At 43.4% G+C, this 144,179-nt stretch overlaps 3 protein-coding genes across 7 annotated transcripts in view; 1 reads left to right on the top strand and 2 right to left on the bottom strand.

The window, feature by feature from the left end:
* Positions 1-27,006: 27,006 nt before the first annotated feature.
* On the top strand, positions 27,007-58,302 carry LOC129853130 (hyaluronan and proteoglycan link protein 1-like). Of its 2 annotated transcripts, none has more exons than XM_055918854.1 (4): positions 27,007-27,289; positions 48,995-49,345; positions 55,157-55,459; positions 55,675-58,302. In XM_055918854.1, exons 1-4 carry the CDS (start codon positions 27,202-27,204, stop codon positions 55,962-55,964), a joined length of 1,032 nt encoding a protein of 343 aa, XP_055774829.1. In that variant the 5' UTR covers positions 27,007-27,201; the 3' UTR covers positions 55,965-58,302. The 2 variants fall into 2 exon arrangements, with proteins under 2 accessions (XP_055774829.1, XP_055774828.1); XM_055918853.1 differs by having other exon boundaries at positions 48,995-49,366.
* A 4,691-nt stretch (positions 58,303-62,993) lies between these two features.
* Positions 62,994-127,049, bottom strand: LOC129853129 (versican core protein-like). 3 transcript variants are annotated; one of them, XM_055918852.1, is made up of 12 exons: positions 126,986-127,049; positions 120,079-120,465; positions 118,508-118,682; positions 118,055-118,182; positions 115,172-115,465; positions 76,337-76,450; positions 73,020-73,133; positions 70,681-70,839; positions 69,701-69,783; positions 65,600-65,744; positions 65,102-65,284; positions 62,994-65,020 (listed from the first exon to the last, which is right to left on the bottom strand). In XM_055918852.1, exons 1-12 carry the CDS (start codon positions 127,047-127,049, stop codon positions 64,815-64,817), a joined length of 2,052 nt encoding a protein of 683 aa, XP_055774827.1. In that variant the 3' UTR covers positions 62,994-64,814. The 3 variants fall into 3 exon arrangements, with proteins under 3 accessions (XP_055774827.1, XP_055774825.1, XP_055774826.1); XM_055918850.1 differs by lacking the exons at positions 115,172-115,465; positions 118,055-118,182; positions 118,508-118,682; positions 120,079-120,465; positions 126,986-127,049 and adding an exon at positions 76,605-85,003 and having other exon boundaries at positions 65,102-65,323; XM_055918851.1 differs by lacking the exons at positions 115,172-115,465; positions 118,055-118,182; positions 118,508-118,682; positions 120,079-120,465; positions 126,986-127,049 and adding an exon at positions 76,605-85,003.
* An 11,245-nt stretch (positions 127,050-138,294) lies between these two features.
* Positions 138,295-144,179, bottom strand: part of LOC129853127 (DNA repair protein XRCC4-like) — a 70,823-nt gene continuing 64,938 nt past the window's right edge. For both annotated transcript variants that reach the window (XM_055918846.1, XM_055918847.1), the window contains one exon: positions 138,295-138,651. Coding sequence is in view for 1 of the 2 variants with exons in the window: in XM_055918847.1 (XP_055774822.1) it covers positions 138,620-138,651 (32 nt within the window). In the remaining variant the exon portion in view is untranslated. The remainder of the gene's footprint in view (positions 138,652-144,179) is intronic.

The raw sequence follows: 144,179 nt of genomic DNA, 5'->3' as shown, positions 1-144,179 counted from the left end.
CGGTGTGTTTGGGGGGTATTTATGATGGACTTTGACGTTGCATGTGGAAGGCGGGAGTAGAATCAGCTTATTACCTAAATCTAAATACTCAAGCAAAGGATCGAAAAACTGTCTGGGGTAGTGACAAAAGACCAGGGAAGTATTTTGACTTAACTTCCCTTTTAAGGACTGCAGAGATGTTCAGGCTAAAAAATAAACGGAAGGGAGCTAAGCACAGGCAAAATCCTTGAGGAAAACCTGGTTCAGTATGCTTTCCACTAGACACTGGGAGATGAATTCCCCTTTCAGCAGGACAATAACCTAAAACACAAGGCCAAACCTACACTGGAGTTGCTTACCAAGATGACATTGAATGTTCCTGTGTGGCCGAGTTACAGTTTTCACTTAAATCTGTTTGAAAATCTATGGGAAGACCTGAAAATGGTTGTCTAATAATTATCAACAATCAATTTGACAGAGCTTGAAGAATTTTGAAAAGAATAATGGCCAAATGTTGCACAATCCAGGTGTGGAACACTCTCAGAGACTTACCCAGAAAGAATCACAGCTGTAATCGCTGCCAAAGGTGCTTCTACAAAGCATTGACTCAGGTGTGAATACATATGTAAATGAGATATTTCTGCATTTCACATTCAATAAATGTGTTACATTTTCTTAAAACATGTTTTCACTTTGTCATTATGGGGAATTGTGTGTAGATGGGCGAGATAATCTATTTACTCCATTTATTTTTAATTCAGGCTGTAACAGAACAAAATGTGGAATAAGTCAAAGGGTATGAATACTTTCTGAAGTCACTGTAAGTAATGGATTCCATGAAGTAACCTCATCCCTATAGCTGCCCCATCGACAGTGCAATAGTGTTTGTCTGTTGCAGCATCTGGTTCATTATACAAGACTGATGAAAGCTCTTTAATATGAACTCGCCGAGCACAGTGCAGACCCCCACCTTCCTCCCCTCACCCCCACCAACCCTAACCCTCTTGTGTGAGAACATGTGGAAGCCATTCACATGCTGCAGCGGTAGAGGGACCCCTGGTTAGATGGGAACAGAATGGGACACTGGCAGGGAGAGAGAGACAGCTGTAGCTCTGTTGTATTGGCAGCACAATCAACTAGTTAAACAGGCTGATTTAAAACAGGCTGAGACCCATGGAACATGCTGTACAGCCAGCCACTACAACAAGAGAGGAGAGGACAGGACTTTTGAATTTTCAGAATATCTTCTGATCAGTTGTCCACTTTAACTGCTGCTTGTGTTCTCTTTCTTGCAATATTTTCACATTTGTGATTGATGTAAGTTCATGTCAAAGGAAGATAGGGGTTGTTTGAAAGGGTTTAATAGGGGTTAGGGAATTTTAACAGGGAAAGGGAGGTAGATGGAAGAAAAGTATTTGAAGAGATTTGAGAGAGGGAGGAACATGTACAATACTTTCAGTGGGACAAAGATGATCATCAGGGCAACGTTGTATTCATGTACCGTAAGTGATCACAGCCCAGTAGCATCCCAGTATTTCTGAGCCTGCATCCGAAGTAAGAATGACCGTCTCCTTGTCTGGTTGGCATGATAGACACAGATGTGATTTCATGCAAAGGAAATAATGTATTTTACATTTTATTAAGAGACACTTTGGGAGTAAAGTTCCTTAGGTTTGAGAAAAGAAGTATCATGTTCCATTCTCTTTGTGTTACAGAAAATTGTTGCAATGCATGTAGAACTTTCTAGGTTTGTCTGATTTCGTTTGTCTGAAGTTGGCAGGTCAAGTACTCACGAGGGAAGTAATTTCGTCAGTCAGGCTTCTCTCTTGTATGTGTTACATTGTCTCTGAGAGGCAGGAGTTAGGCTATGACTGATGGCAGGGGAACAGATAAAGAGCCACAAGCAAAAGTCCCCATTAAACCCACAGGTGTTGAGATGAATCTACAGGACCTCTAAAGGAATGCCTAGCACAGAATGGCAACAGCTGGGGACTGTACCACAACACTGTCACTGAACCCATTTGAGGTTTTTGTGGATGGTCTCTAGCCCTGATGGTGTTTGGGAGTTTTAGGGTGGTCTGCTTCCCCTTTCTCAATATTGCTCAACCTCACTTCCTTATGGGGCTGTGATAATGGACCCGAGATGGTGAGAGAGACGCACTGTCTAATTGATTGTTTTGTAAACATATGGACATTGAGTTTACAGACGTAGTCAAGCAGAATGGAAATTGAAGGGTTAAAATTCCAGAAAAACAATCACTTCCTGTTTGGCTCTAAATTGAAAGGTGGTATGTGGGAAGTTTAAAAAGCTCCAACCTCGCATGAGGGGCTTGCAGTAAAACATAATTATCATACTTTTTGCTGAATCACGTTAGCACTAATCCTTCGAAACATTTATATCGCCACCCGTTAAGTTTGTGTAGTCGGTGCCAAGCGGTAGAGCTCTCATGTAGGGCTAATACACGTCAGTGGGTTGCTGAGTCACTGACCCTAAACCGCCAGGACTAACCTCTGAGTGTGATGATAGCCACCCTGCCTAGGTGAAACATCCCGCTAAAGGCCTGGAACATGTGCCCCCCTGGCCCTTAAAAGTGTGCTCTTCAGATGCTGGGAAACGCCCCTGCTTCGCTATAAAACCTATAATGAACTAAAGTAAGTTTTGACCAGCGATTTGGAGCGAGAGTGTTTATAATACATTTCATTTTCCTCCCCCTTCTCTGTTATTTTTTATAGACTGATTTTCGTGAATGCTTTGCCATTTCCCTTTGTGTGTTTCGTCCTGGTCTTTGAAAAGGGAGGAAGGAGGCAGATTCTGTTGGGAGGAGGAGAGCAGGGTGCCTCCATTTTGCCCTAGAGCTCTGCATGTGGATGTGAAGCCACATCTGATGGGCAGGGGGAACGGGAGTGGGAGGGTTCTGGTATCATGGCTGTAATTACTGGGGCACTGACGTTGAGGGATTGATTGGGTTTGTAATGGCCGCTACAAGAACCCGAGCAAAGCCATTCAAACAGGGGTCCGTTCAGGGGGACCAGTAAAGGAGGAAGAGTTAAATGGGGAAAGGATACTGTACTCTCTGCCCTTGTTTGCATGGATTGTTCCAGGTACACAAAGGGTCCTCTGTCAAAAGAGGAGGTTTGTTTAGGATGTGGTTTTAAGACAGGACTGGTGTCACGGCAGAGTAGTTAACCATGCATTTGTTACACTCAGTCAGTAACATGTTGCATAACAATTTTGGGGATTGACGCTTGAATATTTGCATTACCAATGGGCCTATGTTGAAGGCCCAGTGTGGTCAAAATTCTGTTGTTCCTGTGTTTATATCGTATTATACAACAGCTGATGAAACTAACACTGTAGAAGTGTGAAAACATTTGATCAGTGTTATTTCCTGATTGTAGATTGTATTTTCAACCAGCAACTAAGAACTTTCTAATCAGCAGGCTTGCATGGGCAGGAGTTTTGGCTTTCAATGGTGACATATTTTTACATTTGACATTTTAGTCATTTAGCAGACACTCTTATCCAGAGCAACTTACTGTATTCTTTTGCATTCTTTTTCGACATCACCATGCAGTAAATTGGTTGATAGAGCAATAACAAAGTGAATTCCAAACCTCTCGGCCAATAACAGCTAGTTTTTAGTTTTCCCTTCCCCACTCAACACCACTCCCAGATAGTCCGAGCAAAAAATGGGCAAAAACATTTTAATTGGAAATCTATTACTGTAAAGTACTTAGAGTTATTGTTTGTTACAGCCCTATTCATCAGCCAGTATGATGTGGATGAGTGAGTATGAGTGAGTGAAGTAACTGCCTTTTAATGCTCATGAGACCGATGTTGTTACCAGTGTTTATTTTCTAGGGCAAATTATCCATCTATTAGCAGAAATTAGTATATATCTTGGACCAAAATGGTTTAGACTACACCCTCTGAACAATCACGCTAATCACAATTTCCCAACAAAATGATTATGAAACAATTCCATTGCCAGAATTGTACATTTAACTGATGGGGTTTGAACACAGCTCTTCTATGTACATGATCTTCTATTAGCCCACTGAGCTAAAGCCTAGGTATAGACACAATACCAATGACTAACATAAGCCACCGAATCTCCTCGTCCCAGTTCGCTCCTCGTTTTAGTATTTCTTGATCTCTTCTTAACATGTATGGACCCAGAACTTCATTGAGCAGCTGACCAATTACGTGAGAGATTACACACACAACAAGTAGCAACTTTTCTTGCAATGCCTTGTTTTACTTTCACTTAGCTCCCACGGGAGACATGGTTTTTAAGAGCCCCTTGAGCATAGATAGATAACTAAAATGCACAACCTTCAGAGCTGTTTGCACCCTAATGACTCGATTGCTACCCGCACTCTTTTCCAAACCCTAGCGTGCTCTCCCTTTGGCTAATCCAAATCTTAGTGCTGTTTCTGTCCCAGTGTAAATGTTGAGTGATTGTTGAGGATAGTCTTTTGTCCCAGAATAGGACACAAGAGTCTGTGACATGATTTGGGCACAAGCATATCTTTAAGGTTACAAAACAGTGACATAATATAGGGCTGTTTTGCTGGAGCCAGATTATGCCCGCTCTTGGACGAAAAAGAATACTAAATGAAGAGTCTCCATTAAAAATGATTAATCTGGGTCTGTGAGGGGCAACATTTTTAATGTAGGATGAGCTGATGAAGGATGGAGAAGATCGTATGTGAGATGTTTAATGAGAGAAAATGTGGATGTTTGTTTGAACCTCCCAGCTGACAAATTGTGAGCAACTGTTGATCTCCCATCCTCACTCATCTTCAAAGCTGTGCATGGAGGCTATTTTGCTTGTGGGTCTACATTGGTTTGGTCATGGTCGAACGGCACTGAGTGAGAGATGTTGAGTGGTGTTGCTATGAGCAGAGACAACCTAGACCAGGGGTGACTCTACCGATCAGTTCTGCTTCATGTGTGGCTCCCCGTGCTGTACGGAGACCTAATTAAATGTAATGTGAAAGAAGATTAACAGCTGTGGGGGAAATTACTGACAAATCTTTACTAAACCCAGGTTTTGTTACGACTGCATTTCATCTCCTTATTTTCCTTTCCTATCTCATAATAACGAACGTGGTAAGAACTTACTTTCCACCGTGTTACCCTTTCATCTGATAGCTCTTTTTCTTTCTATGATGTACTCACATAGGAGAGAGCTTGGCTCTCTGCTATGGTACATTGTAGACTATTAGATTAGTAAAGTGAATCATCTGAGCCACACACTGTTCTACATCTGTTCCCTGGCCCTCTCCAGCTGTTCTCTGACGGGGTTCTTCTCAAATGAATCTAAAAGAGATCGCTAGGGTCACTGACAAAGTGTTCTGGCTCCCAGTATATAATCTAGTGTGATCCCTCCAGTCCCTTTACGTCTAACGTTTATCAATGCATCCAGTTCTGATTCAGCTCCAGCACTGTTCACTGGCCATGTGTTTTCAATATGCAAGTGTATACCTAAAAGCCGTCTTTAACAATTGGAACTAGAGAATTACAGTAGATGATCTAAAAGCTATTCACTGACAATAAAAAGATTGTGTTGATCAAACTCAAATGAAAACCAACATTAAACAACTGACATGACGCGCAGAAGACATTTGAAGTTTGTCTTTTGTTTTCAATGCCAGGTGGTTCTGCCTAGCCCCACCCATGTCCTTGGCAAGGGAACCTAGACTTCAAAAGATGGTGTGAATTTTTCGACCTCTTATTAAATCAATTATCTATAAAAAACATGTGGCTGTAAACTTGGCCCTGTCCGAACTCTTTGGTCATTCATTGAATCGTCTAGAAGCACAGTGATAGTCATGAATCCACCTCTCTACCCACTACCCCAAGACACACCCCTTTCAAATTCCAATTGTCTTCAGTTTCATCTTTCCCATCCATTGAAACTGACTTCAGCTACATCTGGCATCCAGCCTCAGCAACGCTCTGTGAAAGCACTCACAGACTAATCAATTCGTTTCAATAAGACCACAGAATGCTTATCAAACAGATGAGGTAAAACTCTCATCCAACCCATCATCCAAAGACTTGCAGGATGAGGACAGAAGCTCATCTGTATCGTAATGGCACTGTAATGACACTGTGTCTCCAGCACTCCAAGCCCCCTGCCTTCCATCTTCTCCTGTCCTTTCACAGTCCAAACCATGCCCCAGGCTGCAGACTTAATGATTCACCACCATTGTCATAATACTATCCTTTGGGTTAGGTTGGGTCTGTGACTTAGTTCCCGGGGTTCAATTTGGGGAAGGGAGGTGTATTTCTCCACGGTCATTAGGGATCTTAATATGTTATCGGTTAGACGTCTCCCTAAAGCCATGTTTCTTCATGGCAACATCATAGAAATAGAATGAATAGAACAGGCTTGGAACCTCTAACTGACTGGTAAACTCACCCTGGCACATTTTTGCAAAAGGCTAAATGTCACAGGGTTTTTTATCAATACATTGTGGTCAATCGGAAAATATGAGTGTCACAGGGTGGACGTTTATGTCAATACATTACAGTTTATGTGAAAAGATAAGCTTCACAAGTGTTGATGCTTATCTCAATAGGAAAATATGAGTGTCACATGCCTATGTGAATAAATTGCATTCAATATGGGAAGATTAACAACACCATATGGACGCAGAGAAAGGCATCACAGACATGACACCCTCCTCTCTCAACATATCATTCTCTCTCTTCCACGCCCCCCTCCATCACCCTCTCCCTCTCAGTCTCCTCTCTCACATCTCCCGCCCTCCATTCTATCTCCCTCCTTCTTTCCCCCTCCTCTACAATATTTCTAGACAGACAGACAGACACATAAACTCACAGACAGACAGAGAGACAGACAGACAGGGAGAAAAAAAAATATATACACTACCATTCAAAAGTTTGGGGTCAATTAGAAATATCCTTGTTTTTGAAAGCACATAGGCGTACAGAGGCCCATTATCAGCAACCATCACTCGTGTGTTCCAATGGCACATTGTGCTAGCTAATCCAAGTTCATCATTTTAAAAGGCTAATTGATCATTAGAAAACCTTTTTGCAATTATGATAGCATAGCTGAAAACTGTTTTTCTGATTAAAGAAGGAATAAAACTGGCCTTCTTTGACTAGCATCAGCATTTGTGGGTTCGATTACAGGCTCAAAATGGCCAGAAAGAAAAAAAAAAAATTCTGAAACTCGTCAGTCTATTCTTGTTCTGAGAAAGGAAGGCCATTCCATGTGAGAAATTGCCAAGAAACGGAAGATCTCATGCAACGCTGTGTAGTACTCCCTTCACAGAACATCGCAAACTGGCTCTAACCAGAATAGAAAGAGGAGTGGGAGGCCCCGATGCACAACTGAGCAAGAGGACAAGTACATTAGAGTGTTTAGTTTGAGAAACAGACGCCTCACAAGTCCTCAACTGGCTGATCCATGAAATAGTACCTGCAAAACACCAGTCTCAACGTCAACAGTGAAGAGGTGACTCCGGGATGCTGGATTTCTAGACACAGTCCCTCTGTCCAGTGTCTGTGTTCTTTTACCCATCTTAATTTTTTGAGATTTGGCTTTTTCTTTGCAACTCTGCCTAGAAGATTGTTTAGTATAGTCCGATTGTAACTCCACTTACTACTAGCTGTATAGTCCGTTTGTGTTGTTGGTCTGGCTAGTTTAATGTTCCGATCAGTAGCTAGCATTCACTCTCGTGGCTGCTAGGTCCTTCATGAAAATGGGCATGAGGGAAGCCCTAGAATATTAAATGTTTCTCAGTAGTGAGAACGATCGGGAGCAGGCAATGTTGAAAAGTAATCGTCAGACATGTTGTACTTTTCTTAAATGTATTTTTGTAAATGACTAAAACAATCAGACAACAGCCTCCCGGGTGGCGCAGTGGTCTAAGGCATTGCATTGCTAGCTGTGCCACCATAGACTCTGGGTTCAAGCCCAGGCTGTCGTAGCCGGCCGCGACCGGGAGGTCCATGCGGCGACGCACAATTGGCCTAGCGTCGTCCGGGTTAGGGAGGGTTTGGCTGCTAGGGATATCCTTGTCTCATCGCGCACTAGCGACTCCTGTGGCGGGCCGGGCGCAGTGCACGCTGACCAAGTCGCTAGGTGTATGGTGTTTCCTCTGACACATTGGTGCGGCTGGCTTCCGGGTTGGATGCACGCTGTGTTAAGAAGCAGTGCGGCTTGGTTGTGTTTCGGAGGACACATGTCTCTCGACCTTCGTCTCTCCCGAGCCCATACGGGAGTTGTAGCGATGAGACATGACAGTACCTACTAACAATTGGATACCATGAAATTGGGGGTAAAAAAAAAAAAATCTGACAGGAAAATTACGTTCGAAAAAGGTTATGTTTTTGCTTTGAGCCAATGGGGTACACCTAGATGTCTCACAGGTTGTCTTTCCCGCAGGCGAGCGGGGCCACGACCTTCTATCTATTACCGACTGGGACTATAATCCAACTCGATATTCGCATCATAAGAAGGGATTCGCTTCGAGCACGCCCACAAATTGGGGAAAACAAACATTATTTCCCATTGACCCCCATTGTACATTTTATTGTGAGCCAATGGGGTAACAGGGTGTTTTCCCCACAGGTGGGCAGGGGCTGTGATGTTCTATCAAATAGGGGGTTGCCAGGTGACGTGCAACGCCTCCTGGCAACCATTTTGGAAGACCACCGACCGCATCAACTCTTCAGACAACAACAGCTGCCTGGCTACTCCAAACTGCATGATAACAGTGCCTAAAACTAGTTGACCATCACCATGGTCAATTTCTGTGCAGTATTTGGCTGCTCTGACAAGGCAGGAAAGACAACAGTAAAAAAATATTTTTACAGATGACCTGCAATCATGAAACACCAAGGAGACCGTAAAATAGCCTCATTCTAATGAACCCTATAAAATAGCCTCATTCTATTGAACCCTCTTTTTCCATCAGTAACCCACAGAACATAACTAAAACAAAACCCTCCAGCTGATAAAAAAAGTAAAGAGAGCGCAGACACTTAAATATTGTCGGCTAGCGCTCATCAAGGTAAAAACTGTAGGCTGAGTTAGCTACCAAACAAAGGGCGAGCCAGGGAGTGAGGCACTAACTAGCCTTGTCAGCTAGCATATCACTGCAGAGGAAACTTCTGCCAGATATGAAATGTCAAAATGTGAGACAAAAGCAGCGACTCCAAGCATAGCAGGAACTCTGTTTCTACTGGTACTGATCTTTTTGGAGAATCTGATGAAGACCAGGTGTTGTTAATGTTAGAGCATGCAGCTGAGGCAGTGATCACTTTTCCTTCTCAATTTGGAGCCCGAAGCAAGGCACCGAGAGCGCACTCGGGGTAAGGTATCTTCAAGTAGGGAATGTTGATTGGTAATATGGCTAGCTAGTTAGTTTACTACTGAAAATACACCCTATAATGTCACTCCCTTCCTAACTAGGTCACCTAATTTGCAAAATTGTCCATGTGCATGTAATTGTGATGTACGCTGTAGGAGAGGGGAATAACGTCATGGGAGAGACAAAAAGTGAGCAAAAACACCCTAAATATGTTTTGAACTATAAATGAAATTTCTTCTGTTGATTCTTCTTTTTCTTATGTCACAATTCCTACCCTCTTCCTTTATCCGGGCTTGGGACCAGCAAAGGTGACCCAAAAGAGACACTCTGGCGGAGTTACTTAGTTTTTTAGTTTTTTAGTTTAGTTTTCTTAATTTGGTTTGGTTTTTAATCTTATGGTCCAATTAGTAGCCTACAACAAGTCACAGTAAAACATTTAACCATAATATTTTTTGTTGTTGTTGTTGTTACAATCTACATTAACAATCTAAATGGACCAAAAAGAGACAATCGAAAAAAAACTGTCAATGGCAATGTGAGAAAATTATGGTAACTAGTCTGGCCCTAATTCAGGTAAAAAAAATATATTTTTATGTAAGCCAGGGCGGGATCAGCCAGGCTTCCCGCATGCATGATTAATTTGCGGTCTGGACACAGAGGGGTGAACATCCCCTGCTCTGACTGCAGCTGGGAGGGACTGCTGCGCGAGGACTGGGACGCCTGTGAGTGCTTTGGGACAGGGGTGGGGCCCATGGCAGCACCCGCTGCTCATTGAGAAGAGTAGGAATGATGAGTGCTTTCACGTCGGTCTCCTAGTCTCCAATAACACCAGAAAAAAGTCGCAAGATTTGTCGCTAGTCGCATTTTTGAAAATGTGTCGCAAGAGGGGTCTGAATATTCGCTAAATTGGCAACACTGCCAGCAAGACTGCGCCCAGGAGGCTGACAGAGTGCATAGTCAACAAAGTTAGTTAATCTATAAATAGAATCCTCACTAATTGTGTGCAATAATGAAATCAAATAATGTCACGCCACTCCCCCTACCAATAAAGTTTCTCCCTAGATATTTCAGACATGTTGCCTATAGGCAGTTCATCAGCTGGAATTGGGTCTATCTGGGGCAGTACAATGGTGTGCCAATTCCAGCATGTGCAGTCAACGGGATATGAAATAGGTTCCCATATGAGAACATGCTCCACACAGGCATCAAGTTACCATTCAAATAATTCAAACATGTTTTAAACAACACTTCTACAAATATATATATATTTTTTATTTATCCAGGCAAGTCAATTAAGAACGAATTCTTATTTACAATGACGGCCTACCCCGGCTAAGCCCGGACGACACTGGGCCAATCACAGCCGGATGTGATACAGCTTGGATTTGAACCAGGGACTGTAGTGATGCCTCTAGCACTGAGATGCAGTGCCTTAGTCCGCTGCACCACTCGGGAGCCCTGTTGTACCAATACTGATGCACTACTTTTGTCATGGGTCTTTTTTTGTTGTTGTCACATTCCACTTAATAATGATAGTTAATATACAATAACAATAACATTTTGAAATACAATAAATAATTGTATATATTTTTATAGATTTCTTTATGGATGATTGAGACGTGCATCACTTGGTGTGAGGAGTTTCAAGGAGCCCAATGTCAGATGAACATAGTTTGCGGGCGGGTGTGTAGGTGTGGAGTGAGGCTGGCTACCAACCCAAAGTGCTGCTTACACTTATCCAATTATCTCAGCTAAGTAATGGGAAGTAAACAAGGACAGACGGTACAAGAGAACAACTCTGTGTAACAAAACCCTAATGAGAGGAACAGCTCTACTCTAGCAGACAGAAATCAGCATAGGTGATGCAGGTGTGTAGGTGGCAGTGCGACGTAAGAAGGCAGATGTTGAACTGAGGTGCTATTCAGGTTCGTAGAGTAAGAGGGAGCAAGAAAAATGAATTAGAATGTTACTCAAGTTCTCACGTATTGTAAAACATTTAGGCTTTGAATCATTATGACACTGCATGTTACCAATATGATAACAACAATGCTTCCTGCATGGAAAGACTGGTGTGAATGCAGGTGTTGATGGCAATGTGACATTAGAAGACTGATGTTGGATCAGATCAGATTCCTAGAGAAAGAGGGAGGGAGAAAGACAAAAAATAAATAATAATGTTTTATATAATGACTTGATAAAATATGAAGAAATGTTACCGTAGGTGGGTTTGGTCTTCACTCGTCCGCTCTTCTCATTGTAATGCAAGGCTGAAATGTATGATCTAAAATAAAAAAGGATAAAAAAAGAAGCACAGGATACATTTGATGGGAAGGTGACAATTAACAGACAAACAATGGAAAAAGGGCTTTGATACACTTGACTACACTCTTACTTTGAAATGGCTTTTCCAACCTTGCTTGCATTCCCTTGTAGAAGGCAGTGTGCTTCGGCAAGAAGCGTAGCATCAGAAAGTGGTATTCCTCTAGCCCTGATGTCCGGTAGTCAGGGCATAGTTGTGAGATGTCCTTCAGGATCAAGGCCCCATGTAGAATATTCTCCATCCCCACTGCCAGAGTCTGGAATTAAATTTAAAAACAGAATGAACCATAATATTCTAAGAATATAAGGCTGTTCTGTAAAAACACATGTACTACATGTTAGATGTGGACACTTACAGTGCCTTCAGACCCCTTGACCTTTTCCACATTTTGTTATGTTACAGCCTTATTCTAAAATGGATTAAACCTTTTTCCCCGCTCATCAATCTACACACAATATCCCATAATGACTAAGCCAAAACATGTTTTTAGAAAAACCTTATTTACATAAATATTCAGAGCATTTGCTATGAGACTCGAATTTGAGCTCAGGTGCATCCTGTTTCCATTGATCATCCTTGAGATGCTTCTACAACGTAATTGGAGTCCACCTGTCATAACTTCAATTGATTTGACATGATTTGGAAAGGCACACACCTGTCTACATAAGGTCCCACAGTTGACAGTGCATGTCAGAGCAAAAACCAAGCCATGAGGTCGGAGGAGTTGTCTGTAGAGCTCTGAGACAGGATTGTGTCGAGGGAAGAACACAGTGGCCTCCATCCTTCTTAAATGGAAGAAGTTTGGAACCACCAAGACTCTTCCTAGAACTGGCTGCCCAGCCAAACTGAGCAATTGGGGGACAGTTCCTCTGTGAAGATGGGAGAACCTTCCAGAAGGACAACCATCTCTGCAGCACTTCGACACTCAGGCCTTTATGGAAGAGTGGCTTGATGGAAACCACTCCTCAGTAAAAGGCACATGACAACCCACTTGGACTCTCAGACCATGACAGACAATACTCTCTGGTCTGATGAAACCAAGATTGAACTATTATTCCTGAATGCCAAGCGTCATGTCTGGAGGAAACCTGGCACTATCCCTACGTTGAATCATGGGGGTGGCAGCATCATGCCATGGGGATGTTTTTCAGCAGCAGGGACTGGGAGACTAGTCAGGATCAAGGAAAAGAGGAACGGAACAAATTACAGAGAGATCCTTGATGAAAACCTGCTCCAGAGCGCTTAGGACCTCATATTGGGGTGACAGTTCACCTTCCAACAGGACAATGACCCACACAGCCAAGCCAGCGCAGGAGTGGCTTCGGGACAAGTCTCTGAATGTCCTTGAGTGGCCAAGCCAGAACCCAGACTTGAACCCGATCCAACATCTCTAATGAGACCTGAAAATAGCTGTGCAGCGACGCTCCCCATCCAACCTGACGGAGCTTGAGAGGATCTTCAGGGAAGAATGGGAGAAACTCCCCAAATACAGGTGTGCCAAGCTTGTAGCATCATACCCAAGAAGACTTGAGGCTGTAATCGCTGCCAAGGGTGCTTCAACAAAGTACTGAGTAAAGGGTCTGAATACTTATGTTAATGTGATATTTCCGTTTTTATTTGTAATTAAAATACATTTGTCATTATGGGGTATTGTGCTTTATGGAAAAAACTATTTCATCCATTTTAGCGTAAGGCTGTAATGTAACAAAATGTGGAAAAGGTCAAGGGGTCTGAATATTTTATGAATGCACTGTAAATGTCTTATCTGAAAAATGTCCATGTTCAGGATCTTGTTGATTCTCTGTTCAACAGCAGTGAATGTCCCAAGTGAATGTCCCAAACTTCGCAGAATGGCCGGGACTGATACTCCTTCCAAGACCAGATCTCCACCCATTTCCTTGAGTGTTTTGATGGTGCCACTCTGCTCAACATCCCATGTCTTGAGGACTGCTGGCTTAAGGTGGTTATGCTGTTGATGGAAGAATGTGCTGCGGTGAATGGTGGCCACTTCCATCATACCAAGTATTCAGAGGACTTTTGTTGGCATACAACCTGACACCAAAATGGCAGCAGAAAGGACAGGTTATCTGCTGGCATCCTCCCGATCATAGGCTGGCTGTACCATTCCCTCACATGGTTGCAATACCTAGAGATCTGTGTGATGAGCGCTGTTCCTCTGGCTGTTTATATAGTCCCTGGACTCTCCTTACCACACCCAACACATACTTGGATAAGCTTAATCAGTTGGGAATGGAACACAATTAACTTATTTTCCTTGTCCAGACTGGCTGAAGCCTCAGGCTCCCTGACAGTGAATAAAATATATGTTAGACATTATTATAACGTCAGACATTTTTACAGACTCTGTAGGGCAAACAAATTTGTATTCACAATTCAAAATATTCGCACCACTACTCACCCAATGAACACATCATCTCCCTTATCCTCAGCTGGGATGTAGTCCTCATCCTCCATGTCCTCTCCATTGTCATAGATTTCCTCGTTCTCCTCCTCTAAACCCATGTCCAACTTTTTATCTTCAATTAATGTGCATTGCACAAATTGAGATTGTGCCATAGTGTTAATTGTTTGACAGCCTAGACATATTTCAGTATGTGTACACAAATTAAATCGTCTCAGGTTTTATGATAATAAATTATTGGTATTGACAGCTTTTTCACAATAACTGCCTGGTCATCAGGTGATGTGAGCAGTACAACATGTGACATATGAGAAGACAAAGGGACATAATATCAAATCTAAAGTGGCATTAGCAATGACACCTGTGTGCCTTTATGAGACGGGCCAGTTGGTCCCAATGCATGTGATACGACCGGCACTTCAGATTGGAGAGGTACAGAGACTACACAAGAGGTCACTCAATACAAAAGGCTCATCCTAGACACTGGGTGCTAGACACTAGATGTGAGGGGATTTTTAGGGGAAAATATATACAATTATTTGAAAAATTGTCAGACCAGTAGTTAGATTTAATCATCAATCAACATCAATTTACTGCCTATTTTCACAACAATTATTTATAATTGTACTATACTATGTGTTCTATGATTTGAATGTTCATGTGAATTATTTAGGCTTAGATAATCTTTTCCCCTTGGGGGATCAATAAAGTATATCTTATCTCACAGACTAATATATCATCCAAACGCGTATTGTATTTATAAAGACTAGCTACCATTTATCACATCATACAAGCCATATTATATAATATAACTAATATTGCTAATAATATGTTATATTATAGAGATGGATTTGGTTGTTACCTAATTGGCTAAAATAATTAGCTAGCTACGTAGCTTGTCAATTGCCCTAATTAGCTAGCCAGACCATTTTTGGCAGACTAATTTGGTAGACAATTCTGGGTGCTCAACTTTTTGTATGCAATGCAATGATATTGGCCAAATTTTACTGTATTTTGTTGTGCTCAACTTTTGGTATGCATTGTAATTACATTGACCAACAGGACCATAGGCAAAAATAACTTTAGCTAGCTAGGCAAGTTAGAGAGGTGGCTGGCTGGCTCCCATGTCTCAATCCCAGCAACGTGTCGACATGTTTTTGGAACACAGTCACAAGTTGATAAGCTGGAAAAGCTTGCTAGCTAGCAGAGAGAGAGGGTATGACATGTTAGCTATGTTTTCTGGTCAAAAACATTGCAGTCAGTGTAGCCTTACTTGTATCGTTACTAGTATACAGATAGCAACCTTATAATAAAATGTCAATTAAATAGATAGAATAATCTACAAATGTTAGATAGATGATGGATAGATATCATTTATACAAAATGCATAGCTAGTTCAGTTAGACATGAAGTGCAGAGTTTTACCACATTTAACTTACCCGGTTTATCTCCATCACTAATGACACTCGTGATGCACTGCTAGGTCGGTAGAAAACAGTTTCAGTCAGAGTCTCATTCCAAATCCTGCCTTCTACTGATTATAGCCATCAAAGCCACCACATACAGTAGACATGCCCGCGGTTCCCTTAACATTACTCCAATCGGTTTGCTTCAACCGGTCCCACTTCAAAGCTAGCTCCATGTTTTTGGGCCACAAATGAGTTGTAAGTCTGTCATTGTGGGTATTACTGCAGCCAGGCTCTACCACTACCACTACCAAATGCACAGGAGAAGAGCAGATGCTGGTTTTTGCATGAATATAGCTATATGGACTCTTCTTCGTGGATGTACATAGCAGCTCACCAGTGCCAAAACTTGGTTTGGAATGTAATTACATTTAGCATGGCTAGTAGCTAACGTCAGCCATCTGGAACTTGGTTTTAATGTCTATGGCTGGAACTAGCTAGGTAGCACCGGCTCTCCATATGATGTTGAGAAATAGTGCATTGTGTGTGGTTCCAAATATATCCGAAAATAAGTTCAGAAATATGTTAATAAGAATTTGACCACATTCTGATATTACTTTGAGTAAAAACCTCATGCTTCCTACCCTTTAAACTGTATTTTTGTTCACAACATTTGCTAAAATAGGTACACGTATAACCCATGCTACACATTCTCTTGGGACATTCTTTGGGACCTCTTCATCTGCAGACAGGGTTTCACAGCTTTTTGCATCTGATGACCAGGGCCTAAAATGAACACCTGCCACCTGCCAAACGCGGGTAGATTCTGGCATTGGCGGGTAAGATTTTTTTTTTCACCAGCCACATTGGTACATGGTAACACTCCGGGCTCTACAGTATGAGCATTTAATAAAAATAGTAAAGTATGACCACAAGTGCTTCAACAAGTGCTTCAACACTCCTTCCGTGACCTCCTACTGCTCTTAAATGCAAGTAAAACTAAATGCATGCTCTTCAAACGATCGCTGCCCGCACCTACCCGCCCGTCTAGCATCACTATTCTGGACGGTTCTGACTTAGAATATGTGGGCATCTACAAATACCTAGGTGTCTGGTTAGACTGTAAACTCTCCTTCCAGACTCACATTAAAACTTCTCATGGCTTATATCCCACTAACGGGATCGATATGACAACAGACAGTGAAAGTGCAGGGTGCCAAATTCAAAACAACAGAAATCTCAGAATTAAAATTCCTCAAACATACAAGTATTTTACACCATTTTAAAGATAAACTTGTTGTTAATCCCACCACTGTGTCCGATTTCAAAAAGACTTTACGACGAAAGCACACCAAACGATTATGTTAGGTCTGCACCTAGTCACAGAAAAATACAGCCATTTTTCCAGCCAAAGAGAGGGGTCACACAAAAAGCAGAAATAGGGATAAAATTAATCACTAACCCTTGATGATCTTCATCAGATGACACTCATAGGACTTCATGTTACACAATACATGTATGTTTTGTTCGATAAAGTTCATTTTTATATTCACAAATCTCAGTTTACATTGGCGCGTTACGTTCAGTAATGTTTTCCTTCCAAAACATCCGGTGATTTTGCAGAGAGCCACATCAATTTACAGAAATACTCATCATAAATGCTGATGAAAATACAAGTGTTATACATGGAACTTTAGATAAACTTCTCCTTAAAACTGCTTTGAGACTGGTGGTCGGTATTGAGTAGCTTGGATAAAAAGGTGCCCAGCGTAAACTGCCTGCTACTCAGTCCTAAAAGCTAGAATATGCATATAATTATGATGTCTGTGAGTATAACAGAACTCATATGGCAGGCAAAAACCTGGGCAAAAATCCAACCAGAAAGTGGGAAATCTGAGGTTTGTAGTTTTTCAAGTCATTGCCTATCAAATATACAGTGTCTATGGGGTCAAATTGCGCTTCCTACGGCTTCCACTAGATGTCTACAGTCTTTAGAACCTTGTTTGATGCTTCTACAGTGAAGGAGGGGGGAATGAGAGCTGATTGAGTCAGGGGTCTGGCAGAGTGCCACGAGCTCAGTATCGCTTGCTCCCGTGAGAATTAGCTGCGTTCCATTGCATTTCTACAGACAAAGGAATTCTCCGGTTGAAACATTATTGAAGATTTATGATAAAAACTATTGATTCTATACTTCGTTTGACATATTTCTACGAACTGTAATATGACTTTTCATCTGAACTTTCATCTGGACTTGCCCGCGCCTCGTGAGTTTGGATTTGTTTACCAAACGCGCTAACAAAAGGAGGTATTTGGACATAAATGATGGACTTTATCGAACAAAACAAACATTTATTGTGGAACTGGGAGTGCATTCTGATGAAGATCATCAAAGGTAAGTGAATATTTATAATGTTATTTCTGACTTCTGTTGACTACACAACATGGCGGGTATCTGCATGGCTTGTTTTTGTGTCTGAGTGCCGTACTCAGATTATTGCATGGTGTGCTTTTTCCGTAAAGGTTTTTTGAAATCTAACATTACGTTAGGAGCTCATTTGAGTTAGCCTGCACATTAAGTTCCTGTAGAAATCTAGCTAGCTAATAATACATTGTTTTTGATAATTTTCAAAATATAGTTACGTACTTGAATAGGTTCTCCCACTGCCTCCATTTTCTGGGTCCTTAGAAAAACAAAATAATGAGCAATCTTCCCGATGTTTCCGGTGGTAGCAGAACGCAGCCAGCCATGTGGACGATTAGAGGACTTCTCCAGACTGACTCTGGTCTTCCAACATGGCACCTAGAGTGGTTGCTAGGTGATTTGTGATGCAACTGTAACCCTCTATTGATGGGTTGCACGTTGCGTAGCAATATTGTTTTGAACGTTCGTTTTAGGCCTGATGCCCAACTGAGCATTCTACTCAATGCATCCTCATTGGACGCTGATAAAGATTTGGTCTAAAGTGCATTACTGTGGCTTGAAAACACGATGGCATTTCTAAAGAATGCAAATAATTAGTAGGAAAACTTTTGGTCATCATTTTGATGTTGCAATATTGACTAATTGCAGTATAACGTTAGCTAGCTAACTAAGATTGAGGGGAGACCTCCTGATTTTAGCTAGCTAATGTTAGCGTTGCTAGCTATTTTTGACAAACCTTTGCTAGCCAATGACAACATTGCCATCTGTTTAAAGTAAATTTGACAAGATGATGATGATGATGATGGCAAAATTGTGTCCCACTAAATATGTGCAGACTTCACCAATGACATTTTATTCCCAAAGCCCCTAAAGTGTAATTTAGATGAAACAGTCATTAGCCCCGGTGCAATGTTATTAGCCCACGTTTTATTTTTGAGCATCAGTGTGGCTGTGGCGTCTGTAGAATGTTGATAACAATGGCAATGAAGTGACCGAGTGACAGAGGTGCAACCCATGAATACCGACTGGGACTGTGGCTGCCTGATATTGTGATGCCATAATTCCCATGGTCATGTAGAATGTTCATTCAAATGATGTTAACTGATGTGGCTCATGCAATGGAATGTATTTTTTGAAATGTCAGTTGCGTTGAATCAACAAATCACTTTGATGGGTACACTTTCTGCTTTTACTTCCTCCTTTGCGCCTATGGGTACACTCACAATGGTCGCCAGTCAACCCATTATGCCATCATTGACTTGAATGGGGACGCCCATTCTATTCATTATATTTCTATGGGTGCCACCTCAGCATCTGAACCTGGACCTTAGAGAGGCCTCATTTCATCATGCTTAAATTATTCAGGGAAGAGCAAATGCTGTACATGGGACTTGTCCCTTGAGCAGTGGATCTTTGCCTATATTTCTGCAATATGGTGTGATATTTCAGCTGATGGTTCAGGGGGAAGGGGGGTGTTGAGGGCATGAGAGGGAAGCTTACAGTCCACCGTAAAGAAGGCTAGACCACCACCACATTTGTGCGGCTAGCATATTAAAGGTATGATTACAAACAGGAATATAACATATAACATGATAATGATGACTGTACTGTACAACGCTTTACCGCTCAAGGAAACCATAATCAAATGTGCTTTAACTACACCAGTGTGCTCAGTGAAGAGAGCCAGTGAACTTAAACAAAACTCTAAGAGACTGACACTGCACTGTAATCACATCTGGGTTCTATGGAGTGTACACTTTCTTTATCTTCAGAGATATTTTTTGCGAAATAATTGTTTTGGGTTTGAATGTTTTCCTTTCAGACGCCATACATTCAGAACTAATAATGAGACATAATTGTCCGATGCTTAGCCCTCCCTTCCAAAAGCAACTGAAACGGATGAAGAGAAAAACATAGTGTTATATTGTTCCTCACCAGTGAATTCCCCGGACTGTTAAGGAACATAGACATGTCTGTCTCCATCCAGACACATGTTGGGAAGCCTGCCAACTCTTATGTACAGGCTACAGATCACCACTTCCTCCTCTCCATACTGGTTCTACCAGAGCCTGACTGGAAATGATGGGGAGAGTGAGCCCACTTCAGAGCCTCACCTTGTGTCCCAATCCAATATGGCTGACTATATGGCAACTCTAGTTATTCCACGTAATGCATTTAGACCATTGGTCATTTGTTTTACAACGCGTTTGTAGCTAGGTTTCCATTCAACTGGTGACAGATTTTCATGCGAATATTGTAGACCTGCATGAAGAAAAGAATTAAATGTTCAATATGTTTCCATCGCATTTTTAACTCTACCGATATACCAACAGTTTTGACACAAAAAAAGTTGTGTTAAATAGAAAATGTGCCTAGTCTGGTCTTGGCATGTGGGCTTTAGCCAACAGCTCGCCCATAAAGTGCAGATAGGCTGGGCGAGTTTGGCTAGTCTACATGAGGAGATTATTATGGATAAGAGCGAGAATATTTTTGTTGGTCAAATGGCAATGTATCGATCATCATGTCACCGGAATAAGACCCTTGATATGTATTGGAAAGGAGCCAATAGATCACCGTGCACTTTCACCACTGTGAAGTTCATCATAATTTATTTAATCTGTAGCCTAATAAACTGCATGGTTTCCCGAGTCGTAGTGGGAGGACCAAACACCATATCATCAAGTGACTCCAAGTTTACTTCGATGCAATTGTTATTATATCAATATTCACACATAAAGGCATTTCCACCGCCATTTCTCATGTAACAAATTTTACAGACACAAAAAGATCCCACCATGTCGAACAAACAAATTATCTGTCGGCATTTATAAAAAATGTAAATAAGAATTTGTTCATAACTGACTTAGTTAAAAAAGGTTAAATAAAAATATAAAAATTCTAGCAAATTTTCCTGTTTCCATCCCAGCTGTCAAGATTTTTTTATTTATACAGTAAGACTTTACTCGCAGAAAAACTGTTGCTGGAAACATGGTTAGTGACTCAGATATATACTGTTCCATGGAGACATGTCCCTCTGTAGCACTCTCAATGTCTCTATTCTACGCCAGCTGTGGGGTTACAGCCAGCAAGTAGCTGGCATGAAAGAAAGTTCACTGCCCCTTGACTGCCAGCTTAGGCAGCACCACAAATAACCAAGGCTTTGCAAGAAATGACGTCTCAATAATATGTGAAAACTGATCTCTTCCATTGCAACCCCCACGTATTTAGCCAATATTTGTTTCATCAAATAGAATAACAAAAGAGAGAGCCACAGACCGAGTGAACCTTGCCAATAGCTGATGACCCAGTGGTGAGTCTCCATCCAACGATGACCTGGTTAACTGTTACATGTAATAGTCTTCAGAGGTGTAAGAAAGAGGTGTAATCATTAAAGTTTGGCTCTTTAAACAATCAAAAGGTTACAGGAAAATGTAAATATCAGAGTTGTCCCATTATGAGCCCTGCATTTATCCAATGCTGGATAAATAACACCAAAAACACGAAACATAATACCAAAGACTGTAAATGGTTCTTCCCAATAGCTCCCTGCAGTAGCATCATGATTTACAGTTGAAGTCGGAAGTTTACATAGACCTTAGCCAGATACATTTAAACTCAGTTTTTCACAATTCCTGACATTTCATCCGAGTAAACATTCCCTGTCTTAGATCAGTTAGGATCACCACTTTATTTTAAGAATGTGAAATGTCAGAATAATAGTAGAGAGAATGATTTATTTCAGCTTTTATTTCTTTCATCACATTCCCAGTGGGTCCGAAGTTTACATACACTCAATTAGTATTTGGTAGTATTGCCTTTAAATTGTTTAACTTGGGTCAAATATTTGGGGTATTCTTCCACAAGCTTCCCACAATAAATTGGGTGAATTTTGTCCCATTTCTCCTGACAGAGCTGTTGTAACGGAGTCAGGTTTGTAGGCCTCCTTGCTCGCACATGCTTTTTCAGTTCTGCCCACACATGATCTATAGGATTGAGGACAGGGCTTTGTGATGGCCACTCCAATACCTTGACTTTGTTGTCCTTAAGCCATTTTGCCACAACTTTGGAAGTATGCTTGGGGTCATTGTCCATTTGGAAGACCCATTTGTGACCAAGCTTTAACTTCCTGACTGATGCCTTGAAATGTTGCTTCAATATATCCACATAATTTTCTTTCGTCATGATGCCATCTATTTTGTGAAGTGCATCAGTCCCTCCTGCAGCAAAGCACCCCCACAACATGATGCTGCCACCCCCGTGCTTCACGGTTGGGATGGTGTTCTTCAGCTTGCAATCCTCCCCCTTTTTCCTCCAAACATAATGATGGTCATTATGGCCAAACAGTTCTATTTTTGTTTCATCAGCCAGAGGACATTTCTCCAAAAAGTACGATATTTGTCCCCATGTGCAGTTGCAAACCGTAGTTTGGCTTTTTTATGGATTTTGAACAGTTCTTCCTTGCTGAGCGGCCTTTCGGGTTATGGCGATATAGGACTCGATTTGCTGTGGATATGGATACTTTTATACCTGTTTCCTCCAGCATCTTCACAAGGTCCTTTGCTGTTGTACTGGGATTGATTTGCACTTTTCGCACCAAGAACTCGTCTCCTTCCTGAGCGGTCTGATGGCTGAGTGGTCCCATGGTGTTTATTCTTGCATACTACTGTTTGTACAGATGAATGTGGTACCTTCAGGCGTTTGGAAATTGTTCCCAAGGATGAACCAGACGTGTGGAGGTCTACCATTTTTTTATGAGGTTTTTTGATTGTCCCATGATGTCAAGCAAAGAGGCACTGAGTTTGAAGGTAGTCCTTGAAATACATCCACAAGTACACTTCCAATTGACTCAAATTATGTCATTTAGCCTATCAGAAGCTTCTAAAGCCATTACATCATTTTCAGAAATTTTCCAAGCTGTTTAAAGACACAGTCAACTTAGCGTATGTAAACTTCTGACCGACTGGAATACACTTGTGATACAGTGAATTATAAGTGAAATAATTTGTCTATAAACAATTGTTGGAAGAATTACTTGTGTCGTGCACAAAGAAGATGCCTTAACCGACTTGTCAAAACTATAGTTTGTTAACAAGAAATGTGTGGAGTGGTTGAAAAACGAGTTTTAATGACTCCAACCTAAGTGTATGTAAACTTCCAACTTCAACTGTACTATCATAAGCAGTCATATGAGGTGTGATAACTCATGTTGGGCTCTTATCAATTATGGTGATGCTCCCACGGTCCTTGGCCAGAATGTTCCACATCTGTGGCCAAAGTGGAGCCGTATATTTCCATGCCCCCCAAAGAGAACTCACAGTGGCCTGGAAAGAGCCAGGCATTCAGAAAGAGAAAGAAAGAGAGAGAAAGAAAGAGAGAAGAGAAGGGGTTGGGAAAGGCAGGGAAAGGGGACTTTACACTGGGATCTTATAGGTGTGTTTTATGCCTTGTGTGTTATGTGTACTGTATATTATAAACTGGATGGTTCCAGCCCTGAATGCTGATTGGTTGACAGCTGTGGTATATCAGATCATATTCCACTGGTGTGACAAAACATTTATTTTCACTGCTCTAATTACCAGTTAAAATTAGCAATAAGGCACTTCTGCGTTGCACCGTGCATAAGAACAGCCCTTAGCCATGGTATATTGGCCATATATCACACCCCTCTGACCTAGAGTATCAAAGACTGATCAGTGTTGTTCTTGGAGGGGGTTGTGGGTACTTGCGCTCCATCCATTTGCCTTTGTTCCTCACATGATGGCTGTTTCACGGTGGCAACCTCTTTGTTCATGGAGTGGTGCTTTTATAACTGTAATGTATGGTTGTGTGTTTCCATCTGAAATAAAACAGATGAGCCAAACGAATCTTTAGCAATATGTTGCATTTGATATGATGTGCAGTGACAAGGAGCTGGCATGGGCATAGGACACTCCGGCTATTTCCACCCTGGATGCCAGGCATTGCGCACAGATGACACATGGGGACGCAGTGCCAAGGCAACTCTACCGTGAGTCGAGCCATCCTTAATAAGGATCAGATGACAAAGTACGTCCATTATAACATGGCGTAACAAAATACAGTGTTTTTGTTCCTCCCTGATCTGAAGCGAGGCTGAAACCATGATACACCATCTGTGAGGCGTCTCATCACTTCTGCTCATGCACGGATCCAGCCCTCTCCAAACGCCCTAAGCTCATCCTCCCCTTTTTGTCCCCATCCTGTCCTCATGTTGAGAGAAGCAGCACGTTGTCTGAGCGTTATTAACCAGCAATAGTCCTGTCCCCAATCACATGTTGTGTCTGTGACGATGATTAGAAGCACATGTTTGGCGGTGGCTAACATGGACACCCTTTCCTAGGTCAGCCTTGACCTGCTCTCCTCAGTTCTGTGTGAAGGTTTATGTAAAGGAACACCAGGGGTCTGAGACGACCATTGTCCTGCGGTCCCCGATGGAAGGATCCCAGGAAGCTGCTATATCTATATTAACGGGAACCATACCACCCTGTCAAGTGCAGGAAGCACAGACCTCAGCGAGCCAGCTGGGAATCTGCTCATGGCCCTGACACTAAGGTGAAGGGTCTTTAGGTGGGACATTCCATATACATCCTTTCAGTTCAGCATGTACTCTCCCACACAAACACCCCCCCACAAGTATACAGATGGACAAGCTAATGGACACACTAAGAAATACGTACGTATGCATGCACAATGAGTTATTGCAGATAGTCATAAACACATATGCACGTCGCACACACACATACACACCTACACATTCACATGCACACATACCCAGTACCCAACCACACAAATGACTCTGCCTATGCACTGTATATAGCTGCCCAACTGTCAAAGTGCTGATGACTACTTTCCATTGCAGCCTTTGTTGCAACTTGGACTAGAGCTGGTTGAATTGTGTTTCCGTTGGACTTTTCCCCATTGCTAAGCAGTGCTATTAAATCAGGGGCGTTCAGCATTATTCATCCATCCAAATTAATGCATTAACCCTTTTGTGGTTCTTCACGTATAGTGTTCTCCTCTGCAGTCCCATACATATTATGTGCTGATTACATCATTTGGGTCATGTCACGTCACATGGACACTCTGCAGGACATTTACGTTACTCGTGCTGTTGTCATGTTGCCCTAGGTGTGAGTTCATCTTTTAAATGGGTGGCTTTTTAACAGTCTTTCATCAGGTCTGTAATAGGTCAATTCGCCAGCGCTGAACTTCTACACAATAAATTGGTTTTCATTGCACTGTTAGGGAGGGATCTGTTTCATGGTCAGTGATCTTTGGCTTGGACACTCACATGAAGATCAAAGTTGATGCAAGAAATCTGTACAACAGAAAGAAAAATGCCTGGGAAAATCGGATTTTTAAGCATTGACCTTATTTAAAATTCATGAAATGCCAAAGTAACCGAGAACGCCAGTGTTGAGGGAACAGAAGTGATTAGTTGCGTCCTTAAACGTTGATTGTGTGTCCAAATATACTAACACCATTTTTCCAATAGAAAATTAGTTTGCGGCATTAATCTAGTAAAACAATACTGCTGAAATCTGCTCACATCCAAAATGAACTGGTTGAATGGTAAGTTTGGCTGCAGAATAGTGGCTGTGTTTCCTGGATCTACGTTTGTCCCTGAGGTTTGTCTGCCAGTGTTTCCTTCACTGTGGGTGAAAAGTATCTCAATCATAGCTGTGCTAGCTAGCTAGCCTTCATTAGAGGAGAACACTATGTTGTGGTAAAATCCCCCAGAGTCATACATTATATCTACTTTCTAGCCTGTACATACCCTGTTCTATTTAGCTAGCTTGCTGTTGCTAGCTAATTTGTCCTGGGATATAAACACTGAGTTGTTATTTTACCTGAAATGCGCAAGGTCCTCTACTCCAACAATTACTCCACACATAAAACAATTAAACCACACATAAAACTGTCAACCGAATCGTTTCTAGTCATCTCTCCTTCTAGTCTTCTATTTTAGCCCTTGGCAATGCAGACGCTTGTTGGCCGCGCGCGAGCAGTGTGGGTGCAATAATTTAATAATATAGATATCTACATTTATTTTGCAACGCTCGCACATTGTAGTCAGCCTGTCAGGCAGTAATCTATGCGATATTGCAACTCATGAACCGTACATTGAATTCCCTTGCATTTTAGGTCAATCTCAACTGAATCCCACCACTACCACTAACTTAGGTCCTGTGTGGCTCAGGTTGTGGGTTCGATTCCCACGTGGGACCAGTATAAAATAATATGAAAACGTATGAACTCACTACTGTAATTTGCTTTGGATTAGCTTATGTTTGGCGTTCAGATCTTAAGTAAGATATCTGGTGGATGGCGGTCTAGGTGGGGAGGATGTCATTAGCTAGGGCTTTAGTCTATACAACAGGGGCCCATAGGGTCTTCTCTGACAGGGGTGTTGTCACAGTTCAGGGGGTGTAAAAGAAAGATAGAAAGAGAAAAAAGTTTCCATTTCCCCAGCTGTAGCAACTCTTATGATCGAGAGGCCCAGGGCACCGTCTATGGTGTGTTCTTCCACTCCCAATGGTGCTGTCACTCAAGGACCATCCGGAAAGCTGAGAAAACTATTAGAAAAGACCACCCCTCACCAACCACTCCTCACGCACCCCCCCCCCCCCCCTCACGCCCCTCACCGCTCCCTCTTCACACCCCTCACGCCCCCCCTCACGCCACTCACCCCCCCTCCTCACCCCCCCAAAGTCCTGGAGGTGTTTCTTTGTTCAGTGAACTAAGTCCTGGAGGTGTTTCTTTGTTCAGTGAACTAAGTCCTGGAGGTGTTTCTTTGTTCAATGAACTAAGTCCTGGAGGTGTTTCTTTGTTTAGTGAACTAAGTCCTGCAGGTGTCATATCAACAAAGGGGACACTTTGAGGCCAATATAGTGTACCTTTTCTGCCCCTCTGGGAGTCCAACGTGAAGGAACATAACGTTGTGGGGAGGTTGAGGAGAGCTGTTCATAAATGACGTGGCTGAGTGAAGCCTATACAGAGCTATGTAGAGCCAGAGCGATGGGGAGGGGGAGTGGTCTCAGCCATGCTGGGCTACAATAAAAGAGACCTCATATCTGTGGAGTCCAAACTGTCCAGTAGCACTACCGGTGGCTGCTGTTCCAGGGTTACTGGCACACCTCATAAAAGAAAGAAAATAAAGAAAACAAACAAAGAGCTCTTGATTCTGATTCCTTTGTAACCTTGCTAATTAGTGTGATTTTTATTTTTGCATTTCCAGTGAAGAGGCCCCTTGGTGTGAAAAAAAAAGAAAGAGAAAATGATCACCCTGCTTTGCACCGTTTTTCTTTCCCTGACCAGCAGTGTGTACAGCGAGACCCCTGCTTCTCCACCAGCCAACACAGCAGGTAAGAGTGTGTGTGTGTGTGTGTGTGTGTGTGTGTGTGTGTGTGTGTGTGTGTGTGTGGGTACAGGGGTGTGTATGTAGTGTCTGTACATGTGCGTGTACTATGGGGCCTCAGTAAAGTGGTACCATAGACTTATAACAGCAGGGTAATTGTAGTGGTTGGTAATAGAAGCCTCTCTGGGCTGCCATACACAGTCTGACTCACCACTGACTTATCAACTGCTTACGGCTGGCCACTGGCTGAGCATAAATCAGCCTGTCACTCACAAGGGCTCACTGTCCACACGTCACAATCTACTGGTTTTACACTGTATATTTGGACAAAACTATTATTTTCAGAATTTAAATGTGGCCAAACCCTTCTTTTTACTCTGAAAATGAGTCACTGTTTCCATTGTAGCTCAAATTATTATTACTATTATTATACCTTTATTCAACAAGGAACACAGACTGAGACCAAGGTCTCTTTTACAGCTGGGCCCTGCGTATACATGTTTACACATACAGTTTAGGTACAATGAATAAAAAAATTAACAAAACGATCACAGATAACACAAAAGAAATACAGCAACACATTTCATTTACACATAGGTTATTCTACTAACAGCACAAGAACCTGCATTACCCGAAACAGTTACAAGCAATACAAAAATAAAAATGCTCCAATAAATATTTAAAATGGGCAACAGGGGGACAAGAGTCTCAAGTTTAAGCTTAGTCTGCAGGCTTTTCCATAGGCAAAGAGCGTAACAGGAAAAGGCAGCCATACGCAACTCTGTGGAGATCGCATGGGCCTCAAGTGTAATCAATGCTTGAGACCTGGTTTTATGAATTATAATTATAGTGTTGATAAGTGATGATAAATAAGAAGGTAGCTTATTCAGAAGTGCTTTATAGACAAACACGAGAGCATGTTGTTCTCGTCTCACGGACAGCGAAGTCCAACCCACATTTTGATAAAAAACACAGTGGTGAGTTCTGTAGCTAGCACACGTAGTAAACCTAAGTGCGCAATGATAAGTAGCATCCAGCGATTTCAGTGTTGATGCCGTAGCATGCATGTAAATACAATTTTTCTTCTATTTGTAAAGGACAAACATGTTCTGTTTCTATATAGGAAGCCTAGCTTGATTTTTAGCCGTTTACAAAGTTCGTCAAAATGCATTTTAAAATTTGACTTATAGGTCAGAATTTGTCAAAATTGTGTTCTGATAAACTGTAGCTACGTGCTTATTATGTCTATTATGTTTTCCCCCACTGCATTCCTATTAGGAGGGAGTGAGAAGGGGGAAATTGGAAAAGTACTTTTTCAGACTGCACCTGCTCCAGCTACATCCTTAAGTATTATTTGAAATAGCACCTGTAGCCTAAATCAAATACTGTGGGTTATCTTACTGCCAAATGCAATAGTCAAATACTACTAAGAAACACATTGGTCTAGCTCAAACCGGAGTCTCAATGTACAAGGTTAAGAGTAGTAAGAGATGTAATTTCTTCAGTCTGTCAGGCTGACTCAGGGGATTTGAGCAGTAGCACGGCAGACAGAGAAACACGGCCAAGTAGGAAAATGCACTTTCTCAGAGACTGTAGATGAGATTCTGTCCTGTCTGTGCAAAAGTTTGTTCTACTCATGTGGGCTGATGTCAGAAATGTGTGTGTGTGTGTGTGTGTGTATGTGTGTGTAGCCCCATGATGTCGTAACCTTGGCTCTGGCCGGCACCCAGCCCAAATCTAAACAGTAGATCTTTATTCTAACCCTATGGAAAAGAAGCCTTAATGTACACTTATGCCAGGGGCGTTGCCTGCTCCACTGACTCACCCAGGCCTCTGTGGGAATCCTTAGTGGTACATGCATTTTGACAAGAACAGGGTTAAGATTAACAGCCACAGTAAAACGTATAGAGCTCAACTATAGCCAAATTACTCTCCTTTTCCCACTGAGGTAATGGTCTGTTAACTCTGGGGATTTTTTTGGGGCTGGTGCTTGGACAGGACTGGGGATTGGACAGGGCTGGGGCTTGGACATGGCTGGGGCTTGGAAAGGACTGGGGATTGGACCTGGCTGGTGTTTGGACAGAGCTGGGGCTTGGACAGAGCTGGGGCTTGGACAGAGCTGGGGCTTGGACAGGGCTGGGGCTTGGACAGGACTGGGGATTGGACAGGGCTGGGGCTTGGACAGGGCTGGGGCTTGGACAGGACTGGGGATTGGACAGGGCTGGGGCTTGGACAGGGCTGGGGCTTGGACAGGGCTGGGGCTTGGACAGGACTGGGGCTTGGACAGGGCTGGGGCTTGGACAGGACTGGGGCTTGGACAGGGCTGGGGCTTGGACAGGGCTAGGGCTTGGACAGAGCTGGGGCTTGGACAGAGCTGGGGCTTGGACAGGACTGGGGATTGGACATGGCTGGGGTTTGGATAGGGCTGGGGCTTGGACAGGGCTGGGCAATGGACAGGACTGGGGATTGGACTTAAGTAGGGTTTGGTTGGAACTGGGCCTGGGATGAGACTTATACAGGGTTGGGCTGGAGCTGGGGTTTGGGCTTGGGCTTGGACTCAGGCAGGGTTGGGGGTGAGGCTATAGGCTTTGACATAGTTGGTGCCTGGGAAGGGGCTTGGGCTCGGACTTGTGTGGGAGGGGGTTGGTGCTGTGTCAGGAGGGGGCTGTGATGCTGGTACAGCAAGTGAAGTTTGATGTGAAAGTTTAAAGTAACTGTCCAGTTTTTCCACATTTCTATGAAATATGATCTATAATTAATTAAAATATGAGTGAAAATATTTCCTTTCCAAAAGTATAATTAACTATGATAAAAAGCAGATTTTCTGTGTTGTAATGATACGGGCCAACCCCAACAACAGAATGGTGTGGACGTATACTGGTCATTAAAAATATTATTGCGAGTAGACCGCTGATTGGCCATCTCAGCCAATGAGGCAGGAGACATCATTCTCTATGAGGAAATATCAAGCATTTTTTAAACGGTCTGTTTGAGATACAAGTTTGAGCTGTTTTTTAATAAATGTTTTATTTATGCTTTGGCCACAAATACCAGGATATGATGAGTCAACAACATTATTTGGGTATGAGTTAAGAGAATACTAACTTTTAAAACCCGAGCTTTTTACTGAACAATTACTTTAAGACAGGTCTGATTTATAAGGTGATGGCAACAGCCAAGAAGTCATGGTGACATCATAATACCATTCCCAGAGTATGTGTGTGTTTAAGAGAGTTGAGGTGTGTATGTGTGTGCATGTGTTCGTACACACATGTGTCCGTGTATGAGAGTGAGTGCACGTTTTTTGGGCTCGTACGGGGTTGTGTGTGTGTAGGCGTGTACCTTGGTCACAGCTGCCTGTTAACTAGATCTCCCTGTTGACTCAGGAGCAGAGCTGCAGGATGTTGTAGAGGATAGCATGTCTAGCTGGTCGGGGTGGGTGTGGTTTTACACTGGATGACACACATGTAGTTACAGCTGTGTAACATACTCTCTGTATACATACTGATTCAAGATTATAGGTTAATTAGTGACTAATCAACTTGCTCGGTTGCTCTTCAACGTCTCAAAGACCACAGTAAAACTAAGTTAATGAACACTAGGTTAGGATAACATTATGAAGTGCCTGTAGACTCTGAACATGTAGGTCACATGGCAACGTTGGACCATTATGATGTTACTGTCAATTTATTACTCTCTCAGATACAGCTGTTTTCAATCACTCAGTACGATAACATTTTACGGAGAGAGAATTGTATATGATCGTAAAATGGCAGTAGGTCATGGCTACTACGGTACTTTTGTACTTTTGTCATGCACTTATTCTCTCCTCTTTTTCATTCAACCCCCACCTTCAAAAGCCTTAGTTCTAAGGGCCCGGGGCTGGGTTTCTACTAAGCTAACATGTGGATGGTCATACTCAGGATCATTGAACTATTTCATTTAACATTTTTGGACCCCTATACGAATGAAAAATAAATGAGAAAAAGCTATTTGATGAAGCATTGAATTTGGCCTTATTGCTGTTAGCCCCGTAGAAACACACTGAAGATGGTGCAGACGGAGAAGGACGACATCTTACGAGTTCCAATATAGTGAAATTCATTATGTTTATCTTGACTTTTTTTGTACAGTAAGTTCATATTATTATCACATATGACAGCGAAGCACTTCTGGACATCAGATCGCCAGTTAATAATCCTTGATTTCAACTTCAACAAGAGTATTCTGTCATAGAAACTTGAAAGCTGCTATATTATATGTCTTACTGCTGAAACGTGGCTGGATGATGAAGCTATGCACGTAGTACTCGGTGGATTCTCCATCCAGTGGCAGGATCGGTCGGTGGCTTTAGGGAAATCGAAAGGAGGCGAAGTGTTTACAAAAAATAATAATAATAACAACTGGTGTGCTACTTCTAGTGTGAAGGAAATCTCTAGCTTTGGCTCACCTGATACCATCCTACTGCAACAACCCTCACACGGGAGCCCCTCAGGGGTGTGTGCTTAGTCCCCTACTGTACTCCTTGTTCACCAACAACTGTGTGGTCACGCACGACTCCAACACCATCATCAAGTGGTGTTAACACGATGTTGACAGTCTTGATCATCGACAGCGATGAGTCAGCCTACAGGGAGGAGGTCAGAGATTTAGCAGTGTGGTGCCAGGACAACAACGTCTCCCTCAACGTCAGTAAGACCAAAGAGCGGATCGTGGACTATATGAGAAAGAAGCCTCCCGAGTGGCGCAGAGGTCTAAGACACTGCCGTCCTTGAGGCGTCACTACAGATCCTGGTTTGATCCCGGTCTGTGTCGCAGCTGACCGCGACCGGGAGACCCATAAGGCGATGTACAATTGGCCCAGCGTCGTCCAGGTCATGGGAAGGTTTGGCTGGCCGAGATGTCCTTGTCCCATTGAGCTCTAGCAACTCCTGTGGCACGCTGACATGGTCACCATATGTACAGTGTTTCCTCCGACACATTGGTGCGACTGGCTTCCAGGTTAAGCGAGCAGTGAGGCTTGGCAGGGTCGTGTTTCGAAGGACGCATGACTCTCGACCTTCGCCTATTCCGAGTCCATACGGGAGTTACAGCGATGGGACAAGACTGTAACTACCAATTGGGGAGAAAAATATTTGGGGGAGAGGGGAGAGCTCTTCGATGGGGTTGTTGTGGAACAGGTTGAGAGCTTCAAGTTCCTTGGCTTTCCTCATCACAAAGGACTTAATGTGGTCCACACACACCCGCACAGTTGTGAAGAGGGCAATGCAGCGCCTCTTCTCCTCAGGATGTTGAAAAGATTTGGCATGGGCCCTCAGATCCTCAAAAGGTTTGACAGCTGCACCATCGAGAGAATCTTGACTGACTGCATCACTGCTTGCTTTTGCAATTGCACCGCCCTTGACCACAAAGAGCTACAAAGGGTAGTGTGGACAGACCAGTATATCACTGAGGGCTCCCTGCCATCCATGAACTCTATATCAGGTGGTGTCAGAGGAAAACCTGACTAATTACCAAAGACTCCAGCCACCCAAGCCATAAACTGTTCACTCTGCTACCATCCGGCAAACGGTACTGGAGCATCGGCTCTCGAACAAACAGGCTCCAAGATTTGATTTGACAGCTTCTACACACAAGCCATAAGACTGTTAAATAGCCAGACTGCTAAATGGTCATTTAATGTCACCAGAACTATCTGCACTGATTCTATCTTGCACTGATCCTACCCGCCCTCATTAGAATTTATATACACACCAAAATAACACGTACTCACACACTATACTGTCATTCCCAAACAAAACCCTCACACATTCAAACACTACATACGGACACACACACATAGAACACACACACGCATACCGACACAGAACAAACACATATACAGTGCATTCGGAAAGTATTCAGATCCCTTTACATTTTCCACATTTTGTTACGTTACAGCTTTACTCTAAAATTGATTAAATAAATAAAAAATCTCATCAATCTACACACAATACCCCATAATGACAAAGTGAAAACAGCTTTTTGTTGTTGTAAATTTATAAAAAATAAAAACAGAAATACCTTAATACCACATGTTCAGATCCTTTGCTATGAGACTCGAAATTGATTTCAGGTGCATCCTGTTTCCATTGATCATCCTTGAGATGTTTCTACAACTTGATTGGACATGATTTGAAAAGACAAACACCTGTCTATATAAGGTCCCACAGTTGACAGTGCATGTCAGAGCAAAAACCAAGCCATGAGGTCAAAGGAATTGTCCTTAGAGCTCCGAGACAGGATTCTGTCGAGGCACAGATCTGGGGAAGGGTACCCAAAAATGTATACAGCATTGAAGGTCCCCAAGAACACAGTGGCCTCCATCATTCTTCAATGGAAGAAGTTTAGAACCACCAAGACTCTTCCTAAAGCTGGCCGGCTGGCCAAAGGGCCTCCCTGACCAAGAACCCAATGGTCTCTCTGACAGAGTTCTAGAGTTCCTCTGTGGAGATGGGATAACCTTCCAGACGGACAACCATCTCTGCAGCACTCCACCAATCAGGCCTTCATGGTAGAGTGGCCAGACGGAAGCCACTCCTCAGTAAAAGGCACATGACAGCCTGCTTGGAGTATGCCAAAAGGCACCTAAAGACTCTCAAACCATGACAAACAAGATGCTCTGGTCTGATGAAACCAAGATTTTACTCTTTGGACTGAATGCTAAGCATCACGTCTGGAGGAAACCTGGCACCATCCCTACGGTGAAGCATGGTGGTAGCAACATCATGCTGTGGGGATGTTTTTCAGTGGCAGGGACTGGGAGACTAGTCAGGACCGAGGGAAAGATGAACAGAGCAAAGTACAGAGAGGTTCACCTTACAACAGGTCAACAGCCCTAAGCACACAACCAAGACAACGCAGGAGTGGATTCAGCACAAGTCTCTGAATGTCCTTGAGTGGCCCAGCCAGTGCCTGGACTTGAACTCAATCGAAACATTTCTGGAGAGACCTGAAAATAGCTGTGCAGCAACACTCCCCATCCAACCTGACAGAACTTGAGAGGATCTGCAGAGAAGAATGGGAGAAACTCCCCAAATACAGGTGTTCCAAGCTTGTAGCGTCAAATCCAAGGCAGTAATCGCTGCCAAAAGTGCTTTAACAAAGTACTGAGTAAAGGGTCTGAATACTTATGTAAATGTGATATTTTAGTTTTAAAAAAACTGAATAATCAAATTTTTTGGATCACAAAAGATCAAACATTTCTAAAACCTCTTTTTGCTTCGTCATTATGGGGTATTGTGTGTAGACTGATGAGGGGAAAAATATAGATTTTATACATTTTAGAAAAAGGCTGTAACGTAACAAAATGTGGAAAGTCAAGTGATCTGAACACTTTCCGAAAGCACTGTAAATACACTCATGCATTTTTACACTCATCATTTGTGCTGCTACTCAGTTCTTTATTTTACTCTTATAATTATCTATCCTGATGCCTAGTCACTTTACCCTGCCTTCATGTGCGTACAGTTGAAGTCTGAGTTTAACATACACCTTAGCCAAATACATTTAAACTCAGTTTAACAATTTCTGATATTTACTCCAAGTAAAAAATCCCTGTCTTAGGTCAGTTAGGATAACCACTTTATTTTAAGAATGTGAAATTTCAGAATAATTGTAACGGCTGTCTAATTCCTCCTCGGATGAGGAGAAGGTGTAGGGATCGGACCAAAACGCAGCGTTGTATGAAGACATAAATTAATTTATGTCTTCATGTCTTATGTCAGCCTACCTTAATATGGTTCTCAATCAGAGGAAACGTCAAACACCTGCCTCTAATTGAGAACCATATCAGGCAACACATTTAACCCAACATAGAAACACATAACATAGAATGCCCACCCCAACTCACGCCCTGACCAACTAAACACATACAAAAACAAGGAAAACAGGTCAGGAACATGACAGAACCCCCCCCCCCCCCCCCTCAAGGTGCGAACTCCGGGCGCACCACCTAAAGTCTAGGGGAGGGTCTGGGTGGGCATCTGTCCACGGTGGCGGCTCCGGCTCCGGACGTGGTCCCCACCCCACCATAGTCAAACCCCGCTTCCGTAGCCTCCTCCAAATGGCCACCCTCCAAATTAACCCCACTGGATTGAGGGGCAGCTCCGGACTGGGGCTCTGGCTGCTCCTGTCTGGCGGAAGGCTCTGGCTGCTCCTGTCTGGCGGAAGGCTCTGGCTGCTCCTGTCTGGCGGAAGGCTCTGGCTGCTCCTGTCTGGCGGAAGGCTCTGGCTGCTCCTGTCTGGCGGAAGGCTCTGGCTGCTCCTGTCTGGCGGAAGGCTCTGGCTGCTCCTGTCTGGCGGAAGACTCTGGCTGCTCCTGTCTGGCGGAAGGCTCTGGCTGCTCCTGTCTGGCGGAAGGCTCTGGCTGCTCCTGTCTGGCGGAAGGCTCTGGCTGCTCCTGTCTGGCAGACGGCTCTAGCGGCTCCTGTCTGGCAGACGGCTCTAGCGGCTCCTGTCTGGCAGACGGCTCTAGCGGCTCCTGTCTGGCAGACGGCTCTGAAGGCTCCTGTCTGGCAGACGGCTCTGAAGGCTCCTGTCTGGCAGACGGCTCTGAAGGCTCAAGACAGACGGGCGGCTTTGAAGGCTCAGTACAGACGGGCGGCTTTGAAGGCTCAGGACAGACGGATAGTTCAGACGGCATTGGGCAGACGGGCAGTTCAGGCGCCGTTGGGGAGACGGCAGACTCTGGCCCGGCTGAGGCGCACTGTAGACTTGGTGCGTGGTGCCGGAACTGGAGGTACCGGGCTAAGGACACGCACCTTCAAGCTAGTGCGGGGAGCAGCAACAGGACGCACAGGACTCTGGAGGTGCACAGGAGGCTTGGTGCGTGGTACCGGAACTGGAGGTACTGGGCTGGAGACACGCACCACAGGGCTAGTGCGTGGAGGAGGAACAGGGCTCTGGAGACACACAGGAGGCTTGGTGCGTGGTGCAGGAACTGGTGGTACCGGGCTGAAGACGCGCACCATAGGGCTAGTGCGTGGAGGAGGAACAGGGCTCTGGAGACACACAGGAAGCCTGGTGCGTGGTGTAAGCACTAGTGGTACTGGGCTGGGGGGGGAGGTGGCACCGGATATTCCGGACCATGCAGGCGTACTGGCTCCCTTGAGCACTGAGCCTGCCCAACCTTACCTGGTTGTATGCTCCCCGTAGCCCGACCAGTGCGGGTTATTACACCTCCCCGCACTGGGCTGTGTAGGCAAACCGGGGACACCATGCGTAAGGCTGGTGCCATTCATGACATCCGGCTCAATACTCAATCTAGCCTTGCCAGTGCAGGGAGGTGGAATAACCCGCACTGGGCTATGCACACGTACAGGAGACACCGTGCGCTCTACCGCATAACACGGTGTCTGCCCGTACTCTCGCGCTCCACAGTAAGATCGGGGAGTGGGCGCAGGTCTCCTACCTGACTTCGCCACACTACCCTTTAGCCCCCTCCCCCCCCCCCAATACATTTTTGGGCATGACTAACAGGCTTCCTACCGCGTCTTCGTGCTGCCTCCATTCGCCGGTATCCCTCCTCACACTGCGCCCACCTGTCGATCTCCTCCCACGTAGTGTTGCCCAGATCCTTCTCTTGCTTCCGTGCTGCCTCCTCATACCGCCGCCTCTCGGCTTTAGCTGCCTCCAGCTCTTCACGAGGGCGGCGATATTCTCCTGGCTGTGCCCATGGACCTTTACCATCCAATATTTCCTCCCATGTCCATGAATCCTGCGATCGCTGTTGCTTTCTCCCACGCCGCTTGGTCCTTGGTAGGTGGGTGATTCTGTAACGGCTGTCTAATTCCTCCTCCTCGGATGAGGAGAAGGAGTAGGGATCGGACCAAAACGCAGCGTTGTATGAAGACATAAATGAATTTATTAAACAAGACGAACACTGACACGAAACACACTTGAATAACTACAAAACAACAAAATGACGTAGACAGACCTGAACATGTGAACTTACAATATAACACGAAGAACGCACGAACAGGAACAGACTAAACAAACGAAACAGTCCCGTGTGGTGCGACAGACACAGACACAGGAACAATCACCCACCAACAAACAGTGAGAACAGCCTACCTTAATATGGTTCTCAATCAGAGGAAACGTCAAACACCTGCCTCTAATTGAGAACCATATCAGGCAACACATTTAACCCAACATAGAAACACATAACATAGAATGCACACCCCAACTCACGCCCTGACCAACTAAACACATACAAAAACAAGGAAAACAGGTCAGGAACGTGACAATAATAGTAGAGCGAATGATTTATTTCAGCTTTTATTTCTTTCATCACATCCCCAGTGGGTCAAAAGTGTACATACACTCAATTAGTATTTGGTAGTATTGCCTTTAAATTGTTTAACTTGGGTCAAATGTTTCGGGTAGCCTTCCACAATAAGTTGGGTGAATTTTGGTCCATGTATCTAGGCCTCCTTGCTCGCACACGCTTTTTCAGTTCTGCCCACACATTTCTATGGGATTGAGGTCAGGGCTTTGTGATGGCCACTCCAATACCTTGACTTTGTTGTCCTTAAGCCATTTCACCACAACTTTGGAAGTATGCTTGGGGTCATTGTCCATTTAGAAGACCCATTTGCGACTAAGCTTTAACTTCCTGACTGATGTTTTGAGATGTTGCTTCAAAATATCCACATAATTTCTCTGCCTCATGATGCCATCTATTTTGTGAAGTGCATCAGTCCCTCCTGCAGCAAACCACCCCCAAAACACGATGCTGCCACCGGGATGGTGTTCTTCGGCTTGCAATCCTCCCCCTTTTTCCTCCAAAAATAACGATGGTCATTATGGCCAAACAGTTCTATTTTTGTTTCATCAGACCAGAGGACATTTCTCAAAAACTATGATCTTTGTCCCCATGTGCAGTTGCAAACCATAGTCTGGCTTTTTTATGGCGGTTTTGGAGCAGTGGCTTCTTCCTTGCTGAGCGGCCTTTCAGGTTATGTTGATATAGGACTCGTTTTACTGTGGATATAGATAATTCTGTACCTGTTTCTTCCAGCATCTTCACAAGGTCCTTTGCTGTTGTACTGGGATTTATTTGCACTTTTTGCACCAAAGTATGTTCACCTTACGAGACAGAACGTGTCTCCTTCCTGAGCGGTATGACGGCTGACTGGTCCCATGGTGTTATTTCTTGCGTATTATTGTTTGTACAGATGAATGTGGTACCTTCAGGCGTTTGGAAATTGCTCCCAAGGATGAACCAGACCTTGACTGATTTCTTTTGATTTTCCCATGATGTCAAGCAAAGAGGCACTGAGTTTGAAGGTAGGCCTTGAAATACATCCACAGGTACACCTCCAATTGACTCAAATTATGTCAATTAGCCTATCAGAAGCTTCTAACGCCATGACATAATTTCTGGAATTTTCCAAGCTGTTTGCAGGCACAGTCAACTTAGTGTATGTAAACGTCTGACCCACTGGAATTGTGATACAGTGAATTATAAGTGAAATAATCTGTCTGTAAACAATTGTTAGAAAAATGACTTGTGTCATGCACAAAGTAGATGTCCTAACCGATTTTCCAAAACTATAGTTTGTTAACAAGCGATTTGTTGAGTGGTTGTTAAACGAGTTTTAATGACTCCAACCTAAGTGTATGTAAACTTCCCACTTCAACTGTATCTACCGCAAGTACCTCATACCTCTTCACATTGATTTGTTTTTTGTACATAGCTCCATTATTGTGTATTTTATTTTATTCCTCTTACTCAGCATGAAAAGGTTTGTAAGCAAGAATTTCACTATAAAGTCTACACCAGTTTTATTCGGCGCAAGTGATGAATACAATTTCATTTGAATAACAAATTCATACATGGAAAGAAAGATGGGTGTCATAGAGAAAAACAGAGAACACCATCATATTCATGAGAGTCTCATCTTTCCATCGAGGTGCCATATTAGTTTGCACAATTCAGATGTTTTTTGGAGAAGACCAATTTCCGGGATGTGTCCTGGTCTGACAAACAGTGCTGTACCTCTGCCACCTTCCACAGACATTTTAATGGGGATTGTTTTATTATGCTAATTCGATTTGTGAATAAGTGGGGGGGAAATGGTTGGAAATGGTTTAATGAACAGTTTGTATACGTTACATTGACATTTTAGTCATTGAGCAGATGCTCTTATCAAAAGCGACGTAAAGAAGCAATAAGGGTTACGTGCTTTGCTCAAGGTCACATTGACAGATTTGAACAAGCAACCTTTCCGTTACTTGCCCAATGCTCTTAACTGCTAGGCTACCTGCCAAACAAATAGCCCTGTGTAAATAAGCTAAGGCTTGATATACACTGAGTGTACAAAATATTAGGAACACCTTCCTGATATTGAGTTGCTCCCCCTTTTTCCTTCAGAACAGCCTCAATTCGATGGGGCATGGACTCTACCAGGTGTCGAAGGTGTTCCACAGGGACGCTGGGGTCATGCACGCCTGGTGCTTTTGATGAGGAGCCATTGTGTCATTCTGTAGCAGAAGTGGGATATACACTTGGCGTGCGTTTGGTCGGTAATGAGGGGATGGGTGGAGGAAAGAGCAGTTGGATTTAGGGCTATAGGGGAAGATAAAATGTGTAAGGCAGCCCCACTTCTGTTCTTTAAATCAGTCTACAGGATAGTTGCAACTGATAATGTATAGTCCGTGCTAGTAAATCCAGCCACGCATCGACTATGTGCTCTGTGTGCATAGAAGTATTGTGTTCTGGGATTTAGAGTTTGAGGTGAGAAACAGGGGTGGAGGAAGCTGGGGTGGAGGGAGAGATGACTGAACCGGGAAGCATTTAACCTGGAGCGCCTGGTAGTGGTTCTTGCATCCATGTTGAAAAGTATTTTCCCGTTGAAGAGCCAGTGGAACCGTTTTCAAGTCATGGCTTTGGTGTGGCTCAAGAAGCCCGCGGTTATACGACTCTCTGAGTGAGCCTCCGCCAGACAGATGTGGAACAGAACCCAAGAGAGATACAAAAGAGGAAGAAAAATAGAGGAAGAGACAGATGTAGAGAGATTCAGAGCAAATTAAAGAGGCACCAGGAGATAGTCAGGCACAGAAGGAGAGGGAGGAAGGGATACTGGCTAGGATGCCACTGGGACACCAGTTAGTACTGACAATTTGATCTATAACTCAAAAGGGGACTTAGTGTTCACCAAATGCTGCTGATTATTTCTCCAGACATATTCTGCTCAAAGGGAAGGGGATGTGAAAAGTCTGCTTTGCATCAAATCAAAGTTTATTGGTCGTGTACACAGTTTGGCAGATGTTATAGCAGGTGCAGTGGAGCGCCTATGTTTCTAGCTGCAACAATGCAGCAATATCTAGCAATACAATAACAATACACACCTAATTCAAAAGTTAATCCAAAAAGAACAAGAAATGAAGACCTATCAGAACGAGGTTGGTGGAACGTTAATGTTGGTGACACCTTAATTGGGCAGGACTAAGTGGAATGGTAGCTAATACATGCCATTCCATTTGCTCCATTCCAGACATTATTATGAGCTGTCCTGCCCTCCACTGCAGCAATATCAGAACAAGCAATGTCAACAGAGGTGTGATACCCATAGGGGGTACAGGAGCATGTGCCAACAGATTTGTCCTGTTTAAAAAATATATATACACCAAAACATTAAGGACACCATGACATGGATTGACCAGGTGTATCCAGGTGAAAGCTATGATCCCTTATTGATGTCACTTGTTAAATCCACTTCAATCAGTGTAGATAAAGGGGAGGAGGCAGGTTGAAGATGGATTTTTAAGCTTTGAGCCAGTCGAGACATGGGTTGTGTATGTGTGCCATTCAGAGGGTGAATGGGCAAGAAACAATATTTAAGTGCCTTTGAACGAGGTATGGCAGTGGGTGCCAGGCACACCGGCTTGTGTGAAGAACTGCAATGCTGCTGGGTTTTTCACACTCAATAGTTTCCCGTGTGTATCAAAAATGATCCACCACCCAAAGGACATCCAGACAACTTGACATAACTGTGGGAAGTATTGGAGTCAACATGGGCCTGCATCCCTGTGTAACGCTTTTGATACCTTGTAGAGTCCATGCCCCGACAAATTGAGGCTGTTCTGAGGGCAAAAGAGGGGGTTCCTTGGATGAGATGGGAGAACCTGCCATAAGAACAACAGTCTCTGCAGCACTTCACAAATCTGGGCTTTATGGGAAAGAGGCCAGAAGGAAGGCACCCCTGAGAAAAATGCAACACTTTGGCCTGAATGAAAAGCTCTATGTCTGGAGTAAACCAGGCACATCTCATCACCCGTCTAACACCATCAGTACCGTAAAGCATGGTGGTGGCAACATCATGCTATGGGGATGCTTTTGAGCAGCAGGGACTGGGAGGCTGGTAAGGATAGAGGGAACAATTAATGGAGCCAGATACAGGCAAATCCTTGATGAGAACCTGATTCAGAGTACAAACGACCTGAGACTGGGGCGAAGATTTATGTTCCAACAAGACAATGACCCCAAGCATACAGCCAAAGCAACGCTGGAATGGCTTCAGAACAAGAATGTGAAAGTCCTTGAGTGGTCCAGCCAAAGCCGACTTGAATCCCATTGAAAATCTCCCCATCTAATTTAACAGAGCTTGAGAAAAGCTGCGAGGAATAATGGGAGGAAATCCCCAAATCCAGATGTGCAAAACTGATACAGACATACCCAAGGTGACTCAAAGCTATAATCGCCGCCAAAGGTGCTTTGACAAAGTATTGACTCAGGGTTGTGAATACCTATGTAAATGAGATATTTCTGTATTTTGCAAAAATGTGTAAAAACATGTTTTCACTTTGTCATTATAGGGTATTGTGTTCAGATGGGTAAGAAAAAATATATTTAATATATTTTGAATTCAGGCTGTAACACAACACAATGTGGAATAAGTCAAAGTGCATGACACAAGTCATTTTCCAATAATTGTTTACAGACAGATTATTTCACTTAATTCACTGTATCACAATTTCAGAGGGTCAGACGTTTACATACACTAAGTTGACTGTGCCATTAAACAGCTTGGAAAATTCCAGGAAAAATGTCATGAGTTTAGAAGCTTCCGATAGGCTAATTGACATAATTTGAGTCAATTGGAGGTGTACCTGTGGATGTATTTCAAGGCCTACCTTCAAACTCAGTGCCTCTTTGCTTGACATCATGGGAAAATCAAAAGAAATCAGTCAAGGTCTGGTTCATCCTTGGGAGCAATTTCCAAACACCTGAAGGTACCATTGTCATCTGTACAAACAATAATACGCAAGAATAAACACCATGTAACGGATTTCTTCATCCGAAGAGGAGGAGCAGGGATTCAACCAAAATGTAGCGTTGTCATAGGACTTAATGAATTTATTGAACAAGACAAAAACGAACTATACTTGAATAACTAACAACTAACGACCTAGACAGAACTAACGACCTAGACAGACCTGGACATGCGAACTTACATACAACAAAGAACTCACGAACAGGAAAATGACTACACAAAAGAACGAACGTGCAAACAAACCGAGACAGTCCCATGTGGCGCGACAAACACAGACACAGGAGACAACCACCCACAACAATCAATGTGAAAACACCTACCTTAATATGGCTCTCAATCAGAGGAAATGAAAACCACCTGCCTCTAATTGAGAACCATATCAGGTCACCCTTTACCAACAAAGAAACACATAACATAGACTGCCCACCCAAACTCACGCCCTGACCGACTAACACATACAAAATAACAGAAAACCGGTCAGGAACGTGACACACCATGGGACCACGCAGCTGTCATACCGCTCAGGAAGGAGACCGTCTCCTAGAGATTAACATACTTTGGTGCGAAAACTGCAAATCAATCGCAGAACAACAGCAAGGACCTTGTAAAGATGCTGGAGGAAACGGGTACAAAAGTATCTATATCCACAGTAAAATCAGTTCAATATCGACATAAACTGAAAGGCCGCTCAGCAAGGAAGAAGCCACTGCTCCAAAACCGTCATAAAAAAGCCAGACTATGGTTTGCAACTGCACATGGGGACAAAGATCATAGATTTTGAAGAAATGTCCTGTGGTCTGATGAAACAAAAATAGAACTGTTTGGCCATAATGACAATCGTTATGTTCGGAGGAAAAAGGGGGAGGCTTGCAAGCTGAAGAACACCATCCCAACCATGAAGCACGGGGGTGGCAGCATCATGTTTTGAGTGTGCTTTGCTGCAGGAGGCTGATGCACTTCACAAAATAGATGACATCATGAGGGAGGAAAATTATGTGGATATTTTGAAGCAACATCTCAAGGCATCGGTCAGGAAGTAAAAGCTTGGTCGCAAATGGGTCTTCCAAATGGACAATGACCCCAAGCATACTTCCAAAGTTGTGGCAAAATGGCTTAAGGACAACAAAGTCAAGGTATTGGAGTGGCCATCACAAAGCCCTGACCTCAATCCCATAGAAAATTTGTGGGCAGAACTGAAAAAGCGTGTGCGAGCAAGGAGGCCTAGCAACCTGACTTGGTTACACCAGCTCTGTCAGGAGGAATGGGCCAAAATTCACCCAACTTATTGTGGGAAGCTTGTGGAAGGCTACCCAAAACATTTGACCAAAATTAAACTATTTAAAGGCAATGCTACCAAATACTATTTGAGTGTATGGCAACTTCTAACCCACTGGGAAAGTGAGGAAAGAAATAAAAGCTGAAATAAATAATTCTCTCTACTATTATTCTGACATTTCACATTCTTATAATAAAGTGTTGATCCTAACTGACCTAAGACAGGGCATTTTTACTAGGATTATATGTCAGAAACTGTGAAAACCGGAGTTTAAATGTATTTGGCTAAGGTGTATGTAAACTTCAGACTTCAACTGTACCTTTTGCTATGTATTGTATTTAAGAAGAGGCTGATGTGTGGTGACCATTGACTGCTCTGTCTGGGCCCAAGGTGCTGAATTTCCTGGGACTCTTGCCAAGGCTTTATTGATTGGGGCTACACCAGTGGTGAGGGGGTCATGGGCCATGTGCATCCATCATGTCTCGGCTTGGGCTTAGAGAGATGTGTGTAGGCAACCACTAGGTGGAATCCCCACAAAGCACCACTCTCATGAAGACTTAACAGAGGTCAGGGAGATTGTGGGAACTCACATGGAGTGACTAATAGCACCTACTTCTCTGAACTGAAGGGTAGCATGACTAATAGCACCTACCTATCTGAACTGAAGGGTGGCATGACTAATAGCACCTAACTCTCTGAACTGAAGGGTGGCATGACTAATAGCACCTAACTCTCTGAACTGAAGGGTGGCATGACTAATAGCACCTAACTCTCTGAACTGAAGGGTGGCATGACTAATAGCACCTAACTCTCTGAACTGAAGGGTGGCGTGACTAATAGCACCTAACTCTCTGAACTGAAGGGTGGCCTTATTAGGGGGGAGGCCGGGAAGAAGGGAGGGAGGGAAAAGTTTTTTCTGTAAACTGATCAATGGAAGACTTTATTTCCTGCCCTGGTGGGATGCCCAACAACTTTTTTACATAAGTCAGCTGGCCCGGATGAAAGACAAACATTTAATCTCGGGGGTTAATGAGTAATAAACTAGCATTTGATAACTGCCAGAGCTGGTTGTGGTATACAGTTTGATAACTGTCAGAGCTGGCGGTGGTATACAGTTTGGTAACTGCCAGAGCTGGCTGTGGTATACAGTTTGATAACTGCCAGAGCTGGCTGCGGTATACAGTTTGATAACTGCCAGAGCTGGCTGTGGTATACAGTTTGATAACTGCCAGAGCTGGCTGTGGTATACAGTTTGGTAACTGCCAGAGCTGGCTGTGGTATACAGTTTGATAACTGCCAGAGCTGGCTGTGGTATACAGTTTGATAACTGCCAGAGCTGGCTGTGGTATACAGTTTGGTAACTGCCAGAGCTGGCTGTGGTATACAGTTTGATAACTGTCAGAGCTGGCGTGGTATACATTTTGGTAACTGCCAGAGCTGGCTGTGGTATACAGTTTGATAACTGCCAGAGCTGGCTGTGGTATACAGTTTGATAACTGCCAGAGCTGGCTGTGGTATACAGTTTGGTAGCTGCCAGAGCTGGCTGTGGTATACAGTTTGATAACTGCCAGAGCTGGCTGTGGTATACAGTTTGATAACTGTCAGAGCTGGCGGTGGTATACAGTTTGGTAACTGCCAGAGCTGGCTGTGGTATACAGTTTGGTAACTGCCAGAGTTGGCTGTGGTATACAGTTTGATAACTGCCGGAGCTGGCGGTGGTATACAGTTTGATAACTGCCGGAGCTGGCTGTGGTATACAGTTTGATAACTGCCGGAGCTGGCTGTGGTATACAGTTTGATAACTGCCGGAGCTGGCTGTGGTATACAGTTTGATAACTGCCAGAGCTGGCTGTGGTATACAGTTTGATAACTGCCAGAGCTGGCGGTGGTATACAGTTTGGTAACTGTCAGAGCTGGTTGTGGTATACAGTTTGATAACTGTTAGAGCTGGCGGTGGTATACAGTTTGGTAACTGCCAGAGTTGGCTGTGGTATAGAGTTTGATAACTGCCAGAGCTGGCTGTGGTATACAGTTTGATAACTGCCGGAGCTGGCTGCGGTATACAGTTTGATAACTGCCAGAGCTGGCTGTGGTATACAGTTTGATAACTGCCAGAGCTGGCTGTGGTATACAGTTTGATAACTGCCAGAGTTGGCTGTGGTATACAGTTTGATGACTGCCGGAGCTGGCGGTGGTATACAGTTTGATAACTGCCAGAGCTGGCGGTGGTATACAGTTTGATAACTGTTAGAGCTGGCGGTGGTATACAGTTTGGTAACTGCCAGAGTTGGCTGTGGTATACAGTTTGATAACTGCCAGAGCTGGCTGTGGTATACAGTTTGGTAACTGCCGGAGCTGGCTGTGGTATACAGTTTGATAACTGTCAGAGCTGGTTGTGGTATACAGTTTGATAACTGTTAGAGCTGGCGGTGGTATACAGTTTGGTAACTGCCAGAGTTGGCTGTGGTATACAGTTTGATAACTGCCGGAGCTGGCGGTGGTATACAGTTTGATAACTGCCAGAGCTGGCGGTGGTATACAGTTTGATAACTGTTAGAGCTGGCGGTGGTATACTGTTTGGTAACTGCCAGAGCTGGCTGTGGTATACAGTTTGATAACTGTTAGAGCTGCCGGTGGTATACAGTTTGATAACTGTCGGAGCTGGCTGTGGTATACAGTTTGATAACTGCCAGAGCTGGCTGTGGTATACAGTTTGACAACTGCCGGAGCTGGCTGTGGTATACAGTTTGATAACTGCCAGAGCTGGCTGTGGTTTACAGTTTGATAACTGCCGGAGCTGGCGGTGGTATACAGTTTGATAACTGTCAGAGCTGGCGGTGGTATACAGTTTGGTAACTGTTAGAGCTGGCTGTGGTATACAGTTTGATAACTGCCGGAGCTGGCTGTGGTATACAGTTTGATAACTGCCGGAGCTGGTTGTGGTATACAGTTTGGTAACTGCCAGAGCTGGCTGTGGTATACAGTTTGATAACTGCCGGAGCTTGCGGTGGTATACAGTTTGGTAACTGCCAGAGCTGGCTGTGGTATACAGTTTGGTAACTGCCAGAGCTGGCTGTGGTATACAGTTTGATAACTGTCAGAGCTGGCGGTGGTATACAGTTTGGGAACTGCCAGAGCTGGCGTGGTATACAGTTTGGTAACTGCCAGAGCTGGCTGTGGTATACAGTTTGATAACTGCCAGAGCTGGCTGTGGTATACAGTTTGATAACTGTCAGAGCTGGCGGTGGTATACAGTTTGGGAACTGCCAGAGCTGGCGTGGTATACAGTTTGGTAACTGCCAGAGCTGGCGTGGTATACAATTTGGTAACTGTCAGAGCTGGCGATGGTACTGTATACAGTTTTGTGAAAACCAAATATGGCGGTGGCATATGGTTTGGTAACTACCAGAGCTGGCGGTGGTATACAATTTGGTAACTGCCAGCGTTGGTGGTGGTATACAGTTTGGTAATTGCCAGAGCTGGCGGTGGTACTATATACAGTTTGGTGAAAGCCAGAGCTGGCGGTGGTATACAGTTTGGTAACTGCCAGAGTTGGTGGTGGTATACACTTTTGTAAAAGCCAGAGCTGGCAGTGGTAAACAGTTTTCTGAAAGCCAGAGTGGATGGTGGTATACAGTTTGGTGAAAGCCAGAGTGGATGGTGGTATACAGTTTGGTGAAAGCCAGCTGCTGGTGATTTGCTCCAGAGGCGGGAGACTGGCTGGTGCCACAAAGTGGAATCTAATCAGGACTAGAGGCCCACTTTGATGATAGAGCTTACTGGACCCAACAGAAAGGGGAGTGAGTGTGTGTGTGTGTGTGTGTGTGTGTGTGTGTGTGTGTGTGTGTGTGTGTGTGTGTGTGTGTGTGTGTGTGTGTGTGTGTGTGTGTGTGTGTGTGTGTGTGTGTGTGTGTGTGTGTGTGTGTGTGTGTGTGTGTGTGTGTGTGTGTGTGTGTGTGTGTGTGTGTGTGTGCATATGTGTGTTTCTGTGCATGTGTTTTATAACACACAAACACCATAAATTATATTTTTGTGCTAAGGAATCTTTGGTGACAGACAGTTTCACGCTGGTACACCCCTACCACAAGACACTATACAGATAACCTTATACAGTAAAGTCAATTTAAACTGCCCCCCATTCCCCTACTCAACCGCTAGTGCCAGGAACATGGCAAATTACTCTGCAAATTATTGCAAGAGACAGAGCCATGCCACAATGGGAAAGAGGTTTTGTGACAAACAGTCTGAAGTTCTCATAGCTATATTAACATTGTTCAACTCCAAGCCACAGTCATTAGGGGTTTTAAAAAGTGGTTTATAGGCAATGTTGAGAGGTGCATTTTTCAGAGATCCTTTAATACTTATTTTCTTGCCAACAAACCACATGCAAAGCCACAATTCTTGTGGACCATCTTTATTCTGGTACACTTGAATGTCCTCGAACGTCAATCTGTCACGCCCTGGCCTTAGTATTATTTGTTTTATTTATTATTTTAGTTAGGTCAGGGTGTGACATGGGGTATGTGTGTATTTTGGGGTATTATATGGTAGAGGGGGTGTTGGTTGTAGGTTATGGTTTTGTGTTGAGTGTATGTGTCTAGCTGTGTCTATGTTGGGTGTAGTTGTCTAGGAAAGTCTATGGTGGCCGGAATGGGTTCTCAATTAGAGACAGCTGATTTCGGTTGTCTCTAATTGGGAGCCATATTTAAGGCTGCCATAGGCTTTAGCTGTTTGTGGGTCATTGTTTATGTATATGTAGACGTAAGTAGTTTGTGTGTGCACTTACGTTTGAAGTTTCACGTTTGTTGTTTTTGTTAGTGTTGTATAAGTGTTTGGTGATCATCTTCGTCGTTATAAATTAAAGAAGATGTATTCAAATCATGTTGCGCCTTGGTCCTCTCATTCATGTCAACGCGATCGTGACACAATCATTAATACGTATGGATAAACCCATTATTCCCTCAAAACATTACCAGACGTGTCAGTCTGCTTTTTGGAAGCGGTCCTTTCTGAACTCACACCAGTAATTAATACAACATTGTTCAGTATTCGCCCCTGTTGTTCTGATGCCTTATTGAATCTTAACACACTCTACATCTTCTCTTGTCTTTCACAGAGACTGAACTTGGTGATCAGAACCAGGTGTTTGCCAGCCGTGGCTCCAACGTCACTCTACCATGCCGGCTCCACCGCCAGCATGGGATGTCCTTCGGCAGTGTGGGCATGAGAATCAAGTGGACCAAGCTGTCTGCAGACGAGTCCCTGGAGGAGGATGTGCTAGTGTCCATGGGCTTCCACAAAAAGAGCTACGACAGCTTCCAGGGTCGCGTCCACCTGCAGGAGGCCGACGATGACGACGCCTCACTGGTTCTTAGCGACGTGTCCCTAGATGACGTGGGAAAGTTCCGTTGTGAGGTCATTGATGGCATTGATGATGTCATCCATGAGGTTACCTTGGAGGTGCAAGGTAGTGTAGGCTACAGCAATGGTAAATCCTTCTCTCTTTACTTCTGCCCCCAGCTCTGCGATGGGCGTCATCTCATCGCATCATCCCATCGCATCATCCCACATTTCCTCATCACCCCCCACCATTGTATCTTGTCTTCTTTGTCTTTATGTTGTGGTTATACTTTACCCTGTAAATAGAGAGGAGTTTTTCAAGACCAAGTAGCCTGACCTGCAGGGGGGGAAAGTATTTTGCATTTTAGCAGACGCTCTTATCAAGAGTGACTTACAGGAGCAATTAGGGTTAAGTGCCTTGCGCAATGGCACTTCGGCATATATATATATTTTTACCTAGTCGGCTCTGGGATTTGAACCAGCGACCTTTCGGTTACTGACCCAAAGCTCTTAAGCCGCCCTAGTCCTACCCATGGACTACTGTCTGGTGGAAATTAATGGTTTAAAGACCAGAGCCAATAAATCTTTTTCACGGATTGGCTGTTCCCTTATTTTCAACACCTCACCACCACATTATTGATTTCTTTGCAGAGAGACAAAAGACAAAAGAGCTGACATCTTTTGTTCATTTATTCAGATTTTGTGCTGAATACATTCACTCAGTCTAACACTGCAGTAAACTAAAACACATTTTCCATCTGAACTAATACCACTCCACATCTATCCAGACATCCTCCTTACTTATACCATTTGTATAATGATGAAATTAGTCCTGTTATTCCTTTTAATATGTGGCACAAATACAACCACATGGCAAATCATCTATCAGTAAAACTGAGTCAGCCTAAATGCATTCAATACTATTATATGGTCTTCGTTCCTATTTGGGCCAAGAACGCCTGAGGAGATTTGGGTCTTGGGTAAGAAAATGAATCTTTAACAGAGAGAAGCTAGTTCGCTAGCCATAATGAAAACATGCTGGTACAACTAGCCATTGTTAACATTGGAACAAAATAGTCCAATAAAAAGCCTTAATGTTGGTTGTGATTTTTCTTCAAAGTACCGGTAATCAAATCAAAATGTTATTCTGTTTGCGGCTGTACACATCTGACAGTCCAGCACTCGGGTACTTAGGCTACCATGGGATGCAGGGTTTTGTAACAGATGTAACTACAGATGCTGATTTAGCAATGCCAGGATAATCTACTGTCTTACAGGGATGGTTCTTGCTTTATCGGCTCCTAATCGTTTCTTAACCATTCCCAAAGGGTAAAGAGAGAAGTGGTTGATTTATCTTGGGATAAACAGGCAGTGGTCAAATGTCACCCTCTCTGTTAGCTACAGTAGCAGTGACACAAAGCAAAGATGGGGGTTAAATGCAGATGTTTTACTCAGGCCGTTAATGATTGAAAGACATTAAGGGGTGGCTCTCCATTAGGCATCAATACAATAGCATCTGGGTCTGGTCTACTTAGTTAATTGACTGTACATGAACCAGATAAAATGAGGGAGTGGAATGTCTCGCTTCCTCTTACATCTCTGACACAAAGTACATTAGGCTGAAGAAGTGATGTTGAGGTCAAATTCTGTGCTCTCCAAGAACATGTCAACAATCACTAGAGCCTGATGATAACCACCTTCCCCTCAGGGTTTTCACATTTATAAGGGATTACATTTGGGTGGAGGCCGGACAAATAAAATATTTAACAGGACAATAGAGGAGTGGACCAGCAAAGTCTGAGTCAAAGGAATTACTTCCATTACAAAACCATCACACTCAAGTTGCTGTTTTACAGCTGTTAATTACATAACTGAACCACCCAATGATTGACACCAGAAGTTCCATTTGTACTTTGTATTATAGTGCATTCAGGTTGTTCTGGCCGAACATACTTACATACATACTTACATACATAGATCTTAATGTGAGCCGGTTTGCTATAGCAGGAAAATAATCCTGCAGCAACAGGAAATGTGAATTATTATGAGTATTTTAATTAATGTACATTTTTGTCGGAGTTGACACATTTTTCGTAAGGATATATCAAGTCTGAAATTTCAAAGTAGAAATTACAAACTTCAGAGGCCTTTTAAACCTCAAATACACTCCACGTTTTAGAGTTCCTGCATTGCAGGAAATATCTCAAGCCACAGGGAGATCAAATTAAGGTCATACATCTGTAGCTTGGCAGTTGCAGCCTAATTAAAACATGAACAGCTTGTTTGGTAAAAGAGCAGAGATCACACCTAGCTTGCGTGAGATGAATCTCCCTTCCCTGCTGAGGGGCAGACAGCCACGAAGTTAGGCAGTTAGCGAAGTCTGAAGATTCTTTGTCTCTCTGGAGACGGCTGCTCTTTTAACACTCACCAGGAGCCGCAAGACCAAGAAGAGTAATGGCTTACACTCACTAACATATACTATCAGATCGTATGTCAGATACCCCCATTCCCTCATGACTGGTCCGGTCTAGACCCAGGACCACACACATTCTTCATCCCACTGGATGTCTGGGTCTGTAAACCGACAGTAGGACGAGTGTGTAAAACATAAATCCAAAATCCTCTGTTCCATACACTTCCTGAAACTGGAATTACAAACACGGTGCCACTGGTTTAAAATGAATAATGGTCTGTATTCAGCTTTAGAATCATATTCCTCACCTCAGTATGTTATGTTTTATGTGTATCTGTATGTTTTCATTTACGGTATATTTCTATCTACTGTATGTACAGTTGAAGTCGGAAGTTTATATACACTTATACACTTATACACCTATATACACTTAGGTTGGAGTCATTAAAACTCGTTTTAAAACCACTCCACAAATATATTGTTAACAAACTATAGTTTTGGCAAGTCGGTTAGGACATCTTCTTTGTGCATGACACAAGTAATTGTTCCAGCAATTGTTAACAGACAGATTATTTAACTTATAATTCACTGTATCACAGACGTTTACATACACTAAGTTGACTGTGCCTTTAAACAGCTTGGAAAATTCAAGAAAATTATGTCACGGCTTAGGAAGCTTCTGATAGGCTAATCAACATAATTTGAGTCAATTGGAGGTGTACCTGTGGATGTATTTCAAGGCCTACTTTCAAACTCAGTGCAGCTTTGCTTGACATCATGGGAAAATCAAAAGAAATCAGCCAAGACCTCAGAAAAAAATTGGAGACCTCCACAAGTCTGGTTCATCCTTGGGAGCAATTTCCAAATGTCTGAAGGTACAAATTCATCTGTACAAACAATAGATTGCAAGTATAAACACCATGGGACCACGCAGCCATCATATCGCTCAGAAAGAGACGCGTTCTATCTCCTAAAGATGAACGTACTTTGTTGCGAAAATAGCGAATCAATCCCAATGTCACGCCCTGGCCTTAGTATTCTTGGTTTTATTTATGTTTTTTAGTTACGTCAGGGTGTGACATGGGGAAGGTATGTGTTTTGTATTGTCTAGGGGTTTTGTATGGTAAAGGGGTCAGGGTACTTGTCTAGGTGTTTGTATGTCTATGGCTGCCTAGATTGGTTCTCAATTAGAGGCAGCTGTGGTTCATTGTCTCTGATTGAGAGCCATATTTAAGGCAGTCATAGGCATTGGGGTTTTGTGGGTAATTGTCTATGTTTAACGTTTGTTGCTTGTCTTTGCACTTACGTCATTTAGCTTCACGGTTGTTTGTTGTTTTGTTTGGTTTGTATTCAGTGTTCGTTTCGTGGTTTTCCCTTCTCTAAATAAAAGAGAATGTATTTTGCACACGCTGCGCCTTGGTCCTCTCTCTCACCCATAGACGATCGTGACACCCAAAACAACAGCAAAGGACCTTGTGATGATGCTGGAGGAAACAGGTACAAAAGTATCTATATCCACAGTAAAACAAGTCCTATATCGATATAACCTGAAAGGCCGCTCAGCAAGGAAGAAGCCACTGCTTCAAAACCACCATAAAAAAGCCAGACTACGGTTTGCAACTGCACATGGGGAAAAAGATTGTACTTTTGGAGAAATTTCCTCTGGTCTGATGAAACAAAAACAGAACTGTTTGGCCATAATGACCATCGTTATGTTTGGAGGAAAAAGGGGGAGGATTGCAAGCTGAAGAACACCATCCCAATCGTGAAGCACGGGGGTGGCAGCATCATGTTTTGGGGGTGCTTTGCTGCAGGAGGGACTGGTACACTTCACAAAATAGATGGCATCATGAGGGCGGAAAATTATGTGGATATATTGAAGCAACATCTCAAGACATCAGTCTCGAAGTTAAAGCTTGGTCGCAAATGGGTCTTCCAAATGGACAATGACCCCAAGCATAATTCCAAAATTGTGGCAAAATGGCTCAAGGATAACAAAGTCAAGGTATTGGAGTGGCCGAGTGCGAGCAAGGAGGCCTACAAACCTGACTCAGTTACTACACCAGCTCTGTCAGGAGGAATGGACCAAAATTCACCCAACTTATTGTGGGAAGCTTGTGGAACGCTACCCGAAACGTTTGACCCAAGTTAAACAATTTAAAGGCAATGCTACCAAACACTAATTGAGTGTATGTAAACTTCTGACCCACTGGGAATGTGATGAAAGAAATAAAAGCTGAAATAAATCGTTCTCTCTACTATTATTCTGACATTTCACATTCTTAAAATAAAGTGTTGATCCTAACTGACCTAAGACAGGGAATTTTTACTGGCATTAAATGTCATGAATTGTAAAAAATGATTTTAAATATAGTTGGCTAAGGTGTATGTAAACTTCCGACTTCGAATGTATACAGCATGGGTAACTATGCAACGTGTTTCTATCCACTGTGGTGATTACATTAAAGGATACATTCAAAATAGTATCTGTCATAAAAAGGAAAAAAATATTTTCCAACTTGTTAAACGAGAACAATTAATCTTACATTATACAATGAGGGGTCTAATCCTGGATGTTGATTGGTTAAAACCTCGTTCCAACCAGTGTCTATTCGTCAAGTTACCGTCCGGCTATAGCTGTGACGTTAAAATGCCTATTTACTGTTCCATTTGACTGCACAATCTACTGTTTCATCAGCCCAGCCAGGCAATTTATGAAGTTAATCTCCACTGTAAAAGGCATTTAGAAATTATCTCCCATTTCTTTTAGACTAGCATTTGGTTTTCAACAGCGGAGATTTGCATAAACCTTACTGTCTGTCTCTCTCCAAAATTTGCAACATTGTTTCAATACTGAAATTCGGACGAGACAGACAGGCTGGCAGCTTTTTCAGCCAGTCGAAATCATGAATCAGCATTATTTTTATGGATATAAACAAAGAACTGACAATATAAACACACACAACGCAGCTAGTTTGCTGTCATTCCAGTTTCAGTTTGAATTGATTGTGTTTGCTGTGTAGTTGGCTAGCTCCTCTGGCAAGAAAGCAAATGTTCTATGCCAGGCGATATCGTGCATCATTAGTTCATTGTTATGGATACATCCCCCCAAAAATCCCTAGAAAACAGCTTAGACAAACACAAATTAAGCTACTTTGCTGTTATTCTGGCTGCACTGTTTGTCATGACTGTGTTAGCCAAAGTTGGCTAGCTGGCAAGCAAGGGATAAGAACGTTAACAGTCATTATGACAACGGAACATTTAGAACGACTGGGTCACGTCCATAGATTAAGAACAAAAATAAATTAATCAAATAAAGTTTTTCATGAAATTCTATCAATAATTATTTGAATTTGTTGTTAACCTGTTGTATAAACGTGATAATGCCCTCAAAGCCAGTTGTTTGGAGGATATATTGGCACAGTTTGCCGCGCCCTCAACGAAACAACCCCCTTGTCAATATATTCTCCCAACACCGGCTTTGAGAGCATTTTCACTTAACCTCAGCTCCTTTGTCATTCCCAGGTGTGGTGTTCCCTTACTCCCCACGGCTGGGCCGATACAACCTCAACTTCCACGATGCCGAGCAGGCTTGCCTGGACCAGGACTCTGTGGTGGCCTCCTTCGACCAGCTCTACGAGGCCTGGAGGAGTGGCATGGACTGGTGCAACGCCGGCTGGCTGAATGACGGGTCCGTGCAGTACCCCATCACCAAACCTAGAGGGCCCTGTGGAGGTGCCAACGCCAGGGCGGGCCTGAGGAACTATGGCCAGCGTGAAAAGTCCAAGAGCCACTACGATGTCTTCTGCTTCACCTCTGGCCTCAAGGGTGAGTTGGTGTTTCCTTCGTGTGGTTGTTTTCCAGTTGATCATTAAAAATGCAGTGTGTTATGTATCATTGAGACACAATTATTCAAGTAGCAGAAATAGATGGACATACATTGCAGTAGGGCAGAGTTCATCAACATAGCTAATAGACCTTTTTGTAAAGTGAGGCAGAATACCCCCAACCCAAATCCTCTGTTGACTTTTGGCCGACCTCAGGTCGTCTCTACTGGCTGGTGCAACCCGACAAGCTGACGTTCACAGAGGCTGTTCGGGCATGCCAGGATGACGGGGCTGAGATCGCCAATGTGGCCCAGATGTACGTTGCCTGGAAGCTGAACGGTTATGACCGCTGCGACTCTGGCTGGCTGGCTGACGGCAGCGTCCGCTACCCCATCTCCAGGCCCCGCATGAACTGCAGCCCAACAGAGGCGGCCGTGCGCTTTGTGGGATTCCCTGACAAGAAGCAAAAGCTCTTTGGTGTCTACTGCTTCAAGGGCCAGCAGTGAAGAGGGAATGCCAGGACTTAGCCCTGTGCACAATACCAACTTAACCACCAAAGAAATAAAATGACAACAATAACACCAATACATGTCGGGAATTAATTCGCATGAACTAGCATGAGCTCATTACCTTACCAAAACTGTGCTAACTTTTTTTAAATTCTTACAAACTATGAATTTTGTCAAAACAAATTTTCATACTGCAATGACCTAAATATATTTTATAAGCTGAAACAAGAGTTATTCCTCGTCATGTAATAACACATCACCATGGTTGAAATTGTGACAGAGACCAGGCCTGGATGAGTTACATCATCCTCGTTTGTTTTGTCCTCCACAAATTGAGTGTGTGAAGAAATAATGATTGGAGCGTTTATGCTCTATTTGGCCAGGGAATGCTTTTGAAGTTTCAAAAAATGAAAAAAATTGTCTGTGACAAAATGCCTCAGGTCTAACTAACATGCATATCAAGCAGTTTATGGGCTAAATTTCATTAACATAATAACCACAGTTTGACTATGGCAGTTCTGTTATCAGTAACACTTGCACGGTAATGCTACCACAAACTACGACAAACAAATAACAACAACAACAACAAAATCAAATGTTAATCCCCATCTCAAGTGAATCTTCATCTAACATTTCACAAAGGAGATTCAAGTCAGCAAGCTAACTTTCCTGTATGTCCTGAAACGGTGAACTATACCCATAGAAAGAATGGTTCCAAAATGGTTCTTTGGCTGTCCCCATAGGAGAACCCTTTTTGGTTCCAGGTAGAACCCTTTTTAGTTCTAGTTACAACTCTTTTATGTTCCATGTAGAACTCTATGGGGAAAGGGTTCTACGTGGAACCCAATAGGGTTCTACCTGGAACCAAAAAGGGATCTTCAAAGTGTTCTCCTATGGGACAGCCGAAGAACCGTTTTAGGTTCTAGATAGCACCTTTTTTTCTAAGCGTGTAGAATATTGTTCCAAAGTTTAAAAAAGTTTGTCTGCTAACTCATAGACCCTTTTTGCAAGTGTTACTTTAATAATGCATGTCTCTCCTCAACATCTAAATACTTCCCCCTCTTACTAAGAATCCTTTGGGGTGCTTCTCAACTTTATGAACTGCGATCTGATCTTGTAACATTTCTGTTTAAAGCATAACATGAATGTATGTGTCCCGGACTGTCACTCCTCTTCATAGATAGTTTAGATCAATAGATCATCAAAAGTCATACTGAGCAATTATTGTAACTGATATAACCCGTTTTGTTATTTTTTACAAAGTGTTTATATTGCCTTTTTCTAATGTTCTTTTTATGTCACTATGTGTGGCATATTGCTTTGTCAAATAGTTTTTAATAGTTTTTTTGTAACTCTTTTGAGAGAATCTTAATATGTCCTCCCCACACTTGCCCCTCACCCAAACCTTACTTAGTGTACAGTATTATATTGGACAAAATTCTCAGATTGAAATCGCTACAATTCCTAGGTATAATTTCAGCTAAATGTCAGTGAAGAAAAAATCTCGACCTACTATAGTGTTGATTGTACAGCATCACATAAGAGGCATCCGCTTTGAGAGTTTCCAATTGGATGAATTTTTTTTTACAATGTTGAGCAGTTTTTGTCTTCAAATCAATGAAAGGCAGGGTCTGACTTAAATCCTGACTCGAATAAGTTGGTCCAGTCCAGACTCGAAGAGCAAAAAATACAAAGTATTTGCTACCAATTTTAACTCACTCTTGAGATTTGCCTCTTGTGAAGTTAATTTTGGAATGATAATATCCAAGGGCATTAACCAGAATATTTTTATATGCAGTGCATATAAAGTGGTAAATAAAGAGAGTAAAGTGGTAAATAAAGAGAGTGACTAGAAATACCACGTGACTTCTATATGTCTCCATATTATGTTAAATGTTTTACAGTGTTCCCTCAGCATTACAACACTAAAATGGACCCACTGGACATGCAGGAGGTTGACAACTGAGATGTGTGTTGACTATAGCCATAACCACTAGCCTAGTGTAGACAATATTGGTCAGTAAAACTGAATATACAAATGAAGGAGGTGATCTTTCTTTTCTTTTTGTGTTGCATTTAGGCTTACCTTTCTCTCACTCTCCTAGATGGCATTGACACAGGTGGCATGTGGTTATTTGATTGAACCTGGTTTACTAACTGCAGTCACATGAAAAAGAAACAGACTTTTCTAAAGCATGATACACATAATTTGCGTTTTTCACATTTGTGTTACCTTTGTATGCACACATCCCTTGGTGGAGGTGTTTTTTGTTTTCTAATGCCATTTATCTTTTTGAACAAAAGACCAAACTGAAAATAAAGACTTGGTAATAAACTTTTGACGTTGTGACTTTTTCCCCTCCATTTATTGGTAGTTCTGTGTATTTCTGTTGTCGTTGGATCTGGAACAACATACATGGATTATGTTTCTACTTTCTATAAATGCAGGGGTTGCCCTTGGTGCAGTAGAAAGCTGCTGGCAGGAGCAAAGGAGTTGGCAAATGAAGGGCACTCTCCTGTCTCCATGTTCTGTGTACAATTGAGTTTTATATTGAAAGTAAATTGCCTGCATAAGGCTTTAATATTGCATGTGTATCAAACACTAGGATATAAATGTAGGGATTGATATAAAAAAAGGCTCCACTTACACTGCAAAGTCCCATTCAGAAACCAGTTACAAATCAATATTTTGTGATATGAAAATGTGCAACCATGGTATAGATTTAATAATAGCCTATAAAGTGTGGAGGGAGTTTGTGTGAGCCATAAGACACTCAAGACCAGGCCTATAGGTAACCTGTCTAAATGACTATTGCCCCATAGCACTCACGTCTGTAGCCATGAAATGCTTTGAATGGCTGGTCATGGCTCACATAAGCACCATCATCCCAGACACCCTGGACCCACTCCAATTTGCACACCGCTCCAACAGATCAACAGATAACGCAATCTCTATTGCACTCCACACTACCCTTTCTGGACAAAAGGAACACCTACATGAGAATGCTGTTCATTGGCTACAGCTCAGCATTCAACACCATAGTGCCCTCCAAGCTCATCACTAAGCTAAGGACCCTGGGATTAAACACCTCCCTTTGCAACTGGATCTTGAACTTCCTGACTGGCCGCCCCCAGGTGGTGAGGGTAGGCAACATCACCTTTGCCATGCTGACCCTCAAAAAGGGGGCCCCTCAGGGGTGCATGATTAGTCCCCTCCTGTACTCCCTGTTTACCCACGACTACGTGGCCGCCCACGACTCCAACACCATCATTAAGTTTGCAGATGACATGACGTTGATAGGCCTGATCCCCATCGTCGATGAGACAACCTACAGGGAGGAGGTCAGAGACCTGGCAGTGTGGTGCCAGGGCCACAACCACTCCCTCAATGTCAGCAAGACAAATGAGCTGATCATGGACTACAGAAAACGGAACGCCGAGCACACCCCATCCACGTCGACGGGGCTGTAGTGGAGCAGGTCGAGAGATTCAAGTTCCTCGGTGTCCACATAACTAAGGAATTATCATGGTCCACACACACCAACACAGTCATAAAGAGGGTACGACAACGCCTCTCCCCACTCAGGAAGCTGAAAAGATTTGACTTGGGTCCTCAGATCTTCAAAAAGTTCTACAGCTGCACCATTGAGAGCCTCTTTACTGGCTGCATCACCGTTTTGTATGGCAACTGCTTAGCTTTCAACCGCTAGCCGCTACAGAGGGTATTCCATATGAGCTTCCAGCCATCCATGACCTCTATACCGGTCGGTGTCAGAGGAAGGCCCTAAAAACTGTCAAAGACTCCAGCCCCCCAAGTCATAGACTGTTCTCTCTGCTACCACACGGTAAGCGGTACCGATGCATCAAGTTTGGAACCAACAGGACCCTAAACAGCTTCTACCCCCCAAGCTATAAGACTGTTAAATAGTTAACCAATAGCTACCTGGACTATCTGCATGGATCCTTTTTTGCTCTAACTCTTTTGACTCATCACATATGCTGCTGTTACTGTTTATTATCTATATTGTTGACTCACATCAATTCAGTACTGGTACCCAGTGTATATAGCCACGTTATTGTTACTCGTGTATTTATTATGTTTCTATTTTCTATTAGTTCTATATATTCTCTCTGCGTTGTTGGGAAGGGCCCGTAACTAAGCATTTCATTGTTAGTCTACACCTGTTGTTTAAGCATGTGGCAAATAACATTTGATTTGATATATATAAAATAAGTGTATTTCCCCTTAATCTTCCCTGGCTGTTTATTCTTGTCTATAGGAGACCTACCGGCTGTTTATACTTCTCTATGGGAGACCTGACAGCTGTTAATACAGTACTTCTCTATGGGAGACCTGACAGCTGTTAATACAGTACTTCTCTATGGGAGACCTGACAGCTGTTAATACAGTACTTCTCTATGGGAGACCTGACAGCTGTTAATACAGTACTTCTCCATGGGAGATCTGCCAGCTGTGCTTCAACTGACTGTTATTTAAGAAGTGAGAGAGCAGCAGGACAGAGACAGACAACTTCTACCTCCTTTGCTTTGGTATGCTAAGTGTTGCCTAGCCAACCAAGTAGATTACAGGGAGCTGTCTCTCCAAGTGGTTCTATTTGTGGTATATTTCAGCGGGGAGACATTTACTGTGTCAGCAGATGGAAACGCCAGACAAATGTACGGGTGTTGTTTGACTGTCCCAAGAACCCATTGACATGCCACTTCCAAAGGTTGTGTTAGAGACTCCTTCAAGACTGCTTCAAAATACACTGCTGCACACGCCAAGGAGATGGCAGGGAATATCACTAAAGCCACAAAAAACAATGGCGGCGAGGTGAAGAGCAATGCTGTGTTATTATACAAAGCAAAGCAGTCATGAGTATACAGACAACGTGGGGGCTTGTTAAATGTCTGTGCGTATGTGTGCATGTGTGTGTGTGCGTCAGGGCTAAATCCTCTCCATGTTTCAGGCTTGTCACTGATATCCAGATTATGTTACACGGCTGAGGAAATGCCAAAGTAATGAATAAACGATGGACATGGAGCATTAGACTGAAACAGACCCTGAGACTATCAGGACAATCCGGCGCACATTTCCTTTCCAAAATGTTTCTCTTTTTTTCTAAAGAGGGAAGAAAGCCTCCGATATCCCAGAGAAACCCACCAAGAGAGCGTTCTTTTCCTGAGCTTATTAACGGGATGTCTGTTTCATGAGGAAGATTGAAGGGTTTCTCTCCGTGGGACATCCAGCCAGAGGCCTGTAATGCTAATGACAGCTAGAGCAGCAATGTTCACAATAAGAACTGTACACAAACCTCAATCAATACAAAGATTGCATTCATCTACTCACTGTTATTGTATGTAATAATGGTGAATTGGTAATGGTGTTTCACACCATTGCATCATCGTAGAGCAGGGCTCCCCAACTGGACGCCCGTGGATGGTTTTATTTGGACCTCCAAGTTTTGGAGGATTTTTTTTTTTTTTTTAGGACAATTATTTTTTAGATGGTTTTATTTTTTATTGTTGGACATAAAATACTGTAAAACACCAGGAAATCAGGTTTAGAATTATTATGTTTTGGGCAAATGTTTGAGCTTCTTGCGGTCAATTTGGTCAGTCTACAAATGATTTGTTAATATGTTCTGGCCACCCCGACCATCCACTCCAGAAAAAATCGTCATGCGGCTGAATCTAGTTGCTGATCCCTGTTTAGACAGAGCTTCTCAATAAGCAGGCGCTGGGGACCAATGGCGTGATGTTCAGTGGAACTGAAGGGGGCACCCTATTTTAAACCATTATTTGTACTGAATTATTTTTAAGGCATTACATAGGTAGAAAAGTAAAGCCCCCACACGCAGATGCTCCAACAAAACATTGAAGGCTCCAACCCATACCAACGTTTTGAGCCTCACTGATATTCCCTGCTCAGTACCCGAAAAGACATGTGCTTCTGACCTCATTTGTTAAAGGAATTGAGTATGGTCACCTGTGTCCCCTAAAAGTGAACATTGTGTGCTGTGGAGACAGGGCGGTGATATATCCACCTCTGTTCTGTACTGTCTTTGACCCTAGGGTCACTGGCCAAGGCTTGAGCATCAGCCTGTTTTCTCTGTGTTTCACAGCACAGACCAGCGGTCCGAAGCCAAGAGGAACAATTTAACACGTTAATAAAACAAGTGTGTGATGTATGAACACTAGTCTTTCTTCAATGACATTAATTTGGACATGAGTGACAATTTCTCATCTCTCTGTTCCATATGCTGACCATAATTCAAACTCAGTCTAACAATGACCTCTCCCTGAATGTATGTCAGTAGAGGGGCTTGTGGAATAAGTGCAATACACTTTACACATTCACATGTAATGTTTCTCCCTGCGAGGATGTGTGCACAAAAGCGCTGGTGAACTGTAATAGCGTGCTGTGCAGGGCTCCAACCCATTAGGGATTTGTGTTCAGATGATAATGGTATGGAAAGCAGAACAATACCTTAAAGGTCATGACTTGTGAGAGGGTTGTGTTACAATGTGAACTGTATAACAATATGGAGTCTTGATTTGGTAGCCATCATATTTTCTCTAATTCAATACATTTGTTTTCTCATATCTCTCACACTTTCATATCTATTTTAATTCAAACGTTCAGGCAGCAATAGGACACCTCCTGGATACATGTTGCATTGTCGCAAGGAACAAATGTTCAGGAGTTACTCAAGATTTTCAAGTGAAAGTAGCCATCCCAGTTCATTGACAGCAACTGTTTCTGTAGACAAAGCTTTGAGCAGTAAATGGCATGTCTTGCAACTAGTTCAATGTTGAACAGCGCTACCTGCTGGTAGTAAGACTGTACTACTATAAAAGTGAAGTCCTGTTGACCACCACGATCACAGTAAAAGTCAAAGCTTAATGCTGAACGCTAAACCATGGATTGTAACATGCTTTGAAACCTAGCCTGCCCCAGACTGTTAATATATGTAATGGTGGTGACCTTACAAACAAAAAGGAGACACGAGTAAAATTGGCAAACCTTTGTTTTTATTTCTTTGGTGACTGAGAGCAGGTAAAACAGTCTTGTTTAATTTAAAAATGTATTTCTCAAACATCCCAGACTTTCACATTGTAAAAAACAAAGTTATACTGTAAATATAAAATGTTATTATGTGCACTTTAATGCTAAAACACAACAAATAAAAAAAGACAAACAACAACTGCTGGATGACCGTCATCAATTGTGCAACACTAAATCTGTACAACGTGTTTGGTGATATTGTGACGGAAACACTGAACTTTCAGCTGATTGAAGCCCTACTCTTTGGTCCATTGTTGACCCCTAAATGTCAGGCCTGTCTAGCGTAGTGTGTAGTAAAGCAATATCTTCATCACATTGACTCAGATACTGCGATGTTAGCTGTCTCCTACAAAGCATGTAAATACATGTAGTATTGAGACTAGTCAGACCAAGGGATTGCATCGTCAGAATATTTCACTTACAAAACAATAACGTAGCAAGAAGAGGAAGAGCAGCTTGAAAAATAAATTATTTGTATCTTTTGTTAAAAAAGGTGTTTGTTCAAGTCTTTCGAAGTGTTTCACTAAGTACATTCTCTCAATAGTAGTTTTACATTGACCTAAGAAAATAGCACATGGAAGCGAAGAGCTTGAGTCATCTACAGTGTCAGGAAACAGAAAAGTTACCCCCTCAGGCAAAACAGAAGCAAAGCTCATTTTTTAAAGGATTTTTATAACATTGTTTTAGTAACATTAAAATACCTCGCATTTGTTGTAAACGTAGCAAGGAATTCCAGGTTATCTTGTCTAGAAAACATACATTCCATAACCCTCCTTTCCCTTCTATAGTTTCATTCAACACAGCCAAATAATTTACAGGTCGATGGCTTCACTTCAATGTATAAGGCCTTAAGGGCCTCGGAGGAGACACTCATTTGGCCCTCAGTCAAATAATACTTAGAAATCTCCTCTCTAGTTTCTCAACATACAATAGAAAGCAAAAGTGTTAAATGGATGTGCACAAACATTAACCCATTATCAACGCATCATATATTCTTTATATATCTATGGATGAGACGGGATGAAGACTGCAGCTGATGACAAAGAGCTAGTGATAAAAGGTCTCCAGCAATCTAAATTCTGATTGGATGGGCCTTCGCCATGTTTGAATTTTTCTTTCTGTGATCTGAAATCTGATTGGTCAGTCACGTGTGTCATCGGACAGTCCCAAGCGTGGTATTGGATGAAAAACTCTGTATAAAATGCATACAGTAATCATGTGTAACAACAAGATAAACCCAAGCATGGAACCTCTTTCTTTGAAATGTAATTTCCGGAATAATGTAGAGAAGAGAGAGATGGATTGAGTACTGTGGATTCATTTGATTGTCAGTGCCTGCGTAGCACAGACTATTTGTAAATTAATTGTATTCTTTTGCATAACATAAGCGCTATATTTTCACAAAAGCTGTATCTTTTTCCCAATGTAAGAGTTGAACGCTCTCCTGTCTGTATAAACTGGAAAAAATCGTATAGTTGCGGATGAATGCATTATTTGGTCCAAAGTACAACTCCAGCACACTTTCCCAGTAGCCAACAGAAGGTATCCACTTTGGCTTTGTTATAAAATAGTGTCCCTTTATAAGAATATTCTTTAAAATAATATTTCTTTAAAAAGGCACATCATTCCAAGATTCCATCATCAAAATTGCAAGAAAAATTGTAAATATCCTTTGGGTTTCTTCTTTTTGTCCTTTCATTCTTTAAAGTTCTTAAAATGTTTTCATTACATTTTTTTTTTAAATATCCACATAACTAACAGTCCTGCGTTCCTATGGTTTAGGCTATGCTGGTTCTGAGTAAACGTAATCTAGCGTAACCATGGCGATCATTGTCTTCTGCTTGTCTTCTGCCTCTCCTCTCTCTCCTTCCTCGATGGTGAGGATGATGTCGGGCCGCCGCCTCGTCAGACCGCCGCTTGTATTTGTTGCTACTGAACAGACTGTAACTCTGCCTCCTCGCAAAGTCCCTCTGGAAGTTTGATGCTGGGGAAGAAACAATAGCACTTGGTCAGAAAATGTGGAGCGATCATCACTAGAATCAATTAATCGATCTACTGTACTCACGACTCATGCAGGCGATTTTGGGGATGTCCCATCGGCCGTCTTCACGGCAACGGATGGTTGGCACGTGCCTCTGGATGAAACCGTCCCTACACTGGTACCTCACTAGTGCGTTGATCTCATAGCGTGACCTCTTCCTGCCGAAGGTACGAGCGTTCTGTACCAGAGGGGGCTGGTTACAGTCCACTGGGAAGAACACACAGGGGTTGATGGGAGAATGAATGGCTGAATGGATGGATGGATGAATAAACAAATAAATGAATGGATGGATGAATGGGTGGGTGGATGAATGAATGAATGAATGAATGATAGATAAATGTACACTGTCAGTGGATTGAAATAGCTCTCAACATTTCAGTCATTTAGCAGACGCTCCTGTTCAGAGAGACTTACAGTTAGTGCATCCATCTTAGGATATCTAGGTGGGACAATTATTATGGGACAATTATGGCTAACATTAAAGTACTTTTGTGGCATTTTTTAACTGTATTTCTGTGATACCTGTGCCTTTCTTGCAGGTGAAGGTGAGATGGTAGTTGCAGGGCACGTCATTCCACTGGCCGTCCTCGTGCCAGATCATCACCACACAGTCCTCTCCAGATGAGAAGAAACTGTCTGGCTGGTTGGGACGCCAGTTGTCATATTGCTATGGGAAAAGAAGAAGAAACAGACCATCACGATTGGATCCTCATTATCATTGTCCACATCATCAGCATCATTATAAGAAGGATCAGACCAGGATCACAGTAAAGACACTTTAGTAAATTTCCTCTAGCAAGTGCCTCACTTTGTCCGAGCTGAAATCAGCACAGATACACACTCTCTTTATTTTAGAATAACAGCTAACAACATGCTGGCAGCACTCGTTATCTCTGGGGTATAATTGGAACAATAGATATGGTCAGTGATAGTCCAGTCTCAAGTCTCCTCTGGGGTAAAGGCCATTACATTGGTTATCAACGAGCTTAAAATAGCTTTCCAGTGTGTAGTTAGGTTGGTGGGGCCATTTCTGAATGACTTATGTGGCAGCTGAATGTAATGCTTATATCATCCACTGGAGGGCTCTATGTTCCTTCTGCCTGTTCAGATCAACACAGACGTATTGACACATCTGGAACTAGAATCATTACGACAATACTTTTTTTTATCCGATTTAACCTTCATTTTACCAGGTAGATGGAGTGAAAACTTACAGCGACAACCTGGTGAAGAGTTGCAGGGGTGATAGATAACGGTAGAATGTACTGTGACTTTGGGGAATTAAAATCACTTTTTACTTTCTCCTACTTTCAAACAGACTATCCTACTCCTCTGTCTCTCCAACCACGCTCTCTCCTCTCTCCCTACCCCTCCTCCCCTCTCTCCTCAACCTCTCCACACCCCTCGTCCCCTCTCTCCTCATCCTCTCCACCTTCTCTCCTCACCCCCTCCACCTCTCCACCCCCTCTCCTCTATCCCCACCCCCTCCACCCCGTTCTCCTCAACCCCTCCACACTTCTATACTCCACCCTCACCTCTCCACACTGCTGCCTCAGTTCCCAAAGGACACTGTAACCCACTGCTCAGCTACACTATGACATCACCCTCCAGACTTTTCACTGGGACCCTGTGAGAGACTTCGCTCCAAAGCCAAACAAAGGAACAGAAAAGAAGCCAAATCACTAAATAAACTGAGCCTGTGAGTCCTGCTCAGATAAACATTATACTGGTACAGTTGTGCTGTGCAGGATGGAAACAGTCATGGGAAATAGAATGTTTCTAACACATGTACACTGTCATATTGCACATTTGTAAGACGGAGGACATATTGATCCAATGTGGAGTATTGGATATTATAAACCGGGGAGTTTGGGTCCTGGATGCTGATTGGCTGAAATAGCATTTCAGCTGTGTGTACACCGAGTGTACAAAACATTAAGAACAGCTGGTCTTTCCATGACATAGACGGACCAGGTGAGTCCAGGTGAAAGCTATGATCCCCTATTGCTGTCACTTATTAAGTCATCTTCAATCAGTGTAGATTAAGACAACAGAGACAATTGAGACATGGATTATGTATGTGTGCCAGTCAGAGGGTGAATGTGAAAGACAAAAGGTTTAAGTGCCTTTGAACATGGTATGGTAGTAGGTTCCAGGCGCACCGGTTTGTGTCAAGAACTGCAACGCTGCTGGGTTTTTCACACTCAATAGTTTCCCGTTTGTATCAAGAATGGTCCACCAACTAAAGGACATCCAGACAATTTTTAATTGCAGATAAATTATCCAGAAACAGGGTGAGCAAATTAAGATCTTACATCTGTATGTGTGTGTGTGTACGACAATTATCGTGTGTTGAAGCAGAGTTACACTAGTAATGCCAGGCATGTATTGAATGACACACCATTACTGTGTAATGTGGAGGAACCATAGCAAAGCATTGAGAAGCCTCCTCCTATCTCCTCTCCCACCTTGTTAGAAATACAATTGTTCCTGTCACAGGGAAATTATATTATTAATGTGGCAATCCACATAATAATTCACATTTCCTGTTCCTGCAGGATTATTTTCCTGCTATAGCAAACTTGCTGCAGCTGTATACACACAGCTGCAGAGCTGCGTGGAATGCACCGCTGCATTGATCAGAGCTACCATCTTTCAGCTAGGCTTTAGGTTCAAACAGTCTGTTCAAAGCCTTGACCACCCCCCCCCCCCCTCATCTTGTTCCTCCCCCGAGGCCCCATGCAAGAACCCACAAGGAACCTTGTTATTACGGTTAGAAAACACAACCTCAGCTTCCTGCTCAGCTAACTGACGTAGCAAATGCCCACAACAGCCCCCACGCATCCTCCCCAAAATAATCAAACAGCATTTCCCTCCCACAAAACCAAAATGACCCAACACATGCAAATTATAATTCCTACATGTCCTGAATGAATTGAGAATCAATGTTGTGTGTGTTAAATGTGTTTGTTGTTTTACTCAAGAGAGAATGTAATACTGTTAAGGTAGACACACTCTGTTCCCAGATAAAGCCGCAATACAGTAAGGCTGACCACCCACCCAGGCCCACTACCCTACCCCACCCCCCACCTATCTCTCTCTGCTGCCGGGGACAGGTGCTGCCCATCTGTGTGTCTGGCTGCCTGCTGTGCTTCCTGAGGAGAGGGGGAGGCCTGTACCTGTCTGCGCCTGTCAGCTCCTCTCTCTGCTGCGTCATTGACACCTTTATTCCCATCTCTCTCAACTGAGAGGTGGTTCAATCTGCCCGCAAAAGGACACAGCTTATCTCCTGCCCCCCAGGCTGTCTCGGTACTCCGCCCTTCCCCCCACCCCTCTCTCTCTCTGGTAATGGTGGGGTCTTATCTTTGAAGTGAAGAGCCAATCTGTACAACCTGGCCGAAAGTAGTAATTAACCACTTTCCTGTCTAGTGAGGGGAATCTGCAGTGCGTTTACATGACCACAAACAAACATGCTTCCACTTGTGCAGACACATACACTACATATACTGAGGCTCATCAACAGACACACACACAATTCAAGCCAGTGTGGTTATTGTTATAGTTTGTGAATGACAGAGATTGTTGTTAGTGAAAGGCACCACATGTCACACATGTAGAGTAGCATTTCCATAGCAATAGCTATGAATAGAACGGGCTTAGAACCTCTAACCATGGCAATTTGATTGGGAAACTCATGGGTACACTTGCAATGGCTATCTGGTATTGTGATGCAATAATTCCCATGGTAATGTAGATCGGTCATTCAAATGATGTTAACTGATGTGACTCATGCAAAGTAATGTATTTTTTGTAATGTCAGTTGATTCAACAACTCACAGCAACATTTTTTTTTTCGTGGTATCCAATTTGTAGTAGTTATAGTCTTGTCTCATGCTGCAACTCCCATACGGACTCGGAAGAGGCGAAGGTCAAGAGCCGTGCGTCCTCCGAAACACAACCCAACCAAGCCGCACTGCTTCTTGACACAATGCCCATCCAACCCGGAAGCCAGCCGCACCAATGTGTCGGAGGAAATACCGTACACCTGGCGACCGTGTCAGCGTGCAATGCGTCCGGCCCGCACAAGAGTCGCTAGTGCACGGTGAGACAAGGATATCCCTGCCGGCCAAACCCTCCCTAACCTGGACGACGCTGGGCCAATTATGCGCCGCCCCATGGGCCTCACGGTCGCGGCCGGCTGCGACAGAGCCTGGACTCGAACCCAGAATCTCTGGTGGCACAGCGATGCAGTGCGTTAGACCACTGCGCCACCAGGGACAGCACCAATTATTGGGTACACTTCCTGCTTTTACTTCCTGCTTTGCCTCTATGGGTACACTCACAGACCCCCCCATTATGCCATCATTGTCTTGAATGGGAACGCCTGTTCTATTCATTATATTTCTATGAGCATGACGCCAAGCCAGTGAGCTTGTCCAACAGGGTGTAGAGGAGATAGTAGGGTATGTCATGAGAAAGTGACCACAGAGAGTTTCCTCATTTACCACCGCAGGAAATGACACATCTCCTAGATGACTGTGTTTGTCAGCAGTATCCCTATAAATATTTACCGGGATTCAACACGGCTTGTCGAAGCTAAAAAGTGTGAGAACCCCTTCTTACCATGGGCGTGCTGTCAGTCCAGCGGAAGTCATTCTCGTACATCTTATCGTTCAAGCCGATCCACTGGTAGTCCTGTCCAAGGCCTGCCGTGAAGGGCACAACAGAACACAGGAGGTCAATGAGTTGATTCCAATGCCTTATTAGGCACTTTTCAGTCCCTCCATAAAGAGAGAGCGAGAGAAGCATTTTTCTACACATGCATCACTCTTCCTGTTCCAACTGCCTGCGTTTTCTCTCTCTCAGCCAAGACGTTTGTCGTCTACTCCACTGTTGCTGCCAACCACCCAAAAACCTACTGGAGTAATCCACTATGCCTCTCTGCTCCACAGCCCATATTCATTAATGAGATTAGTGTATACTGACTTTAAGACGAGGAGCATGGGGATAAATATGTTGGGAATTCCCTGGTGTTTCTGCAAATTCCAGATGTAGGATAATCCTACAATTAGCTGCAGGGGTTTTAAATCAGCATTAAGGAGAACACTTGTGAAATACTCTAGTCATTTTCAGACGGTTAAGACTGTGTCATTGAGCATTATTTTATGGTTGTGTCATGTTCGTCATAATGATCGGACCAAGGCGCAGCGTGCGTAGAGTTCAACATCTTTTAATTAATAGAAACTCCCCAAACAAAAACAATAACGCACAAACGAACCGTGACGCTACTGGTGTGCACACAGGCAACTACCTGTAGACAAGATCCCACAAAACACAAAGGGGAAATGGCTGCCTAAATATGATCCCCAATCAGAGACAACGATAAACAGCTGTCTCTGATTGGGAAGCATACCAGGCCAACATAAACCATTAATCACCTAGATGACCCACCCTAGTCACTATCACGCCCCAACATACATAGAATAAACAGCTCTCTGTGGTCAGGGCGTGACAGGTTGGCTTTGAGTCTTGTGTTGTCTTGTGTACAACTAATAGTATTGTTTTCATGGCGTGTGCGTGCATGCGTGTGATATCACACTTACGGTTGACAAACTGCTGCTCATCATGGGAGAGGATGCTGGCCAGGTGTGCCCCCTGTACCCGGCACTCTCTCTCCGCTGTGTCCCAGTTCCTCCTCTGGGGGATGTACTTGTAGCAGTGGCCCTGGAACTTGTGCCAGCCATATTCACATGTCTCAGTGTCTGAGGAGAGAGGGAGAATGGATGTGTATCACAGACATTTGTGCTTCAACGGTACAATAAAAAAGATAACAACAGCTGAGAATCCACGGACAATCACACAGACTTTAACAATGGACAGAATGCCTGTAAATAAACACAGCATTTTCAAAAACGTATTGATTGAGGGGGGAAAAAAGGTTGTCAACAATGCATGAGCCTACAACTTGGCAAAAAAAAGGTAATGTGTTTATTAATGAATAAAAGGGTTACACACATTCTAATACCTTTCACTATATTTTCACTGAAAAAGGAAAAAGAGTCTCTCCCCTAAGAATGTCTAATCCACCCAACACCTGTAGGAACATGGTCCTATCTGCATGTTGATCTGGGTTTCATCCCTATCCTCCAGTGCACACCAATTAGGTTCAGGAGATAACTAGGAGACAGAGAGCGGGGTACTGTGTGTCTTTATAAGGTCACCCTGAGCCCCTTGGCTCTGCTGTTATCTCAGACTGCTCTCTAATCAGAGCCCCCCCCCCCCCTCTCAATTCAATTCAATTCAAGGGGCTTTAAAAGTTAAATAAACAATACAAAGTGGACAGTAAATACTACACTCACACAAGTTCCAAAATAATAGAGATATTTCAAATGTCATATTATGTCTATATACAGTGTTGTAACAATGTGCAAATAGTTAAAGTACAAAAGGGAAAATAAATAAACATAAATATTGTATTTTCAATGGTGTTTGTTCTTCACTGGTTGCTCTTTTCTTGTGGCAACAGGTCACACATCTTGATGCTGTGATTGCACACTGTGGTGTTTCACCCAATAGATATGGGAGTTTATCAAAATTGGATTTGTTTTTGAATTCTTTGTGGGTCTGTGTAATCTGAAGGAAATATGTGTTACTAATATGGTCATCTCTCTCTCTCTCCCCCTCCCCCCCCCCCCTCTCTCTCTCTCCCTCTCCCTCTCTCTCTCTCTCCCTCACTCCCTCTCTCTCTCCCCTCTAGTCCCCAGCACCCTATAAACCAGTGAGGAGGTGAGAGAAAGACTGGCGTGTGTGTGTGTGTACTACTGTGACACATCTATTTACTTATATTTACTACTTACCTTCTCACTCTCTTATTCCCTTAATACAGCTGTATATGGGCTAAACAAAGAGTGTTATCATAGCCTTTTCTCTGTTTGTCTACTGGCAAGAGACCCTGAGAAAACAGCTGGGTCTAAGCATACGGGATCCAGCCCTGTCTCAGTGATGAGTAATGGAAGCAACATTCGGAGTATGGTCAGGACAGACTGGCCAGCATGTATAATGCCCTGGGTCAACACACCAGGGACAAAATGGGGTGCAGTCAAGCTATAGACTCAATAGAGAATAAGAGGCTATGAGTTGGTCTGAATGACATAATCAGGCATTTCACTGTACTTGTGCATGTGACATTAAAACTTCAAACTTTAAACATGAAGCTTGAGTGTGTCAACCCAGGTTCTGTTGAACAAATGCAGTGATGTCTACTGATTCCTTTCACATACCCTGCTTAGGGCCAGTGAACGATTGGATCATTGTTGAGCTGAACAAGAGAGGACGTGACGTCTAAAACACCTGTACTGGAAAATTACTTTACACCTGGACTCGTGGGTATTAACCGAAAGTCTGTGATTTCTTTAATAGACCATTGTGTTTTCAGACATGGAAAACTGTTACAATCTGTGGTCTGTCTGATATGTGAAGAGACTGTAGCCCCTGGCTTTCTGACCACACATTTCTACGCTGCCTCCAGTATCTGAATGAATCAGAGTCTAAGAGTCTCACTCTATTTCCCAAGGGCTCAGGTAACTAATCATATCACACACAGCTATCTGGAGATCTATGACTTTCCTCCAACAAAGCCAACTTCCTTTTCTCTGTGATCTAAATTCAATGATCAGTGATGTATTTTTGTGTGAAATAGAGGCCAGCGTTGGAGCGCCTCACACCGTTGCGAAGAACACTGACATTGTTTATTTTACTATGTAATATTCTCATTTGCATGGCAAGCCTTTATAAGTACTGAATGATGGAGAAAAAAGGGTTAGCTGGAACAACCTTGAACAAATAACTACTCGAATGCTTTCATTCAGCTGATGTTTAATGAGGAGAGAATCCTACTGACAGAGTTTACTGACAGATCCCATGGATATTCCAACTAACCTACCTTCTTCACAATAGAATCCAGCGTAGCTTGAGAGGCAAACACAGGTGAAGGAATTCAGGCCGTCGATGCATGTAGCTCCGTTGTGACAGGGGTTGGACTGACATTCATCAATGTCTGAAAAGAAAGGTGAAAAAGCATGGGTAAATTATACTGCACAAGAAATAAAACAAACCGAAAGAACTGCGTAACCATTCAGATGTGGAGGAGGTGGACATGCAAAACAAATGCATGTCTGATGAACTCGGAATTCAAATTACAACATGTACACAGTGGTGGAGAAAGTACCCGATTGTCATACTTGAGTAAAACTGAAGATAGGGGGTGCTGTTTCGCATTAGCATAATTTGCTCTACACATTAAACGGCTTCCTACTCAATTCTTGCTCGTACAATATGCATATTATTATAATTATTGGATAGAAAACACTCTCTAGTTTCTATAGCCGTTGGAATTTTGTCTCTGAGTGAAACAGAACTCAATCTACAGCACTTTTCATGATAGGGAGTCAGATTTCAAACATTTTGGCCACTGATCTGGAGTCAGTTTAAAGGTCACTGTAAATGCTATGGAGAAACAGACACTGCTTACGTCTTCCCCTGGGTGTCAGTGCGTGATGACGCTTTGAATGGAGTCAATTGCGCAATCAGGGGCTGAATAAAACACTAAATACCGGAAGTAACTTCCTTTGGCTGCCTGCGCGTGGCGCGCTAAGGACATCCGACTCGCCTCCTTCCAACCTGTTGTTTAGCCAGTAATATTTCTCCGGTCATGTTTTTACTCGTTATAGGTGTTAACAACATCATAAGGTAGTTAATTTGAACCGTTTTATAGCAATTAATATCCGTTTAGTGCGATTTTGAGGCATTTCTATGTGATGCTCTTTGATGAGCCGGGCACGTTTCGGGGTCCCGGTCGAACGTTAGTGGGCATTTCGACAGACAAGAGGACATCTTTCGACCAAAAGAAGATTAGACCCAAGAAAGGATTCATTGCCCAAGATTCTGATGGAAGATCGCCTCATAGTAAGAAATATTTAAGATGATAAATCGTTGTTCTGTAGAAAAATGTTATACGCACGTTCCGCCATTTTGTTAGGTATAGCTTTGCTTGGCGCAACCTGTATTGAAAAGTAAGGATCATTTAAAAAATGTAATTCCGCGATTGTATTAAGAATTAAATTGTCTATCAATCGCTGTCCACCCTATATTTTTTAGTCAAGTTTATGAGTATTTATGTATAAGACTAGATCACTGTCTAATATGGTGCACGACATTTTCTGACCAGCTTGGCTACTTTTGTCATTGTCTAACCATGATTTTGGTGGCTAAATATGCACATTTTCGAACAAACTCTATATGTATGTTGTAATATGATGTTACAGGAGTGTCATCTGAAGAATTCTGAGAAGGTTAGTGAAAAAATTAATATATTTTGGCGATGATAACGATATCGCTCTCTTTGGCTTGAATCAGTGCTCGGGTAACGTTTGCATATGTGGTATGCTAATATAACGATTTATTGTGTTTTTGCCGTAAAACACTTAGAAAATCTGAAATGTTGTCTGAATTCACAAGATCTGTGTCTTTCCATTGCTATGTGCTGTGTATTTTTAAGAAATGTTTTATGATGAGTAAATTGGTAATACAAGTTGCTCTCTGTAGTAATTCTAGTCGCTTTGGTGAGATTTGTAATGGTGGCTGCAATGGCAAACTATGATTTATACCTGAAATATGCACATTTTTCTAACAAAACCTATCCTATACCATAAATATGTTATCAGACTGTCATCTGATGAGGTTTTTTCTTGGTTAGTGGCTATCAATATCTTAGTTTAGCCAAATTGGTGATAGCTACTGGTGTTGAGAAAAAATGGTGGACAAAGAAAAATGGTGTCTTTTGCTAACGTGTTTAGCTAATAGATTTACATATTGTGTCTTCCCTGTAAAACATTTTAAAAATCTGAAATGGTGGCTTTATTCACAAGATCTGTATCTTTCATTAGGTGTCTTGGACTTGTGATTTAATGATATTTAGATGCTACTATTTAATTGTGACGCTATGCTAGCGATGCTAATCAGTGTGGGGGGGGGGGGGGGGTGTGCTCCCGGACCCGGGGTAGAGGCTCGTGAAAGGTTAATAGAAAATGACTAGAGTAAAAGTAAACGCCACCCAGTAAAAGTCTAAAAGTATTACGTTTTAAATACAGTGGGGCAAAAAAGTATTTAGTCAGCCACCAATTGTGCAAGTTCTCCCACTTAAAAAGATGAGAGAGGCCTGTAATTTTCATCATAGGTACACTTCAACTATGACAGGCAAAATGAGAAAAAAAATCTACATCACTACATCACTGCAACAGTGTGTGAAAACCTTGTGAAGACTTACAGAAAACGTTTGACCTCTGTCATTGCCAACAAAGGGTATATAACAAAGTATTGAGATAAACTTTTGTTATTGACCAAATGCTTATTTTCCACCATAATTTGCAAATAAATTCATAAAAAATCCTACAATGTGATTTTCTGGATTGTTTTCTCATTTTGTCTGTCATAGTTGAAGTGTACCTATGATGAAAATTACAGGCCTCTCTCATCTTTTTAAGTGGGAGAACTTGCACAATTGGTGGCTGACTAAATACTTTTTTGCCCCACTGTATACTTAAGTATTAAAAGTTCATGTAATTGCAAAAATATGCTTAAGTATCAAAAGTAAAAGTAAAGTATAAATAATTTCAAATTGCTTTGAAAGCAAACCAGCAAACCAGACCCCACGGTTTTCTTGTTTTTAAATTATTTACAGATAGCCAGGGGCACACTCCAACACTCCACATATTTTACAAACGAAGCATTTGTGTTTAGTGAGTCCACCAGATCAGAGGCAGTAAAGATGGCCAGGGATGTTCTCTTGACAGTACTTGAATTTGACCTTTTTCCTGTCCCGCTAAGCATTCAAAATGTACATACTTTTGGCTGACAGGGAAAATTTATGGAGTAAAAAGTATAACAAAAAAATTGAAAAATATAAATAGTAAAGAAAAGTACAGATACTCCAAAACACTACATAAGTAGTACTTTAAAGTATTTTTATTTAAGTACTTTTCACCACTGCATGCAGATACTACCCGTTGTTTAATTTTGGCACACGGCTTCTGCACCAGTAAGCCACCAAAATGAAAGGCCTACACATAAATGTGGCCTTCAGGATATAATTGATCCTTTCGTTGAGATTAATCTCATTAGCATATTGAGATTAGCATATTGACTGAACGCTTACTCTAAAACGCCTAGTCCTCCACTGACTGAAAACCATTTTTGGCATACCTGTTTCACAACGATCTCCACTGTAGCCAGGGGCACAGCTGCAAGAGGGGAGACTTCCGCGTCTGTAGCAAGAGCCCCCATTCAGACAAATGTTCTCAGTGCAGGAGTGGATGCCTGTGTTTTAAATAAGAAGTAGAAAAAGGAAAACAAACATTCAATTCATTTCACATTCTAGAGAAGACAAACGTTAAATGACAAACGTTTAAAATTATGATATGATGATATTTCCATAGCACACAATAACATTGTATCACTGACCACCACATACCTGCAATTTCAATTGTCTCGCCAACGATCGTGTGCCCCAAATCCAGGCTGGTAGTTTCCGCTCCCTTGATGGGTGGTTCACCCTCGACTAACGTAGGTCCTGATACATTATCATAGTCCACGGTTTCCTCCTCCTCGGACACAGATGAAGGAATGCTGTGGATTGTAGCGACTGATTCTGGCTGGTTCTGTGTTCCTGCTGGCGATTTAGTTGTGTACTCTGGCTTCTCCCTCGTTGGCATCTCCGTGGTAGGTGTAACAACTTCCTCAATTTCACCCTGTGCTTCCTGTTTCTCAGAGGAGCTTACGACACTAAGGGACTCCGCCCCGGGGTCGGCTGGAGACTGGCGAAATGGTGGACTGGTGACACCTGGCAAAACCATGGTCTGAATCAGTGCCGACGATTGGGTGGTTTCCTCCATAGTGTCAATCGCTGGCTTCTCAGAAACTGTATTTTCTTCTGGACTGCTCTCAGAACCGGCTGACTCAATTTCAGCACTAGGAGTCGTGAGAGAGGGTGAACCAGTGATGGCGGCTGTCAGTTCTGTCTGTGTCACAAAGAGGGATGGGGTGGTCTCCTCAGTTGTGTCACTCTCTGGCTTCAAGGTTAAAGCTATTGTCAACTTTTCCTCCAAACTGCTTTCTAAGCTGTAGGAGGCTAATACTGATTGAGTCACAGATGGGCTGGACAGTTCCTCTGATCTAGTCTCTGAACTGCTCTCTGAATTTGATGACACACTCTCAATATTCTGTGTTGGGACAGTCTGTGTTGGGACATTCTGTGTTGGGACATTCTGTGTTGGGGCAGTTCTGAGCGCTGTTACTTCCACCTCAGGCTTTGTGGTGGTTATAACGACGGAAGGTATAGATTTAACCTGTACTGGCTCTGAGGTACTTTCATAGTCAACCATTTCATCAATGTATGTCATTGCAGATGGTGTACTGTTCACTTTAGTTTCTAATACCTTCTCAGTTAGAGGAGAAACACGGATAGGAACACCTGTCTCTTCAACCACAGCCTCTTGTTCGGAGCTGCCCTCTGCACTAGGAGAAGTATACTCTGTTGTAGGTACCTGGCTTGAAGCTTCAACTTGTTCCTCTGCCTCTGGTGTGGGCAAAACAGCATCAGTCTTCACTGGAGAAGCAGTAGAGACTAAATTTGATTCTGAGCTCTGTGCAGGTGCAGTTATAGTTTCTAAAGACTGGCTTAAATTTTCCTTAGGCAGCATGGGACTGGTTGTAGGCAATGCCGTTTCCTCAGAAGAGAGCTCAGTATGAGGACGATGAGTAAATGTTATCTCCGACCTGGCCTGTTCGAACGACTCCTCTGGTGTTGTCATGTCTGGTTTTGGGGCAAATGTTGTGACAAACTGGACCACCACTTCAGACTCTGATGCTGCCTCAGTGGAATAGACAGAGGCAATTGCCTGCACTGTGCTAGCCAAAAGAGGATATTCTGTTGAAGAAGCGTCTGTAGTGAAACCCTCACTTGTCTGGTTACCTGAGCTCTGGTCATCTGTGGAAGCTAAGACGGAGATGGTAGCTGACGGTTTTCCAGAGCCTGATGGTCTCTCAGTTTGGTCAGTGACTTCACTCTCTTCTGTTACAGTTTCCCTTGATGTTGTTGTAGGTTCCTCTGTGCTAAACAGAGAGGAAACTGTAGTAGTTGGTAAGTCTTTGGTAAAAATGTCAAGGGTTTGGTCACCTGAGCTCTCCTTATCTTTATCAGGTAGAACTGAGATCACTGTGCTTTTCACTGAACTGGGAATATCTGATGGCTGTCCTGTGTTTGTTAGGTCTGTCTGTTTGGTTTCTTCACTATCAGCAGTTGTTTCAGGAGAGGTAAGGTCAGCCACGGATTCATAGACAGCTGATGTTGATGTCTGCAATGGCTTGGCTGTGCTACTGTGTAAATGAGCTTCTGTTACAGGAGAATCCTGGGTGGTCATCGGACTTGGCTCCTCTCCAGAACTCTCTTCATCTGTAGAACCTGTTTCTGTGTCATCAACACCAGGAGTTACTAACTCCTCTGAGTCTGTTGGTGTTTCTGTCGGATCAATGGCTGCAGTCTCTTCTGGTGACATCACATGTGGCATTACTGTGGTTGTCACTTGTTCTGCTTTGAAAGTGCTGTGTACAGAGGAAGCTGTTGTAGTGACTGACATATCAGAGGTATGGGTAAATGCATGTTGGGTAAATGCAATCTCAGACCTAGCCTGTTGGAAAGATTCTTCAGGTTTTGTCACGTCCACCCCGGGGACAAAAGTTGTGACAAACTGGTCCACCACATCGGGCATTACAGATGGCGCAACAGTGGAATGGACAGACAATCTTGCCTGGGAGGAAGCTTTCTCTGTTTTCTCAGTTCTAAACAGAGACAAACCTGTGGTAGTTGTAGTCTTTTCAATTTCTGCTGTTGCTTTTTCAGGTGACATTGTTGTGGCTTTTACCTGCCCCATTTTGACAGTGCTGTCAACTGGAGAAACTGTGGTAGCTTTAGACGCTTTAGTAAACTTATCAAGGGTATGGTCACCAGAGCTCTCTTCGTCTGTGGAGGTTATATCCGAAATGGAAGAAAGTGAAGGTTTCTCATTGCTGAACAGAGAATAAACCGTAGTTGTGGATGTCATTTGTAAACGTACAGTAACAGACTCTTTGGTAAACGTTTTAGGGGTTGGGTCACCAGAGCTTTCTTCATCTGTGGAGGTTAAATCCAAAATGGAAGCAACTGATGGTTTATCTTTGCTATACAGGGAGGAAGTGGCTTCAGAGGGTTTGGGATTCGAAGTCTTCATGTCATCCCCAGAGATGCCCTCCTCTAAAGATGAAGGTACTAGAATGGTAATCTCTGTCGCTTCACCCTCCTTATTAGCTGTTGAGGTGGGGATTGTGGTTTGGGAGGTCTCCACTACAGAGGTGAAGGTCTCAGATCCAGAGCCTTCAGAGTCGTCTTCTCCTGAAGACTCATCAACAGGCAATGGGCTGGTTGATTTCACAGTCTCTTTGTCTTGTTCAGTGGACACTGGCGTCTGTTGTGTAGGCGTGTCAGACACCTTGGTGGCTTGGGTGGAACTAGATGACACTGTTGTGGCCTCCACTTCAGAATGATCATGAGATGTGTCTTCTACTCTAGCTTTAACAGTAGTAGGAGAAGGGGTGATGGATAATTCAATTGCATCTGTCGGGAATTCCTCACTGCTAACTGTGGTTTGTGAGCTTGTATCTATGGGGAGAGTTGATGCTTGGGATGATACAGGGGCAGAAGGAGTAGGCTCTGTATCAGACTCCTCACCAGTGACACCATCTCCAGAGAACTCATCAATAACCACATTTTGTGTGGTGAAGGTCGTCTGAGAGCTGGACTCGGTGGATAGAGCTCTGGCTTGGGTGGTTTGAGCTACAGAGGACACAAACACTGAAGTAGACGCCTCACTAAAAACATCCTCTACCGATGACGAGGTGGTCATTCTCACAGTCTCTGAATGTTTAACTTTTGCAGACCTTCTTGTTGTCTTAGCACTTGCCTCTGCAGATATATCTACAGAGGTGACTGATGGGATTTGTGTTGTGGCCAGACTCAGTGAGTCAATTGTGGAAGACAAATAGTCATCTGTCCCAGACCCTTCAGGTTCTTTTGTCATTGCAATTGAGGACTGTGGTGTCATGGTAATGGCTGTGACTCCCCATGCTTCCTCTGTAAAGATGCTGGGGTAGAGAGGTGAGGAGAGTTCAACCATTGCCACAGTATCAGCGTCAATGATGGTTTCATCTTTGGTGATAATCTCAGGGGTTGTGGTCATGCTGTCAGTAACAGTGGAGAACAGTGTGTCCTCATCTCCGGCCTCCTCTGTAAATATGATAACTGTGCTTGTCGATGGTTTCGTACCGTGCAGCACCATAGTGGGGGTCTGGTCAGTTTTGGTTTGGCTGCTTGTTGGGGTGACTATCATGACCTGCTGGTCGGTAACACCCTGGTATATAATAGAGGGGAGAGCAGTGAATGTGGATGACTGTGATCTAAAAGGCACTGTTGTATGGTCTCTGACAGTGGTGTGGTCTCTTGCTACTGTGTGGTCTCCAACAGTTGAATGATCACTCACTGTTGTATGGGCTTTCGTCGAAGTATGGTCTCTTTCGGTTATAAGGAATCGGTGTGTTGTACGGTCACTCATAGTTGTGCTATCAGTCATAGTTGTGCGATCATTCACAGTAGCAGGGGGCTGTGTAGCATCTGGACTGATGGTGGTTTCTGTATCTGGGCTGACATGACCCTCGTCATCTGGGCCTGGTGTGCTTGACACAATGGATTCTGTTTGGCCTGTTTCCTTGGTAAACATATCTGGGGTCTGGTCACCTGAACTTTCATCGTCTGTGTGTGTTACATTTGACATTAAAGCAACTGATGGTTTCTCTGTGCTGCTTGTATCTTTTTCTGTCACCTCACTTTCCTGGGTCTGAGCTGTGCTAAAAATAACCTTAGGTACCTCTGCAGTTGTGCCAGATGATAGAGTTTCATCAACCTCAACAGCTGTTTCTAGGCTGGTGACACTGCTGACAGACAATGTGGTATATTCCTCCATTGTTGTTGCTGGACTAGACAGGGGAGGAGCAGTCGTGGTTGCAGGTTGCTTAATGGACACGTCTAAATTGTCTTCACCTGAACTCTCGTCCTCTGTACCATCATTCTCAACTGTAGAGTCAATTGTCAAGTCACCACTACCCTGCTCTGTGAAAGACGCTGTGGAAGCCTCTGTTGGTTTACCTGTGCTTGACATGGAAGGAGATTGGGTTGATGTGGATTCCTGTGACTGTGTGAACTCTTTTGAAGCATCAACATTTGGAGTCCAAGATCTGCTTTCAGTCTCTCTGATTTCTGTCTCATCTGTGGCAACCGTGAACTGGTCCTGTGGTTTAGTGGTGGTCTCAACTACTACCTCCTCACCTGAACCTTCTGGCTGAGTTGTCTCTTGGTCATCCTCTGTCTTTGAGATTCCAGATCCCTCCAAGTCCCTGGGTGAAGAGGTGCTGTGGGTATACTGTGTTGATGCTCCGGTTTGTTCCATCACCTGTCCAGTAGATGTATGAACAGTGGTATATCTACTGACAAACTCAATCGTTGACACTGGTGCCTTGGTAAACATATCAGTGGTCTGGTCACCAGAACCATCTTCCTCTGTAAGGGTCAAGATTGAACGTGAGGTGTCTTTTGGACTTGATGTGGTGACAGCACTAACTGACTCTGATGTGGATGCAGTTGTTGCAACAGAGTCCTTGGTGAACATCTCAGCTGTTGCTCCACTTGAGCTTGTATCCTCTTCTGAAGTGGGGATGGTGCTTGTCTCTGTTTCATCAATAAAAGGAACAACTGATGGCATTTCAGAACTTGATGGTACCTCTGGCTGTTCTGGTCTGACTGTACTATACACTGGAGAAAGAGGGGTGGCAGCTGACTGAGTAGTAAACATATCAGAAGTCAGATACCCTGAGCTCTCCTCCTCCAGGATGGTAGTCTCAACATAAGCAATTTTCTCTGTACTATGTAGAGAAGAAAATGTATTAGCAGCAGCAGTCATTATCGACTCCAATGTTGCAATTTCCTTTGATACTGAAGTCGTTATATGACTTGGTTTCTCAGTGCTAAACAGAGAAGATATTGAAATTGTAGCAGTCTTTTCACTGTCTTTTGTTGCAGTGTCCTGTTGCGCTGTGGTAGGTTTCTCAGTGCTATACAGAGAAGAAACTTTAGTCGTGGATGTCATTTGTTCTGCTTCGACTGTGCTGTATTCAGAAGAAACCATTGCAGTAACAGGCCCTTTGGTAAACATATCTGGGGTCTGGTCACCTGAACTTTCATCGTCTGTGTGTGTTACTTTTGACATTAAAGCAACTGATGGTTTCTCTGTGCTGCTTGTATCTTTCTCTGTCACCTCACTTTCCTGGGTCTGAGCTGTGCTAAAAATAACCTTAGGTACCTCTGCAGTTGTGCTGATTGATAGAGTTGCATCAACCTCATTAGCTGTTTCAAGGGTGGTGTCACCGCTGACAGACAATGTGGTAAATTCCTCCATTGTTGTTGCTGGACTAGACAGGAGAGGAGCAGTTGTGCTTGCAGGTTGCTTAGTGGACACATCTGAGATGTCTTCACCTGAACTCTCGTGCTCTCTCCGTTCATCCTCAGCTATAGAGTCTATTGTCAAGTCACCACTACCCTGCTCTGTGAAAGAGGCTGTGGAAGCCTCTGTTGGTTTACCTGTGCTTGACATGGAAGGAGATTGAGTTGATGTGGATTCCTGGGACTGTGTAAACTCTTTTGAAGAATCATCACCTGGAGTCTCAGATGTGCTCTCAGTCTTTCTGATTTCATTCTTATCAGTTGCTACAGTGAACTGGTACTGTGGTTTAGTGGTGGTCTCCACTGGTGCCTCCTCAACTGACCCTTCAGGTTTACTTGTCTCCTGGTCATCCTCTGTTGCTGAGGTTCCCGAGACCGTCATGTTTACGTAAGTGAATGCAGTGACAAATGGTGATGACGTGCTTGCTAGTCCAGTTGCTTGGTCCAAAGAAGGCTCCAAAGTTTCAACTGCTGCAGTGGGAGAGTCTATGGGCGTTTCATATATTTCTTCTGTGGGTGTGATGACTGTTCCTACAGTTGTGCTTTGGAATTGGTCACCGCTGATGATTGGGGAGGAAGATGTGATCATCAATGCATCTGACCATAGTGATGTTGGTGTCGTAGATTCCTTGGTAAACATTTCAGGTATCAGGTTGCCAGACTTCTCTTCGTCTGTGAATGTGACCACTGAGGTTATCACACTTGAGACAGGGCCAGCTGAAGGTCCATCTGTGCCTGTTGGTTCTTCTGTCTGCTCAACCCCCTTGGTTCCATTAGTTACTTCAGTGCTTACTGATTTTGTAATCAATAAGTCTGTTAACGATGATGTAGTATGCAGTGGGGCTGTTGTAATAGCAGATGTGTCATCACCTGAACTCTCAACCTCTGTGGCATCACTTTCTGAAATAGAGGGTTCTGTGAAGTCTCCACTTCCTTGCTCGGACAATGAAGCAGTAGCTGGTTCTATTGTCTCAGATGTGCTAGTGGATAGAGGGTATTGGGTTGATGTAGATTCTTGGCTGAGCTGTGCGGATTCTGTTGAGGATGCAACACTTAGAGCCTCAGATTTACTCTCGGTCTCTTTGACTTCTGTCTCATCTGTGGCTACAGCGAACTGGTCCTGTGGTTTACTGGTGGTCTCAACTACTTCTAGAACACCTGAACCCTCTGGCTGAGTTGTCTCTTGGTCATCCTCTGTCTTTGAGATTCCAGATCCCTCCAAGTCCCTGGGTGAAGAGGTGCTGTAGGTATACTGTGTAGATGCTTCGGTTTGTTCCATCACCTGTCCCGTAGATGTATGAACAGTGGTATATCTACTGACAAACTCAATCGTTGACACTGGTGCCTTGGTAAACATATCAGGTGTCTGGTCACCAGAACCATCTTCCTCTGTAATGGTCAAGATTGAACTTGAGGTCACTGTTGGTCTTGATGTAGTGGAAGCACTAACTGACTCTGATGTGGATGCAGTTGTTGCAACAGAGTCCTTGGTGAACATCTCGGCTGTTGCTCCACTTGAGCTTGTATCCTCTTCTGAAGTGAGGATGGTGCTTGTCTCTGTTTTATCAATAATGGGAACAACTGAAGGAATTTCTGAGCTTGATGGTGCCTCTGGCTGTTCTGGTCTGACTGTACTATACACTGGAGAAGGAGGGGTGGCAGCTGACTGAGTAGTAAACATATCAGAAGTCAGATACCCTGAGCTCTCCTCCTCTAGGATGGTAGTCTCAACATGAGCAATTTTCTCAGTGCTATATAGAGAAGAAACTGTAGCAGTAGCAGCAGCCATTTCCGACTCCGCTGTTTCAATTTCCTTTGATACTGAAGTCGTTATATGACTTGGTTTCTCAGTGCTAAACAGAGAAGTGTCTATAGTTGTAGCACTTCTTGCAGTCTCAGCTGTTGCAGTTTCATGTGATGCTGTGGTCACTATTTGTTTTGGCTTCTCGGTGCTAAACAGAGAAGAAACTTTAGTCGTGGATGTCATTTGTTCTGCTTCGACTGTGCTGTGTTCAGAAGAAACCATTGCAGTAACAGACCCTTTGGTAAACATATCTGGGGTCTGGTCACCTGAACTTTCATCGTCTGTGTGTGTTACATTTGACATTAAAGCAACTGATGGTTTCTCTGTGCTGCTTGTATCTTTTTCTGTCACCTCACTTTCCTGGGTCTGAGCTGTGCTAAAAATAACCTTAGGTACCTCTGCAGTTGTGCCGATTGACAGAGTTGCATCAACTTCAACAGCTGTTTCAAGGGTGGTGTCACCGCTGACAGACAATGTGGTAAATTCCTCCTTTGTTGTTGCTGGACTAGACAGGAGAGGATCAGTCGTGCTTGCAGGTTGCTTAGTGGACACATCTGAGATGTCTTCACCTGAACTCTCGTGCTCTCTCCGTTCATCCTCAGTTATAGAGTCTATTGTCAAGTCACCACTACCCTGCTCTGTGAAAGAGGCTGTGGAAGCCTCTGTTGGTTTACCTGTGCTTGACATGGAAGGAGATTGGGTTGATGTGGATTCCTGGGACTGTGTAAACTCTTTTGAAGAAACATCACCTGGAGTCTCAGATGTGCTCTCAGTCTCTCTGATTTCATTCTTATCAGTTGCTACAGTGAACAGGTACTTTGGTTTAGTGGTGGTCTCCACTGGTGCCTCCTCAACTGACCCTTCAGGTTTACTTGTCTCCTGGTCATCCTCTGTTGCTGAGGTTCCCGAGACCGCCATGTCTACGTAAGTGAATGCAGTGACAAATGCTGATGACGTGCTTGCTAGTCCAGTTGCTTGGTCCAAAGAAGGCTCCAAAGTTTCAACTGCTGCAGTGGGAGAGTCTTTCGGCGTTTCATCTATTTCTTCTGTGGGTGTGATGACTGTTCCTACAGTTGTGCTTAGGAATTGGTCACCGCTGATGATTGGGGAGGAAGATGTGATCATCAAAGCGTCTGACCATAGTGATGTTGGTGTAGTAGATTCCTTGGTAAACATTTCAGGTGTCAGGTTGCCAGAGCTCACTTTGTCTGTGAATGTGACCACTGAGGCTGTCACACTTGAGACAGGGCCAGCTGAAGGTCCATCTGTGCCTGTTGGTTCTTCTGTCTGCTCAACCCCATTTGTTCCATTAGTTACTTCAGTGCTTACTGATTTTGTAACCAATGCGTCTGTTGAAGATGACGTCGTATGCAGTGGGGCTGTTGTAATAGCAGATGTGTCATCACCTGAACTCTCACCCTCTGTGGCATCACTTTCTGAAATAGAGGGTTCTGTGAAGTCTCCACTTCCTTGCTCGGACAATGAAGCAGTAGCTGGTTCTATTGTCTCAGATGTGCTAGTGGATAGAGGGTATTGGGTTGATGTAGATTCTTGGCTGAGATGTGCGGACTCTGTTGAGGATGCAACACTTAGAGCCTCAGATTTACTCTCGGTCTCTTTGATTTCTGTCTCATCTGTGGCTACAGCGAACTGGTCCTGTGGTTTACTGGTGGTCTCAACTACTTCTTGAACACCTAAACCCTCTGTCTGAGTTGTCTCTTGGTCATCCTCTGTCTTTGAGATTCCAGATCCCTCCAAGTCTCTGGGTGAAGAGGTGCTGTGGGTATACTGTGTTGATGCTCCGGTTTGTTCCATCACCTGTCCAGTAGATGTATGAACAGTGGTATATCTACTGACAAACTCAATCGTTGACACTGGTGCCTTGGTAAACATATCAGGTGTCTGGTCACCAGAACCATCTTCCTCTGTAATGGTCAAGATTGAACTTGAGGTCACTGTTGGTCTTGATGTAGTGAAAGCACTAACTGACTCTGATGTGGATGCAGTTGTTGCAACAGAGTCCTTGGTGAACATCTCAGCTGTTGCTCCACTTGAGCTTGTATCCTCTTCTGAAGTGAGGATGGTGCTTGTCTCTGTTTTATCAATAATGGGAACAACTGAAGGAATTTCTGAGCTTGATGGTGCCTCTGGCTGTTCTGGTCTGACTGTACTATACACTGGAGAAGGAGGGGTGGCAGCTGACTGAGTAGTAAACATATCAGAAGTCAGATACCCTGAGCTCTCCTCCTCTAGGATGGTAGTCTCAACATGAGCAATTTTCTCAGTGCTATATAGAGAAGAAACTGTAGCAGTAGCAGCAGCCATTTCCGACTCCGCTGTTTCAATTTCCTTTGATACTGAAGTCGTTATATGACTTGGTTTCTCGGTGCTAAACAGAGAAGTGTCTATAGTTGTAGCACTTCTTGCAGTCTCAGCTGTTGCAGTTTCATGTGATGCTGTGGTCACTATTTGTTTTGGCTTCTCGGTGCTAAACAGAGAAGAAACTTTAGTCGTGGATGTCATTTGTTCTGCTTCGACTGTGCTGTGTTCAGAAGAAACCATTGCAGTAACAGACCCTTTGGTAAACATATCTGGGGTCTGGTCACCTGAACTTTCATCGTCTGTGTGTGTTACATTTGACATTAAAGCAACTGATGGTTTCTCTGTGCTGCTTGTATCTTTTTCTGTCACCTCACTTTCCTGGGTCTGAGCTGTGCTAAAAATAACCTTAGGTACCTCTGCAGTTGTGCCGATTGACAGAGTTGCATCAACTTCAACAGCTGTTTCAAGGGTGGTGTCACTGCTGACAGACAATGTGGTAAATTCCTCCTTTGTTGTTGCTGGACTAGACAGGAGAGGATCAGTCGTGCTTGCAGGTTTCTTAGTGGACACATCTGAAATGTCTTCACCTGAACTCTCGTGCTCTCTCCGTTCATCCTCAGTTATAGAGTCTATTGTCAAGTCACCACTACCCTGCTCTGTGAAAGAGGCTGTGGAAGCCTCTGTTGGTTTACCTGTGCTTGACATGGAAGGAGATTGGGTTGATGTGGATTCCTGGGACTGTGTAAACTCTTTTGAAGAAACATCACCTGGAGTCTCAGATGTGCTCTCAGTCTCTCTGATTTCATTCTTATCAGTTGCTACAGTGAACAGGTACTTTGGTTTAGTGGTGGTCTCCACTGGTGCCTCCTCAACTGACCCTTCAGGTTTACTTGTCTCCTGGTCATCCTCTGTTGCTGAGGTTCCCGAGACCGCCATGTCTACGTAAGTGAATGCAGTGACAAATGGTGATGACGTGCTTGCTAGTCCAGTTGCTTGGTCCAAAGAAGGCTCCAAAGTTTCAACTGCTGCAGTGGGAGAGTCTTTCGGCGTTTCATCTATTTCTTCTGTGGGTGTGATGACTGTTCCTACAGTTGTGCTTAGGAATTGGTCACCGCTGATGATTGGGGAGGAAGATGTGATCATCAAAGCGTCTGACCATAGTGATGTTGGTGTAGTAGATTCCTTGGTAAACATTTCAGGTGTCAGGTTGCCAGAGCTCTCTTCGTCTGTGAATGTGACCACTGAGGCTGTCACACTTGAGACAGGGCCAGCTGAAGGTCCATCTGTGCCTGTTGGTTCTTCTGTCTGCTCAACCCCATTTGTTCCATTAGTTACTTCAGTGCTTACTGATTTTGTAACCAATGCGTCTGTTGAAGATGACGTCGTATGCAGTGGGGCTGTTGTAATAGCAGATGTGTCATCACCTGAACTCTCACCCTCTGTGGCATCACTTTCTGAAATAGAGGGTTCTGTGAAGTCTCCACTTCCTTGCTCGGACAATGAAGCAGTAGCTGGTTCTATTGTCTCAGATGTGCTAGTGGATAGAGGGTATTGGGTTGATGTAGATTCTTGGCTGAGATGTGCGGACTCTGTTGAGGATGCAACACTTAGAGCCTCAGATTTACTCTCGGTCTCTTTGATTTCTGTCTCATCTGTGGCTACAGCGAACTGGTCCTGTGGTTTACTGGTGGTCTCAACTACTTCTTGAACACCTAAACCCCCTGTCTGAGTTGTCTCTTGGTCATCCTCTGTCTTTGAGATTCCAGATCCCTCCAAGTCTCTGGGTGAAGAGGTGCTGTGGGTATACTGTGTTGATGCTCCGGTTTGTTCCATCACCTGTCCAGTAGATGTATGAACAGTGGTATATCTACTGACAAACTCAATCGTTGACACTGGTGCCTTGGTAAACATATCAGGTGTCTGGTCACCAGAACCATCTTCCTCTGTAATGGTCAAGATTGAACTTGAGGTCACTGTTGGTCTTGATGTAGTGAAAGCACTAACTGACTCTGATGTGGATGCAGTTGTTGCAACAGAGTCCTTGGTGAACATCTCAGCTGTTGCTCCACTTGAGCTTGTATCCTCTTCTGAAGTGAGGATGGTGCTTGTCTCTGTTTTATCAATAATGGGAACAACTGAAGGAATTTCTGAGCTTGATGGTGCCTCTGGCTGTTCTGGTCTGACTGTACTATACACTGGAGAAGGAGGGGTGGCAGCTGACTGAGTAGTAAACATATCAGAAGTCAGATACCCTGAGCTCTCCTCCTCTAGGATGGTAGTCTCAACATGAGCAATTTTCTCAGTGCTATATAGAGAAGAAACTGTAGCAGTAGCAGCAGCCATTTCCGACTCCGCTGTTTCAATTTCCTTTGATACTGAAGTCGTTATATGACTTGGTTTCTCGGTGCTAAACAGAGAAGTGTCTATAGTTGTAGCACTTCTTGCAGTCTCAGCTGTTGCAGTTTCATGTGATGCTGTGGTCACTATTTGTTTTGGCTTCTCGGTGCTAAACAGAGAAGAAACTTTAGTCGTGGATGTCATTTGTTCTGCTTCGACTGTGCTGTGTTCAGAAGAAACCATTGCAGTAACAGACCCTTTGGTAAACATATCTGGGGTCTGGTCACCTGAACTTTCATCGTCTGTGTGTGTTACATTTGACATTAAAGCAACTGATGGTTTCTCTGTGCTGCTTGTATCTTTTTCTGTCACCTCACTTTCCTGGGTCTGAGCTGTGCTAAAAATAACCTTAGGTACCTCTGCAGTTGTGCCGATTGACAGAGTTGCATCAACTTCAACAGCTGTTTCAAGGGTGGTGTCACTGCTGACAGACAATGTGGTAAATTCCTCCTTTGTTGTTGCTGGACTAGACAGGAGAGGATCAGTCGTGCTTGCAGGTTTCTTAGTGGACACATCTGAAATGTCTTCACCTGAACTCTCGTGCTCTCTCCGTTCATCCTCAGTTATAGAGTCTATTGTCAAGTCACCACTACCCTGCTCTGTGAAAGAGGCTGTGGAAGCCTCTGTTGGTTTACCTGTGCTTGACATGGAAGGAGATTGGGTTGATGTGGATTCCTGGGACTGTGTAAACTCTTTTGAAGAAACATCACCTGGAGTCTCAGATGTGCTCTCAGTCTCTCTGATTTCATTCTTATCAGTTGCTACAGTGAACAGGTACTTTGGTTTAGTGGTGGTCTCCACTGGTGCCTCCTCAACTGACCCTTCAGGTTTACTTGTCTCCTGGTCATCCTCTGTTGCTGAGGTTCCCGAGACCGCCATGTCTACGTAAGTGAATGCAGTGACAAATGGTGATGACGTGCTTGCTAGTCCAGTTGCTTGGTCCAAAGAAGGCTCCAAAGTTTCAACTGCTGCAGTGGGAGAGTCTTTCGGCGTTTCATCTATTTCTTCTGTGGGTGTGATGACTGTTCCTACAGTTGTGCTTAGGAATTGGTCACCGCTGATGATTGGGGAGGAAGATGTGATCATCAAAGCGTCTGACCATAGTGATGTTGGTGTAGTAGATTCCTTGGTAAACATTTCAGGTGTCAGGTTGCCAGAGCTCTCTTCGTCTGTGAATGTGACCACTGAGGCTGTCACACTTGAGACAGGGCCAGCTGAAGGTCCATCTGTGCCTGTTGGTTCTTCTGTCTGCTCAACCCCATTTGTTCCATTAGTTACTTCAGTGCTTACTGATTTTGTAACCAATGCGTCTGTTGAAGATGACGTCGTATGCAGTGGGGCTGTTGTAATAGCAGATGTGTCATCACCTGAACTCTCACCCTCTGTGGCATCACTTTCTGAAATAGAGGGTTCTGTGAAGTCTCCACTTCCTTGCTCGGACAATGAAGCAGTAGCTGATTCTATTGTCTCAGATGTGCTAGTGGATAGAGGGTATTGGGTTGATGTAGATTCTTGGCTGAGATGTGCGGACTCTGTTGAGGATGCAACACTTAGAGCCTCAGATTTACTCTCGGTCTCTTTGATTTCTGTCTCATCTGTGGCTACAGCGAACTGGTCCTGTGGTTTACTGGTGGTCTCAACTACTTCTTGAACACCTAAACCCTCTGTCTGAGTTGTCTCTTGGTCATCCTCTGTCTTTGAGATTCCAGATCCCTCCAAGTCTCTGGGTGAAGAGGTGCTGTGGGTATACTGTGTTGATGCTCCGGTTTGTTCCATCACTTGTCCAGTAGATGTATGAACAGTGGTATATCTACTGACAAACTCAATCGTTGACACTGGTGCCTTGGTAAACATATCAGGTGTCTGGTCACCGGAACGATCTTCCTCTGTAATGGTCAAGATTGAACTTGAGGTCACTGTTGGTCTTGATGTAGTGAAAGCACTAACTGACTCTGATGTGGATGCAGTTGTTGCAACCGAGTCCTTGGTGAACATCTCAGCTGTTGCTCCACTTGAGCTTGTATCCTCTTCTGAAGTGAGGATGGTGCTTGTCTCTGTTTTATCAATAATGGGAACAACTGAAGGAATTTCTGAGCTTGATGGTGCCTCTGGCTGTTCTGGTCTGACTGTACTATACACTGGAGAAGGAGGGGTGGCAGCTGACTGAGTAGTAAACATATCAGAAGTCAGATACCCTGAGCTCTCCTCCTCTAGGATGGTAGTCTCAACATGAGCAATTTTCTCAGTGCTATATAGAGAAGAAACTGTAGCAGTAGCAGCAGCCATTTCCGACTCCGCTGTTTCAATTTCCTTTGATACTGAAGTCGTTATATGACTTGGTTTCTCAGTGCTAAACAGAGAAGTGTCTATAGTTGTAGCACTTCTTGCAGTCTCAGCTGTTGCAGTTTCATGTGATGCTGTGGTCACTATTTGTTTTGGCTTCTCGGTGCTAAACAGAGAAGAAACTTTAGTCGTGGATGTCATTTGTTCTGCTTCGACTGTGCTGTGTTCAGAAGAAACCATTGCAGTAACAGACCCTTTGGTAAACATATCTGGGGTCTGGTCACCTGAACTTTCATCGTCTGTGTGTGTTACATTTGACATTAAAGCAACTGATGGTTTCTCTGTGCTGCTTGTATCTTTTTCTGTCACCTCACTTTCCTGGGTCTGAGCTGTGCTAAAAATAACCTTAGGTACCTCTGCAGTTGTGCCGATTGACAGAGTTGCATCAACTTCAACAGCTGTTTCAAGGGTGGTGTCACCGCTGACAGACAATGTGGTAAATTCCTCCTTTGTTGTTGCTGGACTAGACAGGAAAGGATCAGTCGTGCTTGCAGGTTTCTTAGTGGACACATCTGAGATGTCTTCACCTGAACTCTCGTGCTCTCTCCGTTCATCCTCAGTTATAGAGTCTATTGTCAAGTCACCACTACCCTGCTCTGTGAAAGAGGCTGTGGAAGCCTCTGTTGGTTTACCTGTGCTTGACATGGAAGGAGATTGGGTTGATGTGGATTCCTGGGACTGTGTAAACTCTTTTGAAGAAACATCACCTGGAGTCTCAGATGTGCTCTCAGTCTCTCTGATTTCATTCTTATCAGTTGCTACAGTGAACAGGTACTTTGGTTTAGTGGTGGTCTCCACTGGTGCCTCCTCAACTGACCCTTCAGGTTTACTTGTCTCCTGGTCATCCTCTGTTGCTGAGGTTCCCGAGACCGCCATGTCTACGTAAGTGAATGCAGTGACAAATGGTGATGACGTGCTTGCTAGTCCAGTTGCTTGGTCCAAAGAAGGCTCCAAAGTTTCAACTGCTGCAGTGGGAGAGTCTTTCGGCGTTTCATCTATTTCTTCTGTGGGTGTGATGACTGTTCCTACAGTTGTGCTTAGGAATTGGTCACCGCTGATGATTGGGGAGGAAGATGTGATCATCAAAGCGTCTGACCATAGTGATGTTGGTGTAGTAGATTCCTTGGTAAACATTTCAGGTGTCAGGTTGCCAGAGCTCTCTTCGTCTGTGAATGTGACCACTGAGGCTGTCACACTTGAGACAGGGCCAGCTGAAGGTCCATCTGTGCCTGTTGGTTCTTCTGTCTGCTCAACCCCCTTTGTTCCATTAGTTACTTCAGTGCTTACTGATTTTGTAACCAATGCGTCTGTTGAAGATGACGTTGTATGCAGTGGGGCTGTTGTAATAGCAGATGTGTCATCACCTGAACTCTCACCCTCTGTGGCATCACTTTCTGAAATAGAGGTTTCTGTGAAGTCTCCACTTCCTTGCTCGGACAATGAAGCAGTAGCTGATTCTATTGTCTCAGATGTGCTAGTGGATAGAGGGTATTGGGTTGATGTAGATTCTTGGCTGAGATGTGCGGACTCTGTTGAGGATGCAACACTTAGAGCCTCAGATTTACTCTCGGTCTCTTTGATTTCTGTCTCATCTGTGGCTACAGCAAACTGGTCCTGTGGTTTACTGGTGGTCTCAACTACTTCTTGTACACCTAAACCCTCTGTCTGAGTTGTCTCTTGGTCATCCTCTGTCTTTGAGATTCCAGATCCCTCCAAGTCTCTGGGTGAAGAGGTGCTGTGGGTATACTGTGTTGATGCTCCGGTTTGTTCCATCACCTGTCCAGTAGATGTATGAACAGTGGTATATCTACTGACAAACTCAATCGTTGACACTGGTGCCTTGGTAAACATATCAGGTGTCTGGTCACCAGAACCATCTTCCTCTGTAATGGTCAAGATTGAACTTGAGGTCACTGTTGGTCTTGATGTAGTGAAAGCACTAACTGACTCTGATGTGGATGCAGTTGTTGCAACAGAGTCCTTGGTGAACATCTCAGCTGTTGCTCCACTTGAGCTTGTATCCTCTTCTGAAGTGAGGATGGTGCTTGTCTCTGTTTTATCAATAATGGGAACAACTGAAGGAATTTCTGAGCTTGATGGTGCCTCTGGCTGTTCTGGTCTGACTGTACTATACACTGGAGAAGGAGGGGTGGCAGCTGACTGAGTAGTAAACATATCAGAAGTCAGATACCCTGAGCTCTCCTCCTCTAGGATGGTAGTCTCAACATGAGCAATTTTCTCAGTGCTATATAGAGAAGAAACTGTAGCAGTAGCAGCAGCCATTTCCGACTCCGCTGTTTCAATTTCCTTTGATACTGAAGTTGTTATATGACTTGGTTTCTCAGTGCTAAACAGAGAAGTGTCTATAGTTGTAGCACTTCTTGCAGTCTCAGCTGTTGCAGTTTCATGTGATGCTGTGGTCACTATTTGTTTTGGCTTCTCGGTGCTAAACAGAGAAGAAACTTTAGTCGTGGATGTCATTTGTTCTGCTTCGACTGTGCTGTGTTCAGAAGAAACCATTGCAGTAACAGACCCTTTGGTAAACATATCTGGGGTCTGGTCACCTGAACTTTCATCGTCTGTGTGTGTTACATTTGACATTAAAGCAACTGATGGTTTCTCTGTGCTGCTTGTATCTTTTTCTGTCACCTCACTTTCCTGGGTCTGAGCTGTGCTAAAAATAACCTTAGGTACCTCTGCAGTTGTGCCGATTGACAGAGTTGCATCAACTTCAACAGCTGTTTCAAGGGTGGTGTCACCGCTGACAGACAATGTGGTAAATTCCTCCTTTGTTGTTGCTGGACTAGACAGGAAAGGATCAGTCGTGCTTGCAGGTTTCTTAGTGGACACATCTGAGATGTCTTCACCTGAACTCTCGTGCTCTCTCCGTTCATCCTCAGTTATAGAGTCTATTGTCAAGTCACCACTACCCTGCTCTGTGAAAGAGGCTGTGGAAGCCTCTGTTGGTTTACCTGTGCTTGACATGGAAGGAGATTGGGTTGATGTGGATTCCTGGGACTGTGTAAACTCTTTTGAAGAAACATCACCTGGAGTCTCAGATGTGCTCTCAGTCTCTCTGATTTCATTCTTATCAGTTGCTACAGTGAACAGGTACTTTGGTTTAGTGGTGGTCTCCACTGGTGCCTCCTCAACTGACCCTTCAGGTTTACTTGTCTCCTGGTCATCCTCTGTTGCTGAGGTTCCCGAGACCGCCATGTCTACGTAAGTGAATGCAGTGACAAATGGTGATGACGTGCTTGCTAGTCCAGTTGCTTGGTCCAAAGAAGGCTCCAAAGTTTCAACTGCTGCAGTGGGAGAGTCTTTCGGCGTTTCATCTATTTCTTCTGTGGGTGTGATGACTGTTCCTACAGTTGTGCTTTGGAATTGGTCACCGCTGATGATTGGGGAGGAAGATGTGATCATCAAAGCGTCTGACCATAGTGATGTTGGTGTAGTAGATTCCTTGGTAAACATTTCAGGTGTCAGGTTGCCAGAGCTCTCTTCGTCTGTGAATGTGACCACTGAGGCTGTCACACTTGAGACAGGGCCAGCTGAAGGTCCATCTGTGCCTGTTGGTTCTTCTGTCTGCTCAACCCCCTTGGTTCCATTAGTTACTTCAGTGCTTACTGATTTTGTAACCAATGCGTCTGTTGAAGATGACGTCGTATGCAGTGGGGCTGTTGTAATAGCAGATGTGTCATCACCTGAACTCTCAACCTCTGTGGCATCACTTTCTGAAATAGAGGGTTCTGTGAAGTCTCCACTTCCTTGCTCGGACAATGAAGCAGTAGCTGGTTCTATTGTCTCAGATGTGCTAGTGGATAGAGGGCATTGGGTTGATGTAGATTCTTGGCTGAGCTGTGCGGACTCTGTTGAGGATGCAACACTTAGAGCCTCAGATTTACTCTCGGTCTCTTTGATTTCTGTCTCATCTGTGGCTACAGCGAACTGGTCCTGTGGTTTACTGATGGTCTCAACTACTTCTTGAACACCTGAACCCTCTGGCTGAGTTGCCTCTTGGTCATCCTCTGTCTTTGAGATTCCAGATCCCTCCAAGTCTCTGGGTGAAGAGGTGCTGTGGGAATACTGTGTTGATTTTCCGGTTTGTTCCATCACCTGTCCAGTAGATGTATGAACAGTGGTATATCTACTGACAAACTCAATCGTTGACACTGGTGCCTTGGTAAACATATCAGGTGTCTGGTCACCAGAACCATCTTCTTCTGTAATGGTCAAGATTGAACTTGAGGTCACTGTTGGTCTTGATGTAGTGGAAGCACTAACTGACTCTGATGTGGATGCAGTTGTTGCAACAGAGTCCTTTGTGAACATCTTAGCTGTTGCTCCACTTGAGCTTGTATCCTCTTCTGTGTGAACAGTAACAGGGGTACCTGAAGGTTTTTCTGTGCTTGTTGGCCTCTCTGTGACTTCAGTGACTGTCTCCGCTGTTGCTGTTTCTTGTGACATTGTTTTCTCTGTGCTATATACAGATGAAACTGTAGTAGTAGCAGTCACAGTGTCAGGTGTTGCAGTTTCATGTGATGCAGTGTTTACTTGTCCAGATTTCTCAGTGCTATACAGAGAATTAGCTGTAGTTGTAGCAGTCTGTGGAGACTCCCCTGTTGCAGTTCCATGTGATGCTGTAGTCTCTACATGTTCTGGTTTCTCAGTACTAAACAGAGGAAAAGTGGTGTTTGTTTTAGTTGCAGAGTCTATGGTGAAAGTATCACTTGTCTGGTCAACTGATCTTTCTTCGTCTGTAGAGGAGATAACTGTGCTCGTCACCACCTCATCAATAACAGGTGTAACTGAGGGTTTTTCTGAACCCAATGATTTCTCAGTCTGCCCTGTAACTTCACTCTTTCCTGTTGTGATCATTACATGTGGCATTTCAATGGTTGTCATTTGTTCTGCTTTGACTGTGCTACAAACAGAAGAAACTGTTGAAGTGACAGGCTCTTTGGTAAACATATCAGGAGTCTGATCACCTGAGCTCTCTTCATCTTTGGTGAGAGCTGAGCTTGTCTCTGTAACAGGAATAGATGAAGGTTTTTCTGAGCCTGCCAGTTTCTCAGCCTGCTCTGTAACTGCACTTTCTGCTGTTTCATATGACACTGTGGTAGTAATCACTGGTTTCTCAGTGCTATACAAATACGACACTGTGGGAGTTGCAGTGTCTTTGGTGTAAATCTCATTTGTCTGGTCACCTGAGGTCACTGTAGAGGATAGGGTTGAGCTTGCCTCAGTCACTTGAGTATCCACTGTAGCTCCACTAGAAACAGCTGGGCTGAAAGTCACAGAAGGTGACACTGTTGGGGACACATCAACTTTTTTACTGGGTTCAATGCTTGATGATAATGTTGATCTATCATCCTCCATTTTGCTCGTGCTGAACATAAGAGATGATGTTGTCACAAGAGACTCCATAGTGGACATCGGAGTAATCTCATCTTCATCTGTAGAGGTGACAGCTCTGCTAGTCTTTGTGTCATCACTAATCGGAGTAGCTGATGGTTTCTCTGTTTGCTCTGTAGCCTCACTGGTTGCTGTTGAGCTTGTGGTCACATCATGTTCTGTTTTGACTGTACTATAAAGAGGAGAGAGAGGTTTTGCAGTAGATGTGCTAGTAAACATACCAGGGTCACCTGAACTTTCCTCCTCCGTAATAGTTGGGGTAACTGACGGTTTATCTTTGCTTGTGGTCTCTTCGTCTTGTTTAGGTACCTCACTTGTCAGAATTGTGCCCTGTGTGGTGTATCGGCTGACTAAGTCTGAGATAGTTGCCATGGTTGTCTTAATCATCTGAATAGTACTATATATTGGAGAGGCAGTTGTTGAAGGAAATTCTTTGCTGGACATTGGAGATATTGCCGGACTCTCAGAACCCTCTTCATCTGTGGAGATTAAAGTTGTCTCAGTCTCATCAATGACAGGAACAACTAATGGTTTCTCTGTGCCTGTTCTGTCTTTGGTCAGTGCTGTTATCTCACTGTCCTGTGTAGTGTCTGCTGAACTTGTTCTTGGTAACGTTGTTGTGGATCCAAACAAGATCTGTTCCATGTTGGATGATGGAGAGCTGGTTGTGAACATATCAGGAGTTTGGTCTCCTGTGGTCTCCTCCTCTGGTATGGAAACCATATGTTCTGCAGTCGTGTCTTTCACGGTGGGAGACACAAAAGGCTGGCTAACTGTTGTTCCCTCTTTCTGGCTTGTCAAAAATTCAGCTGTGGTAGAGCTCAAGGAATGCGATTTGGTGCTGCCTGCCTCTTTGGATGGCGTCACCTCAGTCGTGATAGTTTCTCCTAAAGTTGTTTGGGCACTTGTTGTTAAGGAAGGCAGAGTGGTGCTGGTTGGTTCCTGAGGAGTGTGTGTGTCCTGTGTTGATCCTTCCTCCTCGCCTGAGGTGGAGCCCTCAACGTCACTGGGTGTCGCTGTCGGTGATCCACCTTCAACATCACCAGAAGTGGGTGTAGAGACGGACAGTAAAGGGGTTTGAGTGGAGATTACAACATCTGGAACAGCAGAGGTGCTCTTTGTTCCTTCTGCAATTTCAGTCGCATCTGTGGACACGTGCAGTTCAGTTGTGGGAGAGACAGAGAGCTCTTCCACAGACCCTTCTGGCTGAGTCACCTCAGCATTACTGTCATCATCCGGGGGTTGTGTCTCTGATCCCTCCACCTTTTTGTCAAACACAGAGGTGCTGACTTGCTGGCTTCCTTCAGGGGTTGTGGGTGTATGAGATGTTTGGGTTTGTTCTGAAGCTTTGGTTACTGCTGTGCCAGATGGTGAAACAGTGGACACTGCTTCAGTAGATGTAGTTATGATGTCACTTGGTCCCTCTCTAGTTTCTGAAAAAGATGATACACCCTCAGCTGTTTGCTTTGTTTTGGATGGGGTGGTTTCCACAACCTGCTCTGGAGGTTCTGTTACATCTGTTATAGTACCAATCTCTATCACAGAGTAATCAAAAACGGTGGGGATCATCTCATCCTCACTGCCCCCCAGCGCGGTCACATTTCCCTCAAACTGGAACTGGTCTCCTCCTGGTCTCCTCCCAACCTCCTCCTCTACCTGTCTTCTCTCTGGCTCCAGGGTCACCTCATGTTTTCCATTGATGAAGCTCAGCATTGGGGTGATGGTGACAGCAGCAGAGGATAATAAGTCAGGTTCTCCACTGGCCAGCATTCGCTCACCATCCACCAGGGAGGGGGTGGCCTGGTCAGGAACGGCAGGGATGATAGGGAACTGACTCAAAGTGTCTAAGATCAGCAGAGTCGCATCCACTGAAAAGAGACAGGGAAATGGAAAGAAAAGAAGAGCGAGGAAGAGAAAGAGAGAGATAGAGGGAGAAAGAGGGGGGAAAGAGACTGATTAGCATACATGACAATGACACTATAAAAAGTAATTGTGTTGCTAACATTAGTTCCTGCATTTATTTATACTTATTACTAAATAAATATTGAAAGTGATTTATAAAGTGCACAAAATGAACAATTGTGACATTGTTCTTAAACTTCTTAAATGTAACCTCACTGAACACAGTAATTGTCATTCTCTATAATTTTACTAAGGTGTGGATTTTCCAAAGATACAAAGAGTAGATTATGTGAAAATATACAGATTCCTATCCATACAGAAATTGAAAAGAATTCCCACTGGGCACAGACATCAGTTCAACGTCTAGTTTTGATTTACATTTAGTTAAGTTGTGAATTCAAAGTGAAATCAACAAAACATTTCACCATGTCATTGGATTTGGGTTGAAAGTTGGGTGATAAAAATACAAAATGCTCTGACTTTTTGCAAATCCAACACATTTTCCATGTTGATTCAACGTCATCACATAGGGGGTTGGAATGTCGTGGAAACAACGTTGATTCAACCAGTTTTTGCCCAGTGGGTTGTCTCAACTTTCACAGTTCTCCGTCCAGGCTGTATTTAGTGAGTGGAAATCCAAATAAAAACAATTCCACGTTTGCCCTTCCTCTTTCAGCTGAACTCTATTCAGCTCCATGGTTTACAAAAACATTGGACCTGAAATCATGTAAGATCACCTAGGTCATCAGTGGGGGGGAGGAGTCTGCTTCTACTCCTGTTAACCTTTATTATTTGTGGGTCCTCTGTCTAGTCATGAATAGCAGGGGATGGTAAAATCGAGTGGCAAGATCCAGCACTAAGTAGAGCTCAGCAGCTAATACCTGTTATGTGCTTATGACTTAATGATTTGATATGGTCACAGCATCATCACAACAAAGATAGCATGAGAGGAGTAGTCACTTTAAAGGTCAGCCTACAAATAATCAAAATATTATAAATCAAATCTTCTCGTACATACTTGGAAACTTTGGCTTGTCTGCCAACTGAATACCAGCCAAACCATAATACACAGATTTATATCCCCAATTGATTTTCTAAGAAAATATGACCACAAGCCATCTAAGTGAGTCAGAAATGTAACATTTAGGCTTAACATTGAGGATTCCAAATTAAACAGTAACACTTCCAAACCTCTTCGTTGAACATCGTTTGCTTGTCTGAGGTTACCACTAATGCATTACAGGTCTTATGAAATGTCTGTATTGATGGTGGCCACTTCCAACTTGGATTCATAAATCATACATGTCTTCCAATACTACAGATGCAGGATATTAATTTGATCACCCTGTTGCAGGACAAATTTCCAGGAAATGTAAAACTTGTAGTGTATGAGGTTTAAAAAGGCTTCTGAAATTTCCCCTTTGAAATTTCAGACTTGATTTACCCTTACAAAAACTGTATCAACCTCTACAACAATGTCCATTAATTATAAACCACATAAGAATTTACATTTTGTCACGTTCCTGACCTATTTATGTTAGTTTTTGTGTGTTAGTTGGTCAGGACGTGAGGTTGGGTGGGCATTCTATGTTATCTGTTTCTATGTTGGTTTCGGTTTGCCTGGTATGGCTCTTGATTAGAGGCAGGTGGTTTGCGTTTGCCTCTAATTAAGAGTCATATTTAGGTAGGGCATTCTCACTGTTTGTTTGTGGGTGATTGTCTCCTGTGTCAGTATGTTTGTTCGTACCACACTGGACTGTAGCGTTTGTTTGTTTCGTTTTCGTTTCGATGTCGTCTGTTTCCTGTACGTAAGTTTATGTTTAGTTATATAAGTTTATGTTCAGGTTTCGTCAACGTCGTTTTGTTATTTTGTAGTTTGGAAAGTGTTTGTTTCGTTTCGTGTTTGCCATCATCGTTGTTATAATAAAGATGGCTTATTTCCCACAAGCTGCGTTTTGGTCAGAAGATCCTTCTCTCCTCACCTCGTCCGAGGATGAGGAGAGCGTCACCCGTTACAGAATCACCCACCAAGCTAAGACCAAGCGGCAAAGGGAAACTAAACGGAGTAAGGGACAGGAGAGAAAGGAGCAATGGACATGGGACGATGTTTTGGATGGAAAAGGTGTCTACACATGGGAGGAGATCCTAGCTGGTAGAGATCGCCTCCCATGGGAACAGCTGGAGGCACTGAGGAGAGCGGAGGCTACCGGAGAGAGGAACCGGAGCTATGAGGGAACGCGTCTGGCACGGAAGCCAAAAAAGCCAGTGAGTAATTCCCAAAAATTTCTTGGGGGGGGGCTAGGAGATAGTGGGCCAAGGGCAGGTAGGAGACCTGCCCACTTCCCAGGCTTACCGTGGAGAGCGGGAGTACGGGCAGGCGCCGTGTTACGCAGTAGAGCGCACGGTGTCTCCTGTACGAGTGCATAGCCCAGTGCGGGTTATTCCACCTCCCCGCACTGGGAGGGCTAGATTGGGTATTGAGCCAGGTGTCATGAGGCCGGCTCAACGCGTCTGGTCTCCAGTGCGTCTCCTCGGGCCGGCATACATGGCACCTGCCTTACGCATGGTTTCCCCGGTTCGCCTACATAGGCCGGTGCGGGTTATTCCACCTCCCCGCACTGGTCGGGCAACCGGGAGCATTCAACCAGGTAAGGTTGGGCAGGTTCAATGCTCAAGAGTGCCAGTACGCCTCCACGGTCCGGTATTTCCGGCACCACCTCCCCGCCCCAGCCTAGTACCTACAGTGTATACACTACACACTAGGCTACCAGTGCGTATCCTGAGCCCTGTTCCTCCTCCACGCACTCTCCCTGTAGTGCGTGTATCTAGCCCGGTGCCTCCAGTTCCGGGTCCACGCACTAAGCTACCTGTGCGTCTCCAGAGCCCTGAACCCACTGTATCTTCTCCCCCTACTAATCCTGATGTGCTTGTCCTCAGCCCGGTGTCATCAGTGCCGGTACCACGCATCAGGGATAGAGTAGGCTTTGAGAATACAGTGTGCCCTGTCCCTGCTCCCCGCACTAGTAGGAAGGTGCTTATCATTAGCACGGTGCCTCCAGTTCCGGCACCACGCACCAGGTCTACAGTGCGCCGTATCCGGCCAGAGCCATCCGTCTCACCAGCGCCATCTGAGCCATCCGTCTCCCCAGCGCCATCTGAGCCATCCGTCTCCCCAGCGCCATCTGAGCCATCCGTCTCCCCAGCGCCATCTGAGCCATCCGTCTCCCCAGCGCCGTCTGAGCCATCCGTCTGCCAGGAGCCTGCAAAGCCGCCCGTCTGCCATGAGCCTGCAAAGCCGCCCGTCTGCCATGAGCCTACAGAGCCGTCAGCCAGACAGGAGCCGCTAGAGCCATCAGCCAGACAGGAGCCGCTAGAGCCGTCAGCCAGACAGGATCTGCCAGAGCCGCCAACCAGACAGGATCTGCCAGAGCCGCCAACCAGACAGGATCTGCCAGAGCCGCCAACCAGACAGGATCTGCCAGAGCCGCCAACCAGACAGGATCTGCCAGAGCCGCCAACCAGACAGGATCTGCCAGAGCCGCCAACCAGACAGGATCTGCCAGAGCCGTCAGAGAGCCATGAGCAGCCAGAGCCGTCAGAGCGCCATGAGCAGCCAGAGCCGTCAGAGCGCCATGAGCGTCGAGAGCCGTCAGCCTGCCATGAGCGTCGAGAGCCGTCAGCCTGCCATGAGCGTCGAGAGCCGTCAGCCTGCCATGAGCGTCGAGAGCCGTCAGCCTGCCATGAGCGTCGAGAGCCGTCAGCCTGCCATGAGCGTCGAGAGCCGTCAGCCTGCCATGAGCGTCGAGAGCCGTCAGCCAGCCATGAGCATCGAGAGTCGTCAGTCAGCCATGAGCTGCCCTTCAGCCTGAAAAGGCTAGATACCCAGAACTGCCCATCAGTCCAGAGCTGTCTCTCTGTCCGGAGCTGCCTTTCAGTCCGGAGTTGCCCCTCTATCCTGATCTCCCTCTCTATCTTTATCTACCTCTATAGTCTTATCTATCCCTCTGTCTTGGTTTATCTCTCTGTCCCGGTATTGTCATTATTAGATATGTTATTAGGAGGATTTTGTGGGGGAAGTAAGAGGGTGGACATTCTTGAAGGGAGGGGGCTAGGATGGATTATGGTGGGGTGGGAACCGCGCCCGGAGCCTGAGCCACCACCGTGGTTAGATGCCCACCCAGACCCTCCCCTAGACTTTGTGCTGGTGCGTCCGGAGTTCGCACCTTGTGGGGGGGGTACTGTCACGTTCCTGACCTATTTATGTTAGTTTTTGTGTGTTAGTTGGTCAGGACGTGAGGTTGGGTGGGCATTCTATGTTATCTGTTTCTATGTTGGTTTCGGTTTGCCTGGTATGGCTCTTGATTAGAGGCAGGTGGTTTGCGTTTGCCTCTAATTAAGAGTCATATTTAGGTAGGGCATTCTCACTGTTTGTTTGTGGGTGATTGTCTCCTGTGTCAGTATGTTTGTTCGTACCACACTGGACTGTAGCGTTTGTTTGTTTCGTTTTCGTTTCGATGTCGTCTGTTTCCTGTACGTAAGTTTATGTTTAGTTATATAAGTTTATGTTCAGGTTTCGTCAACGTCGTTTTGTTATTTTGTAGTTTGGAAAGTGTTTGTTTCGTTTCGTGTTTGCCATCATCGTTGTTATAATAAAGATGGCTTATTTCCCACAAGCTGCGTTTTGGTCAGAAGATCCTTCTCTCCTCACCTCGTCCGAGGATGAGGAGAGCGTCACCCGTTACACATTTCCTGTTGCTGCAGGATTATTTTCCTGCTGTAGCAAACTGGCTCAAATGAAGATCCTGCATCTGTACACATTCACAAACAATCAAATACCACACACAGTATAGTGGTCCAATGACCTTGTGTGAACCTACGTTTCATCAGTAGTTTTTTTTTCTTCCGTCAGCTGTGTTCATTTCTTCTTTTTTTATGGTAACTCAGCAGCATCCTTCACTCTCTCCAAAGCACAAAGCTATCCCCATCTTCATACACGCTTTACGCCTTGCTTTGGAAAGCACACTGTGACATGCTCCACCAGTTAAGAGGATGGCATCTCGTACACCTCACAATAATTGGCAGTGATGTTTCAATCAGGCTGTTATGCGGAGCATTAAAGAATGCGTATGCTCGGTGTAACACGGCCCTTAAGCCCATGTCCTGCGGGCTGAAAGGTTCCCCTCAGACCCCAAGTCAACTAAGGCCCTGAGCAAAGACAGACATCCTGTTCCTTCCCTGCTTTGCAAACAAGAACGGCTGTTCGGAGTCAAACCCTGAACAGATCCATTGGATGTCAGAGTGTCTCCCTGGAGAGGAACGCGTGCCACATCTGATGATCGGCCCACACAACTGTACAGCCTTTGGAAAATAAGTCCTCACACGTCCCCTCGAGATGCACACTCCTGTGTTTTTTTCCCTTCCCCTTATTAATAACAAACGTGGTGAGTCAGCCAGTGCTTCACGCCTTGATCTGACGGCACTAAAATGTATTATAAAGCAGGTGGTAAATGGCTTGGCAGAACACAGAGCAGTGTGGTTGTCTCTCTGTCATGGTAATCAGCTCACCATTCTTTGGCTTGATCTGTTTACCATTTTCTACTTGCAATCCAACCAGCGCCAGGGTAGGGAATAATGGTTATTCATTCACCATTCACCACACACTCCTCCTCCATCTATTTCTCTCTCCCATCTGAAAAGAAAAGTTTCCCACAAGTTGTGGCTCAGATAGATTAATGGCTGGAAGAGAGAACACCTGCAGGAGCCGAGAGCTGCAGAGGCTGACACTTGTTAAGGCCAGTGGAGCCTGGGAACACAGGAGAGCAATAACCCACCCGTTACACACACACACACACATCCTCTTTAATAACTGCATCTTACCTCAACACACACTGCCAACCTCCCTACCCTTTCCACTCCCTCTCACCCCCACCACAACCACTACCACCACGCCACCCCTCCCACTACCCCCACAACTACCACTACCCCCACCACTACCACTACCCCTACCCCCACCACTACCCCCACAACTACCACTACCCCCACCACCACTACTACCACTACCCCCACCACTACCCCCACCACTACCACTACCCCTACCCCCACAACTACCACTACCCCCACCACCACTACACCACTACTACCACTACCCCCACCACTACCCCCACCACTACTCCTACCCCCACCACTACCCCCATCATTACTACTACCCCCACCACCACTACCACTAACTTACCCCCACCCCCACCACCATGCCTCCCCGCCTCCCTCTTGGCCCTCCCTGCCTCAGTTGCTCAGTGGCGGATGCCCAAGCTCCTGGTGACATATTACACATCTGTTAAAATAAAACCAGCCGCCCACATAAACCCAGGCCAGCAGTGGCTCTGGAGGGAGAGCAGTGCTCCATGCTGAGGACAGGCACAAACACTCTGCTGTGTGCGAATCATGACCTCAGCCACAAAACTCACCAGCTGCACAGCACCACTGCTCCAGAGTCCAGACCTATCTCCTGACTCTAATTCAGTGGGCAGGTAGGTCATGTGGTTGCTTTGGAAGAATCATTTTGTACTGGAGGGCACATAACTGAAGATCAAATTATAAGTGGACAAATATTAGTTTTCTGTACTCACTGGAGTCATTGTAGCCTATAAAAAGGTCTTGATAAGTGACAATAATCACTCACATCTCCCAGATCAGAATGAACAAAATTATGCCATAAGGGCACAGTGATTTTTTGTTGCACGTTAAAATATCACTGTGCACTTATGGCATCATTTTGTTCATTCTGATCAGGGAGATGTGAGTGATTATTGTCACTTATCAAGCCCTTTTTATAGGCTACAATGACTCCAGTGAGCACAGAAAACTGAGGCCAATTCCCATAAGCAAGTGGTGTCTCCTGTGGTGGCACAAAACAGTCAAGCCACCACGCCACCAGCTACTCAGATGTCCTCACAGAGAGGGGAGATTTTTTCTTAGTGGTGACATCACCCTTGAGGTGATGTCCAGGCTTCAGTGTGCTGACAGGCATCTGTGCTTACTCAGGTAGGCTGCCAAGCCTCCTCCTTTACTGTCAGGCTGGCAGAGGGAGCTACGTGTGTGCGCACACACACACACACACACACACACACACACACGCACACACATGCACACATACACAGGCTGTGCCCTGGGTCTGTGGTGTGGCTCCTCTGAGCATAGCGTTGGCTCTCTCCCCAGCAGGCTGCACCAGCAGGCCTGCACTCTGAGAGGGAGTCCAGATCACCTGTACCCTGGCTCAATAGCAGCCATGTCCCATGGCTGTGCCAAACCAAGTATGTCCCGTAGCACCGTGCCAGATCACCACACTCATTTACAGCTAGGTTAGCACCACAGCGGGTCAGTAACACTGGAGTATCCCCCTGTTTTCTCCTTCTCATCTTTCTCATCCTCAAGGCCAGCCATATCCTCATTTTGACATAAATGCTGAGGGACAAGTAGCAAATATCCCCATATACTAAAATCTGAAGTGGGTGAGGTAATGTTACTGACACATGTAAAAGGCCACTTCAGCAGAAACTGCATGCCAATTTGATTACGACACATTAAGGATTTTATTGCCTTGCACTGATTGAAATTAAAGAGGAAAAGTGGCATATTGACACTTGGTAAAATATTACAATCATGCTATTAATCTATAATCCAGCATTACTCAAAAAGCATGAGTAATCACACCTGAAACACACTGGCACTCTGAGCAACCATCAATAACCTGCTGAATAAGTCGTCAGGCACCTGTACAGTAATCCTTCCCACTGGCCGATTGACTGTGAGGTGAGGCCACACACTCCCTCGTCCTACACTGTTGCGGCTGCCTCAGTGAAGAAGAATACCAGCGATAGCAAAACACGAAGTGTAGAGAGTTATTCTTAACATTGGTAATTGACATAAATCAGGTCCTGGAGGCCTCACTGCTATGCTGACCACGAAACCTGTTAATCCAATAAACAGCTGCTTTCTGAGAGACTGTGAAGTTCTCCATTTCTCACTCTGTGTTCATTTCCCTCTGAACCTCCAGTCTGTCTGGACATCTGTTCAGCTGGACTGACTGACTGAACTGAGGTGGTCCAGGCACTAAGAACCAAGTAGGCTCTTAACGGATGTGGAGAGAGAGGATCCACTGAGGAATTCACTAGCTAGCAGGGGAGAGGAAAACATTTGCAAGGGGTCCCTTGACAGGTCTACAGGGGTGGAAATATATTTCATATTTTTAATGATTAGAAACAATGTTTTGTAGTTTTTTGTTGCTCTGTGACAGTGTCAGAAGATGTACAATTGTGACAATATGCTAATGTTGCCTTTGTCTTCTGTCATTTTCAAAGGGTCTTCTGATGTAAATAACCTACATGATTCTTGCCTTGTCTAAGGTTTTCATGAAACACACTCAAGTAGCCTATATAGAGTAAAATGAAACACACTCAAGTAGCCTATATAGAGTAAAATGAAACACACTCAAGTAGCCTATATAGAGTAAAATGAAACACACTCAAGTAGCCTATATAGAGTAAAATGAAACACACTCAAGTAGCCTATATAGAGTAAAATGTTGTAAAATATGAGAATAATATGACACTATAAAGGCAAAGCAACGTCGGTATTCTTCAGCATTGTTTAGACAAGCTAATTTGCTGTAGCAATGTATGTGTTCAGTGCAGTAGTGGTTCCACACTATAATTGGCTATCCAAATGACAAGACAAGTCATCATTTTTCTTTTCAAGTATCCAGCTAAAAAAAAGCCATTGTGGCAATATACGTAGAGATGCATGTTTCCAACCAGCTAGAATTAACTTCACCCATGCTAAATCAGAATACGTTTCGACTATGCTTCGTTTTTGCAGATAGGTTTACACAAAGACGATATTTGTTTCACGATCAAGAGAGTATAAAATGCATGCTTCTCCAAACTACAGCATCTCCAAAAGAAAACAGCTACACCATTTGCAGAGCCAAAAACTATAAACATGTTCCATAATGGTATTGAAGTGAACAACAGTCACACCAAAGCTAATGCTGATATGGCAGCGCCTCCATGTGTATGTCTGTGTCTGTGTGTGTGAGAGAGATAGAGAGAGAGAGAGGGGAGAGAGAGAGAGAAAGAGAGAGAGAGGGGGGAGAGAGAGAGAGAAAGAGAGAGAGAGAGAGAGAGAGAGAGAGAGAGAGAGAGAGAGAGAGAGAGAGAGAGAGAGAGAGAGAGAGAGAGAGAGAGAGAGAGAGAAGCACATGCATTCTCCTTGGCGGAGAGTCAACCCCCCCACCCCCCTTTCAGCACCCTGGACAGCACATGGTCTTACTGTCTCTTGCCAAAACCCCCTCTACTGTACATTCATGTTCATTGGCAGAGAGCAGCAGCACAGTAGACAATAAGTGTTAACACATGCCTGCGATACAGACTCTCTGTCATATAGGCCTATGCCTAAACATATTGAAAAGGAAAAGAGCTGTTATTCACAGTTAAACCAAAACATGTACTGTGCTTATGTTTTAAAATGCAAGTTGACAAGAGGAGATTGATCATGTTGAAGACCCACCCTAGTAACAGTAGCCTAACACATCTGACCTCCTACTAGAGCAGACATAAAGGATCCCGGGTAGGGACAGACCTGAAAGACTACTAAGCACATGTGCACCACATGACTGTGTAGTAGGCCTAATCCTATTATAGGGAGGTCCTGATCTTTCCAGGTGATGCACAGCGAACCTTAACCACTGCAATCAACTTAATTGCAGACATCCAGGTTATCACTGTCATGAAAATAAACATAATCTGGAGAGCTACTGGAAGTTTATATGTCATACTTTATATAGGTCACCAAACGTTGAATTGTTACAGATCAACGTTTACCTCTGTTTGCCTATATCATATGACCATAGCATTGGACGTAATGGAATACAGTGAACAAGAGGTATTCTTCTTACCTGACTTGTTCTGCTTCTGCTCGTCAACATTGACAATGATGACATGGATTGGAAGTCCGTCTGGGCCCACGGTGGCTGGAGCTCTGGTGGGCTTGATCACGGCGGAGGTCATTGGGGCAGATGTGAAGTATTCTGTGTCGATGTCTGTGGGGGTGTCTGGGTCTTCAGTCAGAGTTTCACAGGGGAACTCAGGGATGTGAGTGGTGGACTCTTCAATGACCTGTACGCCTGAGGTCACATCCTCAGCTGACGTCTCAATGTTGATGAGAATGGCAACTGATGTTGTGCTCACAGAGGAAGGCTGCTTGGATGTCACGGTTGCATGTAGTGTGGTGGATTCAGTTGTTGCGGCCTGTGTTTGACTTGCCTCCTCCCTGTACACGGTGGCTGTTGTCTCTACATCATGAGGAAGAGGTTTCTGGTTGGCCTCAGCTTCAGAAACACCCTCTGTCTCAGCCGGGTGAGTGACTACTTGCACGGTTGACTCTTGGGATGAGTGTGTGGTCAGGGCATCCGTTTCTGAGCCATCTAAAGGCTTCAATGATGAATCCATTGGTATTGCTGAGTGTGTGGTTCCTGGTTGAGTCGGGGTGGTGGTGGTCTCTATGCAGGTGCCGGGATCTGTATCACACACGATTGGGAGAGTGATGGGAGATGTGGTGGTTGAGGGCTCATCATGTACCTCTTGGGTTGGAGGAACTGGTGGAAGTCTCTCTACAATTCCTTCAGAGGATCCCTCAAGGACCTCTACTGCTGAGGGTTGGGCACTAGCCTCAACTTCAATATGATCAATTGGTTGAGAAGTAGCACCACTTACTGACACATCTGGAGTGGTAGAGGCAGTCATCATTGTGGAATCATCTGTGGTTTCAAGAGTGTAGGACACTTCAGTTACATGTAGACTGGAATCATCTGTAGTGTCCTCGGTACTAATAGGTTCATCTGCAGTTTGCTCAGAGGTGATTGGTTCTTCTGTAGTTTCCTCAGTGGTGATTGATTCAGTTAGTTCGGTTGTCGAAACTGATTGGGCGTCTTTCAGGTTTAAGGTAATCTCTGGAGTGATCCCTTCCAGGACGGTTTCCTCTGTGTTTCCATGAGCAAACATGAGTTCTGTGCTTGGAGAGGCCTCTAGAAGAATGTCAGGTTGAACCGTGCCGACTTCAATCATGGTGTGATCCTCTGGTTCTTCTGTGGCTTCAGCCAATCTCTGCCCAGATTCTGTGCTCTGTGGCTGGGCCACGGCGGTACCTAAAGACTCTTCAGGTTTGGCATCATCCACCAGTACGGCTGCAGTGGCCGGAGGGGGAGCAGCGGAGGTAGAATCACCAGGATGTGGAGCTGTTGGACTTCCTGTTGTAGTGGGTGGAGCTTGGAACGAGTCTCCACGGCCTGGGTACGACTCCACATGGCTTGAGATTTCCTCAAAGTCATTGACGTGGGAATCGGGGAAGGGCGTTGTAATGACATTGTCAAAGGTCTGCTTGGTGATGGCGGCAACGGTAGTGTGTGGCTCTGTAGCAGCGGTTGTGTGTAGCGGGGTCACCTCTTCAAGATCATCTTCATGTGTTACCGGGGTGGGGCGAGGCGGGACCATGCTGGTTGAGAACATAGACGGAGTCGCTGCTGTCTCAGCTGATTCTCCTGTCTCTGTGACAAGTTCAGAACTCAGGGTCTGGGTAGTGCTGCCTCTGTCCAGAGAAGAGAGCTCTGTTGTGGAACCAATGGGAGACGTGGCCAGCATGGGGGGGGGCGTGGTAGAACCCTCCACAGATACATCCACCCAGGTCGTCTGATTTCTCAGCTCCCTCGTAGCTGCGGACAGAAGAATAGAAATAAAGTCTATTACTGTCAATGAAATCCCCAGACCAAAAAAAGTGCCTGAAACAAAAATAACCAATGACCGACACATAAAATTATGGTCAGGCCACAAAATAGTTTGTTACATAAGAACAGCGTGATTAATAGACAGTAAATTCATATCCCACTGTCTTATTTTTGGAACACTTAACTATTTAATCTGGGATCTTTCATTCTATTTTCAAACTACCCAGTTCCTGTCTGAGGCTCACTGGCTGGCACCAGAATGGTACGTTTGTCTTGGCTGTACCTTGCCAACTCACTCAATCCGCCAGATTTCACACAGCACTACCCACTTACAATACAGCACACACGCTGGTGTATGGCACAACGCCAGTATAGACTTCACTATAAACCCTACAGTGAGTGTCCTCAGAAGACCCAGCCTCTAGACCTACAAATCATGACATCGTCTCCCACAGCCACAATAAGTCTAATAATGCAAACTCTGGAATAAAAGGAGAGCAACAGAACAGAAAAAATAATGATTGATTAGCATTATTGGCTAATTGTTTATGAAACAAAGCAAAGTAATCCCCTTCAAACGTAATTCCCCTTACCAAACTTGGGACTCATCTTACAACATTCTATATACTTGCAGAGTTTATAATAATTTGTAACACTTGGTCAAAAGCTTTTCTTCTTGTGAGAAAACAACAAAATCAGAGTAAATACCAGGCATGGCTTAATAACATAGTGTCGCCATGGCATTTGAGTGTAGGGCATGAAAGAACTCTGTGTAAACATGACGCTTAAAGACACAGCTGTAGTGTTTATCACTAGTCACTCCATAAATTCTCACTTTCTCTCCAAGAAATAATGATATTATTCTGAAAATAATTTTATACATGTTATGGAGTTGACAGTCCCTAGAGCATCAGTATTGGAAGCAGTTTCCCACCCCTGAGGTTTGTAATCATAACAAAGGTTCAAATGACCAAACAATTTGTGTCTAGAAGTCCAGTATTATCATGTTGATCCACTCAGAATGTTCTTTCCCCCCATTCCCCCCACTAGCACAGGCTAATTTCCCTAGCACAGGCAGATACTGTAATGTAGGTGAGGTCATTTTCAAAGCTTTCCATTTTAAATGTTAAGACAAGTACAAACTTTGAACAGTAATTTTACATTTCCTACAGTGTCTATCGGCATGCATGTAGCCATTAAGTGTGAATTAAACAGTAGTGTAAAGTACTTAAGTAAAAATACTTGATGGTACTACTTAAGTAGTTGTTTGGGGTATTTGTACTTTACTTTACTATTTACTTTTACTTCATTACATTCCTAAAGAATATGATGTACTTTTTACTCCATACATTTTCCCTGACACCCAAAAGTACTCGTTACATTTTGAATGCTTAACAGGACATGAAAATGGTCTAATTAACACACTTATCAGGAGAACATCCCTGGTCATCCCTACTGCCTCTGATCTGGCGGACTCACTAAACACATGCTTCATTTGTAAATAATGTCTGAGTGTTGCAGTGTGTCCCTGGCTATCCCTAAAAAAAATAAAAAATACAATTGTGCCATCTGGTTTGCTTAATATAAGGATTTTAAATTATTTATACTTTTACTTTTGATACTTAAGTATATTTTAGCAATTACATTTACTTTGATATATTTTAAACCAAATACTTTTAGACTTTCACTCAAATATGATTTTACTGGGTGACATTCACTTTTACTTGAGTCATGTTCTATTAAGGTATCTTTACTTTTAATCAAGTATGACAATCGGGTGCTTTTTCCACCACTGGAATTAAACAGCACAAGAACTTTTAGATGTCTATTGTGGATTAGCTCTTGCTTTTTGGTCTCTTTGTGCCTGTCATCGCACGGCCTCTGGGTTTACTAGTGTTGTTCCTCCATGTGCTCCAGCTCCTGACTTCATGTGGTTACTGGAACTGCTCCTCCAATATTCCTATTACATAGCCGAATCATAATTATGATCCCTCCCTATAAGCTGCAGCACTGAAAGAATATTAAAGGTTAAGCTGCTAAGAGATCAAGACTATATTCCTCCCAGTCTGGTCTCAGTGACTGGATCAAAGCTTGATTGTTCAGAAGGCACATCCTCGCTCGTTCTCTCCCTGTCCCTATGTCTGACTCACTCTCCCCCTCTCCCTCTCTCCTTCTTTCCCTCTCTCCCTCATATATATATATATATATATATATATATATATATATATATATATATACACACACATACACACACACTCCTCTCCTCAGTGGCGCGACAGGCTGTGTAAAACAGATGACAGCTGTTCAGCATTACGTACTTTCCCTCCTTCTCTACCAGCTATCTCTGATGTAAGGTGTGAGACCGTTTTTTCCCTAGCAGGAAAAATAGACCGTGGTCTGTTAGAAAGCAGAGGGAGTGCACTATCGCACTGATGTTTGTGTGCTGTCACTGTTACACGGTCCTTTGTTTTCTCCAGTCCAGGGACCAAATTATCCCTCCATGTTCCTCCTCTGCCACTCATCTAACTGACTAATGTTTATATTATGTCTTATTTGATGTTTTTGTGTTCCTGGAAGGGGAAATTATGAAGTGTCCCAGTCAATGGAAAAGGGGGTACTTGAAAAGCACTTAGGTGAGAACAAAACCAAAAAGGGAGAGCTAAAAGGCAACACATGGAGATCTAAAATGGAATACAGGAATGTGGAGGTAAGGGTGCCCTCTTTATGTGACCTCCTAACCCTGTGACTTCTAGCGTCTCTCAGGGAGGCCCAATGGCCTGGCAGGGGGCGGCTTATCTAGCCGATCCTCATTTAAAAAGATGGAATGGCTAGGTCAGAGGTCGGCTTATCTAGCCGACCCTCGTTTAAAAAGATGGAAAGGCCAGGTCAGAGGTCACCAAGGCTGACTGGTTTTAGAAGTCTGGTCAGTAGCTCCATCCGTTATCCTAACGTCTGCTCTGATAACTACCAAGTGAGTGTTACAGAAAAGGGGCAAACTCTGACAGCGGAAACGGATGGAGAAAAGAGAAAGGTAAGGAGAGGAGAAAGGGTGACAGACCTGTATCGGCACTTTCTTTTGGTGGCCAAGTCAATTGGCATCACCTGAAGATGTCAGGTTTAGATAGAGTTTAAATAACTTGGATCAAATAAGTATATTAAGTATTATAATTTTTTTTAACACCTTATATTTGTATATTTTATGAGGTAGTATGTGACTGTTTTCTCTGCTCAACTGCACCAATGAGGTTATTCAAAGCTAGCCACAGAGAAAGAAAACACAAAATGTGCCCAGCCTTGAAGTAATACAGCTATTAGAGCCGGACAGATAATGACTGTGTAGGACCCTCCAACACACTATTTGTAAATAAATCGTCCATTAGTATCAGATTGGACTATGCATCATGTAAAACACCCATCAGATTGGGCTATGCATCAAATAAAACATCCATCAGATTGGGCTATGCATCAAGTAAAACACCCATCAGATTGGGCTATGCATCAAGTAAAACACCCATCAGATTGGGCTATGCATCAAGTAAAACACCCATCTGATTGGACTATGCATCAAGTAAAACACCCATCAGATTGGGCTATGCATCAAGTAAAACACCCATCTGATTGGGCTATGCATCAAGTAAAACACCCATCTGATTGGACTATGCATCAAGTAAAACACCCATCTGATTGGGCTATGCATCAAGTAAAACACCCATCTGATTGGACTATGCATCAAGTAAAACATCCATCAGATTGGGCTATGCATCAAGTAAAACACCCATCAGATTGGGCTATGCATCAAGTAAAACACCCATCTGATTGGACTATGCATCAAGTAAAACACCCATCAGATTGGGCTATGCATCAAGTAAAACACCCATCTGATTGGACTATGCATCAAGTAAAACACCCATCAGATTGGGCAATGCATCAAGTAAAACACCCATCAGATTGGGCTATGCATCAAGTAAAACACCCATCAGATTGGGCTATGCATCGAGATCAAAGGCAGCAAGAGTTTAGAGTCATGATTTCATTCTAATGTTATCCAATCCCAATTTAGTTGCTGAGGGCGCAACACAAAAAGACATACAATGAGGTGAGTAATTCACTGTAACGGGCTACACAGTCTATCTAGCACGAAACGCACAACGCTCTACATAGGGATCTGTTTAGTTTGTTTTGATGACAAAAGAAACATGAAAATGAACATGCAAATAAACCATACACTCAATACAAGGTGAGTTATACACAACATATTGAGAGTGGACTGTTTTGTAGACATTTCAGTATTTGTGTCAGAGAGGGTGCAGACAAGATGAGGATTGGTGGGTGGGAGTGAAGCAGCTGCACTCTAAAGGGGGGGCATCACAGTACTGTCCTTGACCAGAAATATTAAACCTTCTCTCACCTCAGTCTGTGTCTGAGTCGTGTGCTCTGAGAGTGCTCTGTTAAAATCCAAAAGGAACCCTTTCCACATAGATGCCTATGTATGTTTACCTGTAAAGCAGTAGGCTCCCAGCTGGGTGGAGGGTTCTGGGAAGCCAGTCTGGTTCCTGTAGCGGTACATGGTCCTGACGCCCAGTAGACCTCCACCGCACTGCATTCTGGGTACGGCGACGGGATGGCGAGCGCTACCGTCGGAGAGCCAGCCGTAGTCACATCTGTCCAGACCCTGTCTCCAGGCGGAGTGGAGCTGACCCGGCGACGCCAGTACGGCGTTCCGGTTCTCACACTCCTTCTTTGCCTCCTCAAACGTCATCTTACGGGTCACAGGTGCATAGTACACCTCACCTGAAAACAAACAGGCATTATATGTAAATTGTGACTTTCTAGTGACTGGGCATCAGGATGTTGCAATACAACTTATATGTGTGCTATCACTGACTATAGTGTTATCACTAACTTTTTGGTCCTTTAAAAACCTGCAGGCATAATATTGTGTGGTATAGCTTGGAAAATAAATACATGTGACTCTGGATGACAACATAAAGATGTTTGTTTCCCTGCCATGATACTAACGAGTATCACAATACTGGTATCATCCATAACAAATATGTCATTCCAATTTGACCATGTGTCATGAAGATATAGACCAATAACTATAAGCCAGTGTCAGTGCAGTGGAGGGCTCTGGGCCTAAACCTTCTCCCACTAATTCATTTAGGACTACAGTACAGCATTCATTCCATTATCCTGAGGTGGGCTAGCAATGCTGACTATGTGTTTTCACTCTCAAAGACAGTCTGTCCCTCATGCCATTAGGTCCCGCACAGTGGGTGTGGCAGTCCATAGTTAATGTAGTCAACTTCATTACTCATCATCCAAAGTTCTTTTTCACTAAATAAAGATGTCAACACCTATTATGTTTTCAACCAGCCTGCAGTGGAATCTAGTTCAAAACAAGCGACAGTGGGGATAAAAAAAACTGCATGTCTTCAGTTAAGATTTGGGTGTAACGTTCACTGTCTTCTCAGTAGTTTCCATATGAATTATCCCATACTTTAAACCTTACAGATTTACTGCCGAAAGTTTCGGACATCCCCAGTCGCAGTGTCTGGTGTTAAATTTGTCTTTAATAAAGCAGGCGTGAGACATATTAAACACCACAACACACAACTGTCTGTTTCTGTTCTGTTGCCATGTGTCTCAGTGTCAAGGGAAGTATACTCTGGCTTGCTAAACATTGAAAAATGTTCACTGAAAGTCTCAGAATCCATAAATATGCATTGATATGCACAGTAATACCATACAGAAACATTGTAGTATAAGGTATGACAGTGTATATACCATACAGAGGACGTATGTATAAGGTACAGTATGACAGTGTACATACAATACAGGTACAATTTTGGATTCAGGATCAAGGCTGTTTGATGCTATTTCCTACTTCACAGCAACAACAAAATATATATACATATATTTTATGCCTTCTTGAACATGTGAACTTTCATATGCCTGAATTACAAATGTGTATGGGTTCCGTAAATATGAATAAAACATTTAAATTATGAGCCTAGTTTAGCCAAGGAGAAAACACTACACGATATAGGGAGAAAGTTAGGACCCATGATTGGCTGAGATAATAGAGGGGGGACAATAGACAGACTACTTTCTAGAGGACAATGCCATGCTGACTCATGCGTTTAAATGTGTTTTTTTAAAGAGATGGGTGGGCCTAAGGCTTTAGAGGGCGTTAACAATGTTGAATGGGCATAAACAAAAAAGAGCTCTCTAGGAAGTGTGAAAATCATTCAAGGTCTGTTTTCTCCTACTTCTCTCCAAAGTGGGATAACAAGTTTATCAAATTTCAAAGAAGCATAACTTTTATCATGTTTCCCCCAAATGCAGTGTATGATATACAATTTTGAAGCTATGTGTCTGAACTTTTATAAAAATGCATTAAAAGAATGAACATTTGATTAAAGCTCACCTTCCTGAATTCCGTCACAAATTTGTATTTGTGTACTGTGCATTATTGCATACAGTATATGTATATTGTAAATGAGAGGGTTGAACTGTGAGCAGAACATGGTGAGGTACAGGTGGGGTGGGGTGCTGCTTCCTGGCTGACATTATACTGGAGTAACTACATGCATTCCTCAGCTAGCCTCCATAACAGTGCATTAAGATCAACACTACTACATGTTACACCCTAATGGTATTATCATGCACCTTATGATCCAAGAGGATTTGACCTAAAAATACCACAAGGAAGACACGTGTGATACTTTCCCAGCATGAGTGGAGGACTGACGTTAGCGCTCAGAGACAAGTGATGGAGCACGCTGCGACTAACATTCAATTTGTCAGCAGGCTCAGCGTGAAGGATAAACACAGATAATAAAGTGTATTGGCCGATTTCAGGCTTTCCCTTTATGGTGCCAGAAGCATTTAAAGCTCCCATCACCACATAGTTTTTGGTGTCGTTTTTAGAGCCTTTGTGAAGGAAGGAAGGATCTGGTCCAACATTGAGAGCCTGGCAGTTTGTCTCTTTTGATGGTTGTGCCTGTCAGGGGTATAACGTTTGGCACCTTGCTGCTTGTCAAAGTTACGTAGAGTTACTGTAGCCTTCACTCATTCCTATTTACAGACCGCAAGTATGTTATAAACAGGCAACAAACAAAATAGAATCCAGTAAATATTTAGAGAGGAAATGCCTTGCCACATGCATTTACTTGCTTACAATACCAGAATAAATACCTAAATTGGTACATTGCCAACTCTTTCCATCACCAGGTGTGTAGAAACCCATTTCTCCCCCTGACTAGAATCAGTGTAGTTTAGCAGCTTGTCTGTGTATGGTTCCATTGGATGTGCTCATCTTGGTTTTCATTGGACGTACCACTAGCCGACTCTACATCCAACATGTTGTTCTCTTACCATCTAGCTTGTCCACATAACAGTAGACATCATAGGTCTCTGTGGCCTTCCTGGCTCCATACGTCCTCACCCCAGCCTTCCTCTGCAGGTTGCCATAGCAGCCAGGTCTAGGTCTGGTGATTGGGTATCTACACATGCAAACAGAAGATAAGGTCACGTCATGTAATTGATCCTCAAAGGGAAAGGTGATTGCATCAGCTAACCTGTACATCATGTCATAAATGAGAAAGCCAGGGAGTCAGAATAGAGCTGGTACTGTCACTGGCTTAAACTCAGTATATGTCAGTACACATGCAAATTCAGACCAATGACAGCTATGGCAAAGAGTTTTAGACTTCAGGCCCTGTGACAACCAGTTACCAGTAGCCTGGGAGACAGTCCTTTTCTGATTTAGCCAATTACTTCTATTTAGTTTTTGACACAAACAGAATAGAACATGGAAGGTCATCTCACCTAACTGACAGATCTGCGATCCAGCCTGCGTCACATTGGTCAAAGCCGTCATCATAGGCTGATTTAAGCTGGTCAAGCGTGGCGATGGAGGCTCCTATGGTTTGGCAGGCCTGGACAGCACTCTTGTAGTTCATGTTGTACCTGCTGGTGCTTGCCCGGTAGTGAAACACAACACCTGGGAACACACACACACACACACACACACACACACACACACACACACACACACACACACACACACACACACACACACACACACACACACACACACACACACACACACACACACACACACACACACACACATGCACAAGCACACATAAAAACAAATTAGTTCCTGTGTAGAAAAGTGCTCTCGTAAATAATGGATTCATAAATCAAAGAGTTAAAAACTGGGGGTCATGACTCCTGTCTAATAGCTCACACAGGTGAAATAAATCAGGGTCTAATATGTTTCTTGTGATGATTTAGCTTAAGATGACTAGAACCTTCTGCAATGACCACAAATGAAGATAACACTGGATGATTTAGAGACGACACCATGACCCTGACTTTCCATATTTGTGGCAGTAGACTGACGCTGAAGAAATGAATGATAACTGCAACAAGTTGGAGAAATGGGTGGTTATGTCTCTGTGAAAGCCAAAGCGATCCCAAATCAACCCATCCCTGTTTTCAATGTCCCAAATATGAGTTATGTCTGCCAGATAATGTAACTCCCCAAATAAAGATTGAGAATATGGTCATATTAAGTGATTGGGACACAGTTATCCTTCTATACAAAAATTAAGATTTACACCTCAGTTGCCATAGCTCTGGAACTGTTCTGCATAATATCCCACTTGGGACATAGACTGTAAACATGCCAAGATTCAACATTGTATGTTGACACCTCATCAGTGACTGACCTTACTGTGTTTGTCTTTTATCAGATCATATCTAGTTTTCCTGGTGAGAAGATTAACTTTGCATGCCACTGTTTTCAATGAGAAACTGTTTCGATGCAAAACATTGGGAGAAAGAATGTCACACTAATACCAGATGTACTTCCTGATTAATGATGCACACATGATTGTTTCCTATGCTAAATCAAGAGGATAAAACAAGATGTCTTATTATAAGAGCATAGGGTCTCTCACCATTCAGGTAAAAAGGATGTGAACCATCAACAGGCACCAATATCACAAATGCAGACAATACTTAGGCCTATAACGTAGCTGAGTAACTCCTCCCTATGGCATAGCCACTACAGAAGTGATGAGCCCCACGTGACGATATATATAGAGTTGGTTGTCTCTAGCACAAAATGCAGGAAACCCCAAGTCTACAGTCGACACATGTGCTCCCTACTTTCATATTTACTGAATGACACATTGAGGGAAATTGCTTTGATTTGTTACTAATACGTCTCCACCACTACATTCAAAGGTTGGCTCATCAACTTCATAAGCTTATCAAACATTTTCCATGATGAACTTGCCAAAGTGTCAATGTGCTTAGCAGATATTTTCTCCGGCATAAGAGAAGAAGCAGAGAAACTGACTATACAGAAATAAACAGATGACACCAACCCTTGACGTCGAGGTTGACCATGTCCTGCGTGTCCTCGATACCATACATGACCTCACAGCGGTAGGTGCCGGCGTCGCTGGCTCGGAGCTTCACCATGGTCAGAGAAGAATCCCCCACATCCTCTGGGTGGCTGGGCACCGACACACGGTTTCTGTAGATGGGGCCTATCTTAATGACGCCATTTTGGGCCACCAGCACTGTGGATTCCTTTTCCCCATTCATTTTGGTCCATTTGATGCGCAGGTAGTCTGTGCTGGTGGGGGTTACTGTGCCGTTGGCGTTGATGGAGGGCTTGGCTGTGGGCATATTGGAGAAGTGGCATGGCAAAACCACCTTCCCCGAGAGGGAGCCACTCACAGGCCTCATCATAGTTAACGTGTTGGATGCTGGGAAATATTTAAAACAAAAAAGACTAGGTAAGGCAGCTGAAAATGTATAGAGAGATTACTGAACAATGGCATGTTTTTTCAGAGCATAACAAAGTTAACTCTGGGGCAGTATCAGTATAGGTGATAAAGGACAACAACAATAAAAACAACAAGAAACAATTCATTGATTCAAGGTTGTCCCCTTCAACCACACTACCCAAGCTTTTCCTCTAGCTTTAACATCTGTTAAACACAGTCTGTGACAAGCTCTTCATAAAAAGTTAAAACTTTTATTCAAAGTTGAAACACTCTGCAAAGACTTCTAATTAGTCAAGTGTATTGCTAGTTTGCTATGAACCTCTTATTCAATAACAGACACAGAGGGTGTAACATTAAGTCCCAGACAATTAAAGGACATGCATCATAGCACCAAACTAGCTCTTGGAAAGTCAAGCCTCATCCTCAAAACTATGGGTGGGGAGCTTCTCAGTGACATACACAGAATGTGATGTATGTACATAAAAATGTGTATGACATAAAATAGTCAAACAGGGAAGGCATGTCTGGAGCCTTAAAGTTGTTCCACTACTAGACTACTTGTCAGGAACCATAAGAAAAACTGATGCACTGTTCTTCCAGGCTATCAGAGCTAAAAACACACAACTGGCTGGTTTCCCAGACATAGATTTACCTTGGTTTTGGACTAAGGAGCATGTTCAACAGATAATCTACATTGACATGCTTTTTAGTCCAAGATTAGGTTTAATCTGTGTCTGGGAAACACTATAAACTACGAATGATACTTAAAATGCAATGTCAAGTCATAAATTAACAGAGTTTTCAAGTCATCAGAGTAAAAGCTCTTATTTGGTCCACATATCTTAAAATATATTGTTACTCTCTCTCTCTATGAAGGCCAAAGCCGCAACAAGAAAAAACACAGCTACAGTATGACACAGCTATGACAGCTTATGAGCATCGCATCTGGTCTTTCTAAACAACTCAGACTTTCTGGCAACAGGTCGGACAGGCAAACAGTCCTCTGGAGCAAGGTTATTCACAATTCCCTCAACTATTGCTTTTTATAAAGTAATCAACACAGAGTAACTCCCAGGCTCTGTTTATGTTCCGGTTAGAACCACACCACACACAGCACACATCCTCACGATGCCAGATGCAATGCCATGGCAACGGGCTGAATCACCCTTGGCCACCGGCACGGGATTATCACATTGGAGGGAATCAATGAACGCTCAGAGCAACGATGTGCAAGGGCTCTAAACAGAGGGCCTTACTAGGGCTGAGAGGTGAAACCAGCTGTTTTAGCTGAATCCAGACTGGGACCTGGGCCTAATTGAACGGTATCCTGTCTGTACAGGGCAAAGGACCTGAGGTTCTAACTGCCCACTGCTGCCCATCATAGGGCTGACCTTACTCTGGTTGCAGGGCTCACAGACATTGACTTGGCGTTGTCTGTCTGCTTTTTTGTTGTTGATTGGGTTGAAACCTCATTGCTGTGAGACATGGAGTTATTATTTTTTTTAATGTATTTTATTTCACCTTTATTATACCAGGTAGGCTAGTTGAGAACAAGTTCTCATTTGCAACTGCGACCTGGCCAAGATAAAGCAAAGCAGTTCGACACATACAACAACACAGTTACACATGGAATAAACAAACATACAAACAATAATACAGTAGGAAAATCTATATACAGCATGTGCAAATGAGGTAGGATAAGAGAGGTAAGGCAATAAATAGGCCATGGTGGCAAAGTAATTACAATATAGCAATTAAACACTGGAATGGTAGAATGTGAAGAAGATGACTGTGCAAGTAGAGATACTGAGGTGCAAAGGAGCAAGATACTACCCAGTGGTGGGTAGTATATGGGGCTTTGGTGACACAACGGATGGCACTGTGATAGACTGCATCCAATTTGTTGAGTAGAGTGTTGGAGACTATTTTGTAAATTACATCACCGAAGTCGAGGATTGGTAGGATGGTCCGTTTTAAGAGGGTATGTTTGGCAGCATGAGTGAAGGATGCTTTGTTGCGAAATAGAAAGCCGATTCTAGATTTAATTTTGGATTGGAGATGTTTAATGTGAGTCTGGAAGGAGAGTTTACAGTCTAACCAGACACCTAGGTATTTGTAGTTGTTCACATATTCTAAGTCAGAGCCATCCAGAGTAGTGATGTTGGACGGGCGGGCAGGTGCGGGCAGTGATCGGTTGAAGAGCATGCATTTAGTTTTATTTGCATTTAAGAGCAGTTGGAGGCTACGGAAGGAGAGTTGTATGGCATTGAAGCTCATCTGGAGGTTAGTTAACACAGTGTCCAACGAAGGGCCAGAGGTATACAGAATGGTGTCGTCTGCGTAGAGGTGGATCAAAGAATCACCAGCAGCGAGAGCGACATCATTGATGTATACAGAGAAGAGAGTCGGCCCAAGAATTGAACCCTGTGGCACCACCATAGAGACTGCCAGAGGTCCGGACAACAGGCCCTCCGATTTGACATACTGAACTCTATCGGAGAAGTAGTTGGTGAACAAGCGAGGCAATCATTTGAGAAACCAAGGTTGTTGAGTCTGCCAATAAGAATGTTGTGATTGACAGAGTCGAAAGCCTTAGCCAGGTGGATGAATACGGCTGCACAGTAATGTCTCTTATCGATGGCGGTTATGATATTGTTTAGGACCTTATAACAGTAATGGTTACTGTAAACCATTTAAAAACAAATTATATTTTCATATACACCAGATAAATACAGTGAATCTGTTTTTTTTAACGGGTCAGCCATAGTAGTACGGCACCCCTGGAGCAGATTAGAGTTAAGTGCCTTGCACATGGGCACATCCACAGATTTTTCACCTTGTCGGCTCAGGTATTTGAACCAGCAAACTTTTGGTTCTTGGCCCAATGCTATAACCGCTATAATATCTGCCGCCCAAAGCACAATACTTTCCAATTGACTTAGGACAAAAAAGTGTGTTTGACTACTTGCCGACCTGATTTGTGCTGAAACACATGCATGGGTCATTCCACAAAATAAGTGCATTTTGGGTCACTTTGATGTTTATATACACTTGAAGTCGGAAGTTTACATACACCTTGGCCAACTATATTTAAACTCAGTTTTTCACAATTCCTGACATTTAATCCCAGTAAAAAGTCCCTGTCTTTGGTCAGTTAGGATCACCACTTTATTTTAAGAATGTGAAATGTCAGAATAGTAGTAGAGAGAATGATTTATTCAAGTTTTTATTTCTTTCATCACAATCCCAGTGGGTCAGAAGTTTACATACACTCAATTAGTATTTGGTAGCATTGCCTTTAACTTCTTATAGCTGCAGGGGCAGTATTGAGTAGCTTGGATGAAAGGTGCCCCGAGGTGCCCATAGTAAACTGCCTGCTCCTCAGTCCCAGTTGCTAATATAGGCATAGTATTATTCATATTGGATAGAAAACACTCTGAAGATTCTAAAACTGTTTGAATGATGTCTGTGAGTATAACAGAACTCATATGGCAGGCAAAAACCTGAGAATAAATCCAAACCAGAAGTGGGAATTCTGAGGCTGGTCGATTTTCAACCAAGACCCTATTGAATTCACAGTGAGATATGGATGAGTTTGCACTTCTTACGGCTTCCATTAGATGTCAACAGTATGTAGAACCTTGACTGATGCCTCTAACGTGAAATGGGGCCGAAGGAGACAGGAATTAGTCAGGTCTATCATGACCTGACCATGCTCTGACCATGCGTGTTCACATGAGAGGGAGCTATGTTCCATCGCACATCTGAAGTCAATGTAATTCTCCAGTTGGAACGTTATTCAAGATTTATGTTAAAAACATTCTAAAGATTGATTCAATACATTGTTTGACATGTTTCTACTGACTGTTACGGAACTTTTTGACATTTCGTCTGCTTTTATTGAACGCGCTTCCTGACGTTGGATTTGTTTACCAAACACGCTAACAAAAATAGCTATTTGGACATAAATGATGGACATTACCAAACAAAACGAACATTTCTTGTGGAAGTGGGAGTCCTGGGAGTGCATTCCGACGAAGATCAGCATAGGTAAGTGAAGATTTATAATGCTTTTTATGAGTTTTGTTGACTGGGGGTAACTGTATGGCTTGCTTTTGTGGCTGAACGCTGTTCTCAGATTATTGAATATTGTGCTTTTGCCGTAAATCATTTTGAAATCTGACACAGCAATTGCATTAAGAACAAGTGTATCTTTAATTCTATGCAAAACATGTATCTTTCATCAAAGTTTATGATGAGTATTTATGATATTTGACGTGGCTCTCTGCATTTATTTTGGATATAAATATTAAGTTTATCGAACAAAACATTTATGTATTGTGTAACATGAAGTCCTATGAGTGTCATCTGATGAAGATCATCAAAGGTTAGTGATTCATTTTATCTCTATTTCAGCTTTTTGTGACTCCTGTCTTTGGCTGGAAAAATGACTGTGTTTGTCTGTGATTTTGCGGTGACCTAACATAATCGTTTGTGGTGCTTTCGCTGAAAAGCCTATTTGAAATCAGACACTTTGGTGGGATTAACAACAAGATTACCTTTAAAATGGTATACGATACATGTATGTTTGAGGAATTTTAATTATGAGATTTCTGTTGTTTGAATTTGGCGCTCTGCACTTTCACTGGCTGTTGTCATATCATCCCGTTAACGGGATTGCAGCCATAAACTGTTTAACTTGGGTCAAACGTTTTGGGTAGCCTTCCACAAGCTTCCCACAATAAGTTGGGTGAATTTTGGCCCATTCCTCCTGAAACTGAGTCAGGTAAGTAGGCCTCCTTGCTCGCACACGCATTTTCAGTTCTGCCCACAAATGTTCTATTGGATTGAGGTCAGGGCTTTGTGATGGCCACTCCAATACCATGACTTTGTTGTCCTTAAGACACAACTTTGGAAGTATGCTTGTGGTCATTGTCCATTTGGAAGACCCATTTAAGACCATCTTGAACTTCATGACTGATGTCTTGAGATGTTGCTTCAATATATCCACATAATTTTCTATCCACATAATTTTCCTTTCTCATGATGCCATCTATTTTGTGATGTGCACCAGTCCCTCCTGCAGCAAAGCACCCCCACAACATGGTGCTGCCACCCCCGTGCTTCATAGTTGATATGGTGGTCTTCTGCTTGCAAGCCTCCCCCTTTTTCCTCCAAAAATAACAATGGTCATTATGTCCAAACAGTTCTATTTTTGTTTCATCAGACCACAGGACATTTTTCCAAAAAGTATGATCTTTGTCCCCATGTGCAGTTGTAAACCGTAGTCTGTCTTTATTATGGCGGTTTTGGAGCAGTGGCTTCTTCCTTGCTGAGGGGCCTGTCAGGTTATGTCGATATAGCACACGTTTTACTGTGAATATAGATACTTTTGTACCTGTTTCCTCCAGCATCATCACAAGGTCCTGTGCTGTTGTTCTGGGATTGATTTGCACTTTTCGCACCAAAGTACGTTCATCTCTAGGAGACAGAACACGTCTCCTTCCGGAGCGGTATGATGGCTGCGTGGTCCCATGGTGTTTATACCTACGTACAGATGAACGTGGTACCTTCAGGCGGTTGGAAATTGCTCCCAAGGATGAACCAGACTAGTGGAGGTCTACAATTTATTTTCTGAGGTCTGATTTCTTTTGATTTTCCCATGATGCCAAGCAAAGATACACTGAGTTTGAAGGTAGACCTTGAAATACATCCACAGGTACACCTCCAATTGACTCAAATTATGTCAATTAGCCTATCAGAAGCTTCTAAAGCCATGATGACATTTTCAGGAAGGCACAGTCAACTTAGTGTATGTAAACTTCTGACCCACTGGAATTGTGATACAGTGAATTTTAAGTGAAATAATCTGTCTGTAAACAATTGTTGGAAAAATGACTTGTGTCATGCTCACATTAGATGTCCTAACCGACTTGCCAAAACAATAGTTTGTGGATTGGTTGAAAAACTAGTTTTAATGACTCCAACCTAAGTGTATGTAAACTTCTGACTTCAACTGTATATTAAATGAAGTGCCCTTTAATATAGACCACATGGAAAATTCAATAAAGGCTTGCTAAAGTTCCAAAATTCAGCATTTAGCATGTCCCTCTGTCAAAACCTGTGTCACTTCTAGGAAGATTTTAACCCACTTAATCCCAAAATGTCTCCCAATTTCACTGTCACTGTAAAGCCTTAGTCATTGTGTTGCTTTGAAAAGTCATATCTGAAGATTATTATTTATTTAATGTGATTAGTGATTCATTTACGCATGTCACTTATTTTAAGGACAACCATGTTATGTGAACTGAACTCTCACTTTAATATGGTAATCCTTTTTTAACAAACTCACACATACAGAAACTGTACAGAGAGAGAGAGAGAGAGAGAGTAGTAGTAGTATTATTAATAGTAGTAGTAGTAGTAGTAGTAGTAGCCTGTAGTAGTAGTAGTAGCAGTAATAATGGTAGAAGTAGAAGTAGTAGTAGGCAACACTTACCGAACCCAGATGCACTTTGACACAGGCAGTACAACCAGAGGATATGTTTTATATTCAGTATCATCTTGAACCTGAAGGTGGGAGGGAAACACAATGAATTAACTGATTGTTTGAAGACACACCAGCCTTCTGCTATAAGGTCTAGCAAGATACACATTCCTCATTCATTACAGTGATGCGTCCATTGACATGTCAGCATGTTCAAAAGTGAGCGATAGTGGTGGACCAACAAAATTACGTAATTGTTACAGGCGAACTCCAACGGATCGATTAGAGAATATAATCTTGATAGCGGTTAATTGAATGGTTCTGTCCGTCCCCGTTTCTGCGGTGTCATTCTACAGCCCTGAACGAGTGTCCAGCGGCTCTCTCTTGCTTAGTATGATTCCCCGGTGGTCGCTAAAGACAATTTGTCTGGCTTGTCACTTCCTCCGAATGTGGGTGGTGGGATTGAGAACCCCATGGAGGTAGCCTCCTGTTGGGTCAAGTCACAAATGTGTGGGGGAAAAGGGGGGGACGCTCAACAGACTGGCTGTGAGTGGCCTCATTTAATTTGCACCTCGGCAAAGTAAACACGAGTGACAGGTAAATCAGTTGGAACTGTTACATTATAGCCTCTCGGTCGGCTGGCCACGCTTCCCGACGTCAAATGAAAAGGTAATAAATGTATCTGATAGCAAGCCCTCGGTTATTTGAGTTGATTGTGGGAGAGAGTTCAGGGCGGGTAGGCTGTGCCATGTTATATCGTAATACACGTCTAGAGGGGCTGGGTTGGCTGGCTGGCTGTCCTGATTCAATACACTCCACCCTAAGAACAGTAATTCAAAGAAAAAAGAATCTCTGGCGGCTGGTTACTTTTTTCCTTTTTTTGTTGTTGAGGGGAGGGGTAGTTGATGAGTTGCCAATTCACATTGCCCATGTATTAATCTATAACCTGTCTGTTTGATGTACTGCCCCACGTTCTGTCATCTTGCTCTATCATTAACCTCGTTTCCAGGCTCAATTGCTAGAGAGAGCCGGCTGGGAGGACGAGATTACTCTCTTATCGACCACTGAGTGTCTAAAGCTTCTCAAACTCAATTTGGCTAGACTGCCCTATACCACTGGATAGGCTAACAGCGGTAACCAATGGCACACAAATAGGCTTACAATAGCCCAGTGTTTGTAATGCTTTCTCGAGTTGTGCATAAAAGCGCATTGCAAGAAATGTAGACTATAACATTATTTAAATCCTCAAGAACTTTCCTTGTTATGAGTTTGCTGAAATGTGAAACATTGATTATTTTCACTGTCAACATTTCCCACTATCCCATATATATAGGAACACCTGTGGGCTACCTAATGTAAATGTCACATACATTTAATCAGGACTTGATATGACCAATATCGTTAAAATACCAACTTTGAGAAAGGTGATGCATAACTGAGTGAAACTGGTTCACCTGTCAGGCTACAAACCTCAACCGTCGTCTACAGAAGAAGAACAAACAAGTGTGGACAACATGTGAAATGTGGGCAGTGGTGTACCGTACTTAATTAAGTAAAAATCCTTTGTAGTTTTTTGTGGTATCTGTACTTTACTTGACTATTTTAAAATGATGTACTTTTTACTCCATACCTTTTCCCTGACACACAAAAGTACTCGTTACATTTTGACAGGAAAATGGTCATCCCTACTGGTCATCCCTACTGCCGCTGATCTGGCGGACTCACTAAACTAAGTGTCAGATTGTGCCCCTGGCTATCCGCCAATAAAATAAAATAAAAATGTGCCTCCTGGTTTGTTTAATAAAAGGAATCTGCAATGGTTTATACTTTTACTTTTGATACTTAAGTACATTTTAGTAATTCCATTTACTTTTGATACTTAAGTCTATTTAAAACCAAATACTTTTAGACTTTTAGTCAACTAGTATTTTACTGGGTGACTTTCACTTTTACTTGAGTCATTTTCTATTAAGGTGTCTTTAATTTTTCTCAAGTATGGCATTTAGTACTTTTTCTAACACTGACTGTGAGTTACACAGACTGGGTATTTAAGGACAATACAACTTAACCTAAAAATATGCACGCACTAAACTGTTTGTCCAATGAGGCTATCATCCGCAAAGGATGCTCAAATAGAAAGTCAAAATAACTTTATAACTAATTATTGTATCCCTGCTCCAAGAAAATGTATAGGCCAATAGAGAAATAAAATATGATAAGCTTTTTTATAAAACATAAAAGCTCATACATGCTTATAACAAGTTATAAAGCATTATACCTGGATGCTTTAAGTAAAGGCGTACTAATATATAGTATAATAAAATAACAACAATAAACATTACCTTAAACAAGGTTTTAACTCCATGAAATATAGAAAGAGAATCAGTTTATATCCTTGGAATTCCAGTTACTCCCAGTGTAGTCATCCGTAAAAAGTGCCCCCCAAAAAAGTCGGTCACTAAGCACTTCTTTCCCGGGTGCGCAGATCCTCTCCAATCAATGTTTCTGTGGTGCAGTGTCCCACTCCAGTATGTTGCTTGTTCTGATCCGGGCAAGAGCAACCAAGAAGTGGTAGCCGGCTGCAAGTTCAAATTCTCTTTACACCCACTGTTATTTCGTCACTGTTGGAGAGGAGGGGCCCACTGCCCATCCGAAAAAATTGTGGACACCTTTGGGAGGGAGAAAAAAAAACATAATTAGACCCTTTGTCTAACACGAACATCCTCATCCAATAACGTTGTTGCTACACCACACAATTCACTTGCACTGGTCAGACCGTTGTCAATGAAAGCATTTAACTTTCTATTTGGAACCCAGATGTACCCATGCGTCAATTAAATTAATCAATACAAAATAATGATATGTTTCTGTTCAATATTCAAATCACTAGTCTGAGCCATCATCTTTTCTTCTATAATTTGATCCAAGAAAATACTGAAGATGATCAACGAATTCCTTTGGAATAAAAGGGTGTCCAAAATGATGCTAGGTGTAGACCACTCCTACCTAAGGGTGCGCGTAATGGAACGGAGCGCGTTAAAGGAGTGATGTGTAATTCAACAACTGGATAAAGTTCCTTGTTGGACAACACACACAACTGTAGAGGGATGAGGTCGCCCACTTTTGACAAAATTTCGATACAACCCAATCGAATCAATAGGCTACAAATGGTGCGTAAACATACACTTTTGCGCAAAAGCCTATTCCTGCCAACATAGCGGGCCGGCGATAAACACAAGCAAATGTGTGATAATTAAATGAAAAAATCTAATGTAGCCTACTGTATGAGAAGTTAGCAAGTTCACTTCATTTGTTGCAGGCATTTCACCATTGGCAACGCAAATTTGATCTAAGAACAAGGCTACTTCACGGCTCTAAGTTGGTCGGATAACTGAGACCACTGACATGACCCGACAGAGCCAGAGCCTGAGAGCCAGTGACTGATCTGACAGTGAAGCCCCTTTGCCTGTCCTTTCCACACGGGGGAGAGGCCGGACCGCTCTACCTCCTGGCTGATAGTAACGTTCATTGGCTACTGTCATGATACGTAGGCTGGATGAACCTCTGGGGGAGGTGTGTGTGTGACCAAAACTCAAAAAAAGGGATTCTATTCCGAAATCGTTGTCAGAGGAGCTTGTTCATTGTTAAATCAATCAAGGATTGCGCATGCAGTCTTTCTCCTGTAGCCTATCATCAATTTCAAATCTCCTAGTTCTTGATACAGTATGTGTACTGTCATTTTATAAAGTAGATTTTTGTTTGTTTGGGAGAAATAATATATTAACATTTTCACTTTTTACACTTTAGTCATTTAGCAGACGCTCTTATCCAGAGCTACTTGCAGTATTCTTAGTTCTAATACCACACTTCTCCATAAAACAATTCATTATGAACATCATGCTTGGCAGGCATAGGAAAATATATATTTTTAAATAGTTAGTGTTTTTGGATGAATTATTGTAATTTAAAAGTGCTTTAAGATAATATAAATGTTAGAATGTTTCACCTACTTTCGCACGACATGTTGGTCAATAATATGTATTCACAAATTTGTCATTAAACAATGTTATCATGATATGTGTTATGGAATTGTTAGTTCCGTAGGTTAAGGGTTAAAATAACTATTCCCAACAGACACTTTATTCAGACTATCCCGTCAACTGTTTACACAGGGATGTCCAATCCAACATAATTCAGCCCCTACATGCCTAATAGGTGATTTAAGTCTTACCATTTGGATAGTGAAGATGGTTAACAGCTCCATTTGGGTTTTCTACATAGTATAATGGGGACTTCCACACCTGTTATGTGCTTAGATGTGTTATTCGACTTTAATGCAGTCTATGATCGTTGATCACATAAAACTGACGTGGCACTCCATTATCATTATAGTGGATCCACACAGTGGGAAGGTGTGTGTTCCTTCTCTGTAAAGTATGTGAATGATGTAGCCTACTTTTGCACTGTATTTGCCTAGTCGGAGGTGTTGCTAACATTTATGATAGCAAATTTCAATATTATTTTTTTTTTTAAATCACTTTTTAAGGCTACTGTTTACAGGCCTCCTGGGCCATATACAGTGTTCCTCATTGAGTTCCATGAATTCCTATTGGACCTTGTAGTCATGGCAGATAATATTCACATTTTTGGTGACTATTCACATGGAAAAGTCCACAGACGCACTCGAAAAGGCTTTCGGAGCCATCATCGACTTAGTGGGTTTTGTCCAACGTGTCTCCGGACATACTCACTGCCACAGTCATACTCTGGACCTAGTTTGTCCAGTGGAATACATGTTGTGGATCTTAATGTTTTTCCTCATAATCCTGGACTATCGGACCACCATTTTATTATGTTTGCAATCGCAATAAATAATCTGCTCAGACCCCAACCAAGGATCATCAAAAGTCGTGCTATAAATTCTCGGATAACCCAAAGATTCCTAGATGCCCTTCCAGACTACCTCCGCCTACCCAAGGATGTCAGAGTACAAAAATCAGTTAACCACCTAACTGAGGAAGTCAATGTAACATTACGCAATACCCTAGATGCATTCGCACCTCTAAAAACAAAAATATTTGTAATTGGAAACTAGCTCCCTGGTATACAGAAAATACCCGAGCTCTGAAGCAAGCTTCCAGAAAATTTGAACGAAAATGGCGCTACACCAAACTGGAAGTCTTCCGACTAGCTTGGAAAGACAGTACCGTGCAGTATCGAAGAGACCTCACTGCTGGTCGATCATCCTATTTTTCCAACTTAACTGAGGAAAATAAGAACAATCCCAAATTTATTTTTGATACTGTCGCAAAGCTAACTAAAAATCAGCATTCCCCAAGAGAGGATGGCTTTCACTTCAGCAGTGATACATTCATGACCTTTTTTGAGGAAAAGATCATTAGAAAGCAAATTACGGACTCCTCTTTAAATATGCATATTCCTCCAAAGCTCAGTTGTCTTGAGTCTGCACAACTCTGCCAGGACCTAGGATCAAGGGAGACACTCAAGCATAGGCGGAAATCCCAGGGGGGACGGGGGGGACACGACCCCCCCATCTTGGGAAAAATATGATTTGTCCCCCCCAATATATCACTGTAAACATAACTATGTAATTTCAATAATATTAATAATACGCAATGAAAGCAATTGTGCTGATTATAGACACTTAATAGCGCATTTAAATTTCAAAAGATTGCGACCCCCCCCCGCCCTTTGCCTCACAATGGTTTGATCCACTGACAGTTCTTTAGCTGGCAAGGTAATAAAGGGTTCGTATCTACTGTCCGAAAGGGACATGTACGTAACTGACGTGAGGTTAATCCAGTCAATCCATAGCAGGTCCATAGCAATGTTATTTATTTATTTTTATGTTGGCAGGGTTCACACACTAGCTGAATTTGCAGAGCTAGCGCGCAAACTAAAGCGAACGTTAACCATCAAGCTAGCTAGTACCTATTCCATTTATGTGGCGTCGTCAAAGATGGAATCTTTGCTATCGTCAGTTTATTCCAAGATCAGCATGCAGCTGTAGTGCTTCGACGTCCCTGTGATAAGGTTAGCAATAAACTGAAGTCCAAACTGAACAGAACAGAACTACACTCTCTTCTACCATTGTCTTAAATATATATAATGGTTTCGTTGCAAAAGATAAATTGTCGCTAGTGAACTTTTTTTATTTTATTTTATTTCACCTTTATTTAACCAGGTAGCAAAGATTATAGCAAACGCACAGAAACGGAATTGGTGCTCGCTAGCTTTACAAATTCAGCTATTGTTGGAAGCCAGCCAATATGAAACAAACTATTTAAATTACAAAAGGTTGCAGCATGTGTTGTGTAAATGTGTGTGTGTGCAGCTAGGCCAGCCAGCCAGCCAGGTAGAAAAATGGCAGAAAAAAGTAAGAAGACGGACATCAGAGTATTTGTCAGTACACCAAAACGCATAGTAAGAACTCTAGTATCCTAATATCTCAAAGACTAGTTGATAAAATGTTCATAAGAAAGAAGTAAAATGCTAATGGAAATGTTTCACAATGATGTCATTAGGCAGAGCAGGCAACAGATGGCACACAGACAGCAGAGCTGGGGACAGATATGCAGGGACAGATTGGCAGACAGGGAGTCTCAGGTAAGTTTGTTGAGTCTTTGTTTGGCAACATTATGAAAGGTTCTCAATTTTTTTGACTTGTAAAATAGGGACATAATTGGAAAATGCCATGGATAACCCCACTCTCAACTTAAACTGGTGACTAAACTAAGATTTGTTTACGGCAATGGTATTGCTGTTGTGATTAATTGTGTAGTTTTGGGTACCGGTAGTTAGGAGTACGGCAAACACCTTATTTATTTTCTAGGAGACAGACTGAGTCAGTTAGGGTGGTGAAAGGGAACGAGCCAGGGAGAGAGACTTCAGAGGACAGTGTCACAGCCACGGCAGGACCAAGTGTCACCCTTGTTGCCAGCAGCACCAGTATAGGGGACAGTGGCACAGCATTGTCCAGTTACCACAGTGATGGCACAAAACCATATCAGCCACACCCACAATTTATAGAACCGCAAACTCTTGCCAACAGAGTGTTGACGTTTCAAGAGAGATGGTTTTGCGATTTCCCCTGGCTACATTATAATCCATCAATAAAAGGAGTGTTGTGTTTTCACTGTAGCCAAGGGTTTTTAAGCCAGCCATCTTTTGGCCAAAGAGCTGATGCTGCCTTCGTTAGTGCAGGATTTAGGAACTGGAGAAAAGGCATTGAAAAATTCACAGCACATCAAAATTGCCAAACCCACCGCCACTTTGTAATTGTAACAGCACACCAGCTAAATCCAATCAGTGTCCAGTTATGTCCAGCGCGTGGGGTAAACAGCAGGATGACGCAAGGCATTGCTTGATGAAAATTGTTAGTTCGGTGCGGCATGTAGTAAGACAGGGACAAGCCTTTAGAGGCCACACGGATGACAGTGGGAATTTATACCAGATTTTGAAACTTAGGGCAGAAGAGGATGATCCCATTTTACTGAAGTGGTTAACAGAGCGTACCACAATGTACACAGGCCCCAAAGCACAGAATGAAATTCTGAACATCATGGCCAATAGTCATTCGAGGCATTGCAGCTGAGATTAGGTCTCTTCCGATTGTACAATTTTCATTAATTGTTGATGGTACTCAAGATGTCTCTGGTGCTGAACAGGAGAATGTCTGTCTGCGTTATGTTGACCATGACCTTGTCCCTCACGAGGAGTTTATTGGGCTATACAGGGTGTCGGAGACAACAGGCGAGGGCATTGCGAAAGTGCTAACTGATGTGTTGTTGAGGAAACCCGCAAACATATGCTCGGTTCTTTTGTTCAGTAGTATGTATAGCAGTGGTTCTCAACCTTTTTGGGGTACTGGAACCCCTGCATATTTTGAGGCAAGGCAGGCAAGGTTTTGAGCGGTCCTCAGGGACCTCCACCCCCTTTATATTATATGTAAACTTACTGGAAACCTTGTGGTACTGACTACATTCATTACACTTTTTTATTTCACGGACCCCTTGCAATTAGTCCATGGACCCCTGTTTGAGAACCCATGGTGTAATTGATAGTTGTTCTTTTGTTTAGTAGTTTTTAGTACACTTACAAATGATTTATTTCATGTTATTTTATTTAAAATTGCATACTTTGTGCGACATACTTGTCCATAGCTGCTGTTTGAAGAGTTGAGACACTGACTGAAGGATATTTTGGTTGATTTATTTGGGTTTTTCATTGAAGTAGTTATTTTGCTTTTAGAACTGTACTTATTTTAAGCTTTTTGTTCTTGCAAAGATATTGTAGACTCAGGCCAGGTGGACATATTTAATGACTATATAAATGTATCAGAAAAAGTCAAATTAAAAGGTCAATTCAATACGGAGACCAACTTTGTGATGGTTCTCAATGGAGATTCTTTTAGATGTGATCACACCATGTTCATTGTATTTATGAAAACTACACCCATACAGTGTACAGTACCATTGTCACCTACTGACCTTTCTTGATATTGCTGGTTGTAAGTACGAATACCTGCATACATACTGGACTGGTAAGGAGCACTGCTATAACTATTATTAGTAGTAGAATTATAATGATTTAAACATTTGAACAAGTTGAGAAAACCCTTCAGTTAACTACTGTACCTATCAATTATCCAGTTGTAGGAATTATGGTTCCTCAATATACATTTAACAACGTATGCTATGTGTTACAGCACTACTTTTGGTGTCCCCCTCAGGAATTGCTCTTGAGAAAATTTAATGTAATTGTCCCCTCCAAGGTTGATCTCAGATTTTCGCCCCTGCACTCAAGTTTTTTAGTACTATATCTCTTGACACATTGATGAAAATAATCATGACCTCTAAACCTTCAAGCTGCGTACTGGACCCTATTCCAACTAAACTACTGAAAGACCTGCTTCCTGTGTTTGGCCCTCCTATGTTGAACATAATAAACGGCTCTCCATCCAATGGATGTGTAGCAAACTCACTAAAAGTGGCAATAATAAAGCCACTCTTGAAACAGCCAAACGTTGACCCAGAAAATATAAAAAACTATCAGCCTATATCAAATCTCCCGTTTCTCTCAAAAATGTTAGAAAAAGCTGTTGCGCAGCAACTCACTGCCTTTCTGAAGACAAACAATATATACGGAACGCTTCAGTCTGGTTTTAGACCCCATCATAGCACTGAGACTGCACTTGTGAAGGTGGTAAGTTACCTTTTAATGGCGTCAGACTGAGGCTCTGCATCTGTCCTCGTGCTCCTAGACCTTAGAGCTGCTTTTGATTCCATCGATCACCACGATCTTTTGGAGAGATTGGAAACACAAATTGGTCTACACGGACAAGTTCTGACCTGGTTTAGATCTTATCTGTCGGAAAGACATAATTTTGTCTCTGTGGATGGTTTGTCCTCTGACAAACCAACTGTAAATTTCGGTGTTCCCAAGGCTCCATTTTAGGACCACTATTGTCTTCACTATATATTTGACCTCTTGGTGATGTCATTCAGAAACATAATGTTAACTTTCACTGCTATGCGGATGACACACAGCTGTACATTTTGATGAAACATGGTGAAGCCCCAAAATGGCCCTCCCTGGAAGCCTGTGTTTCAGACATAAGGAAGTGGATGGCTGCACATTTTCTACTTTTAAACTTGGACAAAACAGAGATGCTTGTTCTAGGTCCCAAGAAACAAAGAGATCTTCTGTTGAATCTGACAATTAATCTTGATGGTTGTACAGTACAGTCGTCTCAAATATTTTGTTCTGCCGTACATACCTACACGTACGCTACGGTCACTAGACGTAGGCCTCATTACTGTCCCTAGAATATCTAAGCAAACAGCTGGAGGCAGGGCTTTCTCCAATAGAGCTCCATTTTTATGGAATGGTCTGCCTATCCATGTGAGGGACGCAGACTCTTTATTGAAGACTCATCTCTACAGTAGGTCCTATGATTGAGTGTAGTCTGCCCCAGGAGTGTGAAGGTGAATGGAAAGGCACTGGAGCAACGAACCACCCTTGCTGTCTCTGCCTGCACTGGGATTCTGCACTGGGATTCTCTGTCTCTAACCCTATTACAGGGTCTGAGTCACTGGCTTACTGGTGCTATTCCATGCCGTCCCTAGGAGGGGTGCGACACTTGAGTGGGTTGAGTCAATGACGTGATCTCCCTGTCCGGGTTGGCGCCCCCCCTTGGGTTGTGCCGTGGGGGAGATCTTCGTGGGCTATACTCGGCCTTGTCTCAGGGTGGTAAGTTGGTGGTTGAAGATATCCCTCTAGTGGTGTAGGGGATGTGCTTTGGCAAAGTGGGTGGGGTTATATCCTGCCTGTTTGGTCCTGTCCGGGGGTATCGTCGGACGGGGCCACAGTGTCTCCCGACCTCTCCTGTCTCAGCCTCCAGTATTTATGCTGCAGTAGTTTATGTGTCGGGGGGCTAGGGTCAGTCTGTTATATCTGGAGTATTTCTCCTGTCTTATCCGTTGTCCTGTGTGAATTTAAGTATGCTCTCTCTAATTCTCTCTCTCGGAGGACCTGAACCCTAGGACCATGCCTCACGACTGCCTGGCCTGATGACTCCTTGCTGTCCCCAGTCCACTTGGTCGTGCTGCTGCTCCAGTTTCAACTGTTCTACCTGTGTCAATGTTCCCTGACCTGTTCACTGGACGTGCTACATGTCCCAGACCTGCTGTTTTCAACTCTCTAGAGTCAGCAGGAGCGGTAGAGATACTCTGAATGATCGGCGGCTATGAAAAGCCAACTGACATTTGCTTCTGATGTGCTGACCTGTTGCACCCTCGACAACCACTGTGATTATTATTATTTGACCCTGCTGGTCATCTATGAACATTTGAACATCTTGGCCATGTTCTGTAATAATCTCCACCCTGCACAGCCAGAAGAGGACTGGCCACCCCTCATAGTCTGGTTCCTCTCTAGGTTTATTCCTAGGGAGTTTTTCCTAGCCACCGTGCTTCTACACCTGCATTGTTGCTGTTTGGGGTTTTAGGCTGTGTTTCTGTACAGCACTTTGTGACATCAGCTGATGTAAGAAGGACTTTATAAATACATTTGATTGATTGATTGACAGTCAGTTCTAGTGTGCTGACTGATGTTCGAACATGCAAGGATACATCCATCTGGCATTGGAATGCTGATTTCCTCTTGCATGACTTCTCAAACAAGCTGATCTGTCTCTAAACCTTTGACACTGCATGTGTTGTGCGAGGCCTGAGTCTTCTTGTGTGACCTCAGGCAAAATACAAGCAGGAAGTCAAAAATAGACAACATAAACATCATAGTGAATTTCTTACAAACTTTATTACGACAATTAATATAAGATATGAAAAACAAAAATACTTATCAAGATAAACTAAGAACCATGTCCCAACACAAAATAAAATGTGTATGGTGAAAATTTCTTAGGGGGTGAATATTTCACAAATATGACCTTCCTCTTCCACATTGTACAGTGGTATTCCCCTTGACAATAAACAACATATCAAATGAAATCATCTGGTTTTGTAGACCAATGCACTGCATTGACAGTGGTGAGTCATTGAAAGTCTGTCTTCCTTTAGTTTGGCTGTGATGCTGAGAACAACCTCGAAAAGGCATCCTGATTGGTTATCTGCTCAGCTCATGTTGGTGGGTCCTTCCTGAAAATGTGAAAGTTGCATGTTGTTTAGTTTCCTTAAGCAAATTTAGCCGCTAATAACAACACTAATGACTGCCCTTAATAGTAGTCATTGAGAACAGGCTCTGTGAATCAAAGCTGACAGGAAGATCTGGTCTAGCAGTGCAGGCAAGTTGTATTGTGACATCACTGTGTTGTCTCAGGGTCTCTTCAGACCAGATGAGAGCTCGAGCAGGGGTGATCAGCCTGTTTTTAGGGAAGATGGTCCTGGCCCCCTGGGGGCCCTTGTAAAAGTGTTAGGTGTCGTCTCCATGCCTGTCTGCACTGTAATCATCCCCGGGCTGACCACCAGGAACCTACTATACCCCTCCCTACAGCTGGCTGGCCTAGAGTGGTGAAACTGGAAAAGAGAGGAGGGTACCCTCGTCAAAAAATTCCAATAATAACATTTATTACAATCCAAAAGATAATCCAAAAGATTTTGGAACCTATCCTATAGGATTTCATCATGTTGCACTGTATCTATAGAACATAATCCTTTGGAGTCCAATAGGACTGGTTTGAAAATCTGAGAAGATTTTCAGATTGCATTCCAATCCTATAGGATTTTTGATTAGGGTAAAATGTGTAGATCAGAGTTATTTTATAGTACAGACCCCTTGACTTTTTCCACATTTTGTTACATTATTTACTATTTACTACTTGTGTATTAGTATTGTATTTGCGAGACATTCTACTGCACTGTTGGAGCTAGAAACAAGCATTTCACTGCACCTACTAAAACACCTGCAAATCTGTACACGACCAATAAACTTTGTTTTATTTTAAACGTTTATGTTATTTGAATCTTAGGACAGGTATCAATCACCTTTGGACAGCAAGTTAGTCATCAGGAATAACACAGAGTTGCAGAGATGTTATACAAGACCAATGGCATGGGGCATGGACTTCTGAGGTCTGAAACATCTGGAAAACTTAGATTTTGGTAGTGAATGATCACTACCAATAAGGTTAGGATTGAGAATGATTAGCTGATCCTTGATCTGTGACTAAGGACAATTTCTACCCAGACCACCTTGCTTAAAGAACTTTGCCATTGACCTTGTCCGTGCCAATACTCTGCTCACCATGGGATCCTCCAGTCAACACACCATATGACTCGACGGGGCTAACAGATTTTACAAGGGGGGCACCTCTCTTCCCTCACCCCTAAAGAGAGGGAGAGACAGTGGGTTGTAACAGGGTAGGGAGATAAGAGGGCCTTCCTCAGACAGCTGCTTTAGGTTAGTGGGCTTCATGTTCAGACACATGTTGGACCCTTCCCTGGTCTGTGAGTCAGATTAACGTGTCCTGAGACGCACAGCTAGGGAACATGAAACATACAAAGGAACTTATCAAGGAAGCTTCCTGGGCCTGGTTTCGCAAAAGCATCTGAAGGCTAAGTTAATCGTTAGAACCTTGGTAGGAGCATCGTTAAATCTCCAAGCTCTTTTCCAAAACCATTATTTCCAAAGTTACTCTTGAAAACACTTGTTTATTACCGACTGCCTCAGACCACCAGTAGAACAGCTAAGTGCATAGTTAGATGCTTTTTTGCCCTTCCACGTCACTTTATACACAGAAGATTTCTGCTAAACATAGAATGAAGATGTTTATCTGTCTCTGTGGTCGCTGATAACTTCAGAAGTAGTTGACTTAAAATACAAAGTTGCCAATGTCTTTGCAATTGTTACAAACAAGCAAAATATAAAAATATTATTCAAATTAAAACCGAGATGAGTGCATTAAAAGATCAATACAGTACAATGCAACATGTCAAGTGTTGGTCCCATGTTTCATGAGCTGACATAAAATATCCCAGAAATGTTCCATACGCACAGATAGCTTATTTCTCTCCAATTTGTGCACACATTTGTTTACTTCCCTGTTAGTGACCAAAAAGCCAGCAGCATCCCAGTGCTGGCTTGCTTCTGTAGCTCAGCAGGGTTGGTCCTGGTCAGTCCCTGGATGCGAGACCAGATGCTGCTGGAAGTGGTGTAGGAGGGTGAGTAGGAGGCACCCTTTCCACAGGTCTAAAAAAGAAATCCCAATGCTGCAGGGCAGTGATTGGGGACATTGCCCTGTGTAGGGTGCTGTCTTTCAGATGGGATGTTAAACGGGTGTCCTGACTCTCTGTGGTTACTAAAGATCCCATGGCACTTATTGTAAGAGTAGGGTTGTTAACTGGCCACCTAATCATCTCTGGTTTATAATTGGCTCATTCATCCCTGTAACTATTCCCCAGGTCATTGCTGTAAATTAAAACGTGTTCTCATTGAATTTACTGGGGTGCCAAGATAATCCATCCACCTGACTGGTGTGGCATATTAAACAGCATGATCAGTGCACAGTTTTGGGGACAATAAAAGGCTACACTAAAATGTGCAGTTTAGCCACAGATGTCTCAAGTTTTGAGGCAGAATGCAATTAGCATGCTGACTGCAGGAATGTCAACCAGAGCTGTTGCTGTCACGCCCTGGCCTTAGTTATCTTTTGTTTTCTGTATTATTTTAGTTAGGTCAGGGTGTGACAGGGGGGATGTTTGTGTGTATTTGTCTCGTCTTGGGTGGTTGTATTGTATAGGGGGTTTTGTAGAGTGTATGGGGTTGTGTTCAGTATAGATGTTTAGGAAAGTCTATGGTTGCCTGGTTTGGTTCTCAATCAGAGACAGCTGTTTATTGTTGTCTCTGATTGGGAGCCATATTTAAGGCAGCCATAGGCATTAGGCTAGTGTGGGTAATTGTCTATGTGATGTTGCATGTTTGCACTCAGTATTATAGCGGTCACGTTCATTTTGTATTGTTTGTTAAGTGTTCTTCGTTATTAAAAAGAAGAATGTATTTCTCTCACGCTGTGCCTTGGTCTCCTCACTACGACGATCGTGACAGTTGCCAGAGAATTTAATGTTCATTTATCTACCATAAACTGCCTCCAACATCTTTTTAGAGAATTTGGCAGTACGTCCAACTGGCCTCACAACCGCAGACCACGTGTAACCAGCTCAGGAGCTCCACATCCTGCTTCTTCACCTGTGGGATCGTCTGCTGATGAAACTGAGGAGAATTTCTGTCTGTAATAAAGCCCTTTTGTGAAATCCATAGATTAGGACCTGATGTATTTATTTCAGTTGACAGATTTCCTTAAATGAACTGTAACTCAGCAAAATCATGGAAATTATTGCATGTTGCGCTTATATTTTTTCCCAGTATATTTCTTGATGTGTAACAATGATGTGCCAAATCTGTGATTTAGTGCATTAGCCTTTTATGGAGACATTGAACCACTGGCCACTTCCGTTTCACACTGTGTATTTAAATCATGTATCCCTGATGTAACTCAACATAATATTTCTACAACTGTACATTGTATTTTAGTTTTGTTTACACACACCGCATATTTATTAATACACTGGATTATTGACATAGCTAATTGTAATATACCTACTGCTGTACAAATCATTCTTAGTTGATTTTGTGTAAATGTTCCTAGATTACATACGTATACCGGTAGATTGTATTTGATTATTGCTACAGTGCTACTTGGGCTGTTAATCAGATTTGTCCCGCCATTCTTGATTTCTTGTCTTTTTTTCCTCTTACATTTGAATTGTTAGACATTTTACTGCATTGTTAGGAGCTAGTAAGATAAGCATTTTGCTGCACCCGCTATAACCCCTGCTAAACTATGTAGGGTAAGCATTAGAATAAGACGCAATATTCCATATAGGTAATAATATCTCTCTAGGAGCTGATCCGTCATCAGTGCGGTAGAATAATTATAATATTAATGTAAGATTTGAATGGAGAAAGTGGACCCAAGAGCAGAGCTGCCTTTCTTTCCATCCTATCAGTATTGACACATGCTCCAACTAAGCACTTAGTGGAAGTTCTTCCTACGTACTGTTTTGGGAAACACATGTGAGTTGTTTGGACGTTATAGGAACAATATACTGTTAAAACACAAATTCCTGTTAAAACACAAATTCCATCGCTATTGGGAAACCAGGGCCAGAACAGTAATCCCAATGGGATGACTAACCAAACACCAAATCTGCATACCTGCACACAGTCCCACACGATTTGCAAATACACTTCTGTCAGAAAAGAGGTCACACATTTTTTCTTCCAATGAATCCGAGTAATTCCAGCATAATAAAATGAGATTGAGTGAATCAATAATTTCATCCACCTACAATCTACTCAACTTTTGAAATTTCCTTCTGAGAAAAAGTGAGTTGATAACAAGAAACAGATTGCTTGCGTACTCATAGACTTGAGTCACAGTAAATAGATTGCAGAAGTGTGGGATCCATTTAATTCCCTACCCCCTTGCTGTAAATAAGTTAATCAGTACATACTGCTTCATAGGGGATTCAGAATCACATATTTGTGGGGAAAATCTCCAGATTCTGCAACCGAAAACGGTATGAGAAACGTCACGTAGGCTAGATTTCAGCCAACTTAATTCATTGGTTTAAAATTGCAACTCACAATGAAAACATTGATTCTTGCTGTAGCTCAGCCACAGTTAAATGAAAAGAGCTAAGTGAGTGAGACGCTTTACAGTCAGCAGTCTAGCCAGGTTGCAATTACATGGGAGAAGGCATGATGGGTGGGAAGCTTGTCGATTGCCTAGTCTGACCAAGAGGCATGATAACAACATAATATCCCAGATTGCTGATGAGAATAATCTAATTCATGCAATTAAGGAAAATTACTTTTAATAAAATCCATTTAGGATTTTCAAAGCATTTTATTTGAACAAAGCCCAATAATAACAGTTTTGGACCACCCGTTGTAATAGCCTGAGGTGTGAATTTATGATAGGGACAATAAAGATCTTGCCATGTTTTCGTCTGTCTCATTGAAAATGTTCAGTCAGTTGGTGTGTGAGAATCACAGAGCCCATATAGAATCATGCTCAAGACCACTCTAAAGCAAGGTTTTCATTAGCAAAATGATGGTCCTATTCAATTCATAGCGTTTGCCCAGTAAATTCACATAAGAATATTTAACACAAGAGACACCGTACCGTCAGATAAACTTCTGAATTATATAACACTAAACAAGATAGTGTTTACTGTGTCCATGTTTAATCACTTCAAGGGAAAGATAGAGGTCAAGAATGTGGTTATGAGCCAAGAGCCTTTTTGACTTCCGGGCGCCGAGCGAGATGGCTGCCTCGCTTCGCGTTCCTTGGAAAATATGCAGTATTCTGTTTTTTTATGTGTTATTTCTTACATTGGTACCCCAGGTGATCTTAGATGTCATTACATACAGTCGGGAGGAACTACTGAATATACGATTAACGTCAACTAACCACCGTTCCTACCAGGAATATGACTTTCCCGAAACGGATCCAGTGTTTTGCCTTCCACCCAATACAATGGACCTGATCCCAGCCGGCGAAGCTACTCGACGCCGTAAAAGGGGAAAACGTAGCGGTCTCCTGGTCAGGCTTCGGAGACGGGCACATCGCGCTCCACTCCCTAGCATACTACTCGCCAATGTC

The sequence above is a fragment of the Salvelinus fontinalis genome, chromosome 4 (genome assembly GCF_029448725.1).
Source record: "Salvelinus fontinalis isolate EN_2023a chromosome 4, ASM2944872v1, whole genome shotgun sequence".
NCBI lineage: Eukaryota > Metazoa > Chordata > Actinopteri > Salmoniformes > Salmonidae > Salvelinus > Salvelinus fontinalis.
This window is presented reverse-complemented; position numbering and strand designations above follow the sequence as displayed.

What these genes read in the sequence shown, in the direction of transcription:
- LOC129853130 (XM_055918853.1), top strand. Translation starts at nt 27,202, where the DNA reads ATGATCACCCTGCTTTGCACCGTTTTTCTTTCCCTGACCAGCAGTGTG. An exon ending in TCCACCAGCCAACACAGCAG is followed by an intron (nt 27,290 to 48,994) that starts GTAAGAGTGTGT and finishes TGTCTTTCACAG; the next exon opens with AGACTGAACTTGGTGATCAG. An exon ending in TAGTGTAGGCTACAGCAATG is followed by an intron (nt 49,367 to 55,156) that starts GTAAATCCTTCT and finishes TGTCATTCCCAG; the next exon opens with GTGTGGTGTTCCCTTACTCC.
- LOC129853129 (XM_055918850.1), bottom strand. Translation starts at nt 84,822, where the DNA reads ATGTCAAATGTAACACACACAGACGATGAAAGTTCAGGTGACCAGACC. An exon ending in CGAGACAATTGAAATTGCAG is followed by an intron (nt 76,451 to 76,604) that starts GTATGTGGTGGT and finishes TTTAAAACACAG; the next exon opens with GCATCCACTCCTGCACTGAG. An exon ending in CACCTGCAAGAAAGGCACAG is followed by an intron (nt 65,324 to 65,599) that starts GTATCACAGAAA and finishes CCATCCATTCAG; the next exon opens with CCATTCATTCTCCCATCAAC.